Source organism: Primulina eburnea, chromosome 10 (genome assembly GCF_022965805.1).
Source record: "Primulina eburnea isolate SZY01 chromosome 10, ASM2296580v1, whole genome shotgun sequence".
In the NCBI taxonomy this organism is placed as follows: Eukaryota; Viridiplantae; Streptophyta; class Magnoliopsida; order Lamiales; family Gesneriaceae; genus Primulina; species Primulina eburnea.
In genome coordinates this window covers 34284778-34428956 of record NC_133110.1, presented here as the reverse complement: position 1 = coordinate 34428956, position 144179 = coordinate 34284778, and the positions used below count along the sequence as shown (strand labels likewise).

The 144179-nt window shown below is 38.2% G+C and overlaps 10 protein-coding genes and 1 long non-coding RNA gene across 20 annotated transcripts; 7 read left to right on the top strand and 4 right to left on the bottom strand.

Annotated features, from left to right (window-relative positions):
- Nucleotides 1-33949: 33949 nt before the first annotated feature.
- On the top strand, nucleotides 33950-35464 carry LOC140802873 (uncharacterized). The gene is made up of 3 exons (XM_073158493.1): nucleotides 33950-34091; nucleotides 34188-35044; nucleotides 35150-35464. The coding sequence occupies exons 1-3, from the start codon at nucleotides 33950-33952 to the stop codon at nucleotides 35462-35464; spliced, it is 1314 nt and encodes a 437-aa protein (XP_073014594.1).
- A 13099-nt stretch (nucleotides 35465-48563) lies between these two features.
- Nucleotides 48564-49736, bottom strand: LOC140802872 (protein FAR1-RELATED SEQUENCE 3-like). Its single transcript, XM_073158491.1, has 3 exons — nucleotides 49009-49736; nucleotides 48869-48933; nucleotides 48564-48783 (listed from the first exon to the last, which is right to left on the bottom strand). Exons 1-3 carry the CDS (start codon nucleotides 49734-49736, stop codon nucleotides 48740-48742), a joined length of 837 nt encoding a protein of 278 aa, XP_073014592.1. The 3' UTR covers nucleotides 48564-48739.
- A 3150-nt stretch (nucleotides 49737-52886) lies between these two features.
- LOC140803343 (putative late blight resistance protein homolog R1A-3) lies at nucleotides 52887-55805 on the top strand. Its single transcript, XM_073159189.1, has one exon. It carries the CDS (start codon nucleotides 52975-52977, stop codon nucleotides 55654-55656), a length of 2682 nt encoding a protein of 893 aa, XP_073015290.1. The 5' UTR covers nucleotides 52887-52974; the 3' UTR covers nucleotides 55657-55805.
- A 5281-nt stretch (nucleotides 55806-61086) lies between these two features.
- Nucleotides 61087-61560, top strand: LOC140802871 (uncharacterized). Its single transcript, XM_073158490.1, has one exon. It carries the CDS (start codon nucleotides 61087-61089, stop codon nucleotides 61558-61560), a length of 474 nt encoding a protein of 157 aa, XP_073014591.1.
- Nucleotides 61561-68699: 7139 nt separating this feature from the next.
- On the bottom strand, nucleotides 68700-82720 carry LOC140803342 (uncharacterized). Of its 5 annotated transcripts, none has more exons than XR_012111840.1 (12): nucleotides 82557-82720; nucleotides 82361-82453; nucleotides 82166-82230; nucleotides 81667-81721; nucleotides 81502-81591; nucleotides 81295-81379; nucleotides 81107-81202; nucleotides 70390-70574; nucleotides 70220-70301; nucleotides 69222-69321; nucleotides 69074-69132; nucleotides 68700-68947 (listed from the first exon to the last, which is right to left on the bottom strand). XR_012111840.1 is itself a non-coding variant. In XM_073159185.1 (12 exons), the coding sequence occupies exons 1-11, from the start codon at nucleotides 82605-82607 to the stop codon at nucleotides 69088-69090; spliced, it is 957 nt and encodes a 318-aa protein (XP_073015286.1). In that variant the 5' UTR covers nucleotides 82608-82720; the 3' UTR covers nucleotides 68700-68947; nucleotides 69074-69087. The 5 variants fall into 5 exon arrangements, 4 of the variants coding, with proteins under 4 accessions (XP_073015286.1, XP_073015287.1, XP_073015288.1 ...); XM_073159185.1 differs by having other exon boundaries at nucleotides 69222-69324; nucleotides 70220-70308; XM_073159186.1 differs by having other exon boundaries at nucleotides 70220-70308.
- A 159-nt stretch (nucleotides 82721-82879) lies between these two features.
- Nucleotides 82880-86863, top strand: LOC140803341 (ERAD-associated E3 ubiquitin-protein ligase component HRD3A-like). Its single transcript, XM_073159184.1, has 6 exons — nucleotides 82880-83488; nucleotides 84018-84509; nucleotides 84930-85145; nucleotides 85481-85804; nucleotides 85942-86184; nucleotides 86320-86863. The coding sequence occupies exons 1-6, from the start codon at nucleotides 82943-82945 to the stop codon at nucleotides 86533-86535; spliced, it is 2037 nt and encodes a 678-aa protein (XP_073015285.1). The 5' UTR covers nucleotides 82880-82942; the 3' UTR covers nucleotides 86536-86863.
- Nucleotides 86864-91817: 4954 nt separating this feature from the next.
- LOC140803918 (uncharacterized) lies at nucleotides 91818-94142 on the bottom strand. Of its 3 annotated transcripts, none has more exons than XM_073159758.1 (4): nucleotides 93094-94140; nucleotides 92892-93035; nucleotides 92219-92804; nucleotides 91818-92084 (listed from the first exon to the last, which is right to left on the bottom strand). In XM_073159758.1, the coding sequence occupies exons 3-4, from the start codon at nucleotides 92468-92470 to the stop codon at nucleotides 91848-91850; spliced, it is 489 nt and encodes a 162-aa protein (XP_073015859.1). In that variant the 5' UTR covers nucleotides 92471-92804; nucleotides 92892-93035; nucleotides 93094-94140; the 3' UTR covers nucleotides 91818-91847. The 3 variants fall into 3 exon arrangements, 2 of the variants coding, with proteins under 2 accessions (XP_073015859.1, XP_073015860.1); XR_012111981.1 differs by having other exon boundaries at nucleotides 91819-92080; nucleotides 93094-94142; XM_073159759.1 differs by lacking the exon at nucleotides 93094-94140 and having other exon boundaries at nucleotides 92892-93085.
- Nucleotides 94143-95745: 1603 nt separating this feature from the next.
- Nucleotides 95746-110943, top strand: LOC140803344 (translocon at the outer membrane of chloroplasts 64-like). Of its 3 annotated transcripts, none has more exons than XM_073159190.1 (13): nucleotides 95746-96138; nucleotides 96744-96896; nucleotides 97072-97202; nucleotides 97651-97776; nucleotides 98706-98888; nucleotides 98977-99121; nucleotides 99265-99436; nucleotides 100006-100140; nucleotides 100228-100425; nucleotides 109081-109208; nucleotides 109288-109339; nucleotides 110054-110123; nucleotides 110529-110943. In XM_073159190.1, the coding sequence occupies exons 1-13, from the start codon at nucleotides 95936-95938 to the stop codon at nucleotides 110609-110611; spliced, it is 1779 nt and encodes a 592-aa protein (XP_073015291.1). In that variant the 5' UTR covers nucleotides 95746-95935; the 3' UTR covers nucleotides 110612-110943. The 3 variants fall into 3 exon arrangements, with proteins under 3 accessions (XP_073015291.1, XP_073015292.1, XP_073015293.1); XM_073159192.1 differs by lacking the exon at nucleotides 95746-96138 and adding an exon at nucleotides 96471-96606; XM_073159191.1 differs by lacking the exons at nucleotides 109081-109208; nucleotides 109288-109339; nucleotides 110054-110123; nucleotides 110529-110943 and adding an exon at nucleotides 100879-101078.
- Nucleotides 110944-112233: 1290 nt separating this feature from the next.
- On the top strand, nucleotides 112234-115114 carry LOC140803346 (protein C2-DOMAIN ABA-RELATED 4-like). Of its 2 annotated transcripts, none has more exons than XM_073159193.1 (4): nucleotides 112234-112394; nucleotides 112765-113026; nucleotides 113774-113869; nucleotides 114602-115114. In XM_073159193.1, the coding sequence occupies exons 2-4, from the start codon at nucleotides 112865-112867 to the stop codon at nucleotides 114890-114892; spliced, it is 549 nt and encodes a 182-aa protein (XP_073015294.1). In that variant the 5' UTR covers nucleotides 112234-112394; nucleotides 112765-112864; the 3' UTR covers nucleotides 114893-115114. The 2 variants fall into 2 exon arrangements, with proteins under 2 accessions (XP_073015294.1, XP_073015295.1); XM_073159194.1 differs by having other exon boundaries at nucleotides 112757-113026.
- Nucleotides 115115-117577: 2463 nt separating this feature from the next.
- Nucleotides 117578-118096, bottom strand: LOC140842425 (uncharacterized). The gene is made up of 3 exons (XR_012120406.1): nucleotides 117959-118096; nucleotides 117780-117863; nucleotides 117578-117697 (listed from the first exon to the last, which is right to left on the bottom strand). It is a non-coding gene; the product is annotated as an uncharacterized lncRNA (long non-coding RNA).
- A 3315-nt stretch (nucleotides 118097-121411) lies between these two features.
- LOC140802870 (uncharacterized) lies at nucleotides 121412-121957 on the top strand. The gene has a single exon (XM_073158489.1). It carries the CDS (start codon nucleotides 121412-121414, stop codon nucleotides 121955-121957), a length of 546 nt encoding a protein of 181 aa, XP_073014590.1.
- The last annotated feature ends 22222 nt before the right edge of the window (nucleotides 121958-144179 follow it).

Here is a 144179-nt window from a genome sequence, read left to right as displayed (position 1 = left end):
TGTGTTCTTTTCCTCCCAAATTCTAAGTGGCCTCAAGGCCTACTTCATGAGTCTGTCACTGCACATGCAAACAACCAATTTATAATGGCGGTATGGTATATTTCACCAGGATTTCTGGTACCATAAAAACATTGGAAATAAGTGGCCATAAGGCCGACTCCCTGGTTAAATAAAGGACCTTCAACGATAATGAATGAAAGTGGCTTACTGTCCCACTCTCTCCGATCAATTTTATTGTTGAATCATAAGCAAAAGAAATTTATTTCAGTGGCCCTAAGGCCTACATCACATGACAACTTGAAATAAAAAACTAAACATATACAAGAGTGGCCCTGAAGGCCAACTCCCCGCTGAACAAGGCCAACTCACCACTGAATATCAGCCTTCGTGTTTGCATCACTCGCTAGCTTTTTCCTACTTCTTGGACAACCTCAGTTCCATAGGTGTCCCATACTTCTTCTTCCTCTAATTTGTCCAGTACTTGCTGCACATGCGCCTTCCATATAGAGGTTGCATCTACCTCTTTTCCTTTTTGGTTCAAATCAATCATCAACCTCCTCAATCAGCGGTTGAATTATCGGCCTAGGCGGCACGATAACAGTAGGCTTGAGGATTCTTTCTAACACCGAACTTGGAGTTGGTGTTTGCATGTACAATGGGTTTTCTTTCTTGATACTGCTACAAATTTTGATAGGCCCAAAATCCCCATTGTAATATCTGGCCTCCACAGCACTTGCGCTTGTTTGGAACGGTTGTCCATCCGCTTCTACAACCTCCACATCATCCTCTTTCCAAAATAACAACAGTTGGTGCATTGAGGATGGGATGCACTGGTTTGCATGGATCCAATCTCTGCCTAACAATGCTTGGAAGTTGGCGGAAGAGTTCACCACAAAAAATGCACATAAAGATGACATGCTCCCTACAGTAACATCAGCGGGGAATACCCCAATGGTCTTGGTGGTTTCCCCTGTAAATGCAGCAACCGAAACTTCCGAAGGAATCAAGTCTTCTTCAGTTTTGCCTAGACTTTTTAACATTCTTACTGGAAGAACATTCACAGCCGAACCATTGTCAATCAACACCCTAGACACTGGCTTCCCATTCACGTGGGCTTTGATGTACAACGGCTTTATGTGCTTGGTCATGGCCGGTGTAGGCTTTTCCAGTATCACCTGTTGAAGCTTAATTGAGTGGCCCTCCTGGATAATCACTCTTGAACTCCCTTCAGGGAGTTTATTTGCATGCTCTTTCTTTTGCACTGATCCTTGGGGCATCAACTCCCCATTCTCTTCTTCCATCATTTTAAATCTCTCGGGTAGTATCACCACTCCTGTGTCACAATCCACAGTGATGTGAAATTCTCCAATACAAAAATTGATTGTTTTTCTTGCTTGATCATCTTCTTCGCTTAACAAATCATCATCATCTTCAACAAACTTATCCTCAGTAGCGGATCTTCCAAACTTGGACTTACTCCCCACTGGCTCCCTGGAAACTGGAACATCAATTGTGGATTCATTTTTCAACTTAGCGGACTCCTCTCTTCTTGCCACAGCTCTTTCTCTCAAAAGTCGTCTCTTTTGTGTCCTCGTCGGTGTCCTAGGGAACTTTTTGTGTTGGGCCACCCTCCAAGACTCACTGAACTCCCTTCTAGCTGGAAGAACGTATCTCGGCTTTACTCCACTGTTCTCAATCATTTTTCCTTTTGTGATTTCGTATGAACGCCGTTCTCTGCCTTGATCAGCTGATAATTTTCTAGTTTCCACCTTTCGTGACTCAAATGCATATGCATTTCTCCTGTCCGAATACCTTTGACGATGATTGCAAGATGACTCCCCTCTGAACCCTTGATTCTCATGCACTGGTCTCTCGAAGAAATGTTGGTTCCTCGGCCGATAGGCCGCGGATTCACCAATATTTCTAGGGAAATGCTGTTGAACTGTTCTTACTCGATCAGTACTATTCCTTCCATTAGCTTCAAACAGTTGACCTTTTGGGATCCAACATTTCTTAATTATTAGGTCTTTCACTGCAAAGGATCGGCTTCTTTTCTCCTTGAGAAGATTCTTCAAATCTGTCACATTCACATGAACAGAAGCTACTGGGAGAAAAGAATCATCATCCACTGCCATGGAATCATGTTTGTTAGGGAACTTCAAGATTCCATGGTTAATTCTGTCCTGCAAAATATTTTTGAAAGCCCAACACAATTTAGTGGAATGATTATATGAGTCATGATACTTACAGTATTCTTGACTTTTCAAATCGTCTTTAGCAGGCATTTGATGATCGGGTGGAATAGTGATGAATTTTTCTTTAACCAGAAAATCAAATATGTCGTCTGTCTTGGAAACATCAAATGTGTACTGCATGTCCTTAGGAGGTTGGGTGGTGCCTTTCCTATCTGACTCTGTGGATTTTCTCTTGAGTAAAGGGACTATGCACGAGCCGTTCGATCGAATCTCGGCCAGGGCAATCTCTTCTACCTCTTGGTAATAAGAGCTCACTGTTGTTTTCTTCTTAGCCGACTCCTCTGTCAATAGTTCCTCGTACTCCCCAACCTTTGCTGCAAGTTCAAAAAAATCTCTGAATTCCATACCTTGAAACTTCTTCTGGAGCTCAAAGTCTAGCCCCTTTTGGGCTATTTTGACAAACTCAGTCTCTGGCAGAAACACCTTGCACATGTTCTTTGTTTTCTTAAACCTATCAATGAACATATCAATTGTTTCTTCTTTCTTCTGAGACATCCTTGACAAATCAGCGATGCACACCTCATGCTCAGTTCGGTAAAACTGAGTATGGAATTTCTTCTCCATATCTTGCCAACTTAAGATTGAGTTTCGGGGAAGTGTGGCATACCACGAAAATCCTGTGCCAGTAAGGGTATTTGGGAACAATCTCAGCTTCAAATTAGTAAAGTTTTCCAAGTTTTCCAGCTCCCCACACCTTATAGTGAACCTTGCAATGTGTTCAAGGCTAGATTGACTATTTTCTCCAGAAAATAGGCTGAAATCTGGTACCTTGTAACCTTTGGGAAATGGATTGTTGACATCTACGTAGTCGGGGTATGGCTTGAGAAATTTTGGGCGGCCAATTTGTCTCAAGGCCGGCCCATATAGCTCTTGAACAGTTTCTATCACCACATCAGGATCGATCACTGCCGCATTTCTGTTGGGGAGCAGATGGTGATAATAGTTTGCCCCCCGAGTCTGAGCCCATGTACTGTAACCAGCATTCCATCCTTGAAAACTTCCATCAACTCCCAAATAACCCAAGTGTGGTATATCATCATACATTCTTGGTTGATACAAAGGATTAGTAATCGCATGGACTTGGTTAACAGGTTGTTTCGAACTCCCCACTCCATCTGTACGTGGATATGGCCGAACTCTTCCACCTAAAGTTTCTTCCCTGTTATGTGAAGGTGTGTACCTTTCTTCCTGTTGGTTTGGGAGTGCGAACTCTGGGCGGCGAGCATCGCCAGCCTTTGAATGTCCCGCTCCCTTGTCGAGTTCAGTGAATTGATTACTTCCTTGGACTTGTTTGCTTCCTTGGTTCCCTTCTTTTTTATTTATATTCTGCTCTTTGTTGGCTAACTGGTTCGGTTTACCCAATACTGACTTTAAGCAATCAGACATAGCCTTGGACAATGCTTGTGATATTTCATCAATTTTCATCGCAATCAACTCTTCAACCAAACGGTTTGAAATATGAGCGTACACCTCTGGAACATTATTTGGATGCAAATCCAACTCCCTGGTCGGTTCTTCAGCAGCCGACTGTTCGGTCAGCGGAGCGTGAACCTCTTCCTTGCTTGGTTGAGACTCCCCCTCTCCTGGATTGACGTTTTCTTTCCTTCTTGGCGGCATAGTGATGGTCCCACCGGGCGTGCCAAAAATATGTTTGCACAATATTTGGTGTTGCGGGCGTGCCAGGTGCGAAAATGCACCAATGTGTGAAAATGATAAAAATCTAACTTCTAAAAATTCAAACGACGTGAATTCTAAATTCGACCGTCAGTTCTAGTCTCCTAAAACAACTATAACGCCATAACGAATAAAAACTATTGGAATTTGATGAAAATAAACCCCTGACATAATTTGTATCAACAAATCAGTAGAAAATTACAAAACACAACAATATATTAAAGAAAGCTGATGAAATCTAGACGAAGAATGCTAGGAATATGCTAGAAATCTTAAAAACTATCGCTTGAAGATTGAATTTTTTGCAGAGAGCTTTTTTACAGAATTTTGTCTGTGTAGAGTTGTGTGTGTGTTTTTAGTTGGTGTGTTTGCCGATGTCTTTTTCTTCCTGCTGTGAAGTTTTCTCCCACTCCCCCATGAGCCACGTTCTTCCGCCCACCATTCCACGATCTCCCTCTATTTGCAACGCTTTGTGATCGGTTTGAATCGATGACAATTAATCCGTTATGGGCTTATATATAATTTAATTGGGCTTGTAATTAAATTGGACTTCCATAATTAATTATTTTTAGCCCAAACAGAATGGCTCGGAGTTTTTTGCGAATAGTTGCTTTCCAAATGCAGTAGGTTTAACATTTCCACCGAACTTCCAAACCCCATTTCGTCCTGTCAGTTTCCATTCACTATAGGACTTCAGTGCCAATACACAATTCACGATTCTTGACGATTTTCCTCTCTACTCGAGATCAGAGGCCTCAAAAGTTGGCATCCCCATCTCTTGCACCGATACAAGAAAGTTCCTTACGTTTTCAAAATACTGGTAAGAAGACAATGCAGCACCATCTGGTATAATAGCAGGGTCACATGGACTTTCAACAACCTTTTGCACTGCTCCAGGCTGAAGTTTATTTAGCATTGTGCAGAAAAGTATTCCACTTCTTAAACCAAGCCTAAATTCTTCTTCTGAAGGTTCTGATGATAAATCTTTTGAACCCACTACTCCAACCACTTTTCGTAGCCACACAGCTGCTTCATATCTTCTTATTGCTGGTTTTTTCTTTTCGTGTACGTTGGTATGTTTATTCTTAATAGGTAGCATGGATTGGCCATAAGTTGGCCTCAGCTCTCCGGTGCATTCGACACCTAAGCCTTGGTGTCGTTTGGGGCTCTTTGAAACACAAGTAACTCTCAATTCTTATGTGCTCTTACGTGCTACATCCACTCAAGACGACTCACTCGTCCCTAGAATTTATGCATTGCACTTCAGTCGGACCCCTTTCCCGCATACACTTATATGCATCTGCACTTCATTCGACCTCAGTCGGACCCCTTTCACGCATACACGTTTATTTGTTGTTCTTGCATGCAGTGAATCTGCTTTATATTTGTTGACTGTTGTTTTGGTGTTGTGGTTGTTGGGTCATGGATGTGGAATGAAGATGGGTTTGTATGTGATGTTGTGTATTGGATGTTGGGAAGGAGTCTCTATTCGTTCTTAATCCACTTAATCCAACTCACTTCAATAGCTTCTAGCAAAATCATAGGTTGGCTTAAAACTCCCCATTCGTAATTATTTCCTTAATTGATTTTCCAGTGAAACAAAATGAATTTAGCATGAAAAAAGTGGCCTATTGGCCCACTTCATTTGATCATAACCAACCAATGTTTACATCAGTGACCTTAAAGCTTACTTCAAATAAAGTCTTACAAGAACGAATTAAACACATACAAAAATGGCTAGTTTAGCCTATTTTTACACCAAAGTCAACTTCTGGGTCCTCTTGTGGTTCGCATAGCGCCATTTTTCTCTTCTGTTCTTCTTTTATTATTTTTTGTTCAGCTCGGTGAGCTCAACTCCCCACTCGGTGTGTTTCTTTCTTGCCATATTCTAAGTGGCCTAAAGGCCTACTTCATGGGTCTGTCACTGCACATGTAAACAACCAATTTACATAATAGCGGTATGGTCTGCTTCGCCATGATTTCTTGTACCATAAGAACATTAGAAATATCGACCGAATGCATATATAATCAGTGGCCATAATGCCGACTCCCTAATGAAACAAAGTGCCTTCAAAATAATGAAAGTGACTTACTGTCCCACTTTCTCTGATCCATCTTATTGTTGAATAAAAAACAACAGATATTTACCTCAGTGGTCCTAAGGCCTACATCACATGACGTCTTGAAATAAAGAACTAAACATATACAAAAATGGACAATAAGCCTTATATCAAAACCAGACTTCCATGCCCTTCTGAACTCTTTCCAGCCATGTCTTGGTGCCCTGCAATTCCATCCTTTGTAATTTCCTTTCGAGTTGCTCGCAAGATACTACGGACTCAGATTTTCATTATTCACACCAATACCAAAGTGGCCCTAAAGGCCAACTCCCTGCTGGATATCAGCCTTTCTGTTTGCTTCACTCGCTCGTTTTTTCTATTTCTTCCCTCATACTTGGCAAATACGGCTTGAGATACTTGGCATTTATGCATCTTTAGTGTGGTTGGCCATCTAAACTTGATAGCCAATATGCATTCCCATCTAGAATCTTGTGCACCTTAAATGGCCCGTCCCAATTTGGGGACCATTTGTCTAAGTCTCTGTCCTTTGTCCCTAGGGGCAGTATGGTTTTTCACACAATATCTCCTTCTTGGAAGCTTTTCTTGTTGATCATTTTGTTGTATATTCTTGTCACTTTCTGCTTTTGCAACAACAAAGCGTTATATGATTGGCTTCTCAATTCATCAACCTCTTCTAACTCCATAATCATTGCTTCGCTGTAATGTTCAGGGAAAAGTTCGTTCTGCTTTGCCACTCGCATTGATGGTACCATAATCTCTAATGGTAGTATTGTATCGTGGCCAAAGGTGAGGGCAAATGGACTTACCCCAGTCATAGCCCTTTTTGATGTCCTATATGCCAACAACGTCTCTGACAGTAGCCTTGGCCAATCCCTGGGATTTTCCTCCATCATTTTTTTGTAGAATCCTTATCAACACTTTGTTTGACGCTTCGGCTTGCCCGTTGGATTGTGGGTAATGAGGGGACGAGTTTATCAATTTGATTCCACAGTCTTCTGCAAATTCCCTCATATCTGAACCCGTGAACATAGTTCCCTGATTCGTGATTAGTGACTCTGGAATTCCAAATTTATGAAAAATATTCTCTTTCACAAAGTTAATGAAATCCCCTTGTTCCGCTTTCTTCAAAGACACTGCTTCTACCCATTTGGTGAAAAAATATTTGGCCACAAGGATGAACGAGTGGCCTTTAAATGATGTTGGATAGATTTTCCCTATTAAGTCCATGGCCCAGCCCTTGAACGGCCATGGTTTGACAACGCTGTGGAGCTCATACGTCGGAATTCTTTGGATGTTCTCGTGTCTCTGACATGGCTAGCATCCTTTAGCATATTTTGTGGGGACCCGGGCTCTAATTCTTTTTCTTGGGATTAAATGGATTGTTATTAAAAACGTGGGTCAATTTTTCGCTTTTTACCTTAAATCTAATGTAAACAAACGAGCATGAGTTCTTTATTTAAATACAACATACAAACATCAAATACATGTATTATTCTGTATGTTTTCCTTAACCAGTAATAAAAGACAGTACATAATAAAAGACAACTACTGGTCCATCTGCTAGGCCCGAGATTTCCACGCTAACACGATCATCTCTGTCTCGACCCAAATCCTGCCCCACCTGTTGTTATGCACACATACAGACATAACAACAGCCGGAAAACCGGTGAGAACAAATCCCAGTATAAACATGTGAACATGCATATAAATACTATAAAACATGAAACATGCTGATATGAATGTCATTCATATAAAATCATGAAATGCGAGCCTAATCATGTCTAGATGCGACTCGACTAAAACTCTAGGGATCCCGGTGTGAATAAGACGATCTATCACCTACCCTCCCAATCGGGGTGACGGTACGTCTTATTCCTAGACTTCGGCCTGATCTGTATCCACGTCTACAATAGGGGGGTGATCTTCCCCTAAGCTGGGATAGAACCGAACGTCTAGAAGTCTGCCTGATCTCCAGACTGTCCTATCTTAATGCATGAATACAAAATCTGTAAACAAGCATAATCATCTAATGCAATGTAACATGATCTGTAAACAAAGCATAATAGGAATTGAATACAAGTTCTAATAAACATCTAATGCAATGTAACATGATCTGTAAACAAAGCATAACGAGATTTGCATATAAACAAATCTATAATAATACCTATATCAAGATATAAACAATAAAACTCGTATGTGATTTTAGTTGGGAATCTCAAATGTGATCTCATTTGAGTCGTGATTCCCCAAAACAAAGCATGTAGTATACCTTCCGTCGTAGAATTGCTGTCACAGTCGAGAAGATGAATCTGAAATAGAAATGACTTTCTAACACTTCTAATTCTACTGAGACCTCGTAGGAATGACTCTAAACTGAGACCTCGCGCCTCTATTTATAGACAACGATCGGAAGATCCGATCTACTTCGGACGATCCGATCTGACATACTTCGGACGCTCCGAACTCACTTCGGACGTTCCGAATCCTGCATGTCTTCCACGTCTCCAGCCAACTGTCTCGGATGATCCGAACTACGATCGGTCGATCCGAACTATTGCATGCCATCCATGTGTCCAGCCACCTGGCTCGGACGCTCCGAACTCCGAACGGACGGTGCGAACTCTGATCGTACGTTCCGATCTCGGTTCGGTCCTTCTGGTCTCACCGAAATATAAATACTCCAATATTCTCGATGCCGGTCAATCTAATTCTCAATAGATATCAACACTATCATATTCTCAATCATAATCCAATACAATACTTCTGTCCTAACAAGTCATAATCATACTGAAAATCATATATGATATCATTTCTTATTTCTTATGGTTATGTACAATCTTCACAACATATCTATGAATTCGTACATGTCAATCATTGCTCTGGGCATTACATTTCTCCCCCTCTAAGACAGAAGTTCGTCCTCGAACTGAAGTAACCATACAAAGTATCTAAAACAGTTTGATAATCTAAACTGAATACATACTCATATCATATAAATAACTCGGGGTGTTTCTGCCTCATGTTTTCTTCCGTTTCCCACGTCGCTTCCTCAATGCCATGTCGACTCCACTGAACTTTCACAAGTGGAATGGTCTTCGTTCTGAGCTGTTTGTCCTTTCGATCAAGAATCTGTATCGGTCGTTCTATATAGCTCAAGGTGTGATCAAGTTCAGCTTCGTTCGGTTGAATAACATGAGAAACATCTGGCATATATCTGCGTAACATTGATACATGAAATACGTCATGTATTCCGGATAAGGAAGGAGGAAGAGCAAGTCGATAAGCTCGATCGCCAATCTTTTCAAGAATCTCGTAAGGACCAATGTATCGAGGAGAGAGTTTTCCGCGTTTGCCAAATCGAACAACGCCTCTAAATGGAGAAATCTTTAAAAACACTCTATCTCCCGCCTCAAATACTAACGGTCTACGTCTGATATTGGCGTACTTTGCTTGTCGATCTTGTGCTGTCTTCATTCGTTTCTGAATGATCTTTACCTTCTCAGTCATGTCACGAATCATATCTGGCCCAAGTTCTGGTACTTCTGAAACATCGTCCCAATATAGTGGAGATCTGCACTTCTTGCCATACAAAGCTTCAAACGGTGCCATCTCAATGCTCGTCTGATAGCTATTATTGTACGAGAATTCGCAAAGAGGTAGGGAATCTTGCCAACTAATGCCAAAATCTAGTACGACGGCTCTCAACATATCCTCTAATGTCTGGATAGTCCGTTCTGACTGTCCGTCTGTCTGAGGATGGTAAGCAGTGCTAAGGTGTAAGGTCGTACCTAACGCCTGCTGTAAACTGTGCCAGAAGTGTGAAGTGAATCGTGGATCACGATCTGATACGATAGACTTCGGCACTCCATGCAATCTGACTACCTCACGAATATAAATCTCCGCCATCTGATCCTGTCTATACGTCATTCTATAAGGGATGAAACAAGCAGATTTGGTCAATCTGTCAATAATGACCCAAATCGCATCGCAACCTCTGGATGATCGAGGTAACTTCGTCACGAAATCCATGGAAATGTGGTCCCATTTCCATTCTGGAATGGATAAACTCTGAAGTAAACCCCCCGGCTTCTTCCTCTCGGCCTTCACCTGTTGGCAGTTCAAGCATTTAGACACAAATTCGGCAATGTCTGACTTCATTTGTTTCCACCAGAATTGGGTCTTCAAGTCATTGTACATCTTCCTGCCACCAGGATGAATGCTGAACCGACTACAATGTGCCTCTGTCAGAATCTGCTGCCTCAAATCTGCAACATCTGGCACAACTAGACGGTTATTCACGTACAACACATGATCTCGTACCTGATATTCTGGTACATGCCCTGATCTGACCATTTGGATTGATCTTTGCACATTCTGATCAGTTTTTTGTGCTTCCTTAATCCTCATAATCAAATTGGGCTCAACTTGGATCGTAAAGAGTCGTAGTGGCTTACTATCTGTATCAAATTCTAATCCAGACATACAGCAATTTTCAACTAACTTGTTAACACCTATCGTCGATAAGGACAATGAACATACCTTACGACTCAAGGCATCTGCTGCTGCATTTGACTTACCTGGATAATATTTGATTTCACAGTCAAAGTCTTTCAGAAGATCTAGCCATCTACGTTGCCTCATATTCAATTCTGATTGAGAAAATAGGTACTTTAAGCTCTTGTGATCGGAAAAGATCTCAAATTTCTCGCCATAGAGATAATGACGCCAAATCTTTAATGCAAACACGATAGCCGCCAATTCAAGATCATGAATGGGGTATCGAACTTCATGTGGCTTCAATTGTCTCGAGGCGTATGCGATCACATGACCTCGCTGCATAAGAACACATCCCAAACCTCTATGAGAAGCATCACAATATACAACAAAATCACCTGTACTTGAAGGTATCGTCAATACTGGAGCACTGGTCAGCCTTTTCTTCAATTCAACAAAGCTAGACTCACACTCCTCTGACCAAACAAATGGTGCATTCTTTTGTGTTAATTGAGTTATTGGTTTTGCAATACTGGAGAAATCTTTGATAAATCTTCTGTAATATCCGGCTAAGCCCATGAAACTGCGTATTTCTGGTACAGAAGTTGGTCTCGACCAACTGATCACAGCTTCCACTTTACTTGGATCAACAGAAATACCATCTCCAGAAATGATATGTCCTAAGAAGACAACTCTATTCAACCAAAACTCACATTTTGACAATTTAGCATACAGTCGCTCATTTCTCAACGTCTGCAACACAATTCTGAGATGCTCTGCATGCTCATTTCTGTTCTTCGAATACACCAAAATGTCATCAATGAAGACAATCACAAATTCATCTAGATATCTCTGAAACACTTGGTTCATCAAGCCCATAAATACCGCAGGAGCATTTGTTAAACCAAAAGGCATGACAATAAATTCGTAATGTCCATACCTGGTTCGAAACGCTGTCTTTGGTATGTCTATATCTCGAACTCTGAGCTGATGATAACCAGAACGTAAATCAATCTTAGAATAGACCGAGGATCCCTGCAACTGATCAAATAGGTCATCGATCCTAGGCAAAGGATATTTATTCTTGATCGTTGCCTTGTTCAACTGCCGGTAATCGATACACAACCGCATCGACCCATCTTTCTTTCGCACGAACAGCACCGGAGCGCCCCAAGGAGATACACTAGGTCTGATATATCCCTTGGCTAGAAGATCTTCTAATTGTGCTTTCAATTCTTTGAGTTCGATGGGTGCCATCCTATATGGAGCTCTCGAAATAGGTACGGTACCTGGCGCAAGTTCAATGCTGAAATCTATCTCACGAACCGGAGGTAATCCTGGGATCTCATCTGGAAAAATATCTGGAAATTCCCGTACTACTGGCAGATCTGCCAATGCCGGGCTCGACTTCTGCATATCTACAGCATAAACAAAGAAACCATCCGCTCCTTTCTGTAACAGTCTGTTCATAGTAAGAGCCGAAATCAAGGGAATCCGAGATCTGGAACCCTTCCCGTAGAATTTCCACTCGTCTGTCATCTCGGGTCTGAATCTGACAATCTTGTGGAAACAATCCACGGTGGCTCTGTACTTCGTTAGCATGTCAATACCGACTATACAATCAAAATCAGCTAGACCCAACACTATACAATCTAAGTCAATCTCATGCCCCTCAAACTGTAGAATGCAATGTCTAACCGTAGTTACAGATATTAATCCACTTCCCAACGGAGAATTAATAGACACAACGTCTAACAACGACTCAACAGGCAATGAATGCAACAATGCAAATCGTTCTGAGATGAATGTATGCGATGCACCTGTATCTATCAAGATATAAGCAGGATAACCATAAAGGAGACAGTTACCTGCTATAACATCATCTGGTGCATCTTGTGCTTGCTCCTCTGTCAACGCAAACACTTGGGCCTGTTGCCTCGGAGGTTGAGTCACAGTCTGACTACCTCGGCCTCTGGGTGGAGTCGGTGCTGGTGGAGGCTGAAAAGAGTGAACCGACGATGCCTGCCGCTCAAACTGAGGTACTGAACCGGATGCTCTTCCACTCTGGCCTTGCTGTACACCTCTCTGTGGACAGACTTTGGCAAAATGCCCTGGTTGCCTGCAATAGTTGCATCTCCCTGTCACCCCTTGACACTGTTCAGTCGCATGCTTTCCTCCACAGGAACTGCAATAACCACCGATAAACCTTGAACTTTGATCAAAACCACTCTGTTTTGATCCGCTGGAGCTCGACGAACTGCTCCCTGGTCTTTTAAACTGTTTCCCCTTCGCCTTCAGCTGTTCTTTGCGTCCACTACCACTACCACCACTTTCGACTCGAGGAGGAGGAACTTGGGATGGAGGTAGTGGCGGTCTTGGACTTGGTGCAACATACGGAGCACTCCGTTGTCTAAGCAATCCTGCTTCAGCTCCTTTGGCACGATTCAATGCATCCGAGAAGTTATCGGGTCTCCCAGTATTGACTAACGTAAAGATATCTGGATTCAGGCCATTTATAAACTGATCCGCCATGGCCTCGTCATTTCCTGAAACATGGGGTGCAAAACGAAGCAAAGAAGAGAATTTAGCAACGTACTCCTCAATGTTTAATGGCCCTTGCCTCAGGTTTGCGAATTCAGCGCCTTTATCTTTACGGTAGGATACAGGGAAGAATCGCTGATAAAACTCGGTTTTGAATACCTTCCAAGAAATTTCGGTACCCCGCTGCTCTAAAGCTCTCCTAATGTTCAACCACCAATTCTTTGCTATATCTTGCAATTGATGGCCAATTAGCTTGATCCTCTTCTCATCACTGTACTCCAACGAGTCGAATAGCATCTCAATATCTTCAAGCCAACTTTCGCACTCGATGGCATTCTCGGTACCTTTTAAAGTGGGAGGTCGAAAGGATTGGAATCGCTTCAGCAACGTCTCCATAGGGGTCGCCGTAACATCCATAGAATCTCCGGATGTACTCCCCTGCTCTGGCGCTGCTGGTCGTAGAGGTACGGCTGCTCTTCTAGGAGGCATATCTAATAATCCAACTGATTAGTAAACAAGATATACAACTGTCTCAGCCATCATCTAGTCAGTTACCTCTGATCTAGAATCGGTTCTGATTCAGTCAATCACATGCTGAAATTAATCAAATACCAAACAACATGTAATAAGAAAGCAATAATCATGCTAGCACATCATCAAGCAAGGAAGAAGACTCGATCTACCCCGCTCATTCTATCCTATTTCAGTCTAACGGAACTATCGGCTCTGATACCACCTGTTGTGGGGACCCGGGCTCTAATTCTTTTTCTTGGGATTAAATGGATTGTTATTAAAAACGTGGGTCAATTTTTCGCTTTTTACCTTAAATCTAATGTAAACAAACGAGCATGAGTTCTTTATTTAAATACAACATACAAACATCAAATACATGTATTATTCTGTATGTTTTCCTTAACCAGTAATAAAAGACAGTACATAATAAAAGACAACTACTGGTCCATCTGCTAGGCCCGAGATTTCCACGCTAACACGATCATCTCTGTCTCGACCCAAATCCTGCCCCACCTGTTGTTATGCACACATACAGACATAACAACAGCCGGAAAACCGGTGAGAACAAATCCCAGTATAAACATGTGAACATGCATATAAATACTATAAAACATGAAACAAGCTGATATGAATGTCATTCATATAAAATCATGAAATGCGAGCCTAATCATGTCTAGATGCGACTCGACTAAAACTCTAGGGATCCCGGTGTGAATAAGACGATCTATCACCTACCCTCCCAATCGGGGTGACGGTACGTCTTATTCCTAGACTTCGGCCTGATCTGTATCCACGTCTACAATAGGGGGGTGATCTTCCCCTAAGCTGGGATAGAACCGAACGTCTAGAAGTCTGCCTGATCTCCAGACTGTCCTATCTTAATGCATGAATACAAAATCTGTAAACAAGCATAATCATCTAATGCAATGTAACATGATCTGTAAACAAAGCATAATAGGAATTGAATACAAGTTCTAATAAACATCTAATGCAATGTAACATGATCTGTAAACAAAGCATAACGAGATTTGCATATAAACAAATCTATAATAATACCTATATCAAGATATAAACAATAAAACTCGTATGTGATTTTAGTTGGGAAACTCAAATGTGATCTCATTTGAGTCGTGATTCCCCAAAACAAAGCATGTAGTATACCTTCCGTCGTAGAATTGCTGTCACAGTCGAGAAGATGAATCTGAAATAGAAATGACTTTCTAACACTTCTAATTCTACTGAGACCTCGTAGGAATGACTCTAAACTGAGACCTCGCGCCTCTATTTATAGACAACGATCGGAAGATCCGATCTACTTCGGACGATCCGATCTGACATACTTCGGACGCTCCGAACTCACTTCGGACGTTCCGAATCCTGCATGTCTTCCACGTCTCCAGCCAACTGTCTCGGATGATCCGAACTACGATCGGTCGATCCGAACTATTGCATGCCATCCATGTGTCCAGCCACCTGGCTCGGACGCTCCGAACTCCGAACGGACGGTGCGAACTCTGATCGTACGTTCCGATCTCGGTTCGGTCCTTCTGGTCTCACCGAAATATAAATACTCCAATATTCTCGATGCCGGTCAATCTAATTCTCAATAGATATCAACACTATCATATTCTCAATCATAATCCAATACAGTACTTCTGTCCTAACAAGTCATAATCATACTGAAAATCATATATGATATCATTTCTTATTTCTTATGGTTATGTACAATCTTCACAACATATCTATGAATTCGTACATGTCAATCATTGCTCTGGGCATTACATATTTGATGCAATCTTTCAGGATGGATGGCCAATAGTAGTCATACCTCCTTATCAACCATCTCATATTTACTCCAGATTGATGCGCTCCACACACTCCCTCGTGAACTTGCTTCATGATCTCCAATGCCTCTGGGAAACCTTTGCATCTGAGGAGCAAACTATCTAACCCTTTCATGTACAAATCTCCTTCTACTAAGACGTAGTTAAGAGCTTTCATTTTTAGACCTCGTGGAATATCTCTCCCGGGAGATTTTAGCACCTGTTTTATATCATCTCTCCAATCACCAGCTAAGTTTATATCCAAGTTGAGAGTGTCTACCTGAATCCCTCTTTGCTGAATTGAGGGGTGGTTTCTCTTTTGAATCAACACTAGCCCGTGCGTAAGTTCAGGAGACATCTTCAATCCCGATGCGACTTGTGCTAACTCGTCTGTCTCCCAATTTTCTTGCTTTGGGACGTGTACTAATGATACTTCTTCAAAATCATCTAGAAGTTGGGATGCTGCGGTATAGTATGGTGCCAATGATAAACTAGTGCATTTAAACTCCCCTGACAGTTGTTTGAGCACCAACTGTGAATCTCCTGATATCAACAACTCTTTTGCTCCTAAGTCTTTCAGAATTTCCAGCCCATTGACCAATGCTTCGTATTCCACCTGATTGTTGGTGCATGGAAAACCCAAATTAAATGATAGAGCGGTTTTCACACCTCTTGGGAAAGTGATCACAATACCAGCTCCGGCTGCTGTTTCTGTACTTGATCCATCGAACTTCAACTCCCAGGGTTGAACTCCTACTCAACAAACTGGAAACCCAACCCGCTCTCCAATAAACTCATCAAGTGAAGGGTGATCAGCTAAAAAATTGGCGATAGCTTGGCCATTTACTGACTTTTGGGGGTAGTAGATCAATGTAAACTCGGCCAATGCTAAAGACCATTTACCAATCCGCCAAGAGAGGATGTGTCTATTAAGCATGTATTTAATCAAATCGGTTTTAGCCACCACAAACACTCTTGATTGAATCAAATAATGTCTTAACTTAGTACATGCATAATACAGTGTTAAGCATAGCTTATCAATCACAGAGTATTTTATCTCTACTGGGGTAAGGAATCTACTCAAATAATAGATGGCTTTCTCATTTCCTTCGTGATTATTTTGAACTAGTAAACATCCAATTGACTCATGAGCAGCAGAGATATATAGTTTAAGGAGTATTACATACCTGGGAAGCATAATAATAGGTGGATTGGATAAATATCCCTTGACCACATCAAAGGCTTTCTGATGCGAATTTTCCCATTTGAACTCCCCGCCATCTTTGAGCTTCAGAAATTGTAAGAACTCCTTTATTTTCCCTGCAAGGTTAGAGATAAAACGCCTCAAGTAATTTACTTGCCCAAAAAAACGTTGTAACTCTTTCTTGTTCTTGGGTGGATTTGCTTCCATAATAGGTTTGGCTTTGTTCTTATCCACCTCAAATCCCCTATGATGTACCAGAAATCCCAAAAAGTTTCCATCTTTCACACCAAAAGCACACTTCAATGGGTTTAACGTCAACTCATGTTGCCTCATTCTTTGGAAACTCTTCCTCAAATGCTCGATGTGATCAACAACTTGTTTAGATTTCATAACAATATCGTCTATATATACTTCAATATGAAGTCCTATCATATCATGAAAGATCGAGTTCATAGTCCTTTGATACGTGGCTCCTGTGTTTTTTTAGCCCGAATGACATGACAAGCCACTCAAACATACCAACAGCTCATGGGCATCTGAATGCTGTTTTGTGAGTGTCTGTCTCTGCAATTTTGATCTGCTTGTAGCTCGAGAATCCATCTATGAAAGATAACAACTCATGTCTAGCCACTGAATCAATCAACATATCAGGTATCGGCATCACATACACATCTTTGGGAGTTGCACAGTTCAAGTCTCGGAAGTCGATGCATATTCTGACCTTGTCATTCTTTTTCATGGCTGGCACAATGTTCGAAAGCCATTCGGTATATCTGATTGGTTTTATAAATTTGGCCTTTAACAATTTCTCAACTTCTTCTTTCACTTGCAACTCGACTTCTTTTGACATGCGACGAGATGGCTGTTGAAATGGTTTGAAACCTTCTTTGAGTGGAAGTCGGTGTTCGACCAATTTTCGGTCTAACCCTGGTATGTCATCATAACTCCATGCAAAACAATCTTTGTATTCCTTCAGCATATTGATCAAATCCTGCTTCAATTGCTCTTCCAGTAGCTTACTCACATACACCACTTTTGGATTCTCAAGCTCCCCCAAATTAATCTCTTCCAACGGGTCTTGTACTTCGTGTTGGCCATCTTCCATTTGAGATGGCGCCATAAAAAATTCATCAACTTGGAGTTAATTCTCTTCGTATTCTTCTTCTTGGACAACCTCCGTTCCGTAGGTGTCCCATGCTTCCTCCTCCTCTAATTTGTTCAGTAATTGTTGAACATGTGCCTTCCATATAGAGGTTGCAGCTACCTCATTTCCTTTTTGGTTCAAATCAATCATCAACCTCCTCAATCAGAGGATAATTATCGGCCTAGACGGCACGATAACAGTAGGCTTGAGGATTATTTCCAACACCGAGCTTGGATTTGGTGTTTGCATGTACAATTGATTTTTTTTTTTTTTACTATTGCTACGAACTTTGATGGGCCCAAAATCCCCATTGTAATATCTAGCCTCAACTGCACTTGAACTTGTCTGAAAGGGCTGTCCATCCGCTTCTACAAACTCCACATCGTCCTCTTTCCAAAATAACAACACCTAGTGCATTGAGGATGGGATGCACTGGTTTGCATGGATCCAATCTCTGCCTAACAACGATTGGAAGTTGGCGGACGAGTTTACCACGAAAAATACACACAAAGACGACACGCTCCCTACAGTAACATCAGCAGAGAATACCCCAATGGTCTTGGTGGTTTTCCTTGTAAATGCAGCAACCGAAACTTCTGTAGGAATTAAGTCCTCTTCAGTTTTGCCCAGACTTTTTAACATTCATACTGGAAGAACATTCACAGCTGAATCATTGTCAATCAAAACCCTAGACACTGGCTTCTCATTCACGTGGGCTTTGATGTACAACGGCCTTATATGCTTGGTCATGGCCGGTGTAGGCTTCTCAAGTATCACTTGTTTAGGCTTATTTGGGTGATCCTCCTTTATAATCACTCTTGAACTCCTTTCAAGGAGTTTATTTGTATGATCTCTCTTTTGCACTGATTCCTTGGGAATCAACTCCCCGTTCTCTTCTTCCATCATTTTAAATCTCTCTGGTAGTATCATCACTCTTGTGGCACAATTCACAGTGATGTGAAACTCTTCAACGCAAAAATTGATTGTTTTTCCTCTTTGATCATCCTCCTCACTTAACAGATCATCATCATCGTCTGCTAGCTTATTCTCAGTAGCCGATCTTCCAAACTTGGAATTACTCCCCACCTGATCCCTTGTGACTGGAATATCGATTGTGGGTTCTTTTCTCAATTTAGCCGACTCTTCTCTTCTTACAATAGCTCTTTCTCTCAACAGCCGTCTCTTCTAAGTCCTAGTCGATGGCCTAGGGAACTTTTTGTGTTTGGCCACCCTCCAACTCAATGAACTCACCTCTAGCTGGAAGGACGTACCTGGGCTTTGCTCTCCTGCTCTCAATCATTTTTTCTTTTGAGATTTCATATGCATGCCGCTCTCTGTCTTGATCAGCTGATACTTTCTTAGTTTCCACCCTTTGCGACTCAACTCTACATATGTTTCTCCTGTCTGAGTATCTCTGGTACTGCTCACGAGATGATTCCCCTCTGAACCCCTGATTCTCACGCACTGGTCTCTTGAAGAAATGTTGGTTCCTCGGCCGACAGGCCGTGGATTCACCAACATTTCTGGGGAAACGCTGCTGAACTGTTCTTACTCGATTAGAACTATGCCTTCCACGAGCTTCAAACAATTGACCCTTAGGGACCCAACATTTCTTGATTATTCGGTCTTTCACTGCAAAGGATCGGCTTTTTTTCTCATTGAGAAGATCCCTCAAATCTGTCACATTCACATTAACCAAATCTACTGGGGGAAAAAGTTGTGGCACTTACAATACTCTCGACCTTTCAGCTCTTCTTTGGGTGGCATCCTGTGATCAGGTGAAAAGGTGATGAATTTTTCTTTTACGAAAAAATCAAAAACTTCCTCGGTCTTTGACACATCAAATGTATACGGCATATCTTTGGGGAGTTGAGAGCTGTTTTTCTTTTCAGGTTCTGCCAGCTTCTTTTTAGTAGGGGAACTGTGCAAGAACCAGCTGATTGAATTTCTGCCAATACCACATCTTCGACCTCCTGATAATAAAACACCATAGCAGTTCTCTTTTTGTATGACTCTTTCCGCAACAGTTTTTCGTATTCAGCAACTTTGGCAGCCAGCTCAAAGAAGTCCATGAACTCCATACCTTGGAATTTCTTCCTTAATTCAAAATCCAGCCTTTTTTGTGCCATCTTCACGAACTCGGTCTCAAATAAGAACACCTTGCACCTATTCTTCATCTTTTTGAACATGTCGATAAAAGACTCTACAGATTCTCCTTTATTTTGGCAATACACACTTCTGGTTCTATTATATAGAATTGGATGTGAAATTGTCTTTTAATCTCTAGCCAACTCATCACTGAATTTCTGGGGAGTGAGGCATACCACGCAAATGTAGTCCCTGTGAGAGAATTCGAGAATAGCCGCAACTTTGAATTGTTGAAGTTCTCCAAGTTGGCTAATTCCCCGCACTGGATGGTAAACCTGGCTATGTGTTCCATGCTGGACTGGCCATCCTCCCCAGAGATAAACTGAAATCATGAACTCTGTAACCCATTGGGTACGGGTTATTCACATCTATGTAGTCTGGATATGGTTTGTGGAACTCTGGGCAGCCTATCTGTCTCAAACCCGGCCCATACAGCTCTTGACCAGTTTCCCTCACCACATCAGGATCGATCATTGTTGCATTTCTGTTGGGGAGTGGATGGTGATAATAGTTTGCCCCCGAGTTTGAAACCCTGCATTTAAACCAATATTACCTCCTGGGAAGCCCCCATTTACTCCTGGATAATCCATGTGTGATATGTCATCATAAGCTCCTGGTTGGTACAGAGGATTTGTCACGCTGTACACTTGAGTAACTGGTTGTTTCGAGCTCCCCACTCCATGAGCACGTGAATATGGTTGGGCTCTCCCCCCTAAGGTCTCTTCTCTCCTGTGAAGTAGTGTATACCTTCTTTCTGGTTGACTTGGGAGAGTGAACTCTAGGCGGCGGGGATCACGAGCCCTTGAGTTTCCTACTCCCTGGTTAAATTCAGGGACTTGGTTGCTTCCCTGATCAGCCTCTTTGACAGTAGTATTTTGCCCTCTTCGGATAGACTGATTCGGTTTACTCATAAGGGTCTTCAAACAGTCAGACATTGTCTTAGATAACGCCTGTGAAATTTCCTCAATCTTTACAGCAGTCAATTTCTTCCATCACGCTGTTTGAAACTTGATTGTATGTAGTAGGAGCATGCAGATCCACTTCTTCGGCCTGTGGTTCAACAACAAGTGGTTCTGGCTGTGGAATCTGAGTTCCCTCTTGATTAACCAAAGACTCCCCACTTTCCTGATTGACGTTTTCTTTCCTTTTTGGCGGCATAGTAATGTCCCACCGGGCGTGCCAAAAATTATTTGCACAATATTGATATTTGCGGGTGTGCCATGTGCGAAGTTGCACCAACTTGTGTGAAAAACAATAAAATCTAACTTCTAACTATTCAAGCGATGTGAATTCTAAATTCGGCCATCAGTTCTAGTCTCCTAAAACAAATACAATGCCAAAATGAAGAAAACTATTGGAAATTGATGGAAATAAACCCCTAACATGATTTTGAATTTACAAAAACTGTAGGAATTCATCAAAACATGAAAAATATAATAAATTATTGCTGAAGTCTAAAACGAGAAGACCTAGAATGCTAGAACAACTACTGGAAAACTTGAAAACTAATGGTTGAAAACTGAAAATTAATAGAGAGCTTTTTGCAGATTTTTGTGCGGAGAGTTGTGTGTCTTTCTGTGTTGGCCTATGCCCCATTTTCTTCCTAGCCATTGTACAGTTCTTCTCCACTCCCCCATTATCCACGTTCTTCTGCTTTCATTCCACGATTTCTCTCTCTCCTCCCACGATTTTCTCTCTCTCAACGTCTCGTGATCAGTTTAAATTAATAGGATTTGATCTGCTATACTTGATGGGCTTGCATAATTTACCTGGGCTTGTTTAATTTAATTTGGGCTTGTCTAATTTTATTTTAGCCCAAACAATATGTATTACACACACACATTATATATTATTAAGTGTGAGATCCTATATATACGTGTATGTGTGTGAAAGAAACAAAGTAATAAAGTTGTTTAGGCCATCATGGTGTCAAGTTTTTCTTGAAAGAGATCAATTTTCAATAATGATGTCGGGAATTAAATGTCGATTTAACACATTTGAATCTAATTTTTTTAAATAAAAGCCTACCCATCCTCGTAACCACTTTCATGTAAATTTTTTTTAAAAGAGACGACCTAGGTTGTGCGAGAGAAGTCAAGCATATGTTGTTGGAGAAATACCAACACTTGGATCAATTCCATTGGTAGGCTGTAGTAAATCAGCCGAAGAAAATACAAGAGTCATTTACCATTCTTTCATCATGATAGGGACTCGGTTTTTTCAGACTCACAATTTCAATTTGACTCTTAAATAGATAAGGAGGCCTTGTTGGAAAAGAACAGTTCTCGGCCCAAATCTTAGTGGATTGTCTTGAATCGACCATCTGCAGCTCGTTCTGTTAATGAGGCGGGAAAGTCTCTTTGGGCCAATAAAATTGATGCAAGTAATCGGCTTTGTTCCACAACCCTCTCGTTTTTTTTAAAAGGAATGGGAAAAAGTCGACATAAAATTAAAAAGAAACCCAAGTTATTATTTTATTTTTTTTAAATCAAATTAAGGAATATATATGTATGTATGTATATTTATATATATATGTTTTTAATTGAGTTTAGAGATGAAAAGCACATGTATTTTTTGGTATATTCACAAATTACAGTGGTGTAAGCAACAACTAATTAAATTTTAAATTATCTAATATATCTCATTAAAATATAATGTATATTATTTATTTAATTAGAAAAATATATTTCTAAAAATGATAATATGGGCCAGTGTAATTGGCTGCAGCTTTTGCACAATAATAAGTCAACGTTGGTGCAAGAAATCACAGATTAATTTTGGGCAAGTGAGAAATCAACAATGGCAGCTTATGCATCTCTTCGGGCTAAAAATAATTAATTATAGAAGCCCAATTTAATTATAGAAGTCCAATTTAATTACAAGCCCACTTGAATTATATAGGCCCATCAAGTGTGGCAGATTGATTTTTAATTGATTCAGAACTGGTCACTGAGCGCGGAGAAGGAAAAAGAACGTGGGAGGACAAGTGGAAATCGTGGCATGAGTGGGAAAAATCATGGGCTCATGGGGGAGTGGAAAGAAACGGCACAACACTGGAAAGAAAAAGAGATCGGCAAAGAACTCTAAAGACAACACAACAGACAACTCAACTCAGCAAAAATCTGCAAAAATACTCTCTGCAAAAATTCAATCTTCAAGCGATAGTTTTTTCAAGCGTTTCAGTATATTTCTAGCATTTTACGTCTTCTCATTCTAGATTTCAGCAACAATTTATTATATTTTTCATGTCTTTGATGAATTCCTACAGTTTTGTAAATTAAAAATCATGTCAGGGGTTTATTTGCATCAATTTCCAATAGTTTTCTTTATTTTTCGCATTGCATTTGTTTTAGCAGACTATAACTGACGGTCGAATTTAGAATTCACGTCGTTTGAATATTTAGAAGTTAGATTTTATCATTTTCACACAAATTGGTGCATTTTCGCATCTGGCACGCCCGCAAATCAAATATTGTGCAAACATATTTTTGGCATGCCCAGTGGGACCATCACTATGCCGCCAAGAAGAAAAGAAAACGTCAATCAAGGGGATGGGGAGTCTCAACCAAGCCAGGAAGAGGTTCACGCTCCACTGACAAAGCAGCCGGCCGCTCCGGCCGCTGAAGAGCCGACCAGGGAGTTGGATTTGCATCCAAGTAATGTTCGAGAGATGTATGCTCATATTTCAAACCGTTTGGTTGAAGAATTGACTGCGATGAAAATGGAAGAAATATCACAAGCACTGTCCAAGGCTGTGTCTGATTGCTTGAAGACAGTATTGGGTAAACCGAACCAGTCAACCGACAAAGAGCATAGCATAAAGGAGAAAGAAGGAAGCAACCAAGTCCAGGGAAATAACCAGGTCCCTGACTTTGACCAGGGAGTTGGAAACTCAAGGGTTGACGATCCTCGCCGCCCGGAGTTTACTCTCCCAAATCAGCCAGAAAGAAGGTATACACCACCTCACAAGAGAGAAGAAACCCTAGGAGGGAGGGCTCAGCCATATTCACGTGCTCATGGAGTGGGGAGTTCGAAGCAGCGTAACAAATCCTCTGTATCAACCGGGAACGTATGAAGATATGTCACACATGGATTATCAAGGAGTAGATGGGGGCTTTCCAGCTCGAAACATTCACGCGGTTGACCCAGAAATGGTGAGAGAGGCTGTTCAAGAGCTATATGGGCCGGCCTTGAGGCAGATAGGCCGCCCAGAATTCCACAAACCCTATCCAGAATACATAGACGTGAATAACTCATATCCAAGGGGTTATAGAGTTCATGATTTCAGCCTATTCTGTGGGGAGGATGGCCAATCGAGCATGGAACATATAGCCATATTCACCATCCAGTGCGGGGAATTAGCCAACTTGGAGAATTTCAACAATCTAAAGTTGCGGCTATTCCCGAATTCCATCACTGGGACGGCCTTCGCTTGGTATGCTTCACTCCCCAGAAATTCAGTGATGAGTTGGCAAGAGATGAAAATACAATTTCACATTCAATTCTATAGCACAGAGCCAGAACTGTGCGTTGCCGACTTATCCAGAGTCACTCAAAGAAAGGAGAGTCTGTGGAATATTTCATAGACAGGTTCAAGAAGATAAAGAATAGGTGTAAGGTATTCCTACCTGAGATCAAATTCGTGAAGATGGCACAAAAAAGGCTGGATTTTGAATTAGGAAGAAATTCCAAGGTATGGAGTTCAGGGATTTCTTTGAGCTAGCCGCCAAAGTGGCTGAATACGAAGAACTCTTGCGAGAAGAGTCATACAAGAAGAAAACTGCTATAGGGTCTTATTATCAGGAGGTGGAAGACGTGGCATTGGCAGAGATTCGATCAGCTGGGTCTTGCACAGTTCCTCTGCTAAAAAAGAAGCCAACAGAACTTGAAAAGAAGAACAACTCCCAACTACCCAAAGACATGCAGTATACATTTGATGTATCAAAGACCGAGGAAGTTTTTGATTTCTTGGTAAAAGAAAAATTCATCACTTTCTAGCTGATCACATGATGCCACCCATAGAAGAACTGAAAGGACGAGAGTATTGTAAGTACCACAACTCCTACAATCATGCTACTAAATCTTGTTGGGCGTTCAAGAACATTTTGCAGGATAGAATTAACAAGGGAGTTGTTAAATTCCCTAACAAACAAGAGTCTATGGCGGTGGATGATGATCCTTTTTCCCCAGTGGCTTTGGTTAATGTGAATGTGACAGATTTGAGGGATCTTCTCAATGAGAAAAGAAGCCGATCTTTTGCAGTGAAAGACCGAGTAATCAAGAAATACTGGATTCCAAAGGGTCAATTGTTTGAAGCTCATGGAAGGTGTATTGCTGATCGAATGCGAACAGTTCAGCAGCGTTTCCCTAGAAATGTCGGTGAATCCGCGGCCTATCGGCCGAGGAACCAGCATTTCCTTGAAAGACCAGTGCTTGAGAATCAAAAGTTTAGAGGGGAATCATCACGTGATCAGCAACAGAGATACTCAGACAGGCGAAACATACGTAGAGTTGAGTCACGAAAGGTGGAAACCAGGAAAGTATCAGCTGATCAGTGCATGGAGCGGCGTGCATATGAAATCTCAAAAGGAAAAGTGATTGAGAGCCTGAGAGCAAAGCCGAGATACGTCCTTCCAGCCAGAGGGGAGTTCAGTGAGTCTTGGAGAGTGGCCAAACACAAAAAGTTCCCTAGGCCACCGACTAGGACTCAAAAGAGACAGCTGTTGAGAGAAAAAGCTATTGCAAGAAGAGAGGAGTCCGCTAAGTTGAGAAATGAACCCACAATTGATGTTTCAGTCTCCAGGGAGCCAGTGGGGAGTAAATCTAAGTTTGGAAGAACGGCTACTGAAGATAAGTTTGTGGAAGATGACGATGATTTGTTAAGCGAAGAGGATGATCAAAGAGAAAAAACAATCAATTTTTGCGTTGGAGAGTTTCACATCACAGTGGATTGTGCCACAGGAGTGGTGATACTACCAGAGAGATTTAAAATGATGGAAGAAGAGAATGGGGAGTTGATGCCCAAGGAATCAGCGCAAGCAAATAAACTCCCTGAAGGGAGTTCAAGAGTGATTATCAAGGAAGATCACCCGAGTAAGCCTAAACAAGTGATACTTGAAAAGCCTACATCGGCCATGACCAAGCACATAAGGCCGTTGTACATCAAAGTCCACTTGAATGGGAAGCCACTGTCGAGGGTGTTGATTGACAATGGTTCAGCTGTGAATGTTCTTCCAGTAAGAATGTTAAGAAATCTGGGCAAAGCTGAAGAAGACTTGATTCCTTCGGAAGTTTCGGTTGCTGCGTTTACCGGAGAAACCACCAAGATCATTGGAGTACTCCCCGCTGATGTTACTGTAGGGACCATCTCATCTTTATGTGCATTTTTTGTTGTGAACTACTCTGCCAACTTCCAAGCGTTGTTAGGCAGAGATTGGATCCATGCAAACCAGTGCATCCCATCCTCAATGCACCAACTGTTGTTATTTTGGAAAGGGAATGATGTGGAGGTTGTAGAAGAAGATAGACAGCCGTTCCAAACAAGTGCAAGTGAAGTGGAAGCCAGATATTACGATGGGGATTTTGGGCCTATAAAAATTCGTAGTAATAGCAAGAAAGAAAGTCCATTGTACATGAAAACACCAACTCCAAGCTCGGTGTTGGAAAGAATCCTCAAGCCTACTGTTATCGTGCCGCCTAGGCCGATAATTCAACCGCTAATTGAGGAGGTTGATGATTGAAATGAACCACAAGGGAAAAGAGGTAGCTGCAACCTCTATATGGAAGGCGCATGTGCAGGAGGTACTGAACAAATTAGAAGAGGAGGAACCATGGGACACCTATGGAATTGAGGTCGTCCAAGAAGATGAATACGGAGAACTGGATGAGCTGAGAATCCAAGCGTACAATGCTCTGCTATTACAGAAACATAAAGTTGCGAGAATTTACAACAAAAGAGTTAACAAGAAAAGCTTCCATGAAGGGGAAATAGTGTGGAAGGCTATAGTGCCTTAGGAACGAAGGATAGGGAGCTGAGCAAATGGTCTCCCAATTGGGAGAGACCATTCAAAGTACATAAGGTGTTAGACGAAAATGCATATTGGCTATCAAGTTTAGATGGGCATCCACACAAAAGATGCATAAATGGCAAGTATCTCAAGCCTTATTTTATGAGGGAGGAAATGGGAAAAGCTAGCGAGTAAAGGAAACGCAAAGGCTGTTCTTCAGTGGGGAATTGACCTTCTTCAGTGGGGAGTTGGCCTTCGGGGCCACTTTTGTATATATTTAGTTCCTTATTTCAAGATATCATGTGAGGTAGGCCTTAGGGTCACTGAAATAAATATTCGTTGTTCATGATTCAACAATAAAATTGATCAGAGAAAGTGGGACAATAAGCCACTTTCATTATTTGGAAGTCCATTTATTTCACTAGGGAGTCGGCCATATGGCCACTTATTATATATGAATTCGGTCGATATTTCCAATATTTTTATGTTACGAGAAATCATGGTGAAGTAGACCGTACCGCCATTATATAAGTTGGTCGTTTGCATGTGCAGTGACAGACCGTCAAGTAGGCCTTCAGGCCATGTAGAATATGGCAGGAAAGAAACACACTGAACGGGGAGTTGAGCTCACCGATCGGAAAAGCGAGTAATAAAAGAAGAACAGAAGAGAACAAGGGCGTTATGCAAACTCCAAGAGGACCCAGAAATTGACTTTTGAAGAAAAATAGGCTAACCAGCCATTTTTGTATGTTCCAGCTTCACGTTCATGTTGTAAGATTTGATTTAAAGTAGGCCGTAGGGCCACTAATGTAAATATTTGTTGGTTATGATTCAAAAATGAAACGATCAATTAAGCCATATTTGATTTATCATATTGAATTCATTTTGTTTTGATAAGATATCAGGGGAGGAAATAATCGCGAGCGGGGAGTTTTAAGCCAACCTATGGTTTTGATTGAAGCTATTGAAGCGAGTTGGGTTAAGTGGATTAAGAACGAATAGAAATTCCTTCGCAACATCCAATACACAACATCACATACAAACCCACCTTCATTTCACATCCATCACACAACAACCACAACACCAAACCAACAGTCAACAAATCAAAGGCGGAATCAACGCATGCAAGAACAGTAAGTAAACGTGTATGCGGGAAAGGGGTCCGACTGAAGTGCGAATGCATATACGTGTATGCGGGAAAGGGGTCCGACTGAAGTGCGAATGCATATACGTGTATGCGGGAAAGGGGTCCGACTGAAGTGCAAATGCATATACGTGTATGCGAGAAAGGGATCCGACTGAAGTGCAATGCATAATGTTAGGGGCGAGGGAATCGTCTTGAGTGGATGCGGCACATAACAGCACATAAGAGCACGTAAGAGTTGAGTCTTACCTGTGTTGCAAAGAGCCCCAAACGACACCAAGGCTTAGGTGTCGAATATACCAGAGAATTGAGGCCAACTCATGGCCAATCTATGCTACCTGCTAAGAATAAACGTGTCTTTGTACACAAAAGAAACCAACAAAAGGGGTGGCAACATGGACAAAACCAGAGCCAACAGATTGATTGAGGTCAAAAACCACTGCATAAACGCAAGAAATGTTCAGAAAAAATCAATGGTTACTGATGTATATCACAGGGACAAATAATGGCCACTTTACCGCACCTACAAAGCAACGGCTAATGAATGGCCTAACCATATCAAATCCATAATTCCCCTCAGAAACCCGGCGTCGAAAGAGTTAACTCAATTTCACAGATAAACCAATTTTCCATCATTTGGTTTATAGGATACCAAATCATGCAAAGCTGGGAATAGAATTGCAAGTCCATCAAGAACACCAGACAATATTCAAGGAATCGAGAAATACTAAATGCAATTCAAGAAGGAATAAGGGATTACCCATAGCGGTAGACGGTTGGCCAAAGCTCGAGTGGACACCCATGGATAACCCGGACGCGGCAGAGAATGAGTTGAGACCAGTGGCGGCGAACGGGGTGAAACCAGCGGCAATGGCAGAGACTTTAACTTGGGGAGAGACAGCGACAGCAACGCTCGATTCAAGCGGAGGCGCCGGAGGAGAGCCTCGAACCACTGTCAAGCCATCGGCAACCACAGCGGGGCCGGTGAATGCGACGGGCAGCATGGCAGAAACGGCGGCGGAAGCAGACGAGGCACCAGCAGCGTCGAAGCCAGCGGTGGAGGCGCCGGAAACTTCGACTTGGGCAACATTTAAACCAGCAGCCGCGACACTCAATTCCAATGAAGACGCAGGAGCCGATTTTTGAGCCATACAGAAATGTTCGGCAACCACAGCGTAGGGGAGACGACGGCGGAGGCGAGACTAATTGATTCTAGATAACAGCACGGTTCCTCGTTGACAGCGGAAGGTGGTTGGGCGAAGAACGCGAACGAGAAGCACCTCAGCGGAGAAATCGGACGAAGCAGCGTCTTCTACACTAGAGATGAGAGCGAGCGGGCTGAGCGGCGGCAGAGAAGATCGAAGGGCTTAAGGGCGAAGACCTCCCTATAGCAGAAGGGAGCGAAGGGAACGAGAAGGAGGGAGTTTCGAGCAGCGAGGAGCAAAGGGTGAAGCACCGAGAGAGAAGACGAAAGAGGGGCAAGGGTTGTGGATTTGAATTTGAAAATGAGTCTGCTGCTAAGAACCCAAGCGAGAATTGGGCCTGATCAAAAATTACAAGCCCATGTCAAGAGAAAATGCTCACGGGCCGCTCCAACAAACAAGCTAGAATTGGGCTACATACAAGCATTTTGGCCCACGGACCAATGTTTGCGAGGGGCAATTGTTTGGGCTAAAAATAATTAATTATAGAAGCCCAATTTAATTATAGAAGTCCAATTTAATTACAAGCCCACTTGAATTATATAGGCCCATCAAGTGTGGCAGATTGATTTTTAATTGATTCAGAACTGGTCACTGAGCGCGGAGAAGGAAGAAGAACGTGGGAGGACAAGTGGAAATTGTGGCATGAGTGGGAAAAATCATGGGCTCATGGGGGAGTGGAAAGAAACGGCACAACACTGGAAAGAAAAAGAGATCGGCAAAGAACTCTAAAGACAACACAACAGACAACTCAACTCAGCAAAAATCTGCAAAAATACTCTCTGCAAAAATTCAATCTTCAAGCGATAGTTCTTTCAAGCGTTTCAGTATATTTCTAGCATTTTACGTCTTCTCATTCTAGATTTCAGCAACAATTTATTACATTTTTCATGTCTTTGATGAATTCCTACAGTTTTGTAAATTCAAAATCATGTCAGGGGTTTATTTGCATCAATTTCCAATAGTTTTCTTTATTTTTGGCATTGCATTTGTTTTAGGAGACTATAACTGATGGTCGAATTTATAATTCACGTCGTTTGAATATTTAGAAGTTAGATTTTATTTTTCACACAAATCGGTATATTTTCGCACCTGACACGCCCGGAAATCGAATATTGTGCAAACACTTCTCTCTCGGAAATACTCTTGACCAGTTATTGCAACACCCACCACATCAAAGGAATGTTTTTGACAAAGGCCAAATCGATTGTCTTCTTGAAACTATCACTTCTCCTGCAAGATTTTCTTGAAGGATTTTCGCTAGTAAAGGGAGCAGAGATTCAAGGATTGGAGGCAAATATTGTAAGCCCAACATATACAGCAGAAGATATATATCATCCAAAGTCGTATGGTCGGTCAAATTCTTGAAAATTCTGAAACTGAAAGTGAAAGGAGCTCCACTCTCTTTGGTCTAGATTTGCAGAAAGTAATAGAAGAAATTTGTTTTGTGAAGACAGATGTGGTGGATATTAAGGAAACTGAAGGGATATGGAACATGCCACAACTCGGGCACCTAAAAAAGCAAGGAGGCTTTTGTTTGCCTCGAGATGATATCAAAAGCCTTTGAAACCTGATATCAAAATGAAAAGTAACTGAGTTCTATTTTAATTCGGACTCTATCTTGGTTATATAATATAAATAAACATTAATTGCATAATAAATTATTATTCTTTTGCATTCTCATATACTCTCTTATTATTATTATTATTATTATTATTATTATTATTATTATTATTATTATTATTATTATTATTTTATTTTGCTTCCCAAATATCCAACAAAATGGTCTCAAGAGCCAAGTTCGTGAGAATCTTTGAGATTTTAAAAATTTCAGAATGAAATCAAAAGGTTCTTTCATAACAATTTGCACCGCCATTGTTTGATGGAACAAATTTATCAAGTGTGGGCTATTAGAATGGAAGTGTATATGGATGCTAAAGATTTGTAGGAAGCTGTTGAACAAGAATATGAAATTCCAGATTTGTCTCACAATCCAACGGTTGAACAAATCAAAAAATCAAAAATCAAAAGAAGACTAAGCAAAGAAAATCAAAAGCAAAAGTCATCTTGTTTACAAAGGTTTCAACTTCTGTTTTTACAATAATCATGGCCAATTCTATCCTACACCAGGTGAGGTACTCCCCTTTAGTCTCATGTGAGACCGTCTCACGGGTCATAATCTGTGAGACGGGTTAACTCTACTCATATTCACAATAAAAAGTAATACACTTAGCATAAAAAGTAATACTTTTTAATGGGTGACACAAATAAGAGACCTGTCTCACAAATACGACCAGTGAGACCGTCTCACACAAGTTTTTGTCTTACTTTTTTTCTTACGCGTGTCTTTTTTTTATTATTATTATTACATTTTACACTATTTTAACCAAATTCAACCAAACTAATTATTAAACTAATTTCGTTTAATGTATATAACATGTGTTATATCATTATATTAGTATTATTATTATTCTCAAAATTTAAAACTTAATATTTTATATTTACGTGAATTTTTTTTTTTTTTTGATAGTAAAACTTTTACGTTTGAGGTTTGAGATTTTTATTTCTATTATTCTTATTTTTGTGGTAGAATCATATGAAATGTAAAAAATCAATATTTTAAAATTTAATTATTATAAGAAATTCTATATTCTACCCATTTATAAATGCTAATAAAATTATTGTAGCTATTTTTAAATGCTATACATGTATATATTATTTAGTGACAGTGAGTAAATCTCCCGGAGTAGGATAGAATTGTCCAAGAATCATGACACTAAAAATAGCCAAAGAAATATGGGATTTTTTGAAGAAATAATATGAAGGAAGCGAAATGATCAAAGGGATGCAAGTGCTGAATCTAATTTCAGAATTTTAGATGCAAAAGATGAAGGAATCAGAAACGATTAAAGCATATTATGGCAAACTTCTCAATATTGTCAACAAAATCAGACTTCTCAAGACGGATTTTTCTTATTCCAGAGTCGTTCAAAAGATATTCATCGCAATTCCTGAAAAGTTTGAAGCCACGATTTCATCAAAAGATATGTCAAGTATTACCTTGGAAGAATTATTGAATATGGTCCAGAAGCATTTACGGAGGGTGATTTTCGATATTCCATAACAACTTTCATGGCAAGAACAAGAAAAAAAACAATACAAATATAACAAGCCTAGAATGTCAGAATTTTTTCTCAAAAATTATGTTTTGCACGTATATAAACATGATATATAATATGCGGAAAGCGGATCGAGAATTACATCCCGCCATTGAAAATTTTTTATTTCTCTGAGTTCCTTATGTTAGGTGAGTTTATTTAATGGGGTGGGGCCCACACATTAAATAAAATAATATAAATCTCTTATCCCACATCGAATTTTTTTGAAAAATGATTGAAGGTTTTAGTTATAAATAGAGCTCAATTCCTTCAGTTATTGTATCCCAAAATCAAAAGCTTTTCAGCTTTGATAAAAAGAGAGTGCATAGAAAAAAAGAGTGTATTTTTTTCTTGAGTGCGGGAATTCTCTTTTGTGAGTTAGAGAAAATATTTTCTCAGTATACTCGGGGTTGGGATCGTGAGATATTGAGTGTATTGATGTATACACTTGTTATAATATTTCTTCCGGTTATAAAAGTTGCAGTGCTCTGTGGATGTAGCCTATATTGGGTGAACCACGTAAATCTTTGTGTTCTTGTTGGTTGTTTTATTCCACAATTTTTGGTTACTATATTATCATCGTGATCGGCATCACTTCGGGGTAATTCCCCAACAACTGGTATCAGAGCCTTGTTGTGAAAATTTTTAAGAATTCTGAGTATGCTCTGTGATTGCAGCTTTGTCTGATCTTCCACATCAGAAAAGATTTTTTTGATTTTCTGTTAAGGCTAGAGAAGTGATGGCCGGAGATGATGGATCGGGACCGGGAATCAACAAGTTCGACGGAACAGATTTTTCGTTCTGACGGTTACAGATTAGAGATTATCTGTATAGCAGGAAGTTGCATCAACCTCTATCTGGAAAGAAGCCGGAGAAGATGGAGGATGATGACTGGAAGCTTCTTGACCGACAAGTATTAGGTGTAATACGATTGACCCTAACGAAGAACGTGGCACATAACGTGGCGGAGGCAAAAACAACGGAGGAGATGATGTCCATTTTATCGGACATGTACGAGAAGCCATCAACAAGCAATAAAGTCCATCTCATGAAGAAGTTATTTAACTTGAAGATGAGAGAAGGTGCTTCGGTGGCTAAACACATCAATGAGTTCAACACGATTGTTTCTCAGCTAACATCGGTTGAAATTAATTTTGATGATGAGATTCGTGCACTTATTCTTTTGGCGTCTTTACCAAATGTTTGGGAACCAATGCGGGCAGCGGTTAGCAACTCTGTTGGAAAAAGAAAGCTACAATTTAATGATGTCAGAGATCAAATTCTTGTCGAGGAAGTTCGCAAGATGGATTCTGGTGAAGGAACATAATCAAGTTCTGCTCTAAATCTCGAGAATAGAGGAAGGGGCAGGAGTGGCGAAAAGAGTTTTAACCAATGGCATGGTGGGTCCAAGTCAAGAAATGGAAAAGACAAAAGCAACTTTGAAAAGAATGTGAAGTGCTGGAGCTGTGGTGAGACTGGTCACTTGAAAAAGAATTGCAAATCAACAAGGAACAACGCTAATGTTGTTGCTGAGGAGGTACATGATGCTCTATTATTATCCATGGAAAGCCCGGTTGATTCTTGGGTTATGGACTCGGGAGCTTCGTTTCATACCACTGGTAATCGTGATGTATTCGATAATTACATTGCGGGAGATTACGGAAAAGTTTTCCTGGCTGATGGAAAACCTTTGGAAATAATTGGTATGGGTGATATCCGGATGAAGATGACAAATGGATCTGTCTGGTAAATCAACAAAGTAAGGCATGTACCAAAGTTGACACACAATCTGATTTCAGTGGGACAGCTTGACGACGAAGGTCATAAGGTGACCTTTGGTGATGGTTCTTGGAAAGTGAAAAAAGGAGCCATGATTGTTGCTCGAGGAAAGAAAACTGGAACACTTTATATGACTTCCAGTCTGAGAAATAAATTAGCAGCTGTGGATGCTGGAGCTAATTCAAGTCTATGGCATAGTAGGCTTGGGGATACGAGTGAGAAGAGAATGAAGATGCTTGTTTCAAACGGAAAGCTACCGGGATTAAAGATCGTTGAACACAAGCTGTGTGAAACTGTATTTTTTGGAAAGCAGAAAAAGGTGAGCTTTTCAAAAGAGGTCAGAGAACCGATATCGGCGGATTTGGAGCTGGTACATACTGATGTATGTGGACCATCGCCTGTGACATCCATTCGAGATCACTCAATATATTATGGCACTACTGTTGACGATTCGAGCAGGAAATTTTGGGTTTATTTTGCGAAAAATAAATCGGATGTTTATGAGACCTTTAAACAGTGGGAGTTAGCCATGGAAGATGTGATGGATTCACTGTCATCCAATCACATGTGGGAGTTGTCAGAACTTCCTGAAGGTAAAAAGATTTTAAATAGCAAGTGGGAGTACCGGTTAGAACATGACGGTAGCAAGTGGTACAAAGAAATACTTGTTGTAAAAGGTGAAAAGAAAGTCATTGGTTACACTGATATTTTCTCTCTGGTGGTAAAGTTAACTACTATCAGGACTGTACTTGGATTGATGGTAAAAGAAGATTTACATCTGGAACAGTTAGATGTAAAGACAACGTCTCTTCATGGTGAGCTAGTTGAAGAAATGAATCAATCACAGGGATTTGAAGTACGAGGGAAAGAGAAAATAGTGTGCAAACTTCAGAAGAGCTTGTATGGTCTCAAACAAGCTCCAAGACAGTGGTACAAGAAGTTTGATGGTGTAATGAATAATGATGGTTTTCTGAGGTATCAGGCTGATCACTATTTTTATGTGAAGCTTGATGGTTATTATATCATACTACTGATATATGTAGATGATATGTTGATAGCAAGAGCTTGTCTGGAGGAGATTGATAAACTCAAGAAAGAGTTATCAAAGAAATTTGCTTTGAAGGATTTGGATGCTACAAAACAAATCCTTGGAATGAGGATCCTTAGAGATCGGGTGAATGGAGTCTTGAAGTTTGAGAAGATTCCTGGAAGCAAGAATCCAGCTGATATGCTCACGAAGGCTGTTATCATTGAAAAACTGAAGTTGTGTTTGACTTCAGTTGGTCTCCTGGACTAACAAAGTAGGTATGAGCTGCTGCACTGATGGTGTGAAGACATGATTGAAATCAAGTCTTCAAGTGGGAGAATTGTTAGGTGATTTTATTTAATGGGGTGGGGCCCACACATTAAATAAAATAATATAAATCTCTTATCCCACATAGAATTTTTTTGAAAAATGATTGAAGGTTTTAGTTATAAATAGAGCTCAATTCCTTCAGTTATTGTATCCCAAAATCAAAAGCTTTTCAGCTTTGATAAAAAGAGAGTGCATAGAAAAAAAGAGTGTATTTTTTTCTTGAGTGCGGGAATTCTCTTTTGTGAGTTAGAGAAAATATTTTCTCGGTATACTCGGGGTTGGGATCGTGAGATATTGAGTGTATTGGTGTATACACTTGTTGTAATATTTCTTCCGGTTATAAAAGTTGCAGTGCTCCGTGGATGTAGCCTATATTGGGTGAACCACGTAAATCTTTGCGTTTTTGTTGGTTGTTTTATTCCGCAATTTTTGGGTACTATATTATCATCGTGATCGGCATCACTTCGGGGTAATTCCCCAACACCTTATGGTTGAAGCCTTCTAAGCACTTCACGTTCTCCGTAGATGGTGTATATTTCTTATGAGATGTGTGTGCTTAGGGACCTCAATCGCTCTTATTTATAGGCGTTTTCTCATACCATCGATGATTGTATCGGGAGACGAGATTCAGAAGGAGAATCGTGTACGCATCTAAATTTTCTTGGCCGTCGCCAATATCAATTTGTACACGCTTCTTCTTTAACATGTGTCATATTTCTTACATAGAAGCCCTGCAAACAACAAGAACAACCAAAATAGCAACAATCAAGTCTTTCCACCTTGCCCAAATTGAGAAAATACAAACCATCCGCGGAACAAGTGTTGGTAGAGTCTAGAAGCAAGATATCACAAATATGGTCAGTTAGGGCATGTGAAAATTATATGCAACACTCAACAACCACCAGGAGAAGCAAATGTTACGAGGATCAACCTCAAGAGGAACAATTTTTTTGTAGTATCTTGCTTTTCCAGCAATGGCTTCACAGAAAGTTAGCTTATAGACAGTGGTGGTAAAAACCACATGACTTATGATCGAGATCTCTTGAAAGTGCTTAACGAGACTGTCGTTTTTAAAGTAAGAATTGGAAACTGAGCATATATTGCAATGAAAGGAAAAGGGACTGTAGCAACTGAAGGCATTCAGGTTTGAAGTTAATTTACGATGTTTTATATGTTCTTGAGCTTAATCAAAACATTTTGAGTGTTACTCAGTTGTTGAAAAAAGGTTGTAAAGTGCCTTTTGAAGATAAAAATTGTGTGATCAAAGACGAGAAAGGTATAGAGTTATTTAAAGTTTAAATGCAAGGTAAAAGCTTTGCTTTAGATTTAACTAATGAGGAACAAGCTGCTGTACAGAAAGAAGAAAGCAATACAATGCTTTGGCACAAAATATTGGGGCACTTTCACCATTCTGATGTGTTTTCAATGAACAAGAAAAATATGGTGAAAGGTTTACCTCAATTGAAAGAACTTCTTATGTGTGTTGCTTGTCAATATGGGAAACAAACCAGAGTTCGTTTTCAACAAAATAAAGCCTGGAGGGCTACTCATAAGCTACAGCTAATCCAAACAGATATAGGAGGACCAATGAAAACACCATCGTTAAATGGCACTACATATTACATTGCTTTTATTGATGATTATTCAAGAATGAGATGGATTTATTTTATGAAGTTTAAATCTGAAGTAGCTGACATCTTTGGGAAGTTTAAGGCTTGGGTTGAAACTCAAAGCAGTTGCAGAATGCTAGTGATCATATCTGACAATGGGATGAATATAACTCAAAAAAATTTAATAATTTTTGTGAAGATGCAGACATTGAACATCAATTGATAGCACCATACAGTCTTGGACAGAATGGAGCGAAAAAATCAAACAATCATGGAGATTGTATGGTGTTTGCTTCATGAAAAAGGGCTCTCAGAGAAATTTTGTGCTGAGGCAGCAAGCACATCAGTTGTTCTTCTAAGCAGACTGCCAACTTCAGTCTTGCAAAATATAACTCCATTTGAAGCATGGTATGGCTACAAACAAAAGGTGATTAATCTGAAAATATTTGGTTGTCTGTGTTTCTCTTATATTCCTCAATTTAAGAGAGACAAATTGGACAAAAAAGCGAAATTTGGAACTTTTGTACACTATAGCTCAACCTCAAAAGCCTACAGGATCTGTCAACCACATAATAAGAAAGTAAGTAGAGATGTGCAATTTTTTGAGCAAGAAAAGTGGAGTTGTGTGGATAATAAGAAACTTGAGGTTCTGGAGGAGAATGATGATATAGATGATGAACCTGTTAGAGGAACCAGATCGCTCTCTGACATTTATCAAAGGTGCAATGTTGCTGTATTGGAGCCTCTAGGGTATGAAGAAGCTGTAACTGATAAAAAACAAATAGGTACATGCCATGAAGGAGGAGCTAAAGATTATTGAAAAAAACCAAAAATGTGAGTTGGTGGATAGACCCAAGCACAAGAAAGCTATAGGAGTAAAGTGGGTTTACAGGATTAAACTAAATCCAGATGGTTCTGTAAATAAGTACAAGACAAGACTTGTTGTCAAGGGATATGCCCAGATGTTCGGAGTAGATTTTTCTGAAACCTTCGCCCCAGTTAGTAGGTTGGATACCATAAGAATGCTGATGGCTCTTGATGTACAAAAAGGCTGGATTATCCACCACATGGACGTCAAGTCAGTTTTTCTGAATGGATACTTTGAGGAAGAATTAAATCTTTGTAGAGCAACATGATGGATTTGCTCTACAAGGACATGAGGAGAAGGTATATTGATTGAAAAAGGCCTTGCATGGTTTGAAACAAGCACCAAGGTCCCGGTATAGTAGAATTGAAACACACTTGGTGAATTAGGCTTTGAAAAACACCTGAGTGAATCCATGAAGGATAGAGTGTGCTAGTGCCTTCGAAGGCATTTCGAACACTACAGTCTTCAATGAGTTTCAATAGCTCGTATTCTAATAATATTAACACCGATGAATTAAATCAAGTTTGGTTAAAAAACCAAGCGGAAGAAACTCGAAGAAATCATTCGTGAAGAATACCATTATATTAGAAAATATTTTACCTTATATAAACTGACTAACTGAAAAAGACTAGATTAGTTTTTGCATTCTTCAGTTCAGTTACGCTAACAACTGAACTGACGAATACTCTAACTGATCCAAACATTTTGAAGACAATAGTTAATTAGTTAAATACACAAGATATGTTTATGGATGTTCGGAGACTTCAACTGCTCCTACGTCACCCCTTCTACCTCCACTAGAAAACTTTGATCTATACAACTACTTGTACAAACCAACTCAGCTAGGACTTACACTACTGCCTAAACTGAACTCCTAGCTACGACTGAAGGCAGGAGCACCTTCCAGCCAAAATTTCTTTAACGTCTATATGTCAAAGACTACATACACAAGTTTAACGTCTTTGTGCAAGACTGTATTTGAGTGATTATGAGAGTGAGTGAGTGTGTGTGAGGACTGAACAAAAGTGTTCTCACACACTGAGGGACAATGGCTTCTAAACTAAGCAGATACAACGATGAAGAGTTCCCTCTGGGCTTGAATGCTTCGATAAGCTGATTTGCAACTGAGCGTGCCCTTTTATATTTTTTTATTTTCACTCTCTTCTTCTTGTTCTTGTTCTGTATTGAGTCTTCACTGATCTCCTCTTTATATAGGCGGGAAGAACTGATCGTACAGTGAGACTCAATTATTGTATCCGTTGCATTTTGAATCGGCTTCTTGGACTTTGTGTCTAGACTTTTCGTCTGCCCTTCTGAAGCGTTTTGTCTTCTAATGCTCTGATGCAACGGCCATTATTGTCCTTTGACTGGACAAAGGTTTGTACATCTACGCACAGCTGGAATCCATTTACTGTGAGCTTGTCTTGATCTGCAACTGAAAGGTTCTAACTGATGCTTCAGTTTGGTCAGCTTGACTGATCTTCAGTTGGGCTTAATGAAATCAGTTGACTCGTCAGTTGAACTGATTTCACCTTTGTTCAGTTGAGCTCTTCGTCAGTTGAACACAACATCAGCTGGCCAGGCTTTTGAGGTCTTCCTGCTGAATTACCTATCATCTGGACAACTAACTGAACTGCTTGATAGAAGAACCAGTTGGACTGATTTGGTTTCGGCGATCAGTTGGTTCAATCAGTTGATATATTTGATAGCTTCAGTTATGTCTTCGTAAACTGATTAGTTCAGTTTTAGCTGTCTGCGCACTAAGGTAGATTGTTAGAAATAAGATGATGAGTTTTGTTAACATCAAAATTAAGATTGCGAACTGAGAAGTTCCAACAATCCATGTTATACATTAAGAAGGTTGATGAAGAAATATTTTTGGTATCTTTGTATGTTGATGATCTAATTATCACATGAAGTAACAATGCATTTAGTGAAAAGTTCAAAAATGAGATGAAAAATGAATTTGAAATGATTGATCTTGGGAGAATGACATTCTTCCTTGATATGCAGGTGTGTCAAAAGCGAATGAAATAGCCAACATAAATATGCAAGGGAAGTTCTCAAAAAAATTTAACATGGAAGAGTGCAAGCCAACAGAAACTCCAATGAACCAAAAGGGGAAGTTTTGCAAAGAAGATGGAGCTGGAAAAGTGGATGAAAGATTGTATAGAAGTCTGATAGGCAGCCTCATGTATCAAACTTCAACCAGGCCATATATAACGCACGTTGTAAGTTTTTTATCAAGGTATATGCACTGTGCTAGTGAAATTCAATTTCAAGCAGCGAAAAGAATTCTTCGATATATTAAGGTCACAATTGATTATGGATTAAAGTTCAGCCAAGTTAAAAACTTTTATTGTGAGGCCCGGGGCCGAAGAGGGCGGGGGGTGATCGTCGGTGCCATCAGTTGCTCAGACAATGAGCGGCTCCTAGCAGGCTTCTAGGTGAAGGGAACATGAATGAACCGACCCACACGAGAATGAGAGGGATTCCGAGACTGTGCAATGTAATGGACTGAACAGTTGAAGAGGGCTTAAAAGATTTGATTGGTACTACTCATATCACGAAGGTGCATCTTCTTTTCGGTAGCTCATCACATAAGAACTCCAAAGTTAAGCGTGCTTGACTTGGGGCAATTTTGGGATGGGTGACCTCCTGGGAAGTTTCCCAGGGTGCGTGTGAGTGAGGACATAAGCATGCTGGAAAGACCCGTCTTGATACAGTGAGGACAGTCGTCGAATCTGAGGCGTTACAAGTGGTATCAGAGCCGACCTCTCTTAGTACGGTGTGGTTCGGGGACGAACCAAGCGGAAGCTGGTGGGCATGTGAGGCCCGGGGCCGAAGAGGGCGGGGGGTGATCGCCGGTGCCATCAGTTGCACGGACAATGAGCGGCTCCTGGCAGGCTTCTAGGTGAAGGGAACATGAATGAACCGACCCACACGGGAATGAGAGGGATTCCGAGACTGTGCAATGTAATGGACTGAACAGTTGAAGAGGGCTTAAAAGATTTGATTGGTACTACTCATATCACGAAGGTGCATCTTCTTTTCGGTAGCTCATCACATAAGAACTCCAAAGTTAAGCGTGCTTGACTTGGGGCAATTTTGGGATGGGTGACCTCCTGAGAAGTTTCCCAGGGTGCGTGTGAGTGAGGACATAAGCATGCTGGAAAGACCCGTCTTGATACAGTGAGGACAGCCGTCGAATCTGGGGCGTTACATTTATCTTCATGTATATTCCGACAGTGATTGGGCTGGATGTGCTAATGATATGAGAAGCACCTCAGGTTACTATTTTAGCTCTTATTCTAGAAATTTTTCATGGTCCAGTAAGAAGCAAGAAGTTATAGTACAATTCACTGCAGAAGCAGAATATGTGGCTACTTGTGCTGCTGTGAATCAAGCACTTTGGGTCAAGAAAATTATGACTGATTTGAATATGGAACAACAAGAACCAAGCTGCAATTTCTATTGTAAATAATCCAGTGTTCAATGGCTAAACAAAACACTTCAAAATAAAGTTTGAACTTATAAGAGAAGTGCAAAAAGAAGGGCAAGTGCAAATAATCTACTGTAAAACAGAAGATCAAAGCCTTCCAAAAGTTAGATTTGAGTGCTGAAACCCAATGCAAATTAGATTGGATAAAACACCTGCCTATATAAAAGGGTCAATATTGAAAATTATGAATGACGTCAAAGTTTCATAATCATCATCTGTCAAAATTTCATAATTTAATTATTAAGAATCAAGTATAATTTCATAATTTAATTATTAATTAATGTTGCTTTATTCTTTCGTCAAAATTTCATAATCATCCGTCAAAATGTGATAATTTAATTAATGTTTGAGAACAACTAGGATACTCTTCTTGCCTTTTATTTTGAGCCTGTTCAGCTTTACAATTGTGAGATTATAGTGCATATTATAAATTATGTGTATAATGATTTATTTAGCTTGTGGCAACATATAAATAATATTTGATGCTTGTGAAAATCCGTTAGCGACGGTATATGAAAATTATCGCTATATTTATATGTTGCTTGTGAAAATATGTCACTGAATTGAACGACAGTTTTTTTAACAAAATTAGCGATGGATTTGACCGTCACATATATATATATATATATATATATATATATATATATATATATATATATATATATATATATATATATATATTTTGTAGTGACATATCACAATTTTAACTTTGATGAATATCATATTAAGTCTTGCACTTCAATTTCTTTTTAAATTTTAAAAATTAATTCAGATTATCACATCTGATACTCACGGAAAAATTTAGGGTCCGCTCCCAGCAAGTGTCACTAGTACAGACGCAGGGCTTTGAAATGATCCTGAGCCTGAAATCACAAATAAGATCGTTAAGAGGGGGCCAGGAGGGTGTCCTGGCGTAGCCCCTCCGACGCTCAAGTCAGTGACTGAGGATATAAGGGGGAGCAGCTAAGGGTGCTGCTGAAAACAATATAATGAATCCTCAACTAAACACTCAAACCTGGTATTTATAGGAGAATACCTGGGCCCGTGATGAGCCTGTCTTCCTCTTGGGCTTGGGACGGGCCAGGGGATGGGCCAGAGGTAGTGGGCTCATCGTTGGGGTATCACCAGTCTCCCTCTCCCGAGTCGAACTGAATCGCAGGTTCGAAGTTCGATTAGTGGTGCTGTCCTCGGGGTACCGGGTGCGAGTTGTGCATTATCTTCCAGCCGCTCGTTAGTTCCCAAAAATTTGGAAACACGCGCTCTCGCACGCTCATCATCGCAGCCCTGCACGTGCGCACGCTCGCCCCTCGCCGCTGGTAGTCACGCTCGCCCATCATCGCACACGCCTGCCCACATCACAAGCTTGCCCAGTGCGCTCCTCGCCCCGCACGAGTGCACGCTCTTCCCTCGCCGTTGCGTGCTCGCCCAGCGCGCACACTCGTCCAGCAGCACGCTCGCCCAGCGCGCAGGCTCGCCTGCCGTGCCGCTCGCCCCTGCACGCACGCACGCTCGTCCCTCGCCGCTTGTAGTCACGCTCGCCCATCATCGCATACGCTCGCCCGCCTTCCTCTCGCCCAAGCACGCCTCGCCTGCTCGCCCTGCCCAGCGTACGCTCACCCACCTTCCGCTCTAGCCCCATCACCTCGCCCCAGCCCCATCGCCTCGCCCTAGCAACGGTCGCCCATCTCCTCGCCCCAGCCCCCATCACCTCGTCCCAGCCCCATCGCCTCGCCCTAGCCACGCTCGCCCATCTCCTCGCCCCAGCCCCATCACCTCGCCCTAGCCTGCACGCTCGCCCCAGCCCCATCGCCTCGCCCTAGCCAGGCTCGCCCATATCCTCGCCCCAGCCCCCATCACCTCGCCCAGCCCTGTGCCACGCTCGCCCGAGCCCCACAGCACGCTCGTCCAGTACGTTGGGAATTTTGATACATGGTATGCCCTCGATCCCCGTATGCGGCAAACATTGTTCGTTAACAACAAACAAAATAAATTTTTAACATGGTATGCCCTCGTCGCCCCCATCTTCAAGGTTCCCTATAACACCTCCACCCTCTAACTCCCCTGCTAGGTGGTACCTTAGCAGGAAAATAAAAATCCACCACCTCCACCCTCTAACTCCCCTTCTAAGCCGGGCCTTAGCAGGAAAGTAAAATTCAACACCACACCCTCTAACTCCTCTGCTAGGTGATACCTTAGCAGGAAAATAAAAATTCACCACCTCCACCCTCTAACTCCTCTGTTAAGCCAGGCTTTAGCAGGAAATAAAAATTCACCACCCCCACCCTCTAACTCCTCTGCTAAGCAGGGCCTTAGCAGGAAAATAAAATTTCACCACCTCCACCCTCTAACTCCTCTGCTAAGCCAGGCCTTAGCAGAAAAATAAAAATTCAACACATCTCCCCTCTAACTCCTCTGCTAGGTAATACCTTTGCAGGAAAATAAAAATTCAACACCCCCTCTAACTCCTCTGCTAGGTGATATTTTAGCAGGAAAATAAAATTCAACAGCCCACCCTCTAACTCCTCTGCTAGGCGATGCCTTAACAGGAAAATAAAATTTCACCACATCGACCATCTAACTCCTCTGCTAAGCCAGGCCTTAGCAAGAAAATAAAAATTCAACACCTCCCCCCTCTAACTCCTCTGCTAGGTGATACCCTAGCAGGAAAATACAAATTCAACCTCGCACCATCTAACTCCTCTGCTAGGTGATACCTTAGCAGGAAAATACAAATTCAACACCCCCACCCTCTAACTCCTCTGCTAGGTGATATATTAGCAAGCATATTTAATTTCTCACGATGCTCCTCTACTAGGCGATGCCTTAGTAGGAAAATAAAATTTCTCCGCGCCCCAACTCTGCTCCTCTACTAGGCGATGCCTTAGTAGGAAAATAAAATTTCTCCGCGCCCCCACTCTGCTCCTCTACTAGGCGATGCCTTAGTAGGAAAATAAAATTTCTCCCCGCCCCAACTCTGCTCCTCTACTGGGCGATGCCTTAGTAGGAAAAAATAAAATTTCTCCCCGCCCCACCTCTGCTCCTCTACTCGGCGATGCCTTAGTAGGAAAAAATAAAAAAAAATTCTCTCCTTCCAATACAACAACATTCATGAATTAAAAAGAAGAACCTGATTTTATTGAATTCCAACTGATTACATGAGAAAATGTAAATATGAAATACATCAACGATAAAATCCAGAATGATATTCCCTAAAGTGATAAACATTCCAGGGACTCCTTAAAGTATTTCTTTGAGTATTCTTCAAGTAATAAGCTCCAGAATTAAATTTCTCAAGTAATAAGCTCCAGAATTAAATTTCTCAATCACTCTGTAAAGATCATTCCACTATGGGTCCCTCTTTCCCCTCTGCTCTTCTTGTACCCAGGACCAAGCCACACATTTCCTCCTTTTCTAATCATGTTAACCTCCAAACGCGCTCTCTTCCCCTCTTCTTTCACTATCCCCTCATAACACCGACGCGCGATCCTCTGATCCCTGCATAAAACTCCAACCTCCTTCCCTACAGGAAACTTCAACTTCTGATGATACGTGGACGCTACAGCTCTGAAGTCCTTTAGGGCTGGTCACCCCAGAATTCCATTGTAAGCGGATGGGGTGTCCACCACAGTAAATGTTGTCATTTTTGTTACCCGCCGAGGCTCATGTCCCAAATATAGAGGAAGGACAATCTGACCGAGCGGTGGGATGGCATGTCCCGCAAATCCATATAGAGGAGTAGAGATTGGCTCGAACTCAAATCCCTCCACCTTCATCTTATCCAAAGTGCTCTTGAACATGATATTAACAGAGCTTCCATTATCAATAAATATTCGTGCCACATCGTAATTGACAACGGTGGCAGTTACCACCAAGGCATCGTTATGAGGAGCCACAATGCCTCGGAGGTCATCCGGTCCAAAACTTATGACAGAATCCTGGGGTAGGTCCGCACTCCTAGATATTTCAAAATTCTCCAACCTCCTCCCATGCGCCTTTCGCGCTCGCCCGGAATCTCCATCAGTAGCACCCCCGAGATCATTTGAATCATTCCTCTCGTAGGGTGGTTATCTTCATTCGTTCTCCTCCTCGGTTCCGCGTGCTCCCGAGGTACATCCTGACCTCGACCTTCTCTCATCGGCTCCTCGATCCTCTGATGTATCCAGGGAGGGCCTCGACCCCGCCTAGAAGATGGGTGAGATCTCAGTTCACTCCCGGACGAGGATCCTTCTTTTCTACCCCGTGGTGGAGGTTGAGAACTGCTCTCAACCCTCTGCGACTTCTCCCCCCTCTCCCCTGACTCTCGCACCTCCATCACCTTATCCCGACTCCTATTCAAAGGAACATGTGAAGAGAATTGTCCTCTACTTCTGGTTATGTCTTCCTCCCTCTCACCTGCACCTCTCTTCTTACTTCCCCTCTCGGATCCCTCCCCCCTACTCCCTCCGGGTCGGTTTTCCATCCTTCTGTACCGTTGGGCATCTTCCAAGTTTACATATTTTTCCGCCCGAGATAACAGATCATCATAACTTGATGGAGGTTTCTTCACTAATGATTTAAAGAACTCTCCTCCTCTAAGTCCCTGGGAAAGGCACTGATCATGATGTCAGGAGTGGCCGCTGGTATCTCCAACGCTGCGTTGTTGAAACGCTGGACAAATTCTCGCAAAGTTTCAGCTTCTTGTTGTTTCACCACAAACAGGCTCAAATAGTTTTTTTGGTGTTTTTTGCTGCTAGCGAATCTGTGCAAAAAAGCGGCTGAAAAATCCTCGAAGGATCGTATAGAGTTGGGCTGCAAGGTGTTAAACCATTGCTGGGCTGACCTCACCAACGTGCCCAGAAACACCTTGCACCTGACCCCATCTGAATATTGATGTAATAGGGCCGCATTCTCAAATCTCCCCAAGTGTTCTTCGGGGTCAGTATGTCCATCGTACTCTCCCACATTGGACTGTCGAAAATTTGGAGGAAGTCCTTCTAAAATGGCTAGTGAAAAGGGACTTCCTCTCTTGGGTGCCGGCGCTCTGCTTCCCAACTGCTGCCTCAACATCTGTATTTCTTCCACATTTCTCTCATCTCACCAATCTCCCCACTTTGGTGGGGCTGTGTCTCCTCCACCCTACTCTGACTGCCCTCCACATTCTCCTCTTGCTCCTGGCGAGCGGCCTGCTCTTCTACAAACATAGACTCTTTATTCCTCTTCATTGCCTCATCCACTGTCCGGGTGATAAATTGGCCCAACTGTTCCAAATTCAAGTTCCCCACATTCTCATTGGGATGGGTTTGCTCGACCCTTGTCTCCTGAAGGGGCTGCTCGGTTCTTGTCTCTGGACGAGGTTGTTCCTGTCTTGTCTCAACATGAGACTGTTCGGGTCCCCTTTGAGGACGCGATGATGCTGATGTAGCTCTTCTACTCCCTCTCTTCCCTACCATCTCTACGTCTCAACTCAAATGTTCCCACAGACGGCGCCAAGTGATACTCACAGGAAATTTAGGGTCCGCTCCCAACAAGTGTCACTAGTACAGACGCAGGGTTTTGAAATGATCCTGAGCCTGAAATCACAAATAAGATGGTTAAGAGGGGGCCAGGAGGGTGTCCTGACGTAGCCCCTCCGACGCTCAAGTCAGTGACTGAGTATATAAGGGGGAGCAGCTAAAGGTGCTGCTGAAAACAATATAATGAATCCTTAACTAAACACTCAAACCTGGTATTTATATGAGAATACATGGGCCCTTGATGAGCCTGTCTTCCTCTTGGGCTTGGGACGGGCCAGAGGATGGGCCAGAGGTAGTGGGCTCATCCCTGGGGTATCAACATCCAAATGTAAAAATTGTTTCATTTTTTCTCTAAACAAAACAATTTATAAAGCCCAATTAAACAAATTTTATTTGAGTGCTTTTGGACCCTTAATTTATTGTTTAGGCAAATGTCCCGACAAAGGTCGACGCGGCCACTTGATCACGTGATTGGATTCACCAAACAATTACAGATTGTAAGCAATAGATTTCTATCAAGGTAAAACATAAGTTAAAAATCTGTAATAATTATTTCAAAAACATGGAACAACTACGTAGTAAAAATCAAAAGGATACACCAATACAAGAATTAACACGAAACTCCAATAAGATCGTCTTATGAATTAATTTTGTGAGATTAATCTTTCCTCCGGCTCAATCTATTAAAAATGTTATTTTTTTATGCCAAAAATATGATGTTCATTATATATATATATTAGGGATGATCCGTGGGCGACAGCTCAGGGTATCCGTGGGCGACAGCTCATGTGCATTTTTTTTTTAAAAAAAAATTGTAACCGGAATTAGCGACGGTTTGTTACAAACCGTCGCTAAATGTCTACTGTTTAAAAAAAATAGTCGGACATAGCGACGGTTTATTACAAACCGTCGCTAAATGTCTACTTTTAAAAAAAAAACTGGACATAGCGACGGTTTATTACAAACCGTCGCTAAATGTCTACTTTTTTAAAAAAACTGGACATAGCGACGGTTTATTACAAACCGTCGCTAAATGTCTAATTTTTTAGACAAAACCCGTCCAACAAGAATTTGAAATCTCTACAATTTAGTGACCATGATTAAATATGTTGTTGGAAGTTGTTACCTTTGTTTAACTGAAAAATACATTATCAAGTTTTTGTCATTTTCTACATATTGGTAAATGTGTAAGACGTAAGACATGTTGGTATGTGATTTTTAATATTTAAGAATTGTGGAATTTGTTTTCGGCTATATCAGTAACAAAATTAGTAATTTTTCAGCAAATAAAAACTAGCATCCACATACATCTTTAAATCACACGATAAGCTTCATGTTAAACTTGGAGAGAAACACATGTATTTTTTTTTAAAAAAAAACAGTTTATGGGATGCTATCATTAATAAAACTGTCCATATTTTAGCATAAAGGAATGAATAGAAATGCCAACCAGGCACAATCACAACAGAAACAATGCAATACGAAATTCTTGGCCCAAGAGAAATTTCAGCATGACATCCCCGTAAATAGGGCATACCGGAAAAATATAAAATAACCAAAACGACTAAATCAAAACCATCAACAAACATCCAATACGAAACAATACCAACCAGGCACAATCACAACAACGATCCTCCACAAACACAATATACAACTACTCGGGGCATACCCCGGTAATACGTAATCAAAAGTTAATACCATACAAGCACCAGCACCAAAAACATAACTTCATACAGATTAATTTCAGTCATCAAAGCCCATTCCAGTTGTCCACATGTTTGTACTACCTGCAATTATGTACACGATGATTACAAAAAAATTATGAAATAAACAAAATTTAAATGCATAAAATAATTTATGTATTTGAGTTACCATGTATTGAGCCAAAATCTTCTTCATCTGAGTTCTCATCAGTGTTATCATTTTTGACGGTTGACCTAATAAATGAACTTTGTCATCTGTAGTAATATTAAAGAAATTATTAACTTCTCAAAAAATTAATCAATACATACCCGTCTTTCAAATTTGGACAGTTACGTTTGTCATGTGACACGCCTCGACGCCCGCATCCACGACACTGTCTGTCCCTTGATGTTGACTTCTCCTTCGATGATTTTAGTCTCTTCCTACGTCCTTTTGTTCTAATTTCAGAAGGATCAATGATACCAATGGCTCCATCCAAGCTTCTCCTACTTTGAATTCCACTGCGTAATGTTCTATTAATATTCATCTCCTTCATTTTGCTATCAATAGAATCAAACTGCTCAGTCAAAAAGTTTGTCCCCTCATCACTGAAAGATGCAACATCAATTAAAGCTGAGGCTTTACAAGATAGCCTCATATGTCTAGACATCAAACACTTTTCTGGATCGTCAACCACATTTTGCTCAGCCATAGTGTAATGTACGCCAATCTTTGCATCTTTTGTCCACCGTTTGAGTATATACTGATCAGGTAAGTGGAAAACTTGGTTGATACGAAAAAATGCTAACATATGCCTGCACGGAATACCCTCAAATTGAAATTTCATGCAACTACATGATATATCGTCTCTTTGTATGTCATGCGTAAGCAGCCTATGTTTGGCAGAAGAAGAACCTTGAAAATTAATGATATTGTAAACCACAAACTCAATTCCAATAGATGCTTGTTGCACATAATAACCATGACTCAGACTAATTTCATTTTGAAACTCCAACCATTTGTTTTCCGTGTATATATTCACCATTTGCAATTCCATTGGCCAGTTCGATTTAACCTTCGGCCGCTCGTTCAAATCAGTATGATCGGCAACTAACTCATTGTGTCGTTGGTGTCGAAGTGCCTTATTGAAACGAATTACGAAATCCATCAACGAGTTATTGCTATATACGTACTTCTTGAAAAATGAATGTGAACTTTCAGACCTCTGGCTACTTGACATTCCAGCAGAAAATACATGGTTGAAATATGCCGGCACCCACTTATGTCGCAACTCATACATCAATGACAGCCAATCATTTTCTACCAAGTCAGCACAATTCATAACCTCTTCTCATGATCTCTCAAATTCAATAGAAGTCGTAGAATGTACAATGACATTTTTTATGCTTTGATAGTGGTCACGAAAAGTCGTCGGGTTCAATTTATCTGGGAATTTGTTTAGAATGTGCCACAAACAATATCGATGAATTGTTTTAGGGAAAACTTCACCAATGGCTTTCGTCATAGCAGGATCCTGGTCAGTTATGATCAAGTTTGGTGCTCCTTTAGGCATGGCTTCTAGAAACTTATTAAGCAACCAAACAAAGGAATCAGTTTTCTCATCACTCAAAAATCCACAACCGAAAACAATGGTTTGATGATGATGATTAACTCCTACAAATGGTGCAAAAATCATCCCATATTTGTTGGTGTTATATGTTGTATCAAACACCACTACATCACCAAATGCAGTGTATGCCCTCCGTGACACAGGATCCGCCCAAAAACAACGAATAAATCTATTGTCTGAATCTGTCTCGTAATCAAAAAAGAAAGTTGAACTCTTGTCTTTCTCAGACAGAAAGAAATCAATCAATTTTTCGGCATCAATACCCTTGTGCTCATCCCTAAGCGTTTTCTCGTAGTTTCTTATATCTCTTTCCGTGCAACCTACATGTTCAGGCCCTCCAGACTCTATTTCAAACAATCGCATTTGTTGACAAGTAGGTACATTCGCTTCAGCAAACTGTTGAGTTAGTGCTTTCTTTGCTACAGAAACAGTACGATGTGAGCGTAACAAATGCACCTTTAAAGGAGTTGATAGTGGATGATTATGACTTTCTACGAAGGTACTAACAACCCAACCTACACCAGTTTGTTCCTTCACAACTGAAATCTTTGACTTACATCCAGTTCTAATCTCACCACGAGCTCTTTCCTTTACTGGTTCATCACTTTTTGATTGTTTACTCCATCTTATTGCATCTGTATGTCCTTCTTTAAAGCATACAAATTTTTTTCAGATAACTTCATTTGTTTTCTTACTTTTTTTGCTATTGCTCATTCTCGCACTAAAACCAGATTCTCGTGCGTATTGGTTGTAGAACGAAAACGCCTCCTCTAAAGATTCGAATTTCATACCTATTTCTGGCTTTTGATTGTCTCCAACTTGGGGAATGTACGACAGTTCATCGCCGCTGTTTTCTTCCATTCTACAATATGAAATGAGCAAAATTAATTTTGCTTAGATATTGAAATTCCTTTTTATTCATTAAAATTGTGAGGTTTCAAGCAAACTGTGAAGTAACGAGGCAATGGACATTGCAGAAAAGATGCATACATCCAAATATGCTTAACATCTAACATCAGTCTAATACTATGGCTAATAAAAGAGCATATAATGCCATTCCATATGTAGGAAACAAACTAAAGGAATCGATTTTAGGAGCATTCACGCACAAATTGACAAGAGGCCATAAAGGAATTGATGTTACGAGCATTCACACACAAATTCTACCGAACGTGAGAAATTTTCGAACAACATCGAGTTACCTTGGGATTTGACGCGCACGAGATCTGGAAAAAAAATTAATTGTGTGTTGTGGGGCGCTAGGTTTTGAGGCGCACGAGATTTGGGTGAAATCGAGTTTACTTTTCTGTGTGGGGCGCTAGGTTGGACGGGTTTTGTCTAAAAAATTAGACATTTAGCGACGGTTTGTAATAAACCGCCGCTATGTCCGGTTATTTTTTTTTTGAAAGTAGACATTTAGCGACGGTTTGTAAAAAACCGTCGCTATGTCCGGTTAATTTTTAAAAAATTAGACATTTAGCGACGGTTTTGTAAAAACCGTCGCTATGTCCAGTTATTTTTTTTAAAAAATTAGACATTTAGCGACGGTTTGTAATAAACCGTCGCTATGTCCGGCTATTTTTTTTACACAGTATACATTTAGCGACGGTTTGTTACAAACCGTCGCTAATTCCGGTTACAATTTTTTGACTAGATCGATCCATCTCACGGACAAAAATATATTAAATTACTTCTCAAGCTAAACGATTAGTTAAAAATTTGTAATAATTATTTCAAAAGGTTGGAACAGCTAGGTAGAAAAATTAAAAGGATAAACCAAATACACCCGAGTTAAAACGATGAAAAATTAGAAAGATTTTTTTATTTAGAAAAACTAACGACAAATATATGATTTTCATGTATTATCAAATGTTGAATGTAATAATTATTCATGTTTCAATATCTAAATGTACCCTCCTTCCGTCATTAAAAAAAAGTATATTAAAATTTTCAATACAATATTACAAAATATACTTTATCAAATATTTACTATGTTACGTATGTGGCACACGTACGCTTCAAATTCTAGTACCCATTTTTACATATCAAATTATTTGACAATTAAAATTTTACGATTAAAAATACAAAGAACTGGAAATTAAATTGTACAAAATAAAATATAACTCAATAATTAATACAATCGATTTTCCTCAAAAAAAATTTAATAGATATAATTTTTATTATATTGTAATAATAAAAAATATTTTAATAATTCCATCTTTTATTTAAAAAAAAAAAGAATAAGTCTCTTGTGAGACGGTTTCAAGAATATTTATCTATGAGACGGGTCAACCCTACCGATATTCACAATAAAAAATAATACTCTTAGATAAAAAATAATATTTTTTCATGGATGACTCAAATAAAAGATTCGTCTCACAATATATGATCAGTTGAGACCGTTTCACACAAGTTTTTGCTTAAAAAAAATTTTGATGTCAGGTCAAAGACCACAATCTTTTAATTTTAATTTAGACAAGCTGGTGGCCAATTTTGATGGTTTGATAATTTCGTATTTTTAGTCCAAAAGCATATATTAGTTTGAAATTTCGTATTATTCATTAAAAAACCCAAAAATGTAATTAGAAAGAAAAATGCTCTTGGAAATGATCCTAACGGGAACTAATTATCGGGCTGCTGCTCTGGCAACGATGATTCAAAGCCGATGCCAGTAAAGTCAACGCTAATACTGATAAATCAGAGATCGGAAATGGCGGCTTATGCATCACTGCTCTCTCTCGGACATATTCTTGACCAGTTATTGCAACACCCACCGCGTCAAAGGGCTGTTCTTGACAAAGCCCAGATCCATTCTCTGCTTGAAAAAATCTCTTTTCTGCAAGATTTCCTTGAAGATTTTCCGTTGATAAGGGCGGACGAAATTCAGGGATTGGAGGGAAAAATTGCAAGATCAGCACATGCTGCAGAAGATATCATTGAAAGTCGCGTGGTGGATCAAATTCTTCAAAATTCTAAAGATGAAAGGAGGGATATGCAGAAAGTAATAGAAGAAATTGGTTCCACTCTGTTCAGTCAAGATTTGCAGAAAGTAATAGAAGAAATTGGTTCTATGAAGAAAGATGTGATGAAGATCAAGGAAACTGGAGGGATAAAAATCATGGAGCAGCCAATAAAAGCTGCGACTGCTGGTTCTTTCATACGAGGTGCTTCCAATAGCATGAATACTATGGTGGGATTTGATAAAGATTTGATTCAAATCATGGAGAAACTCACCGGACAGAATTCCAGTCTCCGGATCATCTCAATTGTCGGGATGGGTGGTATTGGTAAGACTACACTTGCTACAAATGTTTACCATGATCCATATATCGTGCAGCACTTTCACGTACATGCTTGGGTTACAATCTCCCAACAATATAGCTGGCACGAAATCATTTTAGCCCTCTTGAAGGATATTAGAGTTCTTAATGAATGTAGAAAAGAAGAGGGATGCGAAGAAATTACTCAACCGACTGACGATGAATTAGGAGAACAGTTGTATAAAAGTTTGTCTGGTATAAAATATTTGATTGTGATGGATGACCTCTGGAGTATCGAGTGTTGGAATGACATAAAGAGGTTTTTTCCAGATAATAACAATGGTAGTCGAGTCATGATCACTACGAGACTAACAAATGTAGCTGATGATTTTCGATCGTGTACCCCTCATCAACTACATTTTCTTGACGAGGATCAAAGTTGGGCTTTGTTTTGTGACAAGGTGTTTGGAAAAGAAAGTTGCCCTCCTGAGTTCAAGGAAGTAGGAAAGACAATTGTGAGAAATTGTGGAGCACTTCCTCTAGCCATTGTTGCTATTAGTGGACTTCTTGCAAAGTCTAGTCGAACACTTGAATATTGGGAGTGTGTAGCTAATGATACGTATGCGGCATTAAATATGGGAGGTGATGGGCACTGTTTTAATATATTATCTTTAAGTTATAAGCACTTACCTGTTCATCTAAAACCATGTTTCCTTTATATGGCGATATTTCCGGAAGACCATGAGATTAGAATTTCAAGGCTCGTGAAATTATGGACAACTGAGGGGATTCTTAAACCGATCAGATCCAGAAGTTTGGAGGAAATTGCAGAGGATAATTTAAAAGAACTAATAGAAAGAAATCTCATAATGATTCATAAATACGGGTCTAGAAACAAAATCAAAACTTGCATCATCCACGATCTCCTAAGAGATTTATGCCTCAGGGAAGCTCAAAAGGAGAAATTTCTTCGTGTCAATATGATGGATAGCCTCAACAATCATAGCAGAATCATCGATAATAAGCGTCGGCTTATTATTCAGCGAAGCTCCGACAAAGAGGAATGCCGACCACTGGTCTTTGATACCCATTCATTGACATGTGGTGAATTTAAATCCACAGCTGTAAAGCTGCATAGACTGCTAAGAGCACTCAACTTGGATGATACCTGCTCTTATGAAGAAATTTTGCGATTAGTTAACTCTAGATTCATTGATTTCAACCCTCTATTGTTTCCAAATATGTTGAATACTTTGGAATCTCTATCCCTACTTTGGAATCTGCAGACTGTTATCATTACTGGTCAATCTTCGGGTTTGAAGGCAATCAAGCTGCCGGCTGAAATATGGGAAATGCCACAACTCAGGCATCTAAAATGGGAACTAGGATACTTTTATTTGCCTGATCCTCTGAACATCAACAACAAAAATGGCAGGGGAGATTTTCTTGTTCTGAAAAACCTGCAAACTCTCTCTAAGATGCAGAATGTCAGGTTTACGGATGAGGTTGTGCATAGAATCCCAAACATAAAAAAACTGGGAATTACTTACAGGCGATTTTCCCGTTGCATTGGATGGAATTACTATGAAGTTTACAATCTTGCCCGTTTACGTAATCTCAAATCACTTCTCTTGGACAGTGACAACAATTTGCCTCAAAATCTCTGCTTTCCACAATCGCTCAAAAAGTTGACTTTGAAACACTGCGGGGTGCGTTGGGAAGATTTGACGGTGGTTGGCTCACTGCCTCATCTTGAAGTTCTGAATTTGAGCTATCACGCAGTCAGAGGGCGTAAATGGAATCCTGTGGAAGGACAATTCCTTGAGTTGAAGTGCTTAAGAATTCATCATATAGATCTTGTGGAGTGGATAGCAGACAACTCTCACTTCCCACGCCTTGAGAAACTTCAACTTGGGCGTCTTCCACAATTGAAGGAAATCCCATATGGTATTGGAGAAATACACACACTTCGTTCAATTTGGTTATTCTGCTGTAGTGATTCAGCCAAGTCTTCTGCAGAGAAGATTAAAGAGGAACAACAAAACCTTGGAAATTATAACCTTCGTGTTCATGTTCATGTTCGTTGATGCAGCCACAAAGAAGTTACGATTGCTGCAATTTTGTAAAATTTAATAAAGATCTATGTTTTGAAATCAAATCACTGTATTAGACATTTACTTATGACTAGAAGATATGTACAAAGACGTGGAATATAATATGAACACTTGAATAAATATTACCGAGCAACATTTATGTCATCAAAATTTTTATCCAAAAACTCACATATTATTTTTTCTAAAAAAATTCACTTTTCTATTTCGCATTCTGAAAAAAGATAGTTTTCAAAATATAGATACTTTTTTTTTCAAATGTCATTGATTTAACTTTTTAAAAATAAATGCATATACTCTAGATTCTTACATAGTTAATTTTATGTCAATAATTTTACAATGAAACATATTCATAGGATTTCAAGATATATTGACCTTATCACATTCGAATTTCAATTAAAAGAAAAAAACCTCTCTAAGTTTTTACAATGTGTAGATTATAGTAACAACTGGTTTGATCCATATTCTCCAAAATCACTCAAATGTTTTTGAAACATGTCAACATCTTGTTGTTTATGTCTATCTTTTTTGCAAAATTTTGTTCGTTCCATTAGAACTATTTCACGCATTTCTGGATCGCTGATTGTACTCAGATCCATGTACAAAATTTTGTTATCCTCTTGAAAGGCAGCCGACGCCATTTCTTTTTGTCGAGTTTCAATTTTCTTTTGCTGGTTTTCTAATTTCAATTTATCATTTTGCAATGTCAGCGTTTTAATATCATAATTTCGTTGAAGTTCAGTGAATCTTTTTTCTAGTACATTCATAAGGTCGTGATGTCCTTGTTTCATCGTAGATAATAATTCTAAAATGTTGTCATTTTTTTTCTTAAATTTTTATTTTTTAACTCCAAGAGGTCGCTCGGATGAACCGTTACCTGCATTTTCATTACTACTTAAATTAATTGAAAATGAATGTAATCCAAGAGAACATGATATTAGACTCTCTGGAGTTTGAGTTTTTGATTGTGACGAATCCAAGTTTGTGACATGAAATTTTGGTACTGGGCTCGATGGATTGATGTCACTAGAGAATTTTTCAATATATTTCATAAGAGGTCATACATGATAAAATTTGAATCATTTACTATATTTAGGATCTTGCATAAACAAATTTTTTGCTCTATTCAGTTGCATGAAAATATCCGACTCGTATAAGAGTTTAAATTAGTAAAAAAATAATTTATAAAAAAATGCTTATAATATCCTCTTCAGATGCACCATTTGGTTTGAGAGTTTCAATTTGGCGATTGCATCCTCATAATCAACAACGTGACGGACTACAGCTTTCATGCGACACTTTATTGATCTTTTGTTCGGTCCTACAGTTTGGTTTGGTAGGGTTGTAAGCCTTTCGACACGAGTCCAAAACTGGTCTTTGGACTAGTTGATACCTATGATAGGATTTTTTGTTATGTCAAGTTATACATGACATAGAATCGTGTATTCTTCAACGATGTAAGAAACAGTTCTAGCATTGAATGTCATAAGCTTGCTTGGAAGAGACAATAATATTGAAATTTGTAGGTGTGATGATTTTATGAATCATATATAGTTTAGATATACTTAAAAGATAATAAAATTGTAATCTCATCAAACGGTCAAGATTACATGTAATCTGATCTAACGGTCCTTTTGTAGATAGAAATGGAATCTAATCCAACAATGAAGATTAGATAGTAATATAATCCAATAGTAAATATCTAGCTAAGAAATCTAATCCAACGGTTCTAGGAACATAATATATGATCAATATAGAAAATATAATCCAACGGTCCTGGTGTAGATAGGAATATAATCCATTGGACGGTCATATTCTTTAAAACCATTATATAATATGATTGAATTATCCTATTTTCTCACACCACATATTTTACATTCTCACTATCTTGAAAATGAATTTTCATTTCCAATCTCATGTATCATCCTCTAACTCATTTTCTTTGTCGAGCGATGAAGATGAAACACATAACGATTGGATGAATGTTGTTGAGCATTTTGAAAACAAAAGAAATACAATTTTAAATGTTATAGCTCAAGAGTAAGGGTTGGTTGTTTCGTACATCATCCAACAAGAGCAAGGAGCCACACATAGAGGTTCAATTCCAAGTCATATATTCATCCATCGTGATCGATAAATCACCGATCGTAATTTTTTCAATGATTACTTTGCTGAGAATCCAATATATGATGAAGCAATGTTTCGAAGATGACTTCGAATGTCTCAAAATCGGTTCCTTCGTATCATTGATGCGATAAAGAATCACAATGTTTTATTTCACACAACAAAATGATGGTGTGGGGCGACATGGTCTATCGACTATTCAAAAAACAGTAGTTGCGTTGCAAATTCTAGCATATGCAAATTTTAGTATATGCTTTACCCGCGGATGCTACTAATGAATATATCAAAATTGGAGAATTTATTGTAATTAAGTGTATGCAACGGTTTTGTAGGGCAATAGTGGAAGATTTTTCATAACGATACTTAAGATCACCTAATTCCGATGTTAGTGCCAAATTACTCTATATTGGTGAACAACGAGGATTCCTGGGGATGTTGGGAAGTCTTGACTGTATGCACTGGAAGTGGAAAAATTGCCTCATGGCTTGGGAGTATCAATATGCATGTCGTAATGGTTCTTTAACAATAATTTTAGAAACAACAGCTGATTACGATCTTTGGACATGACATGCATATTTTGGTATGCCTGGATCCAAAAATGATATAAATGTTTTGGAGACTCTCGATCTATTCTCCAACCTTACACAAGGTATTGCTCATTATACAATTGGAGGAAACGAATATGATATGTGATATTACTTAACTAATGATATTTATCTGAAATGATCAACTATTGTAAAAAATATTCATGATCCACACGGTTTGGAAAAGAAATATTTTGCAATGAAACAAGAATACTGTAGAGAATATGTGCTGTGGGCAGTTGGCGTTCTTCAATCACGATTTGAAATCGTGGCATCTTCACCACGTGATTGGAAGAAACATCATTTACATGACATAATGAAATCATGTATCAAAATGCACAATATGATTATCGAAGATAAACGTGACCTCAGTGCACCCATTCAAAATGCGAGAGAAGTACCAACTCTAGACATAGAAATGGTTGTTGATGAGTATATCAAATTTCAGAATATTTTTGGCGATTTAAAAGTTAGAAGACAAAAACGCTCATTTCGCACTACAGAATGTTTTAATTGATTGTTTGTGGGATGTATATAGTCGTTCAAATGTTTGAAGTTGTATTTATATTATATTTGAAGTTGTATTCGTATTATGTTTGAATTTTTATTCTTATTTTTCACTTTTACTAATTTTTGTATATTAAGTCATATTATATATAATTTAATTTTTATATAATAATTAAATTATAAACTTAAATATTATTATTTACATTTATTAATGATACCCCATGGATGAGCCCACTACTCCTGGCCCATCTCAAGCCCAAAAGGAAGACCTGCCCATCTAGGGCCCAGGTGTAGACCGGCCCATCTAGGGCCCAGGTATTCTCCTATAAATACCAGGTTTGAGTGTTCATTTAGAGGATGATTTCACTATATTGTTTTCAGCAGCACCCTTAGCTGCTCCCCCCATATATCCTCAGTCACTGACTTGAGCGTCGGAGGGGCTACGCCAGGACACCCTCCTGGCCCCCTCTTAACGATCTTCTTTGTTATTTCAGGCTCAGGGTAACTTCAAAACCCGCGTCTGGATTAGTGACACTTGCTGGGAGCGGACCCTAAATTTCCCGTGAGTATCACTTGGCGCCGTCTGTGGGAGTTTGAGTTGAGACGTAGATATGGTAGGTAAGAGAGGGAGTGGAAGAGCTACCTCAGCATCATCACGTCCTCGGAGTGGACCTGAACCATCTCGTGCTGAGACAATGCAGGAACAGCCGCATCTTGAGACAAGACAGGAGCAACCTCGTCAAGAGACAAGAACCGAGCAGCCCCTTCACGAGACAAGGGTCGAGCAACCCCGTCCCAATGAGAATGTGGGGAACTTGACCCTAGAACAGTTGGGTCAATTTATCACCCGGACAGTAGATGAGGCCATGAAGAGGAATCAAGAGTCTATGTTTGCAGAATATCAGGCCGCTCACCAGGAGCGAGAGGAGAATGTGGAGGGAAGTCAGAGTAGGGTGGAGGAGACGCGACCCGGCCCAAGTGAGGAGAATCCGGAGATGGAAGAGATGTGGAGGGAGATACGGACGCTGAGGCAGCAATTGGGAAACAGAGCTGCAGCCCCCAAGAAAGGAAGTCCTTTTTCCCTCGCCATTTTGGAAGAGGGCTTCCTCCGAATTTCCGACAGTCAAACGTTGGAGAATATGATGGACATACAGACCCCGAAGAACACTTGGGGAGATTTGAGAATGCGGCTCTGTTGCACCAGTATTCAGATGAGGTCAGGTGCAGGGTTTTTCTGGGCACGTTGGTGAGGTCAGCCCAGCAATGGTTTAACACTTTGCAGCCCAGCTCTATACGTTCTTTTGAGGACTTCTCAGCTGCCTTCTTGCACCGATTTGCTAGCAGCAAGAAACACCAAAAAAACTATTTGAGCCTGTTTGTGGTGAAACAACAAGAAGCTGAAACTTTGCGAGAGTTTGTTCAGCGTTTCAACAACGTAGCATTGGAGATACCAGCGGCCACTCCTGACATCATGATAAGTGCCTTTACCCAGGGACTTAGAGGAGGAGAATTTTTCAAATCGCTTGTCAAGAAACCTCCGTCGAGCTATGATGATTTGTTAGTTCGGGCGGAAAAATATGTAAATCTAGAGGATGCCCAGCGGCACAAGAGGATGGAGCAGCGGCCCGGGGGAGGAAGAGTTGAGGGAGTAGAGAGAAAAGGAAGGAAGAGGGGTGCAGGTGAAAGGGAGGAGGATATAACTAGAGGTAGAGGACGGTTCTCATCTCATGTTCATCTGGATAGAAGTCATGACAAGGTGATGGAGGTGGAAGAGTCCGAGGGGAGGTGGGAGAAGTCGCAAAGGATTGAGAGCAGGGCTAGATTGCCTTCGCGGGACAGACGAGAAGGATCCGCATCCGGGAGTCGACTGAGGTCTCGCCTATCCCCTAGACGTGGTCAAGGTCCTCCATGGGTACATCAGAGGATCGAGGAGTCGAGGAGAGAAAGTCGAGGTCAGGATGTCCCTCGAGAGGAGAGGAATGAACGAGGATAACCACCCTACGAGAGGAATGATTCATATGATCTCGGGGGATGCTACTGATGGAGACTCTGGGCGAGCTGGGAAAGCACGTGGGAGAAGGTTGGAGAACTTTGAGATATGTAGGGTGCAGACTTACCACAAGACACCGTCATCAGTTTTGGGCCGGAAGACCTTCGAGGCATCGTGGCTCCTCATAACGATGCCTTGGTGATGACGGCCACCATTGCCAATTATGATGTGGCAAAGATATTTGTTGATAATGGAAGCTCCGTGAACGTCTTGTTCAAGAGCATGTTGGATCAAATGAAGGTGGAAGGATTTGAGTTTGAGCCGGTCTCCACCCCGTTGTATGGGTTTGCAGGACACGCCATCCCAGCTTTGGGTCAGATTGTGCTTCCCCTATCCTTGGGGACTGATCCTCGGCGGGTAACAAAAATGATAGCATTCACCGTGGTGGATACCCTTTCAGCGTATAATGGAATTCTGGGGCGACCAGCTCTAAAGGATTTCAAAGCTGTAGCGTCCACATATCATCAGAAGTTGAAGTTCCCTGTAGGGAAGGAGGTTGGAGCCTTATGCGGGGACCAGATGGTCGCGCGTCGGTGTTATGAGGGGATAGTGAAAGAAGATGGGAAGAAAGCGAGTGTGGAGCTTAGCATGATTAGAAAAGGAAGAAATGAGTAACTTTGTCCTGGGGAGGTACAAGAGGAGCAGAGATGAAAGTTGGAGAATGCGCTGGGCAAAGGTCTAAAGAGGCTCAGGAACGCTTGCCACCTTAGAGAATATTAATCTTGACTTGAATTTTGATATATTTCGTTTATGAATTTGTCTTATATATCCGTTGGAATTCAATAAAATAAGGTTTCCTTTTCAGTTCATGAATGTTGTTGTATTATGAGAGGGAAGGAGAAAAATTTTATTTTCCTACTAAGGCATCGCCTAGTAGAGGAGCAGAGTTTGGAAGAAGAGAAAAATTTTATTTTCCTACTAAGGCATCGCCTAGTAGAGGAGCAGCGTGAGAAATTAAATTTTCCTGCTAAGATATGACCTAGCAGAGGAGTTAAAGGGTGGGAGTGTTGACTTTTTATTTTCCTGCTAAGGCGTCGCCTAGCAGAGGAGTTAGAGAGTGAGGGTGGAGAATTTTTATCTTCCTGCTAAGGCGTCGCCTAGCAGAGGAGTTAGAGAGTGAGGGTGGAGAATCTTTATTTTCCTGCTAAGGCGTCGCCTAGCAGAGGAGTTAGAGAGTGAGGGTGGAGAATCTTTATTTTCCTGCTAAGGCATCGCCTAGCAGAGGAGTTAGAGAGTGGGCGCGTTGAATTTTTATTTTCCTGCTAAGGCCCGGCTTAGCAGAGGAGTTAGAGGGTGGAGGTGTTGATTTTATTTTTCTGCTAAGGCATCGCCTAGTAGAGGAGTTAGAGGGTGGATGTGTTGATTTTATTTTCCTGCTAAGGCATCGCCTAGCAGAGGAGTTAGAGGGTGGGCGCGTTGAATTTTATTTTCCTGCTAGGGCCCGGCCTAGCAGAGGAGTTAGAGGGTGGAAGCGTTGAATTTTATCTTCCTGCTATGGCCCGGCTTAGCAGAGGAGTTAGAGGGTGGAGGTGTTGATTTTATTTTCCTGCTAAGGCATCGCCTAGCAGAGGAGTTAGAGGGTGGGCGCGTTGAATTTTATTTTCCTGCTAGGGCATCGCCTAGCAGAGGAGTTAGAGGGTGGGAGCATTGAATTTTATCTTCCTGCTATGGCGTCACCTAGCAGAGGAGTTAGAGGGTGTAGATGTTGAGTTTTTTATTTTCCTGCTAAGACCCGGCTTAGCAGAGGAGTTAGAGGGTGGAGGTGGTGAATTGTTATTTTCCTGCTAGGGCATCGCTTAGCAGAGGAGTAGAGTTTGGGAGGAAGAAAAAATTTGTGGTTAGTCGATAACGAAAGTTGTTGGGGGAGCAGAGTTTACGGGGATTGACCTGCCCAATCAGGTCGCGGGTCAGGTCGTGGGGGTGTGGGGGCAACGCCCCCATAATTTTTTCAGAAATCACACAACCATTCTCAAGGGAATGTATCAAAATTCTCAACATACTGGACGAGGTGTTGGGGCGAGGGCGAGGGCGAGCTGCGGCTGCTGGGCGAGCTTGGGCGAGACTGCTGCTGGGGGATACTGCTGCTGCTGGGCGAGCTGCTTGGCGAGGGTGTGCTGGGCGAGCTTGGGCGAGACTGCTGCTCCGGCGAGGGCGAGACTGCTGCTGCGAGGGCGAGCTGCTGCTGCTGGGCGAGCTTGGGCGAGACTGCTGCTGCTGCGAGGGCGAGCTGCTGCTGCTGGGCGAGCTTGGGCGAGACTGCTGCTGGGGGATACTGCTGCTGCTACGAGGGCGAGCTGCTTGGCGAGGGTGTGCTGGGCGAGGCTCGGGTGCTGGCGGCGAGGAGATGTAAAGGCGAGTGTGGGCATGGTTGGGCGAGACTCGGCGGCTGGGAGTTGGGCGAGAGTGGAGGGGTGAGGGCGAGAGTGTGCTGGGCGAAGGCGCGCTGCGGATGTAGCGAAGGGCGAGAAGGCGCAAGCTGGGAAGGGTAGGCGAGGGTGTTAGGCGTGGTGCTAGCAAGGGAGAGGTGTTGGGGAGAAGCAAAACAAATTTTGAGGAGGAAATGAGAATGAAGTGAGAGAGGACCAACTTGTGGAGACTACTGAACATCCGGGGAAAAATACCCAACTCGCACTCGGTAAGCCGAGGACAGCATGACTAATCGAACTTCGAACCTGCGATTCAGTTCGACTCGGGAAGGGGAGACTGGTGATACCCCATGGATGAGCCCACTACCCTTGGCCCATCTCAAGCCCAAAAGGAAGACCTGCCCATCTAGGGCCCAGGTGTAGACCGGCCCATCTAGGGCCCAGGTATTCTCCTATAAATACCAGGTTTGAGTGTTCATTTAGAGGATGATTTCACTATATTGTTTTCAGCAGCACCCTTAGCTGCTCCCCCCATATATCCTCAGTCACTGACTTGAGCGTCGGAGGGGCTACGCCAGGACACCCTCCTGGCCCCCTCTTAACGATCTTCTTTGTTATTTCAGGCTCAGGATAACTTCAAAACCCGCGTCTGGATTAGTGACACTTGCTGGGAGCGGACCCTAAATTTCCCGTGAGTATCAATTAATATAAATTTTTAAAAATATAAGAATTAACATATGTAAAATAAAAAAAATATTTCGAGAATATTCTTTTAGTGTAAGATTTGAAGTAAATGGGTTGGATATGAACATTGCATTTGGTACAAAAATCATACTATTTAAGTGTAAAACTTGCACCAAAATAGATTTTATGTTTGGAGATGGCCTAACAGATGGTATGTTGTTTATTTGGGAAAATGTTTTTCTATTTTATTATTTTTGTGTTTTGTTGTGGGTTATCAATATTGTGAAGTTGGAGTATTTTGTTAATTGTTAATATCTTATTGTATCGTCTGATGTTCTTGATTGTATATCCACGGAAGGTGGTTTATTTTATTTAAGTCCGAAAATTCTTGTCTGCTGCATTATCTGTAAGCATATTTCTTTCATTATGTATTTTCCACTACTTGCTGCGAATTTACTTTCAATTAGAACTGGAGGCAAATTTTTGGTATTGTTGGGAAATCTTAATGCTTCCTTTAAAGTCCAGATAAGCTGCTTTGATCACTATAAGAGCATCTACATTCATGTTAAAAATAGGATGTTTAAATACTCAAGTGGGGTTCAAACCAATATAGATGTTTGTTCAAACACTCGAACATTAGCATTGACCCAACTTTCATTCATTTAAATGAACGAGTTCAATTCCGGAAACCAAAAAACATTCATAATCTCATTACAGCGCGTGCCTGCACGCTCCAGACATATTATTTCATGCACGTGCAATAACATGCCTGAGAGGGCGTGAGAACTGTTAGAAATAGTTGGCCCAACACATGTGATGATTTCTCCTTCTTTAATGTATTTTTTTAAATTTAAAATTATCATTAAAAAAATCCATATTTTACATGCAACCGATATGTCTTTTACATCTCCAGCGGAAAATGAACCGACCACTCCGACTTTCGTCCCAGCGATTCAATTGTCTGGTCGTGAATCCCCAATCGAACTCGCAAATTTGGAGAAGGTGGATTCAGGCGCTGAGGGTAGGAAAAAAGGTTAACCTGGCTAAAAGTTGATGACGTGGTATTAGCGAGATCGTTTCACTATTACTGATGACCCAATCATCGACAATGATCAAAAGACAGAAGCTTTCTGGGGACGTGTTGCAAGCTACTACAATGAAAATCATCCCGCAGGTACACCCAACATAAGTGCAAGTGTCATACGATTGCATCGACATAATACCATCCAAAAAAAAGTATATATATTCTAAGCAAATTACAATAGCATTTATAATGCATATCGTAGAGGCCACAATTATGAGGATATACTACGGCTTGAGTATGAAAAATATCGCAAAAATAACGGCATCACATTTAATCTTGAGCATATGTGGAAAATCGTAAAAGATCATCCAATGTTTACTTCACGGTCCGTTGATCACCTTGTTGGCACGAAAAAGTAAGGACCTCGGAGTCGGGAGCAAGCAACACCTCATCCAACCAAGATGCGAGTCTATCTGTAGACCTAAACGAAGAAGAAACTCGTCCAATAGGTCAAAAGGCAGCAAAAAGAAAGGGAAAATGCCAAACGAAATCGGACATGGAGTGTATAGAATCAAACTTGACAATATGTTAGAAATTTACTTAGTAAACAAGCATTAAAAAAGCTGAAGTTGAAATGAAACAAAAACAACTTGAAGTAGAGGAGATGAAAGAAAAAGATGTCATAGCCAAAGTTCAACTAAAGGAATACACAATCCTTTTGAAAGACACTTCGCAAATGACATATGAACATCTTATCATCCACGACCGTTTATGTCAAGAGGTTAGAGGGAGATGAAATATTTAATTTTTCAGTTATTGTAATTTTCAATAATTGGAATATAGTCGTTGCAAAGTAGTCGTTGGAATATAGCTGTTGCAAATTTGGTTGTTGGAAAGTAGCCATAGTAATATAGCCGTTGAGAAGAATAAATATATAGACACCTTGTGATATACAATTCTTCATTCTAAAAACATACCACTTGGATAACACGTAGACTTGAATTTGTTTACTCCAAAATATCTCAATATTCCAGTAGTTCCAGCTCTAGCTCGACAAGTGAAATCGAAGTCCAAGTTGAAGTTGCTAACGAATATTATGATCCGGGTAAAGAGCTAATGTCATTGATACTTCAACAAAGCCGAGAAATAGATGAAGCATATCAAAGTAATAACGTGATGCGGCGAAGAAGAAGGCTCATCCAAAAAAATCGTGAAGCCGGGCATGCAAGGCTCTTCAATGATTATTTTCCACAAACCCGATGTATCCAAATCAAATACTTCGAAGACGATTTCGCATGCGAAGATAGTTATTCTTTCGAATAGTGAATGCACTTGAGAGTCGTTCTTCATATTTTCAGCAAAGGGACGGTGCAGCAAGAAGAAAAGGCTTGTTACCACTACAAAAATGCACAACTAAATTCGTAAATCGGCCTATGAAGTCGCGGCCGACCATCTTGACGAGTACCTACGCATGGGTGAATCAATTGCCATCAAGTGTCTTTTCAAGTTCTACTGACATGTGGTTGAACTATTTGGTGATCGATATTTGAGAAGGCCAAATGCTGATGATGTTCAACGTCTTATTCAAATACATGATGAGAGACACGGATTCCCTAGAATGTTGGGAAACCTTGATTGCATACTGTTGGGTGCAATAATTGTCCTTGCTTGGTAGAGCGATCGAACCGTGATGCTTGAGCTGTTGTGTGGTTTAAAAGATTTGAGTTGCACCATTACCACTAGCTATAGCTTTTGGTAAAGCGGCAAGCGCTCAGTTCTACAATTGGTATCAGAGCCAAGATCACGGGTTCGATTCACATTGATTGCAAGGAGTGCAATTATTGGGAGAAAAATTGTTGGGTGCAATAATTGTCCTTGTTTGGTAAAGCGATCAAACCGTGGTGCTTGAGCTGCTGTGCGGTTTAAAAGATTTGAGTTGCACCATTACCACTAGCTATAGCTTTTGGTAAAGTGACCAGCTCTCGGTCCTACACATACACCGAGAATGGAAAAATTGCCTAGTTGCTTGGAAAGACTAGTTTACAAGAGGCCATGGGTCACCAACAATCGTGCTTGAATTGGTCGCGTCTCAAGACTTGTGGATATGTCATTCATTTTTTGGTGTCGCCGGTTCACGTAATGATATTAACATGTTGTACGAATCTCTCATATTCAATAATGTCTTGCAAGGAAATTCCCCAGAGATTAATTTCATGGTCAACGAGACTCAATATATGAATGTGTATTATTTAACAGATGGAATATATATGAAATGGGCTACTTTCGTAAAAACTTTTCCTTGCCTAGAGGCTCCCAAGAGGGGGTTGTTTAAGGAAAGACAAGAGGCTGTAAGAAAATATGTTGAACGAGCATTTGGAGTGCTCTAAGCTCGATGGGCAATTGTCAGAGGTCCAGCTCGTTATTGGTATAGATAAAGTTAAAACATATCATGTTAGCATGCATTATTTTACATAACATGATTGTTGAAGATGAGGGGGTTTACGTGACAAATTGGTACAACGATGGAGGTGACGACCCCGCACAACCCGTCCAAGGCTCAAACTGAGGGTTTCATGATTATCTCGGAACAAATTCCAAAATACGTGACAGTCATGTGCATCACCAACTTCGTACCGACTTAGTTGAATATATTTGGTCACAATACAACAACAATCCTTAAATTAGTATTTTACAGCTTCTCTTATGTTTAATTTATATGTTGTTTTTTTAAAATTTTATGCAAATGCGATTTATTTTTATATGTTGTACTCTTTCATTTCAAGTTTATAATAAAATTTTAATTTTATATAAATGACACCCATAAAATAAGATAAAATAATTTTACGTACTATATATATATAATTATAATTATAAAATAATAATAATTTAAATTATGTTAATAATTTAAATTATGTAAATAATTTGAAATTGAATTTATTTAATATAAAATATAAATAAGATGAATGTATGGACAGCGAGACTTACAACTGAATGAGTGTTAATAAGTGTTAATATATTGTATATGTGATATGTTGATCCCACGATTTTTAATGAGATGATGAATATTATAACGAGAACGAATTCGGAAGCCTAAGTTGGGCGTCCTTGCTATTAGTTCTCTTCGTTTTCCCAATTATTGACAGTGGTTGGCAGTTGAGAGTCTTGGCGGCGGTCATTGCGCGGTGTCTTCAACCGACAAATAAAGGGTGTATCGAGGATTTCAATTCTTTATCTACACTTAAAATCATATCTTTGACAATCTTTAAATCCAAATTTTCATTTTCATTTTCCATTATGAAATGGATGGTTTTGGCTTATATCAAATGGGTTACCAGTAATGGTAATCCTGAATTGTCTCCTGCACAACTATGATGGTAGTGTAGAGGCATTTGAAGGAAGTTATTTGAGAGATGAGATGAACATTCAGGCAGAGTTTCTAGCTAATCTTTGTGGGTTATCACAGTGCGTGGATTATAGGAACAATTCATTTGACTAGAAACAAACTATTTGGTTTCGGTGTTTATGGCTGAGCTTGACGCAATTGGTATACCCATCTTAGAGTGAGGGAATCGAAAGGTTCTTGACGAATCATGCATTTTTTTGCTTCATTTTCCTTCTTATTTTGGGATGTTCTTAAACAAACGGAAGAGCGGCCTGGCGATCCCCACAACGTCGGTAGCTTTGTTGAAAAAATAATAGTTTTTTTAAAAACAACGTATAATGATACAAACATCCAATGTAACATTTTACACCAATACCAATTGAATAGGCGCAACACAAGGCTGACTGCAAAAAAATATTATAATTCGTAAAGAAGTCAAGTCTTGCACGTACTTGACCTCTCTTTGCTGGGTATTCGTTGCATCTTGGTAAATACAGCTAACCAATGCATGAAATCAAAAGTTGTTGAAATATTACAGCAGGAAACCTGATATCAAAATGAAAAGTAACTATATCACCAGACACCAGGTAATCTGTGAATTGGTTTTCAATCCATTTCACTTGGCATAGAATTTTGTATGTAAAAAAGAAAAAAAAGAGGCGACAAAGTTACCTTCTGCAATCATGTCACTTTGTGCGCACCAGTTCTAAAGGAACATTTTCCATTGCTGTCTATATATTAGAAAAATGCGAGAGCGGATTAAGATTGCAACAAAGTGGCAACTGCATTCTCATATATAAGTAACAGAATGGATGCATACCCATGGCATAGGATTTTTTGGGTCAGACTTTGAGCCCTTCTTGGATAGATCTGACACAAAGGTAATGGCTATGGTAACCTTGAACTCGACTGAAAATGGACTGCTAAGAAGATTTTAGACTAGTGTCAAGCAAAGTATTCACATATGCAGCAGACATCGCATAGTAGGTGACACCAAATGCAAACAAGCTAAAACCAGATTAGATCAAACACCCGATACCAACAAAGCATAGACTCGGCCAGCTCCTCATTTCACATCTATACGCTTAAGTTTAAACCAATAACTTAATAAAGAAATATAAAACAACAAACGATTCCCAGAGAATAAATAAAAAGCAAAAGGCAATGCCTTCTCTGCTCTCCGGATCATGAAAGAGCCTAGCATCTCTAAATAGTGAAACATAACTTATAAAATGATTACAATTAATAAAATTGCATCCACAATTCCCAAAAATGGGAAGTGCAGATGGCACAAGTCTAGAAGATACTAACCTGAAAGGATCAAAAGATTCCTCTATAAACAGTAGCAAAGCATAATTTTGATGATCATCGAAAGGAACATAATTAATGACAGATATCAAGAGTAAGAACTTAAAAAATATCTAGAGCATGGAGAAATGGAAAGCCGCACGTTACAAGCAAAGGCTGGGTGGCAATTTGGATCTAGTTAAGATTGGTTGGTCCAACTCTACTTTTAAATTTAATCGCTTCATCCTTTTTGTTTTGCGCGATTTTCTTTGTCCAAAATCAATAAGGATGGCATGAGATTTCATCATTCAAACTAGTTGTCAAACAATGAGATTCCACAAACATATCATTTAGCAAGACCTTATCCACTGTTGAACCAATAGTCCAATACTGAGGACCTTGAACAAACCATCACCATGGGAGTTGATATTCATTACCAAAACTAAATACAATCTACATCATGAATTAGCTTTCTTACATGTGTTGATTAAAAAACAAAATACGAAAAGAGATCAGCAGTCAAACACCCACCCGGAAAAAATGGTTGGACAAGTCACAAGGCGGGGCAGAATAATATAAATTGGCAAAGACATTTGACGGCAAACATCTCCATCTGATATCTAACAAGACAGAGAACCTTTACAGACATATAATAATGAATACAAAATAAAACCAAACTTAGTCAAGTGAATGATATATGCCTGAGTTGTTTGAATCAAAGAGGACTCTGTTGCTATCTTTTCGCCAATCAAAATTGACTCCACTCTAAGCAAGTGGATATCGATTGATTGAATAGGAAGAGCAGACGCCTCAACAGTTAACTCACCCCCGACAGGATCCATCAGCGAGCATTGAGTACATATTTTCCCGGTCACCCGGAAACCACCTATGTATTGATAATAATATCCTATTAGTGAACCTTCCCCAAATTATTTAAAATGAAAAGCACAAATATCATGTGGTCGATGGGAATCTAGCTGATACACGAGTAGAACAAGCCGTTTTTGTGGCCTGGAGCTCAAATAATAAGTTATAGTATCAAAATAATGAGCAAATTAGAAGAGTTCCATAAGCAAATTGTAATATGGAATAGGTATGAGAATCCAGCCCATGTTTCCTAAAGCCCAATCCATTTGATTAAGTTTGTTTTGACAAAAACTAAGTTTTAGCTTTCCTTTAATTATTCCGTGCTTATTAAATTATTTTGTCTGGGTATTAATACTCTTGTGTCTTATAGAATGACACCTGAAAGAAGAGACAAAAAAGGGGAGGAAGTTGTACAAGAGTCTGAAGCATAGAATGTGAGAGGACTTGATTATATTGTCTGGGGTAAACATGGTCGTCCTGCAGACCATGTCGCTAGAAATATGAAAGAAGTGGTGAATCAAGAAGTAGAATATTTGACTCAGAAAATGGGAAAGATTCAGTTAATAATTTCTCAATTCCAAGAATTACGTCCTCCCAAATTCTTTGGCAATGAAAGTGGTGAAAGAACAGCATGATGGTTGAAGAGTATAAACCATCTGTTCAATTTGCTCGAGTATTCACAAACTGTCAGACTGAAGTTGATCATCTATCAACTAAAAGACCGAGCACAACTCTGATGGGAAGCCACAGAGGAAGCACTCAAGGAATCTAGTGAAATAATTACTTGGTAAGTATTCTGTGCTAAGTTTGCACAAGAATATGCACCACCATCGTATTATTCTGTCAAAGAAGATGAGTTTAACCAGTTGGTGCAGGGCAATAAATCAGTTGTTGCATATGCTTATCAGTTTTCTGCTTTTTTGCCATATGTACCACACGTTGCGAAAAATGATCAGTCCAAACTTTCACGTTTTTAGCATGGACTGCAAAGAAATATTTATACTCTGGTGATGATTGGATCGCTCAACACTTATGTTCAGCCAGTGGAGAAGGGGAAGAAGATAGAGGCAAGTCTGCTTAGGGGAGAACCACAGTCAGTTCAAACTTCTATTTCTCAGGGATCTGGAAGAAGCATGCCGATGTCAGAAGGTTTACCTCCTTACTAGCCTCTATAGTCATATCAACAATCCAAACAACAAAGATTCAAAGCAAAACACAAGCAATTTAAGAAGAAATCTCAATCCAGCTCATCTAGTTCAAGCAGTAGGTACAGTTGGGACATTCAATGTTGTGTACTGTGACCGATGTGGTGGAAGACATTTCAGTGCACAGTGTATAGGAGTTCAGGGGTCTTGTTATGTCTGTGTTCAGGTTGAGCACTATGCCAAAGTATGTTCCAATGCAAAGAAACAACAATTTCAGCCACAACAGTTTGGTCAGATTCCCCGATGACCAGCTTTTAGGTCATATGCTCCTACACAATCATTTCAGCAGTCTAGTTATCCACCAACCAGAGGTCCTCTTCAGCAGCAATTTCCAGGGCCACAACAGACTCGAGTCCATGCTTTGACTCAGGATTCGGCTCAGGATGCACCAGAAGGACTGATTGCAGGTATTTGCTATGTTTTTTGTTATCTTGAACGTATATTGATAGACAATGGAGCATCTCATTCGTTTTTATCTGCTGCATTTGTTGATGAGAATGAGATTGCTACTATTTCGTTGTTGGATACTGTCTGTGGCTACTCCTACGGGTGTATACTTAATGTCTCGTGAGATAGTCCTAAATTGTGTGATTAGATTTGGGGATAATATTATGATAACTAATTTAATCAAGTTAGCTATGTCTGATTTCGATTGTATCATCGGCATAGATATATTGATGAATTATTAAGCTACTGGGATTTTTCCATGGAGTGGTCAGATTTAGACCGTATTATGGCAGCAAATGAAACTTTTACGATATTCCTGTTGTCAAGGATTTTCCTGATGTATTTCCTGATGAGATTTATGATGGAAATGTTCAGATTGTTGTCAATAGGTAATGAAGGATTTATGATTTATACACTCGACGCAGCACAAGAAGAACAATGGAAAGTTTATGATATTCCTGTTGTCAAGGATTTTCCTGATGTATTTCCTGATTAGATTCCAGGTTTGCCGCCTCAAAGGGAAATAGATCTTAGCATCAAATTGATTCCAGGGACAAATCTTATTTCTAGAGCACCATACCGTTTAACCCCAGCAGAGTTGAAAGAACTCAAAGAACATCTTCAGGATTTACTGGAAAAAGGCTATATTAGACCCAGCATGTCGCCTTAGAGAGCTCCAGTATTGTTTGTAAAGAAAAAGACGGAACGATGAGAATGTGCGTCGATTATCGGCTGTTGAACCGGGCTACTGTGAAGGCCTAGTCCTGAGTCAAGGTATGGACTCGAGTTTGCTGTGCCCCAGGAAATTGCTACTGCAGAGGACCTTTGGGTGGTGGATAACTAGACTGCTGAAATGATTGTGTGGGAGCATATGACCTGAAAGCTGGTCATCGGAGAATCTGACCAAACTATTGTGGCTGAAATTGTTGTTTCTCTGCATTGGGACATACTTTGGCATAGAGCTCAACCTGACCATAGATATAACAAGACTCCTGAACTCCTATACACTGTGCAATGAAATTTCTTCCAGCACATCGGTCATAGTACACAACATTGGATGACCCAACTGCACCTTCCCCTCTAGTACTGCTTGAACTGGAGGAGCTAGATTGGGATTTCTTCTTAAATTGCTTGTCTTTTGCTTTGAATCTTTGTTGTTTGGGTTGCTGGTATGAATGTAGAGGCTCATAAGGAGGTAAACTTACTGACATCGGCATGCTACTTCCAGATCTCTGAAGAATAGAAACTGGAACTGGTTGTGGTTCTCCCCTAAGTAGACTTATCTCTATCTTCTTCCCTTCTCCACTGCCTGAACACGAGTGTTAGGCGATCCCAGTCATTACCAGAATATGAATAGTTCTTTGCAGTCCATGCAGAAAACATGAAAGTTTGTACTAATCATTTTTCGCAAGGTGTGGAACACATGGCAAAAGAGCATAAAACTGAGAAGCGTATTCAACAACTGATTTATTGCCCTGCACCAACTGGTTAAACTCATCTTCTTTGACAGAATAATACGATGGTGGTGCATATTCCTGTGCAAACTTAGCACGGAATACTTCCCAAGTAATTATTTCACCAGATTCCTTGAGTGCTTCCTCTGTGGCTTCCCACCAGAGTTGTGCTCGGTCTTTTAGTTGATAGATGACCCACATCAGTCTGACAGTTTGGGAATACTCGAGCAAATTGAACAGATGGTTTATACTCTTCAACCATCATGCTGTTCTTTCACCACTTTCGTTGCCAAAGAATTTGGAATGACGTAATTCTTGGAATTGAAAAATTATCAACTGCATCCATCTCACTTTCTGAGTCAAATGTTACACTTCTTGATTCACCTCTTCTTCCACATTTCTAGCGACATAGCCTGTAGGACGACCATGTTTACCCCTGATAATATCATCAAATCCTCTCACATTATGTGCTTCAGACTGTTGTAAAACTTCTTTCCCCTTTTAGTCTATTCCTCCAGGTGTTATTCTATAAGACACAAGGATTTAATACCTAGGCAAAATAATTTAATAAGCACAAAATAATTAAAGTAAGCTAAGTTTAAAATCTAGTCAACTAGTATTTCTAACTCAAGCAAATTCAAATAGATCATAGCAATTAATTTAAATAAGAGCAAGTAGTCAAACACATACGCAATCATCTAGACTCCTAGACTCTAGTTCGAGCATATATCAGTTACGTTCCGATACCAACTGTAAGGGCTCGTGCTCCTGATTAGCATTCAATGACCAAACAACTAGGATTCGTGAATGTAAACAGCAAAAGCAATTAAAAATTTCTCTTTTGGGCCAACAGAAATTTCGGCATGACCTCCCCATAAGTAGGACATCCCAAAAATTTCCAAACAACATTTATATACTCAAAATAAAGTCATAACACCAATTCACAAACTTATAGTCGCACTGGCCAGGACTAACACGTATAGAGCCCACAAGGCTCGATTACACAACTATCAATCCAAAACATCGTAAAAGTAACAGTACAGCTACACAGGGCATCCTCTGGCAATTGTATGACTCGATGATATAATACATACATATATATACTTATATATCTGGGAACTAGGGATGGCAATGGGACGGGGCGTGTTTGTCATCCCCGTCCCCGAATTCCATCCCACCCCCATAGCCGCCCCGATCCCCACTTTTTCGGGTTCGGGGAATCCCCAAACTGGAACTTCGGGGATCAGCTTCTCTTCCCCGTCCTCATCCCTTTTTCAAATATATTAATATGGTAAGACGATGATAGATTCGGAAATTTTCTCAAACCAAAACTTATTATTATCTATTATTATTAGTGATAATATTAATATTGATATTAATATCAATATTAATAATATTATTTTTATTATTATTAATAATAATATTATTATATTAATAATACTATTATTTTATTATTGATATTATTTTCGGGACGGGTTCAGGGATGGGGATAGTAATCTCATAACCGCCCGTAGGTATGAGCAAGATTTCGGTTAAACTGAATTAACCGACCGAAACGAGCCAATTCGGAAATTCGTTTCTGTTATTTCGGAAATTCGGTTTTCAAATTAAAAAATTTCGGATAATTCGGTTCGGTTACGATTTTCAAAATTTTGAAATCGGTTAACCGAATTAATCGATATAATAAATATTATTATTTAATAATTTTTTTTATTTATCAATTTTTATAAATATTGAAATTTTTAATTTTAAAATCGATATAATATGCATTAATTGTATTCAAATAAAACTTATACAATTGTGATGTGTGTGATTTTATGTTTTTATACATTTATGTAAACTGTAGTGTTAAAAAAAAATTACATATATAATTAAAGTTAAATCACAATTTTTTTTTAAAACTAATCGGACCGAATTAACCGATTTTAATTCGGTTCGGTTTTCATCGCTTATGAAAATTAATTCGGTCATTTCGGTTATGGCTAAATATTTTGGTTCGGTTCGGTTATGGCTAATTCGGTTCGGTCGGTAATCGAATTGACCGAATGCTCACCCCTACCCGCCCGAACTACATCGGGGATTTAAAAAATCCACGAACCCGAACCCGAACAAATCGGGGATCTCCATCCCCGTTTCGGGTTTTCCCCGCGGGGCTCCAAACCCGTGGGGAAAATTGCCATCCCTACTGGGAACTCTCATCAACAACCCAACTACTGGGCATCGCTACTTGACGTTCCATCAGACGCGTCAAAGCCTCCTGAATAACATGCTATGGCATCAAAAACAACCACAACATAAAAAGAAAATAGGGGTTAGGCTCCAGTACGACTAACCAGTAAAATCATGACAAATATAAATGACATGAAAATAAAATCAAGTAAAATGCAATTCAATGCGTGCAGGTAACAACAAAATAACGAATACCAAAACGGAGTCCAAACGAATCGCATCAGCAACACAAACAGTGGTCACCCGTGCCAGGAATGCAGCAACGCAACATCAAGCCGTTGCTCTTCCATGCACGTAGCATCGAGGGTCCGGTAGCGACCCGATCAATCCTCATGCAGTCATCAAGAGTGCTAATCATATCACTCGCTCCATCGATGAGATGTTATGTAGTGACCCGTTCCAGAATCACCTACTAACCAAGAACTAAGCACGCAAATAACTTAATTAACAATAATCAGAGATAACAGCGGAAAATACCAACAAATGATAGTTATACAACCCAATCGAAATAGAATAGTACTGAAAACTAAACCAACCAGATACTCACTGTCCTCCTCCTGCTCTTCCCGAGCTGTCCAACCTGAGGCCTGCCCCGAGGGAATGGGGTGTCCAAGAATAAACAAAACCGAGGACGTGAGCGATAAGAACGCCCAGTACAAAAGTATGAGTATACAGACCTATATGAAATGCACATGCTATGATCATGATACCGGGGTAGTCAAGAAACAGGAGTCACAAAAGGATCTCAACAATGCTCAGTCTAGAGGCGCCAAGTGGATAGTGCCGCGCGGTACACCTCTGGGTCACTGCATCCACTACAAGACAGACGTGGACCTAAAATGTCCCGGACCACCGAAGCCCTCCCGACCCGTCGGCCACTGTGTACTCTCGGTGTCCATGCGTCCACAAGACAGGGCTGAGCGGCCCCAAGATATAGCTTATCTCGAAAGAGATACAGCTCAACAGTAAAGGCTATCTCGAAGGAGATACGGCTCAACATGAAATGCAACGTGCAGTAATAAACGTGACATAATAGCATGCATCATATGACATATATCAATGCACCACATAATCATGCAACACATATAAGAATGTATACTCAACCAGGATATCTCGGATAGTACTTTCGTACCTCTATCACAGCAAGCCTAGCCTTACGCAACACCGCTAATCAGGTCTAGAACAAGCCTATGCATCAAAAGCATACTCAATCAATACTACCATGCTCGATTAGCAAAACCAGTACTCCCTAGTACTACCAAGGGTTTAGGGTTTACCTTCGTCCGTCGACAGCCCTTTGATGTCGATTGCCTTGAAACTCAGGCGCCGCTACGCTACTACTCCTGGCAGCTCTTGGCTATCGCTCGACCAACAACTAACCCTAGAAACCTTCCAAACTCTCCAAAATGAGAGAAAACTCAAGAAATTGGCAAGTCAAAAATGAGAAATCCGAGCACTATTTATAGGCCATGTTCGGATCCTCCGAACAACACTTCGGAACGTCCGAACGCTACGTGTCCATTGGCTCTTGACAGCTCATGATCGGATCCTCCGATCATACACTTCGGACCGTCCGAACATGCACGTGTCCAGCTGCTCTTGACACCTCATGATCGGATCCACCGAACCCACTGCGGACCTTCCGAACTCTTCGGTGCTTCCGAACCATCTTCGGTCCGTCCGGTCATGACTCGGTCAAAATTACACATTAAACCTTCTTAATCACCATTAATCCGTTAATTACCCAATTTGGAATTCGGGCTACTACATTCTCCCCCCCTTAAAAACGATTTCGTCCTCGAAATCAAGTTTAGAGGATGAACAAAACGAAAATAACAACATCGTTACCCTCAAAATCTAAGGGACAACCCATCACTAGACGCTTAGCTAACACCGAATGACCCATCGGAGTAGAAACAGAAAGAATGACGTCTATGATCGTCCTGATCACCCCATCGACCTACACTCCCCTGACTACTCCCGTCACCAAAGTGGTCAGCCATTGCTACAACAATAGAATGGGGAAACTAGTAAATTGGTCAACGGAAATCCCAAAACAGAAATCTATATCCCAAAATCGTACGCATGCTCTGATACCATAAATGTAGTGACCCGTTCCAGAATCACCTACTAACCAAGAACTAAGCACGCAAATAACTTAATTAACAATAATCAGAGATAACAGCGGAAAATACCAACAAATGATAGTTATACAACCCAATCGAAATAGAATAGTACTGAAAACTAAACCAACCAGATACTCACTGTCCTCCTCCTGCTCTTCCCGAGCTGTCCAACCTGAGGCCTGCCCCGAGGGAATGGGGTGTCCAAGAATAAACAAAACCGAGGACGTGAGCGATAAGAACGCCCAGTACAAAAGTATGAGTATACAGACCTATATGAAATGCACATGCTATGATCATGATACCGGGGTAGTCAAGAAACAGGAGTCACAAAAGGATCTCAACAATGCTCAGTCTAGAGGCGCCAAGTGGATAGTGCCGCGCGGTACACATCTGGGTCACTGCATCCACTACAAGACAGACGTGGACCTAAAATGTCCCGGACCACCGAAGCCCTCCCGACCCGTCGGCCACTGTGTACTCTCGGTGTCCATGCGTCCACAAGACAGGGCTGAGCGGCCCCAAGATATAGCTTATCTCGAAAGAGATACAGCTCAACAGTAAAGGCTATCTCGAAGGAGATACGGCTCAACATGAAATGCAACGTGCAGTAATAAACGTGACATAATAGCATGCATCATATGACATATATCAATGCACCACATAATCATGCAACACATATAAGAATGTATACTCAACCAGGATATCTCGGATAGTACTTTCGTACCTCTATCACAGCAAGCCTAGCCTTACGCAACACCGCTAATCAGGTCTAGAACAAGCCTATGCATCAAAAGTATACTCAATCAATACTACCATGCTCGATTAGCAAAACCAGTACTCCCTAGTACTACCAAGGGTTTAGGGTTTACCTTCGTCCGTCGACAGCCCTTTGATGTCGATTGCCTTGAAACTCAGGCGCCGCTACGCTACTACTCCTGGCAGCTCTTGGCTATCGCTCGACCAACAACTAACCCTAGAAACCTTCCAAACTCTCCAAAATGAGAGAAAACTCAAGAAATTGGCAAGTCAAAAATGAGAAATCCGAGCACTATTTATAGGCCATGTTCGGATCCTCCGAACAACACTTCGGAACGTCCGAACGCTACGTGTCCATTGGCTCTTGACAGCTCATGATCGGATCCTCCGATCATACACTTCGGACCGTCCGAACATGCACGTGTCCAGCTGCTCTTGACACCTCATGATCGGATCCACCGAACCCACTGCGGACCTTCCGAACTCTTCGGTGCTTCCGAACCATCTTCGGTCCGTCCGGTCATGACTCGGTCAAAATTACACATTAAACCTTCTTAATCACCATTAATCCGTTAATTACCCAATTTGGAATTCGGGCTACTACATGTTAGGTGCGATCTAACCCTATCACTCGCTCCATTGATGACTCAATGTCTCAACAGATCAGTAATGATAGCAACAAAGGAGACAAGGCTCGAAATACTATGCACTAATAATTAATATGACTAGTTGACAAATATCTCAAATATTCCTTTAAAAATAAACATATTTTTTATTTTATTATTTTCAAATAATAAAAATAGATATTATTTATCACCCTGAGCATATCAACTCAAAATAAATGTGTAACTGCAATCACATTATTCACATAAGCATATAAGGCACGCCACAACTCATTACAAAATAGTTAATGACATCTCACGTCATTATAGACGTTATAAAGAAACAGTTCATGCGTACCTTAATTGAAAACTTAATTTACCCCTGAAATTTCCTAAGGATTTTCCCGAAGAATCCGATCATGTGGAAATAATTTATTTTACATCAACTTCCATTTATTTTTCCAATATTCACCAATTTAGCCTAAAATTCCAAAAATCCATAATTTAGGCTTTAAAATTTCTAAAATTAATATACGACAATGCTATAGCATCTAAACATCTAATTATTAAACACTAAAATTCGAAAACCCAATTAAATAAATCTGAATTTTCGAAATTATGCTCAAATAAATTCTGAAATTTTATTAATACCTCCAATCAGCTCAGATATAGCACCTACAACCAACAATATAACACATATCAATAATAAAAGCTCGAATGAACAGAAATACGCAATTTTCGAAACCCTAAAATCTGAAATTACCTTTTACAACTTGAAGTCTAACTCAAGTCTAATAGATCGAGCTCTATGAAGCCTAAAACAAGAGTTGTCCCATGAATTCCGGCGAAAGCAGACGGCGGTCTCCTACGGGTTTTCCGGGAGTCGTGAGTTTTCCTAGCAAAAAAGGTATCGATGGAATGCAGACTTCGATGGCTTCCCAAATATTTATTTAATTTAATTTTTGGGCAATCGGAGCGGCCACAATCGACGGACAAAGCTTCGAAATTGGTTGAGGTTTTTTGAATAGAATTGCAGTCGGGGAGAGAGAAGAGATTAGGATATATTACTATTATTATTTTATTATTATTAAATATGGGCTAAGTTCTCACAATAGGGTAATGTCCCCACACAGTTCAATAACTTGCAAAGGGTCATAAAGCATTAAAAAAAACTTGATTTCTTTATAATCCTCGTGGTTCCTCCATTAATTATAAAGCAGTTGGTTGTCAAGAAAGTCAACCATTGGGACACACCCCTGTCCATAAAGAAGTTCTTTAATATTAAGCTTGGTTATGAAACCCATTATGATTCATGTACAAAATTTTAAATTGTTCTCTATGAAGTCTGAAACTCTCGGTGCAATTGAATCTACATGCATACATAATTGTAGAGAAGAGTACTCAGAAATAAGAGAGTAGTAAACAATTTGTACTGCTTTAGAAAGAACATTATATCATCAGATGGAAGAAAGAGCCGACCATGAGTGGCTCCATAATAAAGATGGAGAAGAAGAACAAGAAGAAGAATACAAATAAACTAAACAAGAACTGACATCAAGAAGTGCAGTTAATATGACTGAGAGCTTATTAGCATGAAGAAATGGTAGTTATCACAAATATGTTCATGTCAACAAGTAAAAACATAGCTATTCTCTTTCTCAACATTTCATAAAATGATCTAGCTGGTAAATTGAAGTTAAATTAAAAACACATGGAAAATAACTTGAGCAACCTGATTTTAGTTCAGGAAGTAATTGATGCCTTTGAGTGTTCTGTGTAATGTAAAACATGACAATTTCAGGAGAAACCGGTTGCTGTAGAAGATTGTCTGAGATGAGTGGCCATGGAAATAAAAGGTCATCGCTATCACATACAAACTAGCATAGAAAATAGGCATCTACATGATAGAAGTATACGTACCTTTCTCACTTTCAACAATAAATTCCATTGTTTCAGTCAATGATTTGTGCAAGTATCCTCTAACGACATCCACCGTCATCAGATACTGTGATAGCAATTATAACATTCAAGCATGTGAATATTCCTCCTGAAATAACAGGATAAGCTAGAATTTAATCTGGAGATGCACTTGAAAAGAAGTAAAGATACAAAGAATCATTAGTGGACCTGGATGCTAATATTGCCTCCATGGTATGTTTCAAAAAACTTTTCCAGATTTTCTTCTTTCGGATCTTTCAGCATTACAGAAAATGGAATCTGTAATGAGAAATAAGCACATAAGATATTCCAGAACGAAATATATTGTGTTGTTTACTGTTAGAGATAATGAACCTCTGTTGTCCCTGATCCAAGCCTTCCTGATGATCCAATATCAACAACCTTCTTACTGTTCCTCGCGTCACAAAATTCAATAAAATTAATCATAATCATGAAAGCATGATCATCAGCTTCTGTTTAAAGTTTCTTTTCCTCTGGTGGCGAATTAATACATTCAGGACTAAAAGTCTAGCTGCAACATTTACTTCGGATTGATCACGTTAGATGCTGGTCTCCATTATAACTGATTAACATACCTTAAGAGTCCATTATAAAACTAACCTACCAAAACAAAACAAGACTACTGCAACTGAACAATAACAAAATGATTTTGAATGTCTTCGGTCAACCACTGTAGAATTAAGATTACATTTTTCCAATGGATCTTCACTAGATTACCAAATGACTAAAGAAAACAATCAAATGCACCTAAACGACAGCCAACAATAGCTTTATAAAACTAAAGAATCAAAGCTTTAAAAAAAATTTGCTCACATAAACAGGTGACACTTACATTATTCGGATTGGCTTAATGACACCATAAAAGGATTCTATAACTCCAGCCGATCCTCCGCGTACCTAAATCAATCAAATATTGATGAATAAATTACAGAAATGTTTCGAACATACTTGTTAATTCAGTTACACCACCACAATCACAATCTACAAATATGTCCAACAAGAAAAGATTCAACGAAAATAAGCAAACCTGTAAATTAACAGTGCCATCAATGGTGACGCGAATCGACTGATAGGAGATCCCGGAATTTAGTTTGGTGATCACCTTGCCTTCCAGGGGCTCCTTTCCACAATTATTCAGGTAAAAAATGAGCAATTCTGATAAAAAGCATGCAAAAAAGGAAAGACGAGATGGTTCAGTATATTATACAGCGGGAAAAACTCACATCGGGGCGATAAATACGGTTGGATCGAGAGAGCTTAATCTCAATTGACATGACGATTGCTGAAATATACCACGCCGCTGATATCTCCGGCGCATATGAACGAGAATTTCGGGCGTTCAGCTAGGGGAACGAGCTGAACTCGAGTTCTCTAGCATTTTCCAAACAATTTTAGGATTAATGAAAAGAAATTGCCCTAAATTAATTGATTTATATGCGCCACGGGGCATGGGAAAATGTTGAGTTGGCGGATTCTCATTGGTTGGCATTACCTATGTTTCTTAGCGTGGCATTTTACGATAAATTTTACTGTGCTTCCCAATTATCGAATAGACTCTATACCGGTAAATTCCGTTCACATTTCCCATTTTGCAGAGATCTCCGCGGATATGCGCTGCCGGAAAATCCAGCACCTGACCTCCATTTTCCTCCTCGCCGCTGCCATCCTACCTTTCTCCGCCGTCGCCCGCCCATTCGTTCTCGTCCTCTCCCAGGACGACCTCTCGGATTCCGCCGCCGCGCCAAATTACCCGTCTGGTCCCGATGACGTCACGGATTTCGATGATTTTCCGGAGTCGGAATCTAAGCCTGACTCAGTACTTGACCCTGGATCCTGGTCGCCGTTGTTCGAGTCCGATCCTAGTTTCGGCAACCAGAACCCTAAGGAAGAGGTGATTTATTATGATGGGGTGCGGAAGATGGTGGAGGCTGCGAGCACGGGGGAGTTCAGGATCATGGAGGAGGCGGTGGCGAATATAGAGGCCTCTGCTGCGGCTGGGAAACCGCAAGGGCAGTCGGTCTTGGGGTTTTTGTATAGCATGGGAATGGGGAAGGAGAAGAGCGATGCTAAGGCGTTTTTGCATCATCATTTTGCAGCACAGGGTGGGAATATGCAGTCGAAGATGGCCTTAGCATTTACTTACTATCGCCAAGAAGTAAGTTTTCTGTAGTTTAGGTTGATCCTCATGGTTGTGTACTTGTGTCTTACATCTGTAGGATCATTGTCAATAACCTCGTTTCAGTAAGTTAACTCATGTGTCGGCAATAAGAAATAGAATCCATTGTATTTGAGATGACAAAGATTCCCCTTGTAGGCTTAATTTTCTCATTAAATTGTGTCTTCCTATATGCCTGTAAATATTGGATTGAATAGCAAAGAATTGTTGAAAGGACTGGTAGCAATGAAAATTAGCCATTAAGCTGATTCGAACTCAGTAGGCATGATATGCTTTTTTATAAATTTCTTTAATATCGTAAGCAGCAAGTTATTGTGTATTGTCACAACTTAAGTTTCCATGCACACCTCCACACACATGTATGGAATGAAAAAAGGTCTATTTACTTTAGTCACAGAATAGGGAGCGTAAAAGGAAAGTTGATGGAGACGGATAATTCCTTGGAGACTTTGTTCTTCTCTTAAGCAATGTATCTGTCATGATGTGGATTCAAATTTCTTTGGTGTAGATGCATGATAAAGCAGTTGTGCTGTATGCTGAATTGGCAGAGGTCGCAGTGAATAGTTTTCTCATTTCTAAGGACTCACCTGTAGTTGAACCAATTAGAATTCACAATGGTGCAGAGGAAAATAAAGAAGCTCTCAGAAAGTCCAGAGGAGAGGATGATGAAGATTTTCAGATTTTGGAGTACCAGGCACAGAAAGGAAATGCTGCAGCCATGTACAGAATTGGAATATTTTACTACTTCGGTCTGAGGGGCATCAGGCGTGATCACTCTAAGGCGTTGTGGTGGTTTTCTAAGGCAGTGGAGAGAGGGGAACCTAGGTCAATGGAACTGCTTGGAGAAATATATGCAAGAGGTGCAGGCGTTGAAAGGAACTATACTAAAGCCCTGGAATGGCTTACGCTTGCCTCCAGACAGCAATTGTACTCAGCTTACAATGGCATGGGATATTTGTATGTGAAGGGATATGGAGTAGAGAAAAGGAACTATACCAAGGTATGTCTTTCTCTATCTCTCTCATTTTATTTTTTCTTCTCTATCTCTCTCATTTTATTTTTTCCTTCTCTATCTCTTGGGGTTCTCTTTCTATATATTTTTTTCAGTTTGATTTATTATGCTTAGTTTTCAATTTGCTATTTGTGCTTGGTGTTGAGGACCACAATTTAGGATGATATACTTCGTTGGGTTTGTAAAATGCATATTTTCTGATGCATATTCACTTATTCTTTTGTCTGATCTGATGGCAATAATTTAACCAGATTTGTTTGTGCACTTTTATTGGGTATTTTATTTTGTGCATTTTTTTTCCTTTCATTCTTGAAGCTCGTTTCTCCTGCATATAAGTTGTGAGGCTATTCCTATTAATGCAAAATGGCAGGAAATTTCAAGTATTTTCTCTTTGCTTTTCTGTTGCAGGCAAAAGAATACTTTGAGAAAGCTGCAGATAATGAAGAAGCCGGTGGCTTTTACAACCTTGGGGTAATGTATCTCAAGGGACTTGGCGTGAAGCGTGATTTAAAGCTAGCTACAAAGCACTTTGCATTGGCTGCTAATGCAGGTCAACCAAAAGCATTCTACCATTTGGCAAAGATGTTTCATACAGGTCTGGGGCTTAAGAAAAATCTTCCTATGGTATGTGAGAATGCCAGCTTAAATATTATATTTCATTATACCTGCTTATATTCATTGTTACCTCGATATTTTTTTTTTTTGGAGAAATTTGGTTCTTCGTTTTTTTTTGTTATGTACTATGCTCATAGAGCTTTGAACTAAATGCAAGCGCCCTGACTGCCTTGCCTCATTTTTCAAATTGCCCCTTTTTGTTCAATACCCTTGTGTATTCTCTCGCTCCTATCATGGTTTTCTGACAAGTTCTTTTTCCCTCTTCGGTTACATTTAACAAGTTAAATGCTTGTACGAACAATTAGTTTTGTCCTTCTGGTGATTATGTTTTTACCTTATGCTAGGCAACGGCGTTGTATAAACTGGTTGCAGAACGTGGACCATGGAGTTCCTTGGCTAGATGGGCACTAGAATCATATCTGAAAGGTGATATTGGCAAATCATTGCTCTTATATTCCAGGATGGCTGAGATAGGGTATGAGGTGGCACAAAGTAATGCTGCTTGGATTCTTGACAAGTACGGGGAACGTAGTGTGTGCGTGGGGGAATCTGGAATATGCACTGATGCTGAAAGGCATCAACGTGCACATGCCTTGTGGTGGAAAGCCTCTGAGCAGGGTAATGAACACGCTGCTTTGCTGATAGGAGATGCATATTACTATGGCCGGGTATGTGGATTTGATTGACCTTTTTTATTCTTGATGAAATAGTTTTCTTTTGTTTTCTCCAACCCTTGTCATACCTGGCTATAACGATTGTTACCGGTGTTGCTTGATATTTTTATCCCTTCTCTTACTCGTCACAGGGCACTGAGCGGGATTATGATCGTGCAGCTGAGGCCTATATGCATGCTAAATCTCAATCCAACGCACAAGCCATGTTCAACCTGGGATACATGCATGAGCACGGGCAAGGACTACCATTTGATCTTCATCTTGCCAAAAGGTACTATGATCAAGCATTAGAAGTTGATCCTGCTGCAAAGTTACCTGTATCACTAGCCCTCGCCAGTTTGTGGATACGGAGAAACTATGCCAACAGTTTCCTGGTTTGTGTTTTCGTGTTCTTTTTCTTAGCCCTTTCAACTTTTCCTTTCCCTTTTCACTAGGCTGAGGGGCGTGCCTTGGTTATGTTATACAAGTATAGTTATGCCGCGTGTTGAATGAAGCCACCTGGTTTTCAGGTCGATATAATCGATTCCCTTCCCGAGGTTCACCCAAAAGTGGAGGCTTGGATCGAAAATGTGATAATGGAAGAAGGAAACGCGACGATTTTGACCCTCTTTGTTTGCCTGTTAACTGTCCTTTACCTACGGGAAAGACAAAGGAGACAAGCTGCTGCTGCGGAAGTGGCCCCCCGACAGCAACCTTTCGTGCAGGCTGCACCTGTAGAGCATTAACCGTTTACAGGTATCGTCTTTATCATCGTATCCATGTGTTGAAGTAGACGATTTTTTGCTAGGAAGATGCATTGATTCATAGTTCGCAACGACTGGCATTTCTCGATGCATGTTGTACAATTGACGGGGTGCGGAGGGGGCTGTTACAAGGCGAGAGCTACAGATAGATTCACAGTTTTACTTTTAGGTGCGATAGCGATGTAATCTTGCAGATGAATTATGCCTTTTCTCCCTTTTGTAAAATAAAAGTAAGCCGATAAATTTTATAGAAATCTTTCGATCATATTTATGTCAATGATTTTTAGTTGATTTGTGATTTAACTTTATTTTACCTACTCAATTAAAAAAATATATTTTCCTAACTCTGTAATAAAAATATGCTTGTTAGTTGTTTGTTACTTTAATAACAAAAATTACTGGGTATAAAATATAATATATTATTATTTTCATGCTAGTTAACTTGTATTCCCTAAATTTTGGTTATAATGAATTTTATCAATTCTATTATCTTATAATTGAATTTAAAAAAAAAAGAATTGAAAATTGAATACAGAACAGTCGTACAATATTCTAAACACAAAAACTCCTGTGACATCGTCTCACGAGTATCTCATTTCTTTTAAGACAAACACAATGAACCAGATCAACGTCGATAACTCGACGCAATATAATACAAGAGCTTAATAGAAGGTCATCGATTCTAGTACTTCTGTCATCCAAGAACGCTTAAGCCAACCATAATGTTATTATGTAAAATATACCATGTTCTTTATACAAATACTTATTTTTATAAAAATTAATGTTCATGCACAAGATTCCCCTTGTACGCACACAACACATTTGTTTCCATGGTTAGTATATATTATTTCTTATAGTAAGTAAAGTATTTTATTTTTTAAAATAGAGTAAAACTTAAAATCGTACAGGAACTATTAGATAAATGACAAATTGACTTTAATTTGTTAATGATCTCTGATACACATTGACCGGATTTCAGCCAATTTCAAGTGAATAAAAGGGTATAATGGTCATTTGATAAATAAAAATTAATCCAATAAAATTTATTTCAAAACCCTTAACCATTCTCAGTATTGTAGTATTATGCTTAAATAAATTTCTAATTTTTATTTGTTGGTAAAAAAACATGTAGCATATTATGTTGGGGATTTGATGAGTGTTTTGATGAGTTTGTCACATTCAATTATATTTTGAAATTTTGAATTAATTTTCAAGTAAAACATAATATTTTTACTAAAACTAAAACATTTAGGCAAAAACTTGTGTGAGACGGTCTCACGGGTCGTATTTGTGAGACGGATCTCTTATTTGGACCACCCATGAAAAAGTATTACTTTTTATACTAAGAGTATTACTTTTTATTGTGAATATGAGTAGGGTTGACCCGTCTCACGGATTATAACCCGTGAGACGGTCTCACATGAGACTCACTCAAACATTTAAGTAAAATTTTTATATAGCTAAAATATTTAAAAAAAAATTTATCACAATCACTATTTACTTGGATATTTTTTTAAAAGTTACATAATGAGAAAAGTACGTATAAATCAAAATTATAGTTAAATAAAAAATATAATATATTTTCTATATTATCTATTGATTTATTTAAAATTATTTAGATAATAATCTTTCTTTTGAAAGGTGTAATCTATTTAATCTATCTAATATAATAAATTAAACACTATGTACAATTTAAAAAATTTAATCCGATTATTTTTTACTTCTAAAATATAATATACAAATTTTAATTAAAAAAATGTGTATTTTATGATAAAAAGCAAAATAGACATTTTGGTTATATATATATAAATTAATTTTAGGGAAATTTGGAAAAAAATCCCTAAACAGAAACTTGATTTGTTGTTTAGTCTCCAAAACCCTAAAATTTTCTCTGCACCACCTGAGAGGATGAAGAATTTGTTTTAAACTCCCTCCCCAATATTTTATTAATTTTTCTCTTATTTTATTATTCTCTCTCTCCTCAATTCTCTCTCTCCAATTATCTCTCCCCCAATTCTCTCGTCCATCGCCCCAACCGATCCCTAATCTTACTTCAACCTCCACCTTCGAAACTACGTCCACCTCCACGGAGCACCGATTTTTTTGGAGATTCAAGAAAAGAAAACCAGTGAGTTGCTTCTTCATGTTTGTTCGCTCGTTTTTTTCCATTTATTTGATATTTGGTACGCCATTTGTCCTTGATTTATGATACATTGACGATTTCGCAAAACAATTGATTTCTTCATCTTTTTTGTTCGGTGGATTTTTCCCGTTATTATGATATTTGTTAGCACACTTGTAATTTATCAATGTTATTGTCACGATTTCTAGTTTAATTCCCTAGCCACAAAACCCACGGTGAAGGCTATTGTTCTTGATTCTTCATGTACGCATGTGACGTAAAGAAAACAATCGAAACCAGATACTTAGTTTTTCTAAATTTTCAGATTATTTTGACCAAAAAAATTTGTCCTCTTTTGTTTGAAGGAGTACATTATTTTTAAAATAATTTGCGTTCATTCGTCCACTAATGCCACAAACTTATAAATTGGAGGCCAAAAAATGAGAAATTGGGAAAGCATACTACGGAGATGCCCAATGCAGAGTTACTGGAGGCTTTTGTGAATGAAAATAAATTTGATTAATTTGAACAGTGAACCAGGTTCTCAATGTTTGTGGGGAAAAAAACTTTATATTTGTGGAAAATGAATAACAGAACATTTTAGGAATACAATTTGAATTTCACGAGTATCTGTGTAATTTTTTTTGAAAGATCGAAGTCTATACGTAAATTTTTTACATATATATGACATATAAACAAGCTTTTTGGTTCACACAAGATTTTTTTTCTTTAAATACATTATTGAAAGCTCAATGATGAAGACACTGGAGAAGCAAGATAGTCGACAAATTTAGATTTTCTTTAATTTGTGTTGGTTTAAGGTTAGAACTTATTTTAATTCTATTCATCAGCATGTTATTGTTTTTTCAGAGGTTATACTTCAAATATGTTTTTTTGGAATTTGTATTAGTTATTGTACGTTTGTGCAAGTTTATGTGTGTTGTTTGTTGTTTTAATGTATTGTCAGTATGTCACTTTTTTGTTGTATAGATTATTATTCTTTTGTTGTAGTGTTGTTTTACTTGATGTAATCGATTTGTGCTTCTTTAATTGTTTCTAGTTTCTATTCGTTTATGTTGGTTTCATCATATCATGTTTGTTTAATTCGAGCTTTATTATACTTTAGTGTTGTTATTAAATCGTATGTTATCGTTGATTTTACTTTTTCATATTGTATTTTAATTATGTATTCTTATTTCTATATTATCGTGATATATAAATAGTTTTATTAGATTTGATGAATGTTTTATGAATAAGTTTGTGAAGAACATTTTTTAAGTTTTTGTATGAATTTGTTTTTTCTTCTAATTTTGTGTTTAGTAAAATCTTTTTCATGTGAAATTTGTAACTACTTAATTGACGCAGGTTTTTGTTTGATTTCTTGGAGAAATGGAATATGGATCTGGATCATCAAATTTTTCATTCCTGGGTAGCTGCGAGTACGAAAATGAGCTCTATATGATTTCAACCTTCAATGGCTTCTCTCTAACAGAGTTGTTTCTTAATTTTGGGAGAAAATGTACGGTGATTTCCCCCCAAACTATTACATTGCAGTATCTAGCCCCCCATCAGAAGATGTATGTGACGTTGAATGAAGATGATGACTTTCGTATCATGACCCATCTTCACACATCTATGAAACTTACAATAATTAACATGAGGGCAGTGAGAAAAGACCAAATAGGAGGCCATATATTGGGAGGTAAAAACTCATGTGCAACTACTTATGATAACATTTTTTATTGTATTTTTCATGGAGATTTGTTGTGAGTGTGCTTCTTGTGAAAGTAGATGATGTGTCAATTATATTTTCAACTAACTGATCATTTATATCGTTATCTAGAACATAAGTATTATTTAACATGTGTTGTCTTAATAATTTCTTAAAAGGTACAAAATGTTAGTGTTAACAAATTTTTACATTACGTAAAATAGGGTTGAATCTGAAGATGACACAGTGAGTAGCAATGACGGTCATCTTCAAGTTGTTTTGTTAAAAAATTCGATAGACGTTTGGAGTAATTGCATCCGTGGGAACAGTCAAATATTCAAGGATGCTGCTGAATTTCGAGTTTTGCAAAAAATTATGCAATTGCTACGAGACGTTCTTTTTCGTACAAAAAGAATGATAATGAGAAGGTTACTATTGTGTGTAGTGTAAACAAATGTTCTTGGAGAATTTACGCTTTCAGACACAAATCTGACAATCTTTTTGGCATTAGAAAATGTAATCTAATCCATACATGTGGAAATGACAATCTACGTAGTAGAGGACATCCTAAAGTTGATGCTGCCTGGGTCTCCAATGTTGTGATGGAGAGATTGAGGGGAGAGCCATCGTATAGACCATGTATGATGTTGAAAGACATAAAAAGAGATTATGGGGTCGAGCTCAGTTATGACAAAGTTTGGAAAGGGAAAAAATTGGCTATGCATAACATTTATGGTACAGATGATTGGTCTTATGATAGATTAAGATGGTATTGTAGAGCCATCAAAGAAACTAATCCTGGAAGTATTGTTGAGTGTGAAATTGACCTTCTAGTAATAAATTTAAACGATTATTTATCTGTTTCAATGCATGTGCAACTGGTTTTGTCAGTGGATGTAGGCCCTTGGTTTTCTTGGATGGCACTCATATAAAGAATAAATATAAGGGAAATATTTTGGTTGCTGTTGCAAAAGATGCGAACGATGATCTTTTTACATTAGCATATGCAGTTGTGGATGCTGAAAATAATGATAACTAGGGATGGTTTTGTTTCCAACTTAAAGGTGCTTTGATTTTACATAACTGTATGGGGTTCGATGAGTACACTTTTTTCTCTGATAGGCATCCTGGAATAATCAAGGCCATTGATTTAATATTCCCAAGCAGTAATCATTCATATTGTCTGCGTCATTTGGTAGATGATTCTCTGATTGAAGAACACATATACTCATTTATCTTAATATAGTAAAACGAAAACAAAAAAAAACGCAAAACTCATACTGCTACGAACCTGCACCATTGTGTCCATGCAATAAATCTCAAATCCATGCTGCAAACTTTGCTTTTGCATAATTCTCATGTGAACATTAATTATCTCAGACTCAACAGGATCACCAAAAAGAAAATGACATAATATCGGTCCACTTAAACTCATAATCAGCATCTTCCCAAACAACAACACTACAAAATAGAAAACTCAATTTCATTAAAAAATTTGGACACATTATTACGAAAATAAGAAGAAGAAACATACGGAATATCAACGTACTCCAACTCTTTTCTAGCAAGAAAGTTTGTCACCAATTTTCTCTCTTCATCATCAGCTTCTCCATGTCCACAGAAATCTGATCTACCTTGAAACTCATCAATGGCAACCTTGCCAGGAGTATTGCCTTTCTTCTCAACGTCTATAACTTCCTGTCCAAAAGTGGCGATATATTCAGCAATATAACAGAAAATCCAAACATCAATAACAACAATAGTACTGAAAAACAGAAAAAATAAATTAAACTTAATACAATCGATTTGGAAATAATTGACACTTCATTTACATGTTTTTTCAACTTCCTCTGACGTCTTGGTGTTGAGCTAGGTGGAGTCACAAACATGGAACCCTTTTTTTTCTTTACACGATCATCCCTAGCCCTCACATGATCCGCAATTGAAGATTGAGAAACCGTTTTATTCTCCACTTCAGAAGTAGCAACAAAACTACCACCAATGCTCTCATCAACACAAGCATTCAAAGAATGGGATTCATCTAACTCTTTCTTTTCTTTTAGCCAAATCAGAAACAACTGCATTTACCACTACGTCAACAAAATCACCAAAGTTAGCTCTTGCATCATGTGGTGACTCAAAAGTCACCTTTTTTTTTTCTGTTTTATCAACCTTTTCCTCAGAATCAACAACATTTTCACGCTTATCTGCCACAGACCTTTTTCCCTTCGTTCTACGTCGAACCTTTTCACCCTCTAACTCAGCACATCTCTTTCTCAGTATCTTTAACTCATTCATTTGTTTCATCACAAGTTTCTCAAAACGTTTTACTTCACATCTATTCGTTTCTTGCTTTAAACCAAGATTCATGTCCACTAACAACTTCTCATCCTCACAAAATGGATGTATCGACAGAATCTATTCACAAAAAAAATATACCACTGTCAATCAACTAAACATTAATTTTGCACAACTAGATTAATAAACTAAAATAATTATAAGTACCTGGGTTTAATCTATGCGTTTCAACAATGTTTCAGTGCCAGCTGCATTTAGTGGGATCTTGCTCTTCCACCAACAAAACAACCAGAGGTAAACATTTAAACCACGCCTTACTCCTAAAACTGGGACTGTCTCATATAACCAAGCCTAAAACAAAAAATAAAATAAAAGTTAATGACCATAATTAGTAAAGCTGAATACTAACCATCAATCCAACCGTGCATCCATCAACATAAAGTTTTTTCCTGATCTGACATATTTATCGATATAAAAATCGGAAGGCAGCATCTCCCGAAGCATATTCAAAAAAATTCGTAAGATCATCGAGATAAGGAAATATAAATTCAGGAGTGATACAATTGTCCGTGGGAAATATTATGCAGTTGAAAATGAACAAAATGAAAGTTCTCACAAAATCATCAATATCACATTCATCGTCACTTCTTGCAAGGAAAATCAATTTTTCATAAATGACTATTCGCTTGGCATTGGTGACCGTGCCGTCAAAATGACGTGTCAAATATTTGGACTCCATTTTCAGGTCCAAGTCAACTGGTTGTCCAACGTGATGTAGGCCGAGCACAACCGAGAAATTAGCTGATTTGAAAGGGATGGTAATATTATCACCAACAAAAAAAAACACGAATCACCCTCAAATCTGTTCAGAAAATAATCAATCCGCCCACTACTGATAGCAAGGACTAGCATATCAATCCATTTGGCGAAAAGAGTATCATTTATCCGAATCATTTGTTGCTCCCCTACAATTGGCTTCAATTCGCCATCACAGTTTTAAAATACGGAGGGGAACATCGTGAAAAAATTCTTTACCACTACTCTTCTCATTATAATCATGATTTACTTTGTCTTCTGCAGTAGTTTCTACATTAAAAAACATAAAACAATTATACAATAATTATTACAAACACAATTACAAAAAAAAATAAGAAACAGAACATAATTGCATATACAAAAAACCAAAAAATAGCATTTAGACATGTGTATTTTATCAACAAATCTAGCCATGGTGTTATACGCAAAAAAATTATTTCACTGCCCACAACAGTAGACAGAAAATTCCCTAATAATCACATAAAAATTGAATTGTACATAACACAAGGAATTAGGAACAACAGCTTCGAAATCAAGCACAAGTACTAATTTTTTAGATTTTTAATTTAATCAAAATTTCTAAAAAAATTAACAATACAACTGAAAAATTTGAATGTGGTTCTCGTTCTTACCTTGCTTGGATTTCTCCTTCGAATGTGGTTCTCGTTCGTACGTTTTTAAAAATATTAACAATACAATCAAAATTTCTAAAAATATTAACAATACAAGTAAAACAAACATTAACAGTTTGAAAACCACAAAAAAATTTCCACAATTAACAAACCTTAGACATTGAGGAAAATGTGGTTCTCGTTCGTACCTTGCTTGGATTTCTCCTTCGTACCCTGCTTCCATTTATTCTTATCTCGAGTTCTTGGATTTGTCGCCTTTTTTCTCCCTATTTTCTGCGTCTCAGTTGATGTCGTGATTTCTTTTTACTCGGCCGAACCTCCTCTGAAGAAGAAGGGAGAGAAGATATAATATAAAGGAGGGTAGTAATGAGTTTTAATTAAATAGGAGGGTATTCGGTCTTTGCCTCTTCATTAGGGAGTTTAAACATACAAATACAATTTGTCAGGCATTGAATATAAATAAAAGAAATATTGGGTACTGACCGCAAAGTTCAGAACCCCAATAGGAATTTATGTGCAATTTGCCGATATATTAATATAACAAATTAAAAAAAAAAGTAAACTTCTAATATAATTCCAAACAACACGTAGAATCAAAATTAATAACATTATAAAATCAAGACAAACAAAACAATGCAAAGCTTATTATAATTGACAACAAACACTTGCTTGCTGTGATAATTATAGAACCATGATGTACCAGATTTACCTGGCCAAGCAGTGCATAGTTAAGGGTTGTTTCGGATTTCCTTAATGCCTTTTCCCCTCATTTTAGCATCCTGGAAATTGCAAATGATTTTTGCCCTTATTCTATAATGTCGAATCAAATGCTATCCAAATTGATTTTTTATCACATTCTTTGGTTCTCTTTGTTGGAAACAGACTTAAAACACACTCAATTTTCTCTTAGCAAAATGCAATACACACTGATGATTTTGTCTCATCCTTTTGCTTCTCCTTGTTGGTATAACCAATAACTCTGCACTGGGCATCACATACGTACATGGAGAATCAAGAATAGTAGCCTTCTGTGGGTTTTGGTGGCTAGGGAATTAAAATAGAAATCGTGACAATAACATATATAAATTACAATTGTGCTAACAAATATCATAATAACTGGAAAAATCCACCGAAACAGAAAGATGAATAAATCACTTGTTTTGCGAAATCGTCAAAGTATCATAAATCAAGAACAAGTGGCGTACCAAATATCAAATAAATGGAAAAAACGAGCGAACAAACAAGAAGAAGCAACTCACTTGTTTTCTTTTCTTGAATCTCCAAAAAAATCGGTGCTCCGTGGAGGTGGATGTAGTTTCGAAGGTGGAGGTTGAAGGAGGATTAGGGATCAGCCGAGACGATGTTGAGAGAATTGGGGGAGAGAATTGGGGAGAGAGATAATAATAAAATAAGAGAAAAAATTAATAAAATATTGTGGAGGGAGTTTAAAACAAATTCCTCATCTTTTCAGGTGATTCAGAGAAAATTTTATGATTTTGGGGACTGAACAGCAAATGAAGTTTCTGTTTAGGGATTTTTTACCAAATCCCGGCCCCTTAATTTTACTCTATATATATATAAATTAATTTTACTCTATATAAATAAAATCAAAAAAATTATCTGTCCGATGACTGATAAGCTCATCACACGGCTTTCGTCTCTACATACTTGGGTTTCTCTCTTCATCGCCTGTAACTGCAATCCCTCTCTGTCAGGTTGTTTTTGCTCCAAAAATCCTCACATGGTATAAGGGATTGCACAAACATCAAGAACTGAGTAGTTAAACGCTGCATAGCTAATAAAATGGCGTCTTCATCGGTGAATTTGTGGGTTTTGCTCGGGCTTGGACTTGCTGGGATATTGATTATGGCTAAGAAGCTGACACGGACGGTGAAAGAAGATTTCGGGGCGTTTATTGAGCGGTTGCAGCTTCTGCCGCCCCCGCAGCCTGCGCCGCCAAAAGCTCCTCATCCACTTACTGGCCTCACTTTTGCAGTTTCTGATGTGTAAGGCCGTTTAAATTCCACCCCATTGAATTCGTAATGGTATTCTGTTATTGTTTTATCGGTGGCTTAAATAATACCTTGATATGTGGAAGCTTTTTGGCTGCCAGTTTTTGTATTAGTTTTGTTTTCTTCATTTGATTTGTTTCCTAATGGAAAATTCAGTGAAAAGGAAGGATTTTGATTGGAACCCTTTTCTGTATTTTTCTTATCGCCTTTATCTTGTGTCATCAGTCTATTCAATATAACAGTTCAAAAAGGACATGATTCAATTCAAATATTAGTTTCATTTACATAGAATGCTATGCAGGGTTCTTTTTGTCGCATAATAGGATATTTCTCTATTGGATGTCTGAAAAGGAGCTATATGTGGACTATTAAGAGTTACTGAAGATTTTTTTTCCGAGCATAATCTTTGTATTCCTCATGTACCTGATGTTCAGTTAGCCCGCCCCTACTTTTATTCTTAAAGTAAAGAGTTCTCTTTCTGATTATCAGTTTCTTGCTTCATAAGAATGTCTCCTGTTCTTCAAATGTTTGCCAATGTTCAAATATGCGTATTACTCTTGGCTAATAAGAGTAAATTCTGTTTTAAATCTTGATACCAGATTTGATATCGAAGGATTTGTAACTGGATTTGGCAATCCAGACTGGTCAAGAACACACGAGCCTGCGACTTTGACAAGTCCCGTGGTTGCAGCCCTCGTTGACGGAGGTGCCACATGCACTGGAAAAACTGTTGTGGATGACATGGCATTCAGGTTTGCATCATTCTGTACTCAAATGTGTTTTCCACAGTTCTACCTTATAGGCTTCAGATCTGAACTATCTTGGAAGTTGTTCTTGGCTATGTGTTCTCCTTCCTTTGTGCCGTCTTCTGTAGATTTTTCTATTTCAAACTTTGAATATTTCCTTAGCTTTTATGTTCATATCCAGTCTAAGTGGAGAAAACAACCACTACGGGCACGGGGCACCAACTAATCCCACCTCACCTGCTCGAATTCCAGGAGGAGCTTCAAGTGGCGCTGCCGTAGCTGTGGCTGCTAATTTTGTTGATTTTGCTTTAGGTAAATGAATGTTTCTACCCTTAAGAGTCCATTACTTGCGAAGCTTTGGCCTATCTATCCACGAGAAACATGGTATTCCATGGTTGCATTGATAGTGTCAATGAAATGTTTCTCTGTGTGTTTTAACATGCAACCCTCAAGTCAATTGATATGTGTTTTTTGTCTCACCTAAGTCCTATCTAATTGCATTTCTTGAATGGCGGATCTCTGCTGCAACAAGTTTGAGACTGCTCCTCGTATACTTAGTTCTGTTTTTGTCATGGCTGATTTTAAGATTCCCCCCGATCTAGTAGGATCGAGACCTCTTCTCAAAGTTTTTTATATTTCTTAGGTAAAAAGAATGCTGCTGAGGAATGCGTGCAATTTACAATTTTGATGGTGCTTAAGCGCTGTGTTCTTTTTTTTTTTGCAAAAGTATATGGATGTTTAATTTACTATAACGTGACAGGCATAGATACTGATGGTGGTGTGCGTGTGCCTGCTGGATATTGTGGTGTACTAGGCTTTCGACCATCTTATGGGGCTGTCTCCCTTTCAGGCGTAATATCTGTATCTGGGAGTCTTGACACGGTTGGTAGGTATTTCATTCTGTGTATTAGCATCTTCTTTAAGATGCTCTAAATCTGTCTCTATAGCACCATGCTAATGACCAAGTCGGAATGATGTCAAAGTTTCACATATAAAAGAGGAAAGGTGGAAAATTTGGAAAAAATATAAATAGAGATTTTCTTAGAGATGTTTAAAAGGTGGCTTAAAACTTTGAGAAAATCTTCTTGCTCATGTATATTAGTGTTTTTTTGGGTAAATTTCTAGTCTCTGGTAATGGAATTAGTCAAACATCAACAATGCACAACACAAACAATGTAAAAGTCACTCATGAGCTAGATGGTTGTAATTGAATTTTGAATAGTTGTCGATATCCAGTGATTGTACGAACACAAGACGTTAGTACTAGCTATCACATATTCACATTCAGGACCGACACTTTTTTTTCATGTACCTTTATGGCATACCATGTCCAACTTGGTCCTTCAGATATGATTTTTACATTTTCAATCTTAAATTATTGAATATCTTTGTTTATGTAACTATTTTAAATGCAATTAATTAAATTTCTGAGAAAATGATAATTTTATACATCATGCACTACAGAGTGTAGTCACTTTTATTCTTGTGTACTCCTTCAAAACAAATTCCCGTTTATTTTTTAATGATTTTTATTTGGTTAAAGTCTACGAAAACAGATGTTGAGTCAAGTGGTTTTGTTGATATCGAGTCACATTTTTTAGTTTCAGTACAAGTAATTTTGATTGGATCTTCTCCCCAAATTTGATTTGTTGGCTACCATTTTGATACTGATGGGTGACTGTCCGTATATTAACTAGATGACTCTGAGTTGATTAGAAATTTATAGTATAGTAAAAACAGTCTGTTGCTTTTTAAAATCCCAAATATTATTTCCTTTGTACTTTGTTGATTATTAAAGACTGACTAATTTTTCAGGATGGTTTGCCAAGGATCCTAGTGTACTTCGTCGTGTTGGACATGTGCTATTGCAGGTTCCATATACTGCACAACGCAATCCTAGGAGTGTTTTGATATCTGATGATCTTTTCCAGTTGTCAAAAGTTCCTTCAAGCTGGGTGATTCAGGCGGTGATAAAGTCCATTGAGAAGCTTTATGGAAGTATGCTCTTTTATGTCACTAATTTTTGGGGGAGTTGATCTATTGTAGGTCATTACATTCTCGATCTTTATAAAGCTCCAATTTTCAGGACAAGTTTTGAGGCATGAAAATATTGGTGATTATTTGGCTTTGAAGATTCCCAGCTTAAAATCATTCTACACGAAGCAGTCAAACGGCGAGGGAAAATCTTCTCCAATAAGACTTCTAGCAAATGTATTGCAGACACTTAAAAGGTTAGATTAGATTGAAGTAATTAATTTGTTGCACTTGGAAATACTCATTTCTTAGAAATTTCAGGAGAATTGCAATTTTGGTCCTGCAGTAAGTTGGAATTGTGCAATTTTGAGTAATGCTTTTATTTTCTATTTGATTTCAGTCATGAGTTCAGACAAAGTCATAGTGAATGGATCAATTCAGCAAAGCCTACTATAAATCCAGTTATCTCAGCACAAATGACTGCTGAAGTGTTGGGGCCTATTGATACAGAAATTGAAAAATGTCAAACTATAATGAGTGATTTACGCGCAGCTATAAATGCCCTTTTAAAGGTATACATTCTTCCAGTATGACATTTGTCAATGTTTTACTCTTGTCTTGCTAACACCGCTTGTGTGTGGTAGAAAGCATTTCTTTATGCTCTCTCTTTATTTTAATTGTTTGAGGTCGCCAATCACCATCTATTTTCCTGTATCTCTTGCCTAATTTCCTCTTAACATAGAAAACAATAACAGTTGCGGGATTTACTTTTAATAAAGTAGTAAAGTAAATGGACGTCCTAATTTCTAAAATAATAGTAGTTTTTTTTTAAATAGAAAAAGCACGCACCCTGGAAGCTTATTCCTTGAATGGATCAGAACTGATGCAAAGAAGAATAGTCTCTGTGGAGGGACCAAAGTTTACAAGCAAGACATAGATAACCTGCTGAATATTTTTTTTATATAAAATTATATATGATTAAAAACCTAGAAGAATTTACTACTACGTCAACAATACATGGAAAAGTTGTAGAAGCAATTGCATTCTTTAGCAATCAAGTTTCTAGATATTTTGGCCTCGATATGGCGATGCTACTGTTATTTTTAATCTATTATTTAATTCGCACATTTGGACTCAACAGGATGAGGGGATATTGGTGATTCCTACGACAATCGATCCTCCTACAAAACTAGGCGCAAAAGAAATTATGTCAGAGGACTACTTGATCCAGACATCTACTCTTTCAAGTTTAGCTAGTATGTCGGGCTGCTGCCAGGTCGAACTTAAAATACCCCTTTCTCACACACCATACTGTTTGCATATTATTTTTCCTGGCTGAAAAATTCTTATTTCTTTTTTCAAGGTTGCAATACCGCTGGGTGTTTATGACAAATGCCCAGTTTCTGTATCGCTCTTGGCCAGGCATGGGGGTGATAGATTTCTATTGGACACCCTGCAGACCATGTATACATCTTTACAAGAGCAAGTTGATATTGCCAGCAAGTCTAAATCATCTACTGTTGTGACCCAGGAAGCATCAGCGGAGATGGCAAAAGAAAAGGTAAAGTATAATGACGTTCTTTTTCTGCAGAATTTCACAGCCTTTACCTTGCACACAGCAAAAGAGAATGTGATTGTCTTTACGATGATTTTCTTATGAAGTGGGGGAACTTGTACCCTGCATGCTTCCACGCGTTTCATCCATGACATGCACCAAGCACAAATCTTATTTTCTATTCATTTGTCGAGCTTTCCATGATGTTAAAACGATACTAATTCCTGCATTTATTTCTCTATTTACCTTTTTACATGGTTTTAATTTCTTTAATCACGTGTCTGTACTACGTCCAGATTGACCTTTTCCTCAAGCTCTACTTGAGAAAAATATAGTTGTACTTCTTGAATTCCTGGGTGACAGTGGTTTCATCTCTACTATACCACTTGATCTGGCCTTTCTTTTCAATGAGTGTATCATGATTTGTATTCTTTGGCTTAAAATGAATTCTTGTTGCAGTTCATTTTGGTTCTCAGTAAAGGATGATTGTATAAAAGTAGTCTATGGTTGCATGGTCCTAGCTTCCTAAAGGCCTTCTACCTGGAACACAAAATGAACACTGGCATAGTTGTTAAATATGTTTGGTGCTTTGAGGCAGACATGTGCCCTTTAACCTAAATGCAAAACCCTATGTTCGGCTGGCACAACCTTATTTGAATAAATGTACTCTTTGGCTTAATATTGCAAGTTCTAAATATATGAAGAAAATTGTCGCATGTAATACAAAAACATTTATTTGCAAACTACTGTACAAGAAAATATGAATGGCCTCTACATTTAATTTCAATTTTGATTTCACAATCTCTGCATTTATCACCCACTAAGGTGCACACTTTGCTGATAATGCACACTTGGCTTGACTCTCGAGTCTGGATGTCGAGGGTGTGCCTTGCTGTGTCCTGCTCCTAGGTGTACCCCATGCGCTATCTGTCCTGCTCAGGTTTCTTGCCCTAGTCAATTCATATTTTTTTTTGTTTAAGGAAAAATTGGTGTATGTACTTTAAACGTTTGTACAAGTATATATACACCTACAAGACTAGAGCCCTAGAAATGAAATAGCTGGAATTTTGGGATCCATATCCACACAATTCCATACACCTACATGGCTAGAGCCCTTGAAAGGAAATAGCTGGAATTTTGGTATCATATCCACACAATCCCCTAATCTATGCTAATCTAATATACACATCAATTTAAATATTCAGACAATCAATCTAGCATCTCTGATTGATTTTATCATAATCTCCAACACTCCCCCTCAACTTTGGTAGGTATGGGTCTTTCATTCCCAGCTTGCAAATTATGTCTTGAAAGGCTGCGGTGTCGAGTCCTTTGGTAAACATATAAGCAAGTTGCCTATAAGTAGGAACATTGTTGCAACCACAATTTATATATGGTAAAAATAGATGAACAAAGCAAAACTAAGGTAGATTAACACGGAAAATAAACCAGAGATAACCTCTGTACCCTAGCACAAGCTAGATTAACATCCAAGTAAAAGCAAAAATGAACAGGTCACCGTCTTCAAAATTAGCCTTGTCCTCAAGGCTAAGAGTTGAGGATAACTTGTTCAGCTCTAGTCCCAATGCATCTTACCCTTCCTCAATAAGTAGGAACATGAATAGAGAACAGTGCATCCCACCAGCACGGCCACCCAATAAACCAACAACAGTATGCAATAAAAATTATCAATTGCCAACTTTTGATATCTTTCTACGTCCCGAACTTAAATATGGTAAAAGAGGACATCAGGGCCATGATGCTGATAATAGTAATTCCAGATTCCATGGCTGCTGTGAAGATAATAAACGACTTCTTTAGTACTGGTTCAATTTCATTGACATTCTTGACTTCAAAGAAGTTAGTTGCAGACCGGGTGATCATCAAGCAAACAACAATACCATCAATTTATCCCAAAATTTTAAATTGAGGGAAAGCATGACAAGCTGCCTCCAATGTTTTAATAGCAACCCACTATCTTTTAACCGTAACCCATGTGAATAGATTCGGAGGGTTATGAGGAAACATGGGGTAAACATGTATGCTCATAATTAGACCCTTTCAATCACACAAGCTGTCATGAGACACCAGGCCAATGGTTAATTCACAAATAGGATCATGAAATTGGAGTAGTTTGAATAATTTTACCCTGGTCCCTCCCATGGGCGTCAGCTTGGCGCAGGAATTTTGTCGCTCTTTCAGCTCTAATTTCCTCTTCCCTATCCTCTTTTTGTCTTCGAACAGCCAACTTCTTTTCAAATTCTTTAAGCCCTGAACACTTGCCTTCTTTCTTCAATTCCCTTTTGTGAGACCGTTCGGATTCTCGATTCCTTGTCCTTAAGCTTTGGTCAATTCCCATAATGGCTGCTCTACTACTATGCGTCCATCCTCTGGTTAAACGAGGACTCCATAGCATGTTTCTCCCCTCCCTATTTGTGTCGTCTGGTGTATGGGCTTGCTTCGCGCAAATTTAAAGCAAACATGGATTGGCCTCAACCCATATTGCAGCTATTAGGCCAGTAAGATACACGCCTGTTCCAGTCTAGCCCAATCTCAATATGGATTACAATAGCACAACCATTCCTTCAAGGTTACTTGTTCGCCATCAAAACTCAATTCCTCAACCAACTCTTATCTGGGCCCATCAATCACCTGACCCATGCATTGTTCTGAGCCCACTCCCGGGCTGTCCACTTTTCAGTCTTCATGATTCGCAACCCTACCCTATTGCATCCTGCATCCTGCTCAACGCCGTGTACCTACCCATCATTCCCATCATTCATGGCTTTTCGACCAGTATATCGTTTGAAAGTATTGCAATCTTCCAAGTTCCTTTATTTCGAACTCCTTTGCCAAACATCTTCTTAAGATCGGTGTTTCGTTCTCATCGCTCCTGGCCACAATTATGTCATCAAAATATACTATGAGAATTGTGACTCCCCTAAATTTGAGTGCTTGAAGAAGAGTGCATTGTCTCGTTGACTTTGCTTGTATCTCAGCATTATTGTTCAAATCTTCCAAACCAGGATCTTGGTGATTGTTTGAGACCATATAATGCCTTTTTAACTTGCAAACTTTATTGTCTTTCTCAGTATCCTTAAATCCTGGTGGAATCTCCATGTAAATATCTTCCTCCAAGATGCCATGTAAGAAGGCATTCTTAAGGTCAAATTGATCGAGGTTCCAATTGAAGTTGGCAGTGAGAGATAGTAAAATTCGAAATGTAATCATCTTGGCAACTGGAGCAAAAAGTTTTTGATAATCCACACCATAAGAATGCATCAATGTCATCATCATTGAGAGATGGTAGATGCTCGTTTTGGGAATGAGATCTGGCTGAAATAAGAATTTTGTTCCTCAAATGTGACATCAATCGTGTCAAAAAACCTCTTTGTAGGTGGATGGTAACACTTGTATCCCTTCTTGCTTGATGAGTATCTCAAAAGATACTCTTAAGAGCTCTAGGATCAAGTTTCCCCCTATTTTGACTATTCCATTTTGTTGTTGAGTATTAATACATGAGGACTCATGAATGATTCCTTCTTCAAGATATGGGGACAGGGTTTGGTTGAAATAATATCTCGCATTATCGGACCTCAATCTCTTTACTTTTGCCCCGAGTTGATTGTGGATCATGTTGTGAAAATTTTGAAACATATCACTGATTTCCTCTTAAATTTGAGAAAAACATTCATGAAATTCGGGTGCAATCATCCACAAACAATACATGCCAACGAGATCCTGAAATATTAAAAATATTGGAGGGTTGCCATATATCACCATGAATTAGATACAAGGGAATTGAACCTTTTTTATTACTAATTGGAAAGGATACATGTTTGTGTTTAGCAGACTCACACATATCACAGTGAATGTGTTTATTTTCTAAACCCTCAAACCAAGACGGAAGCATAACCTTCAAAACACCAAAGGACGAGTGCCATAATCTAAAATGTTGAAGTCAAATGATATTTTTATTTGATGAAGAAGAGAAAACAAGATGAAGCTATTTACTGGGGGCAATTTCTTCTAGGATATAAAGTCAATTCCGTGGTTATTTGGGGCGCAAGGCGCACTAAAGTGCTAAGGTGCCTTGGGGCCTGAGTCGGACGGCGATGCACACGCTTTATCGAATAAAGCGCATTTGACACAAATTTTAAAATTCAACATATATAAAGTATTTTATACTATTTAAATTAAATATTTTTTCACAAAGATAACAAACAATATAAATAAAAATATATTAATAGATAGTGTAGCATAAATCATAACAAAAAACAAACTTCAATCATCTAAAATTCATTAGTAAGTCGTAAGTGCATCATAGTATATTAAGGAAAAAACTTCAAAAATCTAAATCATCAAATTATTCATCCTTTTCAACTGTATCGTCATCATCTTCAGAATTTGAAGCTCCAGATTTGTATCCTTCTGATTCCTCATTGGTTTCACCAAAATTAATTTTTTCATACTTTTCATTATTATAACAATGGATATTAGATCTTCTTTTATTTTATTTAATGTACACGTAATGTCGTTATCTAAAATTATAGGCATTTTCATCACCCCAGAAGCTCGTCCAACTTCACCACATGTCAAACTATCATAATCAAACACGAGATCATTTTCGCCATCACTATTATTATTTAGTCTCCCATCAACCATTCATTACCATCATCTATATCAGGCAAAGAAATATGATCAATCGTATCACGCATATCATATCGACGCCCCAAAAGTCCTATTATACTTATATAAACCAAATCATTCTAACTTTTTTTGCTCCAATCTATTTCTTCTTTTGGAATGGAGTTACACATATTTGGTAGAAACTAATTTTAGCTTTAAAATAATAAATTTTAATATTTATTAAATGCTAATATTTAGTATTCACATGTTCAAACACACTCCAATTTTGTTCATAAGCGGATGAGCTACAAGCAAGGCTAAGAACTTTCATATGAACACTTGCAATTCGGGTGTTGAACACCGATAAGCCAACTACCATTCCGCTGGTAATTTTGAAATAAAATAAAAAATTGAACATTAAAACTATTATATATCAATTATCATAAAATAAAAATAAAAATATTGATTGTCTGGTGATTTTTTGTTTCTTTGTCTAATTGCCATAGGCATTCCAAAAAGTCATTCAGTTCTTTTGTATATTGGCAACTGATCCATGATCTTATCCCGTAGCTCCTCTGTGTCACACATCCTAGCGATACATTTATAAAAACTTGTTACAACTTCATTGTCATTTTATACGTTATAATCCAAATAGAATAACTCCGGGCTTAAGAAATGCCCAACAACATTTAAAGGGCGATGGAGTTGTGTATCGTCCACCTATGGTCATTTATATCAAAAATATCTTTATATTTATCCTTCTTGTGATCAAATGAGACAACAATAGCTTTTTTAGCCCGATCCATTGCCTAATAAATATAGCTCATTGGAGGTTTTTTTTCTCCATCAACCAATCAAAGAACTTTCACCACTGGACCACCCACTTTAACAATATAAACATCTGTATTCCAAAATGAAGGCATTAGTATAATCTCTGCTGTCCGTTTATTTGGTGCCTCTTTTGCAAATCTACTGGTGGTCCGTTTCTCAGATATGTAAACATTTTTCTCAAACTAACGAGTTTTTCCAACTCTAACCTCAGGCCCCAAGACACCCGAGCGCTTTAGTGCGCCTTGAACCCCAAATAACAATGCAACTGTTCATTGTTTAGATTTGATGCTTGAAGATTTCGTTAAATTTCCTTACTTGAAGAAAGGGCAATGATGGTTAATGTATATATAGCAGGTCCCAAATTTTAAACATGATGAAAGATGGATATATATAACAGGCTGGAAAAACTCGTTTTGCAACTGTTTTTTTGGCTTTAAAGCGGTTTCAAAAGCACAAGGCGAGTTTGAGAAAAATGTCTACATATGAGAAATAGACCACTAGTAGATTTGCAAAAAAGGCACCAGATAAACGGACAACGGAGGTTATACTAATGCCTTCATTTTGGAATACAATTGTTTATGTTGTTAAAGTTTGTGGTTTAGAGGTGAAAGTTCTTCGATTGGGTGATGGAGAAAAAAAGCCTCCAATGAGCTATATTTATGAGACTATGAAACGGGCTAAAGAAGCTATTGCTGCCTCATTTGATCACAAGGAGAATAAATATAAAGATATTTTTGACATAATTGATCATAGGTGAACGATACACAACTCCATTGACCTTTACATGCTACTGGGCATTTCTTAAACCCGGAGTTATTGTATTCGGGTTCTAATATAAAAAATGACAATGAAGTTGTAACAAGTTTGTATAATTGTATCGCTAGGATGTGTGAAACTGAAGAGCTGCAAGATAAGATTATGGATCAGTTGCTAATGTATAAAAAGAATGAATGACTTTTTGGAATGCCCATGACAGTTAGACAAATAAACAAAAAATCACCAATTAATCTTTATTTTATTATATGATAATTGATATATAATAGTTTTAATTATCAATTTTTTATTTTATTTCAAAATTACCAGTGGAATGGTGGTTGGCTTCTGGGTATTCGACACCGAATTGCAAGTGTTCACGCTGAAAGTTCTTAGCCTTACTTGTAGTTCATCTACTTATGAACGAAATTGGAGTGTGTTTGAAGACGTAAGTACTAAATATTAGTATTTAATGAAATATTAGATATATTTATTATTTTAAACCTAAAATTAGTTTGTATCAAATATGAGGAGCTTCATTCCAAAAGAAGAAATAGATTGGAGCAAAAAAAGTTGAATGATTTGATTTATATCAAGTATAACAGGGTTTTGTGGCGTCGATATAATATGTGTGATACGATTGATCTTATTTCATTGGCTAATATAGATGGTAGTAATGAATGGTTGATGGGGTAACTAAATAATAATAGTGATGGCGAAAATGATCCTGTGTTTGGTGATGATAATTTGACTTGGGGTGAAGTTGGACGAGCTTCTGGGGTTAATGAAGATGCCTATAATTTTAGATCTCGAGGTCCATCCTCTATGAAAGAAACAACGATAGGTACGAATATGTCAAATACGATAAAAAAAGATTCATTATCTATCATTATAATAATGAGGAGGAGAAAGAAATTGATTTTGGTGAAACTGACGAGAAATCAGAAAGATACAAATATGGAGCTTCAACTTCTGGAGTTGATACAGTTGAGAAGGAAGAATAATTTGATGATTTAGATTTTTGAAGTTTTTTTCCTTAATATACTATGATGCATGTATGACTTACTAATTAATTTTAGATGATTGGAGTATGTTTTTTATTATGATTTATAATACATTATTTATTAATGGATTTTTATTTATATTGTTTGTTATCTTTGTGAAAAATATTTTAATTTAAATAGTATAAATTACTTTATATATGTTGAATTTAAAATTTGTGCCAATTGTGCTTTAATTCGATAAAGTGTGCGTCTTGTCTTGCGTCTCACGCTCCAAGGCACCTTAGCGCTTTAGTGCGCCTTGTGACCCAAATAACTATGTCTCTAGTTCCCTTCACGTGGTCTGCCATGAAGGTTCCAGCACTTATCATTTGTATGTCCAGTCTTCCTGCAATAGAAGCACCAAAATTCTTTCTTATTCTCACGTCCTGGAGCTTTATTTTGTCGATTTGGATAAGTATTCGAAGACAAGGAGGAGACTGTTGAAGAGCTATGGGACAAAATCAAATTCAGAGTGGCAAGTTGGGCGAATTTACAGAAAGATTATAAACACCTAAGTGTCTCGGAAGCTATATAGGGATTGGAATTTTATTTTCGATTAAAAACTGTGTTTTAGGGGTCCGAAGTTTCTCTGTTAGCATTTCGTTTAGCGGATATCTTATCCGCCTAATGTATTGTAAACTTCAATATTTTAATAAAATATGTTTCTTATCAAAAAAAAAATTCTTGATGTGAAAATTAAAATTCTGATTTTGTTGCCACCATAGATGTTTCATAAACATGAGTAGTGTCTCGATCCTTGGAATAGGTTCGACGGACTGAATCCCATATGGCTTTAGCAGAAGTCAGGAAAATAACTCACTGATTCTCGGATCTATTGAGTCCCACAACCATGACATAACCATAGAGTCGGCTTCATCCCATGACCGAGTCTTCGGTCTTCCTTTTCCTTTCAAATATGTTTGCACTAATTGAGACCACTTGTACAGTGTTTGCAATTCACACAAAGTCTCTGAAAATACGGGCCATCAATTATGCGAAGTAACAAATCGCAGAATGACGATTTTCAAGATCGGAAGAGATGACTGGAAGGGTCTGGTACCATGTTAAAGGAAAAATTCTTGTGTATACTTCAAACGTTTGTACAAGTATATATACACCTACAGGGCTAGAGCCCTAGAAAGGAAATAGGTGGAATTTTGGGATTCATATCCACACAATCCCCTAACTATCTAACATACACATCAATTTAAAGATTCAGACTATCAATCTAACATCTCTAATCGATTTTATCATAATCTTCAACATTTTTTCTTGTCAAAGTTGATTTAGATGTTACTTTTCTTCCCCTTCTTCTAACTTGTGTTGGTTTAGTGGTGAAATTTAGTGGTAGCTGCCACCTATGTGTGTGGTGTATGTTAATTTTATAGTCTGAATATCATTTTAGGGCAATCAATCATTCAAAGATAAGCAGTGGCAGAGGGCCATAGGATTTTATTCAGAAGCCATCAAACTCAACAGCAGTAATGCGACATACTACAATAACCGGGCTGCTGCATATTTGGAGTTGGGAAGGTGGCCAAAGTGTTAAGCTTTTTATCTTATTTTATCTGCTTGGATGTTTTATATTAATCATTCATTTTTTATTTAATAGTTATAACCAAGCTGAAGAAGATTGCACTCGAGCCATCGATCTTGATAAGAAGGTTTCTCTCCTCTTCCTTGATGTGTAATACCATTGTAAATGCATGCTACAATTTATTCGTGCTCTTTAGTATGAGAAAGACTTTGTCTTGATCTAACAACATCTTGTTCTCCTTAGGGCTATTGCATATGATAAAACTTTCTGCTGCCCAAGTTACATGCAGCTTTAGTAATAGTTTTCGTTGAAGATCGTCACCAAATGCAGATAATTTAGTGCTTCCTTACTCACCCCTTTGCTTTTCCCCCTTTTTTCTTTATGGCTTCCTACTTAGCAAACAAAGGTACGAACTAGTATTGGTCATTGTGGTGGATATGTGAATTATTATTTCGTATGCATGTGATCATGTGATGTTCGGAAGTTCTTTAAACAGAAAATTTATGCTTATCAGCCTAAATAATTTTGATGAGATGACAAATTTAATTTGTGTCTCAATAGATAATAAACCTTTTATTGGATTCAGATGGCGCAAGCCTGAATTTTTTTTTTTTAGGGGCTAAGGTCTAGTTGAGAATTATCTTATGATGTGTAGGGAGTAATGCCACCTTTTGGTTAAATATTGACTAACCTTTGTTGTGTTTGTTCCTTGTGAACTTCTAACTTCTAATGTATCATCTGCTGCTTGAGTGCTTATCTGCTGCTTGAGTGCTTAATTGTTTGGTATCTATATTGGATGAAAGAAAACATGGACTCAATACTTTCTTTGCCATGCATGCAGAATGTAAAGGCTTTTCTAAGGAGGGGAACTGCACGAGAAATGTTGGGTTATTATAAAGAAGCAATGGAAGGTTAGTCCACTTTTTTCTGTCTGCCGTAAATGTTGTATGGATTCTGTTCTCAGATGTAACAAAAGTTCAATTCAGTTTTTAAGAATCAGCCAACGTTTGAAGGATGAGGACTGCGGGTACCTATGCACATTGGAACCTGCTGAATGGAACCAATTAAGTAGATTGTAATGTTGATTCAACTATTTTGTTTTAAAAATGTACCACTGAAGTTGATCTGGATTTTGGTTTACCTATTTTTGTAATGTAATTAGAACCCATAAAAAAACTATCAATTAATGGTCATCGAAAGCTGATTGCGATTGACCAACTTTCGCCTTTTCATTAAACTCTCTCGATCAATAATACCCCATTTGCTTGTATTTTTCTTGTCATGATCTTCCTTCATATTTTACTTGTGCTCTACAGATTTCAGATATGTACTCGTGCTTGAGCCAAATAACAAAAGAGCAGCTCAGACTCTGGACCGGCTCAAAAAGTTCTTTGTCTAGGTTCTCCAAAATCCAGATGAGACGAGACAGCATCCAAGAAATCTTCTTGTCTGAGCTGCCACAGCAGTTCCTACACAGTGCAAGTACCAGTTTCAGTTTACAAACACCAATCTTCCACACAAATTGGAGGCCTTGTCTGCATTTTGTTTTTTTCAGCAAGAGGGCTTGATGAGAAGTACTTGGGGCAGCAGTGGCAAATTCTCAGTAAGTGTAGTGTTGAAAACTCATGTTCTTGTTGGCCTACACTGGCTAAGTCAATTTTGTTTTATTCTTTATTTTGTTGCTGAAGCTGCGATAACTATACTAGTCAGAGCGAGCTCATTTTTTTTTTATTTGAATACATGTGTATTATTTACTACCGGAACAAATGGTTCGTAATAACTCAGTCTGTTACAAAAGCTTAAAAGAAAAATTCAAGTATGTTTTTAATGTAGGGCAGCAAAACCATTTGCAATTATCATCCATGTAAAATTGAGTTCATATTAAATTTTGTGTTGCTATAGAAAATACATGGAAATCAGAATCCACTTTAGAAAATGAGAATTGAAATTTCTATAAATATATTTTTCTAAAAACATTTAACAACTTTCTTGAAATTGTAAGATGCTAGCATGTTACTAATGAAGATAAACAAATATTACAATTACCTTACAATTTTGAACTTAAGCTGTGTTTGGTTGGACAAATTTAAAATCCAAAGATTTCGATTATAATTTTTATTGTTAACAATGTTATAATAGATGGAATCTTAAATTTATATTTTATTTATTTACACATTTGTTACACAAAGCAATATGAATTTCAAATGCATCAATTATTGAGTGAACTTGAAATTCATCGTAATTAAATAAAGTACTAAATAAACATAGAAATAATGAGTTTGAAAAACTACAAAAATATATTTAAAATTCATGAATTTGAATTTCATCAATTCAAATATAAACTTATAGTTATTGTGATAAATATGTGTCATATGTACTCTTTTAATCCTCATGATCTTGTGTTGTTAGACAATCTTATTTGACTTGGTCAGATTTGGTGAGTCACAAGTTGAGCGGACATAAGATTAAAATTTGGGTTCTCGAACTCGATATCTCGTTTTTTTTTATGGAGACTGATGTCACTGGATCATAGACCTTGTCCAGTGCTTACACATATTAGTTTCAATTATAACTATCACCTTGAGCTTTCTTTTGTTAATGTGTGTACATGCACTTTATTTCATAGGGCAGGCTTAAATAGCATACCATTTAACATAAAAATTGTTTAATGAATATCGTATTAAATGGTTTGGAAGTACATTCATTATATTATATGCTAAATGCACTTTTAATGTCTATTAATTTACGATTATGAACATGTCATTAAGAAAATATAACTAATCCCAAATTGCCCAAAAAAAAATTCAGACATTATGTTTACATAAAATATACAAAAACATAATTTTTTTTTTAAAAAAATTAATTTAAAGTGGAGACATATGGGAAAACACAAGCCATGCGGTAGAAAAACATGCGTCATTCACGTCGTGCCAACAAACCTACGCACCTTTAGAGAAAAAAGAAAAGTAATAATAGAATAAATTACTCGAGGGATTAAAAAAAATGCCACCTTTATAAATGTACGAGAAGCAAATTTCAGTTTCCCATTTTTGTCTTTGGTTGGTCTGAAGACAATTATCAAAGAATCACTTCTCTGATTTTCTGGAATGCCAGCCGTATATTCTTCATAGAGAATTTCTCCAGAGGGTTCCTCCACAAACTGTCCAAACAACTCCATACAGGTTTTTTTTTTTTGAGATCATTGGTATTTATTTTTTAGTTTTGCCCATGATTACTCGGCTTGTAAATTTCATTTCTTGATTGTTTTGATATTATTTCATGGCGTGGGATGATTTTTTTTTTTTGACGTATACGTAATTATTTATTGCTTGTGGAATGAAATCTTGGATTCAAGATTACGTAGGACTGTGGAAAGTTCGTAGATCATGTGTCCTATGTCTTGTATTAAGCTTGAAGTTTAATAGTGTGAATCGAATCAAATTTGCAAGAAAGATGAAATTTTGTTGGAAAGATTTTTGTTGGGTCCTACATCTCATTTGGTTTGGCATTGTGTAATAATTTTAATTTTCTAATTTCTTGCAAGGGGGCCAGGGAGGACCAACGAAACTTCACTTTGGTTGATAAGAGAGTGGTGGCAAAATATTATATTTGATTTGCTTAAAGAGAGAGTATCTGATATAAATCAGAAAAAATGGATTCGCCCAATGCAAACAGCCAGTCAGAAAGTTCTGCGAAATCTCTGATGGATAATTTGTTGGGGCTGCTTAGAATTCGGGTCAAAAGAGGCATCAATCTTGCTGTCCGTGATGTCCGAAGTAGTGATCCCTACGTTGTTGTGAAGATGGGCAGACAGGTTCTTTTGTTCAAACTTTTCTTCATCGAGCACGTGTGAATCTCTGGATTTAGGATTGGGTTGTGTTGTCCTTTTTCTTGTGTTTTCTCATGTGGGTTTTGATATCTTTGCTTATTTTCTGTGGTTGTATTGATTGTTTAGTAAAGTTGCATTCTTGATCTCCTTCTTCTTGTACGTTTTTTAGCATTTGATGTGCGTTTTTGTGTTCTTTGCTTGTATATTTGTAATGTTTGTCAGTTCGTTTAGATGGCCTTTTGTTTCATCTTGGCAGTTTGATGAAGTATGGTGGGTTGATTTTATTTCTCCTCTTTTTTTGTCCTTGCCCTTCTACACTTTTTTCTTCTTTTTTTCTTGATTTGTGTTATCTTGGATTCTGAATGAAGGTGCATTTATGGATGTTCCATTCAATTGGATGTGTCAACTTATTAGGTGATGAAATATTTAAGGCCACTCACCCAAAAAGTTAATATCCATGTTCAAACATTTTGATCATCTAGTCGAACTATATGGTAATAAACCATGGTTTTATAAGCTTAATTTGACGAAAATATGTGCAGTAGTTCTTGTAAAGTTTATAGCGTTCCTTGTCCATTGAGGGAAGTTTCTTGATGTTCTTACTAATTTAGATAAATTACACAACTTAGTAGCCTGTAACCAGAATGCTTCAATTATTTCGTATGTCCTTGCATTTGTTTTTCGCATTTCAAGTTTCTGGAATCATTATTTATGGATAGATATATTTTACAGAAGTTGAAGACCCGTGTTATCAGAAAGGATGTAAATCCAGAATGGAACGAGGACTTGACACTTTCCATTTCGAATCCTAGTACTCCAATTACGCTGGTGAGAGCTCATCTATACTCACCTTTGGCTTATAGATTATAAGTAGGCAAAAACTTGTGTGAGACGGTCTCACGGGTCGTATTTGTGAGACGGATATCTTATTTGGGTCACTCATGAAAAATAGTACTTGTTATGCTAAAAGTATTACTTTTTATTGTGAATATGGGTAGGGTTGACTCGTCTCACAGATTATGATCTGTGAGACAGTCTCACATGAGACACACTCTTATAAGTAAATGCTATAGCTGGTTCCATTTTTGGAAACTGTTTAGATATCATTTGTTCAGGCTCGACTTTCTTTGAGAAGTACTTTTGTCTTTCATTTCCCATTTGAGAGTCTTTAAATCAACACAAATCTGCAAAAATCATATACATTAATTTTCTATCCGGTTTGCTGCCCTGTGGCTATGCATGGTTGACGTCAAAGCTTTAGATGCAAATCTTTCTTTTAAAAAATTGTATTCGAAATCTTGAAGCATAAGAAGAGAACAACAATCCTTGAAAAGTTTTACCTTATACATAACCAGAGGCTAGCCACGGGGTGTGGTTTGGTCGGAGGGGGGGGGGGGGTGGTTTAGGTGAATATACTATATTTGGGAGCACTACTTCAGATTTCTAGAAAAAGTATACATAAAATTTGAAGCGCGCAATAGGCTAGTTAGTCATATCTCGTTCATATTGTTTCTTGGGTATCTATGACAAATATTTTGCTGATTCATGTACATTTTTCAGACTGTCTATGACCACGACACATTCAGCATGGACGACAAAATGGGAGTCGCAGAATTTGATATACGACCATACATAGAAGCCTTGAAGATGAATCTTGGGGGGCTTCCAAGTGGCACCATAATCACAAAGATACAACCATCCAGGTCCAATTGCCTCGCTGAAGAAAGTTCTGTGATCTGGAAAGATGGGAAAGTGGTGCAAGATTTGTGCCTGAGATTGAAAAACGTCGAGTGTGGTGAAGTCGAACTTCAGCTCCAGTGGATTGATCTTCCTGGCTCTAAAGGTTTCTAATTATAGACTTCTTGCTTATTGTTGTTCGAACCGTTTTGTGCGGTCTTGTTAACTGGGATATTAGCTTTCTCTGTGCTGTAATGGGATGTTTTCTCTCTAGTTCGAATGCCGATAAGTTGATCCCTTGGATTCTATGCGATTTTTGTGTAAGGTTTGCGGGTTAGCATATGGGAATGTGATAACTTCTGGTCTTTGTTTGCAATCTATTTAAGTTCAAGATCAGACAGTGATGTTTTGGATCGCTGTGCAACTGCAAATGATTCATCTCAATTATTAGATTATAAAACTATCTATTTGCAAACTCCTATAATTTCAAATTTTTGGGAAAAGCAAGTCAGAAATTCAAAGTCATCTGCATCTGTATTAAATGAAAGAGTAATGTTATTTGCTGTCCATTTTGTTAAAAAAGTCTATATATTGAGTGGCGAGTGAGTTAACACAAAGTCGAGTTGTGAAGACCCGAAAATTTTCATCAACATACGAGGAAATTTTTATAAACATGCAGGGACATGTTTCGAAAATTCTAAAAGATTAAGGAGCAAATTTGAATTCATTTTTTTAAGTTTAATAGAAATTATTAATGCAAATAAATTGTAGCATATGAATGAGACTCAAAGATGCAGTTATGGTTAAGACGTAGAGTAGGTCTCTTGTAAGACGGTCTCACGAATCTTTATCTGTGAGACGGGTCAACTCTATCGATATTCACAACAAAAAGTAATACTCTTAGCATAAAAAGTAATATTTTTTCATGGATAACCCAAATAAAAGATCTGTCTCACAAAATACGATACGTGAAACCATCTCACACAAATTTTTACCTAAGACATATGACTCGAAAATTTGTATATTGCAACACTATGTTTCAACTTCGATATAATAGTCATTTAAGCCGTTTAAGCACCATTATTTCTGAGTTAAATACACAATATTAAATGTTGTTTATTTCTCGTAAAAACGTGTATAATAGCCATTGTAGGAGGGCTATTATTGCACCCTTTCAACGGATTGTTTCACCTTGCCCGTGCAGGCAGTGTCTGTTTCAACTCACATTGAGTAGTCTATAAATAGAGGTAACCTGTTAAAGCAAATAACATACCAAAATCATTTAAAACCTCCAAATTTTCGAGTAACACTAGCTAAAGAGGGAACAAAATTCTTCAAATTTTTCCAAGCCGAAGTTATGTCCGAATGCTATCAGATTATCGAGGAAAAGTCTTGTCAAATCCGAGTAGCATAGTCTTTCCGTTTAGGCAATCGACTTGAGAAAAATCCAGCAAGTTGTTCGTACTTTTGGAGCATACTTATATATATATATACACACACACACACACACATAAGTTTTGCAAATTTATTTTTGTAAGTGGTATTTTGTTTTAAACTGTATATTTTATGTCAAAATAAAATATATTTACATGTATATTTTAAAGTTTTTTTAATGAAAATATGATAATTGATTACTGATTTTTGTACATTGAGCAATTGTGAACTAAACGATAGGGATACGTATTCTAAGCACTAATGATTAATATTTTTTAACTGATTATTGGTATAGAAAAGTAACATATAGAAGACTGATATTAGTTTAGCAACGAAAAATATAGTTATTTCAATTCACTAGTGAATATGATTATTTTTATTATTGATCAATGTATTTCCAATTACTATTACCCAAAAATTATTTCAGTTGTTGTCAAAATCTACTATTATATATGTATTGTTTTCGAAATTGGGATGATTTGCTCACTCATTTACTGAGTGACGATCATATCACTCACTCTCTCACTCCAAACCCCTCTCAGATAAGAATGAATAAAACAATTGAGGATGAATATCTGATTCGGTTTTGAGGATGGTGAATAAAAATAAGATTGCTATCGTTGTTTAGTTTCGTTTTCGCTAGATTACGTTTTATATTTCGCTGCTATAAAACATTATATTATTATGTTATTTTGGATTTGTAAAGACAATATATTTCGTTTCATGAGAGAAATAGACGGCAGTGGTGGCAACTAAGAAGATGAGGGCCGTAGTGAGGCAGAAGCTGGTGAACGTGCAGGAGAAGACGACAAGGACATAGCTTGATAGACCGTGGAGGAAAAGAAAACAAGGATAATTTTATCAGAAACAGCGGCCGCGACTGCAGAGGCGACATGAGCAGCGACGACGACGACGTTGGTGGCAGTGTTGGCAACCGCGAAGATAAAAAGAAAGAATATAGCGATCTGCGAGATTTTTTTGGTTCAGTATCACAAAATGGACTTTTACCATTTTTTTTTGTGATTCAACATCAAAAAAATCAAAATCTTTTGATTTTTGTGATATTGACTCATCAAACAAAAATGATTTTTTTAGATATTCCGAAATCACATTGTCCATTGATTTTAAAATCAAAATTTGACACGTAAAAAAAATAAAATAATACAAACTAAACCAACCAGAATTAACCAAGCTGACAAAACCATTGAATATTCTTCACTGCAAAGAAGAAGAGAATAAATTACCAATAAATACAAATCTTATAAATGCACATTCGGGACATGGATAGCTTATAAATGCAAAGCTTATAGATGCACCTCTGGACATGTGCTATCTAGTTGCGTTTAAAAATATGATTTAAAATAATACAAGTTGTTGATTTAGTAATATAACATTACTAAATAATTAATGATTGTTAAGAAATGAAATATGACATATTTGAGAGTTAAATAAGCATAAAACCAAAATAAATATATACAAGCAGCATATCCATATGCTAAACATAGATTCCAGAATCACCTTCGAGTTCCCCCTCAGCAGCCACAACTTCATTCAAGTACAAACAGAACAAAAAGTTAGTCAAAAATTGGTTTCAGAAAATCGTAAAATATTAAACGTGAAAGTCTACCTTCAACATTTAAATCTATATCAAGTAAACGACTTTCATGGTGAACCACTACACCACCCCCACCAGCGTCCACAACTCCTAAATCTGCCAAAATATTGAAAATGATCAACTCCTAAAAAAATGTCGTTTAGAATAAAATCATTTATTTTAAAACAATGTAACTTAAATTAATCCCTCACCCATTAGTTTTTGGTAGCAGCATATATAGTTCTGCGTCCTTTGATTCCAAGATAAAACCTGCTCCTTAAACTTTTCAGCCCAGTTGGGTTTGCTCGCTGCGGTGCGCTGCATTGACTTGGCTTCTGGAAGAGAGGGAAGCACATGTAAGAAAAAACATGACGCATATCAGAAAGGAAGAAGAACAGACGTGTAGGAAATGGCGACGGCCATTGCCTACAACTTTCGACAAAAACTTTTGACAAATGTGCTCAACTTTAGAAATTGAGATACGTACACGTTTCTTCTTCTAATATTCAGACTCCCTATTTTTCTCGTTGGTGGTATGAGATGCCTATAAATAGAGATGATTGAGGTCCCTAAGCACACACACCTCATAAGAAATATACACCATCTAAAGAGATTGTGCAGTGCTTAGAAGCAGGGGCGGAGCCAGGATACAAAATTACCTGGGGCTGGCTCCGTCCCATATGGTATTTAATAAAATAAATAATTAAATAAAAAATTTAAAATAAAAAATATGTAAACACTGTCTTCATGAAAACATAGAACAAGAGTATTTAATATTTAATACCTTAAAAAACATGAAGCTAAAACACTACTGAAGTTGTGCTCTTCGATTCTTCTTAGAATAAAACTCATTAATTATTAAATCGTTATCAATTTTTTCAACCAAATCTCGTTCGATGTAGATTACCATAGAATCTCCAAAAAACTCTGCTTCCATTTTGTTACGAAGAGCTGTTTTAACAAGTTTCATTGCTGAAAATGCTCGTTCCGTTGTTGATGTAGAAACGGGGAGAGTTAAAACAAGACGAATCAACCTGTAAATTAAATAAATATATCAGAATCGATAAAATAAGTAAACGACGTAGATAAAAATATATAAATCACCTGTCAATCAAATCGTAGGTTCCTGACTTATTTGTCTCAAATAATCTTCGACATAATTCAGAAATAGTTGATAAATTCTGAAATCTTTCATGGCCAGCAATCGGTTCAAATATAGTACTTACAATCAACAATTTAATATATATCAATTATCGAAATTCAAGAAAACCAAAATACCCAAATTTCGAACACTAAAATCTGAAATTACCTTTAAAATTTGAAATCTAACTAAGAACAACAAGAACGAACCGTAGAAAGTCTAACACTAAGATTTCCTCATGATTTTCGGTGAAAACGGCAACCGATGGGCGACGGCTGATTTCAAGACGACAAAGAAACTTCGAAATTTTGGTATTAAAAGAAAGCTTATGCCGTGGGTTTTCCGAATCTACAATCAATTTTGAAAAATGGCGATCGATGATGAAGTTACGGCCATTTGAAATAATGAAAATTGTGATAGTTTGAGAGAAAATAATAAAGATGGACAAGTGAAAAAAAAGAGAATATAGATTGAGTTTTGGGGCTAATCAATAAAATTTTTAAAATAAAACATATACATATATATATATATATATATATATTTTAAAAAATTAGGTGAGGCTATCAATAAAATTTTTAAAATAAAACATATATATATAATTTTTTTTTTAAAATTAGGTGGGGCTGGAGCCCAACCCAGCCCCACCATAGCTCCGCCCCTGCTTAGAAAGCTTCAACCGAGAAGAAAATCAGAGAAATCAAAACTTTCAATGGTCGGAGGTAATACTCGATTTAAGCTTCCGCATATATTTTATCATGTTTATATATGTGCAGAAACATGATTTTTAAGAAAAATTCTAACATTTGGTATCAGAGCAATTTTCCTCTGCCTTGAAAATTTTAGGAATTTTTCATAAACTTTCAGAAATCATACGTAAAATGAAAGTTTAGATATAAAATCAAGAAATTTACCTAAAAAATTTCTTCGGAGAATTTTCTTCTTGATCGGAGTCTTCAAGTTCTGAATTTTTTTTTTGCCGGAGAGCAAAACACGAAAGTTGCTACTGGTTTTTCTGGAAATGAAGAAGACAATGAATTCGAAAGCATGCATTTCGACAATAAAGATGAATAGCATTCAGTGCAATAATTTGTATGCATATTTAATATATGGAGCATACTGTCGCCAGCTGAAATTGACAAATTGGTTGATCTGCATTAACTATTTATTATTATTTATTATTATTTTTTAAAAAAAAAAATTTAAATAAATGCATACGGTTAATATATATATATATATATATATATATATATATATATATATATATATATATATATATATTTATTTATTTATTTTATTGTTTTTAATAATATTAATAATAATAAATAAATAATTAATGTGTAAATTAAGTTATATGTATAATTTAGTGTACATATAGCATTTAGTTAAATAATTTGTAAAAATTAAAATAATTTGAAGTTCGATGCAATTTTCAATACATTTTAAGAAATTATTTTTGCATGTTAGATATTGTGTCAAATATTATGGATATTTATTTGATATGGACTTGTAAATTTAATATTATGTTTTTATTGTTAAGTTTTTTAAATGCAAATTGTATTGTAAAATATTTTGGAAAAACAATATTCACATTGTGTTCATATCAAATTATATTAAGTTATTTATAATTTGAAATGAACATATCAAGTTAGATGTGAATATAATAAAATATTTCAGATATTCACAAATGAACAAATAATCCTCACTTTATCACTACTCTGATAAAAGAGAAAAACTGATGAGGAGCCCACATTTATGTAAATGTGATCCTCACTTTATCACTACTCTGATTGAAGAGAAAAACTGATGGGGAATGTAATTGTTCATATTAAGTAAAAATGTGAATATAAAGTTATTTAATATGAAAAATTTTGGCTTATAAAGATTCACATAAATGTGGATAATTAAGTTGAATAATAATTATAAGGTGACGTAAGAAAACATGATCTAAGGGAGTTTTTCATAGACCGGTTTAAACTGCCTTGACTAGCCACTGGTCTCCCTGATGAACATTGCTCTGTCTAGGAGTTGGGTATTTAAAGGGCCTTAGCACTACCTATCTTTCCTGGGAGCACTCTTGGAAAGTGTTGATTGCGAAATAATTATTATATAAAGCATTAAGTAAAGCCAAAATTTTGTCCGGTGAACCATATAATTTTATATAATTAAGGAATAGCCACAGCATCTTTATTTATGAAAAATTATGCATTAAGTGGATTTGGTTCACATAATGGATATCAATTGTAATTAATTATATAAACATAATAAAATTTACCCCACAGGGATTTTTATTATATTTATATAACTAATTAAATTAAAATATCAAATTATATTTTTCTTGATTTACCCACATGAGTTAAGGAAAATACATTTTGATAGTTTTATCATAAAGTTACAAAAAAATCTTATTGAATTAAAATTTTAGCCCACAGGCAAATTTTATGTCACTAGATTTTTAAAACATGAATTACATTGGTAAAACATGATATTGTCTCAAAATTTTAAGCATATGATATTTTGTGCAGTTATGCAACCTGCGACTTTTTCTGATATGAAATGTGACATTCCCGATCTAAAGGGCGATAATTATAAAATTTGGAAAGAAAGAATTCTTCTTCAATTAGGTTGGATGGATATTGATTATGCTATACGGAAAGACGAACAATCTGCTATTACTGAAAACAGCATTCCGGATGATGTCGATCTTTATGAAAAATGGGAGCGATCTAATCGACTCTGTGTAATGTTCATAAAGACCAAAATCTCTGCTGGTATGCGTGGTTCTGTCGATCAGCATAATAATGTCAAAGAATTACTGAAGGCTATTGATGAACAGTTTCAGTCTTCAGATAAGGCTCTAGCAAGCACCCTAATTATGGAATTCTCTTCATTAAGGCTCACTAGTGTGAGAGATGTGCGAGAGCACATCATGAAGATGCGGGACATAGCGGCTCGACTAAAGACACTTGAAGTGGAAATGTCTGAAACTTTTCTTGTGCACTACATTTTATGCACTCTTCCACAACAATATGGACCCTTCAAAATTTCCTACAACACACATAAGGATAAATGATCGATTAATGAATTAATGACCATGTGTGTTCAAGAGGAAGGCTGTTGATGGAAACAAGTGATAATGTTTTTATGACCACACAAGGAAAGTTTAAGAAGCAAGCCAAAATTAAGGGAAAAGGGAAAGGAATAATTCCACCCCAACTTGACATCAAGAAAGAATCCAAGTGTTTCTTCTGTAAAAAGACGGGACACATTAAGAAGGATTGCAATAAATTTAAGGACTGGCTTGAAAAGAAAGGTATTCCTATTTCATTTGTCTGTTATGAATCTAATATGGTTGATATAATTTATAACACATGGTGGATTGATTCTGGTTCTACAATCCATGTTACAAATACCTTACAGGGTATGCAAAACCTAAGGAAGCCAATAGGAAATGAGCGGAACATCTATTCAGGAAACAAGATGTCTTCGCATGTGGAGGCTATTGGGACTTGCTGCCTTATATTGGATAGTGGTTTTATTTTAAAATTGGAAAAGACATTTTATGTTCCTAGTTTTTCTAGGAATTTAATTTCAGTTTCAAAACTTGTACCCATTGGTTATTCATTTCAGTTTTTGGATAAATCAATAAATTTGTTTTATAAATCAAATCTTATTGGAAATGGTACAATGGTTGATGGTCTTTTCTCTATTTCTTTACAAAATAATAACACCACTATGCAAGTTCAAGGAGGTATTAAAAGATGTGTTATAAATGAAGATTCCTCGATATTGTGGCACAGGAGATTGGGACACATCTCCATAGAGAGAATTAAAAGATTAGTAAATGATGGAGTACTCAGTACTTTTAGATTTTACTGATTTTGAGACTTGTGTGGATTGCATTAAGGGAAAGCAGACCAATAAGTCTAAAAAAGGTGCCAAGAGGAGTACGGAAATATTAGAAATCATACATTCAGATATATGTTGTCCAGATATGGACATGCAAAGTCCGAAATACTTCATCTCCTTCATTGATGATTATTCACGATACATGTATATCTACATGCTTCATAATAAAAACGAATCACTAGAAGCCTTTAAGGTTTTTAAGGGTGAAGTGGAGAAGCAATGTGGAAAACATATTAAGATCGTGAGAACTGATAGAGGTGGAGAATATCATGGTAGATACACTGAGAATGGACAAGCACCTGGTCCGTTTGCGAAGTTTCTCCAAGAACATGGGATTGTTGCCCAATATACTATGCCTGGTTCTCCGGACCAAAATGACGTAGCTGAAAGGAGAAACCGAACATTATTGGACATGGTGAGGAGCATGTTAAGTAGCTCCAAACTTCCTAAATCCTTGTGGACTGAAGCTCTTAAGACAGCTGTGTATATAAAACCGAGTTCCAACTAAGGTCGTCCCAAAGACGCCATTTGAGTTATTTAAAGGTTGGAAACCGAGTTTGCAACATATACGCGTTTGGGGTTGTCCTTCAGAAATAAGAGTTTACAACCCACATGAAAAGAAACTGGACCCAAGAACTATAAGTGGATATTTCATTGGGTATGCCGAAAAATCCAAAGGGTACAGATTCTATTGTCCATCTCACAACACTAGAATTGTGGAATCAAGAAATGTAAAATTTCTTGAGAATGATTTGATTAGTGGGAGTGATCATTCAAATGATATAATTCTTGAGAATGATCACATTAATGAACAACCCTCTTATTCAAATGACAGATTGGTCGTTATTCACACCCCTCAAGACCAAATGGGTGTTAGACAACCAGTTACTGAAGTTCCACAAATTGCTGATGAAAATCCAGTGGATCAAGTTGTTAATGAAGAACAACAAAAAATTGTTGATCAACCAAACAACCTAAGGAGATCTACTAGAATAAGAAGATCAGCTTATATCTAGTGATTATGTTGTGTATTTACAAGAATCGGACTTTAAAATCGGAGCCGAAAATGATCCTGAAACGTTTTCACAAGCCATGAGTTGTAATGAGTCAAAACTATGGTTTAATGCTATGAAAGAAGAGATGAATTCTATGGCAGTTAATGGAGTCTGGGATCTTGTTCAGTTGCCTAATGGTGTAAAAGCCATTGGATGTAAATGGTCTTCAAAACAAAGAAAGACTCATTAGGCAACATTGAAAGGTATAAAGCAAGACTTGTTGCTAAAGGATTCACTCAGCAGGAAGGAATCGACTACAAGGAGACTTTTTCTCCTGTATCTAAGAAAGATTATCTTCGTATCATTCTAGCATTAGTTGCACATTTTGACTTAGATTTGCAACAAATGGATGTGAAAACAACTTTTCTCAATGGAGAACTAGAGGAAGAGGTTTATATGAAACAACCTGAAGGATTCTTCTCTAGTAATGGTGAGCAATTGGTTTGTAAGCTTAAGAAATCTATATATGGATTGAAACAAGCCTCCCGCCAATGGTATTTAAAATTTCATGATGTTATCTCTTCATTCGGATTCGTTGAGAACCCCATGGATCAATGTATATACCAGAAGGTCAGTGGGAGCAAGATTTGTTTCCTTATTCTATATGTGGATGATATATTACTTGCAACCAATGATAAGGGTTTGTTATATGAGGTGAAACAATTCCTCTCTAAAAACTTTGATATGAAAGATATGGGTGATGCATCTTATGTCATTGGCATTAAGATACATAGAGACAGAATTCGAGGTATTATAGGTCTGTCTCAAGAAACCTATATAAACAAAGTTTTAGAGAGATATCGGATGAAAGATTGTTCACCAAGTATAGCTCCCGTTGTGAAAGGCGATAAACTCAATTTAAGCCAATGCCCAAAGAATGATCTAGAGCGGGAACAAATGAAAAACATTCCTTATGCTTCTGCTGTCGGAAGCTTAATGTATTCTCAGGTTTGCACTAGACCTGACATTGCATTTATTGTTGGGATGTTGGGAAGATATCAGAGTAATCCAGGTTTAGACCATTGGAAAGCTGCAAAGAAAGTCATGAGGTACCTTCAAGGGACCAAAGATTATATGCTTATGTTCAGACGAACTGAGAATTTGGAAGTAATTGGCTACTCTGATTCAGACTACGCTGGCTGCATTATTCAAGAAAATCCACTTCAGGATATATTTTCATGCTAGCTGGTGGAGCTGTATCTTGGAGAAGTGCAAAGCAGACATTGACTGCTACTTTCACTATGGAAGCTGAGTTCGTAGCTTGTTTTGAGGCAACCTCACATGGTGTATGGTTGAAGAGTTTCATTTCAGGGCTTAGAATTATGGATTCTATATCTAGGCCATTAAGAATATATTGTGACAATTCAGCTGCTGTTTTTATGGCTAAAAATAACAAAAGTGGTAGTCGAAGCAAGCACATCGACATTAAGTATTTAGCCATAAGAGAACGTGTTAAAGATAAGAAGTTACTTGTCGAGCACATTAGTACTGAATTGATGATTGCGGATCCTTTGACTAAGGGCATGCCACCATTGAAATTTAAGGATCATACAGATAGAATGGGACTTGGTTCCTTTATGTAATATTTGTTGTAAGAACAAATTAATGAAACTATGATGTGATATATTCTCATATATGTTGTGCACACATTCAGTTATTCGAGAAATATCAATAAAGTCGGACCTCGAATAAACATTGGTTTATTCATTAAGTTATACAGTTTTGAGAGACATAATGCATTGTAATACATGAAAGATAATATTCGTTTTTAAGATGACCTATCGTCATGATTCATGTATTTTGTTTTCTCCTATGGTAAATGAGATATATGTGTCAAGTGGGAGAATGTAAGAAAAAATATGACAAATATCAGAAAGGAAGAAGAACAGACGTGTAGGAAATGGCAACGGCCATTGCCTACAACTTTTGACGAAAACTTTTGACAAACGTGCTCAACTTCAGAAATTGAGATACGTACACGTTTCTTCTTCTAATATTCAGACTCCCTATTTTTCTCGTTGATGGTATGAGATGCCTATAAATAGAGATGATTGAGGTCCCTAAGCACACACACCTCATAAGAAATATACACCATCTAAAGAGATTGTGCAGTGCTTAGAAGGCTTCAACCGAGAAGAAAATCAGAGAAATCAAAACTTTCAATGGCCGGAGGTAATACTCGATTTAAGCTTCCGCATATATTTTATCATGTTTATATACACGTAAAACATGATTTTGAGAAAAATCTCTAACAGCACAAGGATGTCCTCTTGCTCCAATCCCATCTTCTCCGGGAATACATGTGGCATATGATATGCCAATTGCTCGAAGCATACCAACACAGTGTGCGTGTATGCAATGTGAAGTTGGGATCGGAGACACTGAGGCAAAAAGGAAGAATCAAGGCGCTCATACGGCCTAGGCAAAAACTATTCAAAGTCCCACAAATAGATTGTCAGTAAATAAAATTAAACTTGTAAAAAAAAATAAAACAAGTGATTGAACACACCTCACTGTTATGAAGCAAATTGACAAACACATCTATTGCCAACTTTCCATGATTATTTCTACTTTGAGCGGCCAAAAGACTCGACCACGACACAATCAATGGAAATTCAAGTGGAAGTTCTACAGAGATCTGATTTAGCCGCATACAAGCACTTGCCATTCCCTTCACATAATCAAACAGAAACACCTACAAAAACAATCATATCAAATAACAAATAAAAATTAAATCTAATTAAAAAATGACCAACACAAGATATGCATATACAAATCAACTTACCATAAAAAACGGAATACATGCGCCAGTCGTAGTGGCTTTTTCGATATTCTTCCTGAGGTTGTGAACATGGTTCATCGATTGGGCCAAAAAAGCCGCCCCCCAAGCAAAATCTTTCAATTCGTCCACATTCCTCAACAAACCAAGAAACATGGAAGGAATCGCAGCCGGATTCATCGAGGGGCACACTAAACACCCTATGCAATGCAAGACATAACCTCTCACATATACATCCATGTCCGCACCATCAACATCTTCAGGGACAACCATCAAATCTAAAAGTTTTTTCATCGAAATCTCTGTACAGCTACGCCCCGATGCGTACTGCTGACTGCCCAACAGCTCCAAACACAACTCCTCGCACCCTTTTTTCCCATAATCTCTCCCAGTAACAGGTTTACCATCTATAGGAAGGCCAACTATTCTCAAGACATCATCTAAAGTAGGCACAATCCTTCTACCACCAAAAACAAAACACCTCTCCTCCAAAGAATAACAACGGACTAATGCAACAAACATATTCAAATCCGTTCTAAATAAAGAGGACATCAAATAAATCTGATCAAACCCTGTTTCTTTGACTCTAGCTAAAACCCTTGGATCAGGATGCCATTTAGCCAATTGAACTTGATGATTTTGCGTAGAAAGCTTAAACAAAGGGACACAAAATCAAAAACTGAACCAACAAAATTTTAAAAAATAAATACTAGTTCTATTTCAATTACGGTACCTTAAACTTCAACGCCATATATATCAAGCTTGGTGCTGCTCAGTGAAGGCCAAGCTCACAGCTTTGTCTGAGCATGACAAGAGCCAAAATTTGGAAGAGTTAAACAAGAATCTCAAAATAATATCACACATATATAAAAGTTGGTGACTTTGATCCGATAAAGACTAAGCAAACAATTATCACACACAACTATACCAAGAAAAAAACAGACATATTTGGCAATCATCAAAAGGACATTTGCTCTCATGCTTCAAAAAAAAAAAATCAAAGACCAAAACATTGCCGAATATTAAACTTCGTCAACCCTATAAATTAGGCTAAATTTAATATTGTTCATACCCATAAATTTTCCTAATAAACTCATAACACAACACATTTTTACTTATTTTTTACCAACCCAATTTTTTTCATTAAATGAGCTGTTTTTTGTAATCACCGTCAATTTCCATGATCCTCAGCTGAACATCTAAGAATTAAGCGGGAATTACAGAGCAAGTCTTGTCGCATTAAAAATACTGCAGGCTCAAATATTATGGTCCCGAGGTTAGCAGTCTCAAATACTTTCATGATTTTTATGGCTCAAAGATTACAGTAAATTTACAAATTTTTAAATTATTCGAACATCTATTAATTATATTAAATTTTAAATATTTAAATTAAAAAATGTATCTGAAGTTCAAATTATAGTAGCACAAAACACAAAAGTACATATAATTTAAATTTCGTGTGTTTCATGTGCTGCCGTTGAAATATTAAATTTGCTGAGACAAATTTTAAACTTGTTTTTGTATGAAATTTAAATCATATGTACTTCTATGTTTTATGTTAATATAATTTGAATTTCATATATCAAATTTTTGGATTGCTATAATCAATTTATTCCCTTTTTATTATTACATTTGTATAATTGTATAAGTTTATCCTAGATATCTTTGACAGTGAGACACATTTTGATCTTGTTGAAAATATTATTGTCCAAAGTTTTGTATAATATATCTTTGACCACATTGTCTAGAATTTTCTTCTTTTTATATGTACTAGTTCATTCCAACCTTGGTTTATCAATCATCTGATGAGCACAATCAGAAATGGCAATGGCAAATGTTTGCTTTCATGATCCTCATTGGTCCGTCTGTGATGGCGTAGAACATATCATCGTTTTGAGCAGCTTGATGAGCTTGTATCATGATCCTTCAATCATAAAATCTTCTTTAGAGAACATTAGGATCTTGGTGAATGATGTCATTTAGAATATTGTGTTCAGAGACAAGAATAAACTACTTCGATACCACTTGTTAGGATCGAAAATAAATTTAGAGGAGAGATAAATAAATTTATTTTTCAGTTGGATTAACAACACTGAAATTGCGTTTTTTTCAGTTAAGTTCTCAGTAAGTCAACCAGTATAAACTGTGCGGAAGTAGGCTTGCTGAAACTAAGTGAACAAATGGGTTATCAAGAAAATCAGCTGGGTTTTGCTGAATAGTAGAAAGGTAAGTAGATTGAAAAGGAAATACGCACAAGATTGTTTTTGGTCGTTCGGAGAGTTCAAAATTCATACGTCACCTCTTCTTCTCACGGAAGATTTACAAAAAAAGACTTTGGTAAATTACAAGAAATTTGAAATCATCCATTTTATTTGGACTTTACACTGCTAACTTAAACTCTTAGGAAACATTCAATATAAACACTTTTTGAGTAGTAAGACGTCTTACTCTCAATTACACATATTTTACATAGAAATTCCAAACAGAAATTTGATCCTCAAAATGATTAGAGACGTTTGCTGGTTATTTTAGTTTGGTTCACAGAAAGCTTCTTCATATAATATCAGTTCTTTGATAGTTTATAGATGCTGCACGGGTAAATGCTGATATTTTGTCGAATTTTGTAGTCCATTTTAATTTCTTCGACTCTTGATATATGATTCAACTGTTTGTTTTATTATTTGTAGAGATACGTCCCGAAAATTTGAAGGTCCACATGAACCACATGCATGCAAGTTATTAAATTTTTTTGTATTTTATTAAATTGTTTTAATGCATTAAATGCATGTTTATTGCATAAATATGTGTTTTAATTTATGGTTTATTAAAGTTCATGTATATGGATTTTAAGTTGCATTTCGTGCTCGAACGAGTAACCGAAATCGGGGATAATCAGGAAAAAATATTTTTATTGAATAATTATTTTTAATTATTTAATATGTGGTGTTTTTAAGTATGCTTTCTGAAAATAGACCTTGGTTGGGTATTTTTATCTGTTGGGTTATTTTTTTAGCTGGTACGCAAATTTTAGCGAATCGAGGGACTTTTTGAGGGCTCGGGCAATATTTTCAAAAACATACCTAAAATAAATATTTTTCGGGAATGTTATTGTGCTTGTTGGGTTGGTTTTATAACTTAATGGGCTCAAAGCCCTTTTAATCATTCTTAAATGTAAATAGGGCCCATTAGTACATTTTATTTAAACTAATTAACACCTAAACTAAGCCCTAAACCTACCTTGGCCGCCCACCTCTCTTTGCAACAGCTTCTTCACGTGAAAACAACAGCATTCCCTCCCTTTTGTAGCAGCGAGCTTCAGCCCCCTCATTATTTTCAAGAAAACGTCTCCCCCGCCTCTCCGGTTCACGTCCCGCGCGTAGATCTGAGGCGCATACCCATGTTGGGGTCGGTGTACCAAGGCGCATACCCATGTAGATCTAAGAGTCTAAGAACCAAGGCGCATACCCATGTTGTATTACGCACAACCTTCGCTTGACAGAGCATGTCCAAGCATAGTGCGACCAACCGTCAGAGCGAATTAGTTTGAGATCAAACCAGCCATAATTCAGATGATCCAGAACACGGTCCAATTTGGCGGAAATGCGCTAGATGATCCAAACAATCACATCGCCGACTTCTTAGAAATTTGCAACCACAGTACTGCCGACGCTCCCAAAACGACAAGATGGATGAGACTCTCGCCTTCATGACTCATCAGGATCGAGTCAACACAAGCTTTAATGAACATTTCGCCTATGTCGAGTCCATGATGCGTACTATGCTCGTCCAAGGGGGCGTTGACCCAGGGATCATACCACCACCTCCGCCGTTCGTTACCCCTTTCCATTTTCAGTATTACTATCAACAACAGGGGGATGCATCGGGAGTGCCACCACCTGAACACCACGAGGATGAGCCTTGATCAAGGGAGTTCACTGTTTCCCCTTCTTTTCATTTTTTATTTTTTATGCTGCATTACATTTTTGTTATCACTGTTGTTTCATTATGTCATTTATGCTGCATTTGTTTCTTTGTTATGCATCTGTGTGTCTTTTATGTGTTTTAGTATTTGGTGCAATGGGGACATTGCACACACTTAGTATGAGGTGGTCGTTTGTGTTTTACATGTGTGTCAACTGATGGTGAAACAAGAAAGTTGGTAGCCGATGATGATTTTGGGTTTAATGAATTGCATGTTTCTTGGTCTTGTTACTCGTTATGAATACCCCTGTAACATGAATTGTGAGTTTTTATATGCACATATAGTGGGTTTTGGTAGTGATGTAAATTACAGTCGAGTTTAAAAATATGTGGGGGAAACTGGAAAAACATGATATGCGAGTAGAACTTGAACGAATGTATGTTGAAAGGAGTGACTATCCAGTAGCATGAACTCGAAACCAAAGTAAACTTGAAATAACATTCTTCCAATCGTGCATTGAACCTGAAAATTTGTCCCTAGGCCAAATAATTTGCATGCCTTATATTCAGAGCCTATGGAGTACACATGAGAAAATTATGCACGTATTCAAAAACAAAATTTAAAACAAAAGGAGATGTAAGGTGTGGGGGAACCAAAAAGGGATGAAATCATATCCCTGCTCCCTAGGCTAAAAAGATGGAGATGTAAGACGTTTAGGAATGTCAGATGGGAATCCTCACAAGCAAATAATAAAAATGATCGGTGTACTCCCTATCTTTTTGAACCACTTGAACACTTATGACATTACCCCCACTAAATATCATTGTACAACCATGAAATTCTACTACACTGTGTTTACTGGTCGGTCATGAATAGAACGGAACTCAGAAGAGTAAAAAGTTGTGTTGAATTGTTGATTTGGTGATGTAGGGATTATTTTGTCCGACAGATATCGAAAATAATTAAAATATCAGAATAGGATGTAAAACAGTAATTTTATGTTTTATCAGAATTAGGTGTTGTGCCAGATGTTACGACATCTCGGACAACATCTACATGCAGCGGAAAATTAATAACACAAATTCACTTTAAATAATTAGATGGACAAGATTAAATATGCACAAGTATAAATACTTGTGCGGTGCCTTATGGCAAAAATTAATCACTAGAAAAATCAATCGTTTACAAAAACCTAACACTAGTGATTATGACAAAAATCAGTTTCCTCAACAAGTTGAGAAAATAAAGCTTTCTAAAACAAATAACCAACAATATTAAGACGTGAACAAGAAAGCAAAACAGTGTTCCCAATCAGTAAATCTAAGAGAAGCAATCTTCAGCCAACGTATGCACAGATGTTGTCTTCGGATGCTTTCAACATTCAAGGCAACACTTGTTATCGGCAGTCTTCAAAGCAGCAGTCGTTGATAGGGATTTTCTCTGAACTTTTGATCGTGCAAAGTATGCGAATGACTATGAGTGGAAGACCGCACTCTCCATCGTCCTAGGTTTTCCTTTTTATAGATGAGAGCCTTATCTCATAAGGAAACCTATTAAGCAAGGAAAGTAAGAGTTTTATTAGGAATAAACTCTTTTTAAACATTAAAATCATATCTTATCAATTTACTAAATCTTTTAATATCTCATTAGCTAAGGAAGGAAAAATCAAAACAAATATTTAGTCAATCAAAACAACAAGGGAAATATATCAGGGAAATAATTAATTATGTTAATCGAAAACTTGAAAACATTATTTCCCTTCAATCTCCCCCTTTTTACCTTTCTTGGACAAAATGAGATCAAACCCATTTATCATTCTTAGTTCATTTTAACTCCCCCTGAGTTCAAGCACGTTTGTCTCCCCCTGAATAAGAAAGACATTTAAAGCAACACCTGCACAACGCTTGGTAGGCAGACTCACTGAGATAGTAAAAACATAAAACTGGGACTGGCACTATAAGAACAGAATAATAACAAAAGCAGAAGATCCAAACCAAAACCAGTCAAGAATACACAAACACAAACATTCATTCATCATCCTCATCATCCTCACTATCATCTTCAGTATCAGTGTCATCTTTAGTGCCAGAGGGACCAGCATCATCTCCCCCTTTTTGTCCATGAAAGACCCCAACTGCCAGCAGTGCTTGGATGGTAATAGCCAAATCCTCATAGAAAGCCAAATCAGCTTTGGCTTGGGCAACCTTCTTCAGAGCATGATCGAGAAACATCTGGGCACCAGTGACTGATATTTTCACATAATCACACAAGGATGGAGTTGCGTTGGTAGGTGCAGACGGACCAGTGGTAGGAGGTACAGTGGTGGAGGCGGAAGGCTGAGAAGGACCAGTAGCAGGAGGTACCGAGGCAGAGGCACTCCATGGAAGATCAACATTTCTCTTGCCGTGCATAAGTGCAGAGGCAATCTTGAGCGGGTCAGTGGACAAAGATAAAGGTTCTGTAATGTTCTTAACAAACCCCTGTGACACCAAGATTCCATAAATAAGGGATGGAAATGGGAGCTTGGATGACTTCAAACCACCATTAGCATACTGCAACACTGTGTTGAACACCAGGCGGCCAAAGTTTAAAGTTGCATTCCCAACAGAGAAGAGAGTCAGTGCCTGAGCCTTGGTGACAACAGTGGTATTTGTAGTCGGGTTCCAATTATGGATGTCAATCTTGTGCAGCACCGAATAGAGTGAAGTAAGGGTAGCAGCTGAGACCTTGTGTGGATAGAGAGGAAACTTGCTGACCATGCCACCAGTGAGGACATAAATTACCTCACCTAAATCCGGAGGCGAGCCTTCGGCAGCAGCAGGTGTACCATAGTGTGCATTGATTACATCGGCTATGAAGTTGTACACCCTGTTGCGGACAAAAACTTGTCCAAATTTTGCCGATCTTGGATCCCCAACACTTAAAGTAGGATTACCATAAAATTCAAGGATGGCCTTATGACAGTAGGGGAGAACATAGGAGCATGTAGAGAACAGACCCCTAGACTTGAGAAACTCAATTAAATTGTACCGGTAAAATGCTTCCACATCCACATTTCGCTCCGCAACAAACTCTCGATTTTCATAAAGAGGCCAATTTGAGAATGCCGTCTCAGAGTAAAACATGTTGTTGTAGCAAGTGGCCAAATCATAGGCAGATAGATCAATGTCGTCCTCAGTGTCTTCAACATCCGGGGCAACATCCATAGGTGCAGAGCCATTGGCGTGTTTGGCACCACCAGAAACCGCTTCGTCAGCAGAGGCACCCTTAGACGGGCTAGATGCAGTTGGACTTGTAGCGATATGGTGAGCAGTAGAGGTTGAAGGAGCCTTTCCCTTCTGATTTTTCAAATTTGCCATAAATTGGGCCAACGAAATTTCAACCTCACTGTCAGCAACAAGATTCTGAGAGGGTAGTGTGGGAGAAGTGACAGCCTCAGAGATAGCATCATTATCATCCTGGGTGGAAGACGAGGATGACGAGACAACAGTAACTCGGGGTGCAGGTTTTTTACGAGCAACCAATTCGTAGTCCCCATCAGCGGAGTCATCTCCCGAAGTCTCTGCAGGGTCAATTAACGATGGACGAGTGGATGGTTGCCCTTTGTACCGAAACCGTTTCCCTGGTGTGAGGTCAGGATTATACCCTGCCTGTCTCTTGGATCGACGAACGGGTTGACGCGGAGGATCGAATACTTGGATAATTGGTGGATTCTCTACATCAAAGGCATTTCCAGGTTCGCCTGGTGCAATTACCTCCAAAGGGACTGGTTCTTCAGTCGTAGGCACCAGTGGTAGCGACGAATCGACAGCAGGTGTCATAGCAGATGTTGTCTCAGTAGCGGCAACATTTTCTGTGTGCCCCATTTCACTCCGGATGTCCAGGGGATCAAAACCGTTGACTGCCATTTGATGATAAATTGCAAGTCAGACAGAGAGATGAAAGGAATTTCAGAGGAAGATACGAAAGTGTTTGTGCAATTGCTTAGGGTTTCGAGAATAGTGGCTGTAAAGAAAGTGAGAAGTGGTGATGTTAATAATCACAATTAAACGCAAGGTAACTGCCTATAAGTCTAACGGTAATAAAAATGAAATACCACGGAAATTAGCCGTTAACCCCTTTAATTTATTCCAGAGATAATTTTTTTTCGCACAAAATTGATTCAAAAATTTCCAGAAGTAACCCACATCGATTTTCGCACCACTAGACATCGAGCATCACGTAAATTCGAGAGTTTCGCACAGTCTGGATTTTCAACGAATTTTCTTTTGTCGAATCATCTATATCTTTGTGGCACGCCAATATTCACAGAAATATGTTTATGCATGCCCTAATTATGCTTAAAACAGAATGTAACAGAAATAGAGTCATGAGAGCTGATATGAGATATGTTTACAGATGAAGTGTTGTCACAAATGTTGGCAACATCTCCTGACAGCACACACAATTCCCAAAACAAAATTTGATTATCTTCACACTTGGTGACTTAGCAGTTTTCTGAACATAGGAGTGGTAGCTCCCACACTAGGAGAACGGTCTTCATTGAACTCCCCTAGGTAGCCTTTTCCATTTTCTCCTGTTGCTGTGGTAATTTTTAGAAGGGGCAACTCCCACACTAAAAGCACAGCCTTCATTGGGCTCTTTTAGGTAGCTTTTTCCATCTTTCCTTCTAACCACAGACTCATCTTTTTACTTTTCAATTTTTCTGAGGAGACTTGTCACATTGGTTAGAGTCAAGTGACCAATCATCAAGTTCGTTGTGACTGAGTTCAAATGTATAGATGTGAAGATTTCAGAGATAACTAGGAATTGTAAGAGCATCAGAAAACTATGCTACATTGTTTCAACACAACATGTCACAGTATGAATGCAGTGTAGTATGCCTAAATCCTAAATATGCTCATGCAAGTTAAGTGTTGTCCGAGATGTCGTAACATCTGGGGCAACATCTATCAATGATCAAATAGAACACATGCTGAGAGATTTCCTAAGATTGGAGAATCTCTCAACGTCCAATGCTTTTGTGAATATGTCAGCCAATTGGTTATTTGTATCAACAAAATCAATTCTAATCAATCTTTTTTCTACTAGGTCTCGAATAAAATGATGCCTTATGTCAATGTGCTTTGTTCGAGAGTGTTGTACTGGATTTTTTGAAATGTTAATTGCACTAGAGTTATCACAGTACACCATTAAAGATTCACTTTTAAGTCCATAATCATCTATCATTTGATTCATCCACAAAAGTTGGGTGCAAACATTTCCAACTGCCACATATTCGGATTCAGCAGTGGATAAAGATACACAATTCTGTTTTCGACTATGCCAGGAAATCAAGTTATTGCCAAGGTAGAAACACCCCCCAGAAGTACTTTTTCTATCATCTAGATCCCCAGCCCAATCAGCATCGGAAAATCCTACCAGGTTTGAGTTGGTTTCGTGAGTATACCATAATCCTAATTCAATTGTTCCTGCTATGTAACGTAGAATATGTTTAACAGCTTTCAAATGAGAAGTTTTAGGATTTGATTGATATCTAGCACATAGGCAAACACTAAACATGATGTCAGGACGACTGGCCGTTAAGTATAGGAGACTCCCTATGATGCTACGGTACAAGGTGTTGTCAACATCTTCACCCGCAACATCTTTGGATAATTTTTCATTTGATCCCATAGGAGTTTTCATGTGTTTGATGTTTTCATTTGCAAATTTCTTGATCAAACTTTTAGAGTACTTGCTTTAGCACAAAAAAATGCCGTCATGCATTTGTTTTATTTGCAAACCCAGAAAGAAATTTAGCTCACCAACCATGCTCATTTCAAACGTCGATGACATGCACTCAACAAAGTCATTAGCATGCTTTTGTGATGATGCACCAAAGATTATATCATCTACATAGATCTGACAGATAAGTATCTCACCTTGGGCCTTTTGAATGAAGAGAGTTTTATCTACCTCACCTCGTGTAAATCCAATGTCGAGAAGATAGTCAGTCAATCTCCCATACCATGCACGGGGTGCTTGTTTCAAGCCATATAGAGCCTTTTTCAACTTGTACACATGATTCGGTTTATGTGGATCCTCGAATCCTTTAGGCTGTCTCACATGTACTTCTTCACTCAAGAACCCGTTCAAGAAGGCACTTTTGACATCCATTTGAAACAGTTTTATTTTCATGTAACAAGCAATGGCAAGCAAAATTCGAATTGACTCAATGCGGGCAACAGGAGCAAAGGTCTCATCGAAGTCAACCCCCTCAACCTGTGTGTACCCTTGAGCAACCAACCTTGCTTTATTTCGAATGATGTTTCCTGACTCATCAGTTTTATTTTTAAAAACCCACTTTGTGCCAATCACATTGCCATGGTCAGGAGATGGAACTAGAGTCCACACATCATTTCGAACAAACTCTTCAAGCTCATCATGCATAGCATTAGTCCAAAATTCATCTTTTAATGCTTCCATAACGTTTTTAGGTTCAATTTGAGACACAAAGCATGAAAATCTAACCTGCAAGTACATGGTACTCATGCACACGAGTCCAACCATTTTTCGATAGTCAACTCTGTCCTTCTTCCTGGTCTGGATATCTTCCCTTATTCCTCCGATGATTTGAGAAGACGGGTGGTTCTTTTGGATCTTGCTTGGAATACTCGGTCCATCATCGACTACCTCATTATCGCTGTGAGCATTTTCCTGTGAACCGTTGACATCAGTGTCAGATGTTGTGCTGGATGTTGCAACATCTGGAGCAACATCTGTCTTATCCAGCGGTATTTGAGTCTCCAACAGATCTTCAACATCATCTTCTGCAGTTTTCTTCTTAAGATATGCACGGTCATCAAAAACAACATTAATTGATTCCATAATCGTTCTTGTTCTAAGATTAAACATACGATAAACACGACTATTAGTGGCATATCCGAGAAACAGACACTTATCACTCTTGGAGTCGAACTTAGCCAGTTGATCCCTGTCATTCAAAGTGTAGCATACACACCCAAAAACATAAAAGTATCTAAGGTTAGGTTTCTTTCCCATAATAATTTCATAAGAAGTCATGGTTGATCCACTTCTTAGATATACCCTATTTGAAATATAACATGCTGTGTTAAAGGCTTCTGCCCAAAAACGCTTTGCAAGGTTCTTAGAAGTTAGCATTACTCTTGCCATTTCGTGCAAAGTCCTGTTCTTATGTTCAGCAATCCCATTCTGTTGTGGTGTTTTTGGTGCTGAGAATTCATGAGAAATACCTTTTCTGTCACAGAATGATGAGAATGAGCGATTTTCAAATTCTTTACCATGATCAGTCTTGATCCTTCTTACCTTCAGACTGTCGAGATTAGTGATTCTAGTGATCAAGTTTTTGAATACATCAAATGTATCTGACTTTTCTTTAATAAAATTAACCCATGCGAAACGTGAGAAGTCATCAACACATACGAAAGAGTATTTCTTACCTCCGAGGCTCTCAACTTCCATAGGACCCATAAGATCCATGTGTAGCAATTCCAGACACCGTGTTGTCCCAGGTGTTGGCAACACAGGATGCGACACGTGAGTCTGTTTACCCTTTTGGCAGTCACCGCACACATATGGTATACCAGAGGAGAGATTAGGCATACCTCTTACTGCATCGTACTTACTCAAGTTTTTCAGGGTTTTGAAGTTTGCATGTCCAAGTTTTTGATGCCAAAGGTCAAGTTCAGTGATTTTCACATGTTTGCATGACAGGTCTTCTCCTATTTTGTAGCAATTGTCCGAGGACCTTGTGCCTGTCATAACACACACATTCGATTCATCAAAGACTTCACAGTTATGTTTATCAAATTTAACAAACAAATTATCATCACATAGTTGGCTTATGCTTATCAAATTTGAATTCAATCCTTCAACATGGAGCACATTGTGAAGTTTTGGCAGTCCTTCAACATTTAGTGTACCCTTTCCTACAATTCTTCCTTTTGCTCCCCCTCCATAGGTCACTCTACCACAATTTTGCTCAACATACTCGATCAGATGTTCTTTAGACCCCGTCATGTGGCGTGAGCTACCACTATCAAAGTACCAATGACCTGCAGTGTTAGTTTTTAATGAAGTGTAAACAACTTTGCAGTGAGTTTTTACCTTTGGAACCCAAATTTGTATTACTGTAGGTTGATGGTAGGAGGTGTTGCGAAGAGTGTTAGACAACATTCGGGGCAACATCTGGCTTGACTTTTGATTTATGCGATCATCCCTGAGTTTAAAGCAGTATGGCCTGATATGTCCAGGCTTAAAACAGTAGTGACATACATACCTTCGTTTTCGTCTCTTAGAAATTTGTGCAGAAGGTTGTTTTATTTGAGAAGAGCTTTTGATGGGAGACTTGGATTGAGGTTGTGAAGATGTGTCAGCTTCTCCTTTCACAAAAACAGTAGGTTTGGAAGATTCACCTGTTTCATGCACACTGTCCTTGAACCCTAGGCCTTTCTTGTCATCTCTTCCCATCAGGAGAATGAATTCAAGCTTGGATGAGCTTGTGTTAAATTTGGACAAGGTTTCAGTTGCTTTTTGAAGATCTTCTCTGGTCTTTCCTAGTTCCAAATCCTTTTTGCTCAAAATTACCTCCAGTTTAGCAACCACTGCTTTTAGATCAGCATTTTCTTTCACCACTGATTTTAGTTCAGCATTTTCTTTTACCAGATTCGCATTAAGCTTGTTTCTTTTGGTCCAATCTTCAAACAGTTCTTCATAAAGCTCCTGGACACTTTCAAGAGTAAGTTCTTCACCATCAACCTCCTGATTATCTTCATTCAAGTTTCCAGAAACTGTAGAGTTGAAACAGACTGATTTTTCACAGATGCTGTAGCCAGGTGTAGCAACACCTAGGGCAACACCTGCAGGATTCACTTGTAGCCAGCTGGTTTCTGTCAGTAGTGCAGTCAGGGAGGTTTGATTGTCTTCATCAGTGGACTTCTCCTCAGGATCAATTTCTTCATCGCTAAGGGATGCATTGTACCCTTTGTTCTTGCGTAATCTGTTTGCACACTCATTGGCATAGTGACCGAATCCTTGGCATTCTCTACACTGCACTGAATCAAACTTCCTTGATATGAGTTGTCCCTTGCCTTCGTTCCTAGTTTGAGTGGGTAACATTGCAGGAGACCTTTGTGGCTTTTCAGGAAGACTATAATATTTAGAGGGTTGTGCATCCTTTTTCTTTTCCCGGATTCTTTTCAAGTAATCCCCAAATTTCTTTGTAATAAAAGATATAGAATCCTCGCAGAGATCGGAATCATTGACTTCCTGAGATATTTGTAGAAGTTCATTGTAGGAGTCATTAGAAGCTTGAAGTGCAATTGTCTTCCCTTTATCCTTCCTTTGCATGTCCAGATTCATCTCAAACGTGCGTAGTGAGCTGATAAGATCTTCCACTGACATTTTGGACGTGTCCTTAGCTTCATCTATTGCACAGATTTTTATATTGAATCTTTCAGGAAGAGAACGAAGAATTTTGCTTACTAGACGCTCACTGGAGATTGATTCTCCAGCACTGAATGCCTCATTAGCAATTTCCCGTAGACGACGATCATACTCAAGTATGCTTTCAGATTCCTCCATCCTCATCATCTCGAATTTGGAAGCGAGCATCCTTAATCTGGTTCGTCTCACACTCTCAGACCCTTCACAATGACATTGAAGGATATCCCATGCTTTTTTAGCCGAAGTACAGTTTGTGATTAAACTGAACATGTTCATATCAACCGATGTGAATATAGCATTCAAAGCCTTTGAGTTATGATTTGAGTTCTGCACTTCGTCAGCAGTCCAGTCACTTTCAGGTTTTGGTCGATTGTCCCCCTCTTGATCTGTTGCGACTGGTGGAGTCCATCCGTTGATGACGCGCTGCCATGCCCGTTCATCTAGGGATTTTATGTAGTATCGTATCTTGACCTTCCATAAGCTGTAATTAGTACCATCAAGGACTGGTGGTCGAAGTGCTGCACTTGCAAACGTGATGTCCATTTAAATATTTCTGTCAAACAAAACAAAACCAGAATCAACACTTAGTATATCAAGAGTAGGCTCTGATACCACTTGTAAGGATTATTTTGTCCGACAGATATCGAAAATAATTAAAATATCAGAATAGGATGTAAAACAGTAATTTTATGTTTTATCAGAATTAGGTGTTGTGCCAGATGTTACGACATCTCGGACAACATCTACATGCAGCGGAAAATTAATAACACAAATTCACTTTAAATAATTAGATGAACAAGATTAAATATGCAAAAGTATAAATACTTGTGCGGTGCCTTATGGCAAAAATTAATCACTAGAAAAATCAATCGTTTACAAAAACCTAACACTAGTGATTATGACAAAAATCAGTTTCCTCAACAAGTTGAGAAAATAAAGCTTTCTAAAACAAATAACCAACAATATTAAGACGTGAACAAGAAAGCAAAACAGTGTTCCCAATCAGTAAATCTAAGAGAAGCAATCTAGCCAACGTCTGCACAGATGTTGTCTTCGGATGCTTTCAACATTCAAGGCAACACTTGTTATCGGCAGTCTTCAAAGCAGCAGTCGTTGATAGGGATTTTCTCTGAACTTTTGATCGTGCAAAGTATGGCTCAATCGTCCTAGGTTTTCTTTTTTATAGATGAGAGCCTTATCTCATAAGGAAACCTATTAAGCAAGGAAAGTAAGAGTTTTATTAGGAATAAACTATTTTTAAACATTAAAATTATATCTTATCAATTTACTAAATCTTTTAATATCTCATTAGCTAAGGAAGGCAAAATCAAAACAAATATTTAGTCAATCAAAACAACAAGGGAAATATATCAGGAAAATAATTAATTATGTTAATCGAAAACTTGAAAACATTATTTCCCTTCAGGTGACTCACATAATTTGCTAATAAAACTATCTGAAGCACAAGCTAGTAGAACTCACCACACACACACGAACACATTTTCTGTCCAAAATAAAAATGATGTGTGGCGCTTTGAAAGGGGTGTTAATTGATGCTGTAATTCGACTAATTGGATGCAGTTCAAAAACCCACTGAGGCATGAGTTGTCAGTTTGTTATTTTGCCATCGATTTAGTTGTGTTAGTAATTTTACTTTGTGTTTTGTTTCGTGTCTTGGTTTTGGTCTATGACCTATTTTGCTCGAGGGCAAGCAAAAGGACAGTATGAGTGGGGTTGATAGGTGTCGTTTTTAGGTGTCTTATTGAACTAGTTTTGTGTCTGTTTGCATTGTTCATGTGTGCATTTCATTTAAATTTTGTTCGTTTTAGAATTAACATTTGCATATGTTTGTGTCTGAATTTTATGTGATTAATTTTCAGGTGAAATGTCCGGAGAACTGAAATCGGAACAAAAATGTGCAAGCCAAAAGAAAGTGTCAGAAAGCTGTCGCCCGAGCGGTAGAATCTTACAGCCCAGGCGCGAGATGTGATTTTTGAAGAGTAAAAAAGAAGACTCAGCGCTCGGGCGGTAATATTCTACCGCCCGGGCGCGAGTGGTGTCCATTCAAAAGATGAAAACAGAGGACTTGGCGCTTGAGCGGTAGGATTTGACCGCCCGAGCGCCACTTAATTTTGGAATATTTTATGGTCGTTTTCTTCCTTTATTTCTGAGTGGGGATGATATGCAAAGGATTATTGGACGATTTTGGGGATTATTCAGCAACCACCAATGTTTGTAAAGGAGAAAAAGGCTTGGAGAAAGCTTGGAGTTGAAGATTTCAAGATTCCCAGGCAACATTCGTCGAATTTTCAATTCGTCACATCTCGTATTTCGATTTTATTTTCTCTTATTTAAATATTTTTTTTGTGTAGTTTAAATATCACATCGAGTAGCTAATCTACATTATTTGTTGAGATTTAAGGAGATCCTACCCCGAAACCGAGTTGGAGATGAAAACAGAGGACATAACACTCAAGCGGTAGGATTTGACCGCCTGAGCGCCACTTAATTTTGGAAAGATTTTATGGCCCATTTCTTCCTTTATTTCTGAGTGGGGATTATATGGAAATGATTATTGGATGATTTCGGGATTATTCAGCAGCCACCAAGGTTTGGAAGGGAGAAAAAGGCTAGGAGAATGCTTGGAGTTGAAGATTTCAAGATTTTCGGGCAACATTCGTCGCATTTTTGTCACGTCTAGTATTTCGATTTTATTTTCTCTTATTTAAATATTGTTTTGTGTAGTTTAATTATGACATCGAGTAGCTAATCTACATTATTTGTTGGGATTTAAGGGGATCCTACCCCGAAACCGAGTTTAGTTCATTCATACAACGATTTTTGATTTATTCTTGTTTATGCTATTATTTCCATTGTTTTGTTGAAGCGTAGGTAACTTGAATAAAGATTTAATATTGCGAGTGAGTTCGAGAGAATAGCAAGTGATAAGAACGAATAGCATAATACAAGAATTTACAATTTACATAGAAATATGAAGTCGGATGAGTGTCGATAGTCATAATCCGGTAGGGGCGAAAGCCAGGGATTTCATAGAACGACATGCAATTCACCTTTGATAAATAATTAAATAGATGTAATTACTTCACTGAGTAGAATTAATTTGGCATAGCTCGAGAGGACGTGTTCAATTGGATAGGAAATCATGTCGGAAGCGTATATCATTGTCGAACGAATTAAGTAATTGAAGAGGAGTATGTGAATCGAGATTCACAACAAATTCATTTCTTATTGAACTTTAATTAACCATTCTAGCTTATTCATTTCATTATTTAATTTTTGAACTATTTTATTCGGCTTTTATTTAAACATAAGATATATCATCTTACAATCATGAACCGATTAATCAATTTTTTTCACAAAATTATTTATTTGTAAAATATCATGTTGTTTATCTTTAAGAAAATCATATTTTTATTTATGAAATATCTTTATTTATTTAAATATATGTTATTTATTTTTTAAAAAAATAAAGAAAGATGTATTTGTTTCTGTCCATGTTAGATGCAATAATTGGGTTGTTATATGGTGTCAAATATCAGGTTTTCAAATAACTTATTTTTGGAAACTATTAAATAAAAATTAAATTTAAAAAATATGCCATGGACCCCGCCTCTAAGAAGGACGCTGCTTATATGGATCCGGCTAAAAATATTGTCACATAGGCAGCGTCTGTTGCCGTGGTCCGGGCCTATGAAGCCGGTTTGAAGTATTTTTGCAAATCACATAAAAAAAACAAATTATTTTTTTAAATTAATATTAAAAAAATTCAATAAAAAACGATATTTCAGGTATTTTTTGATAAGATAAATACGATATTATTATACTATTAGGTTGTGTTTACTTAGTGAGATGTGATTACAAGTCGATAAATCATGATGTTACTATTAAATCTAATGGCAAAAACTTGTGTGAGACGGTCTCACGGGTCGTATTCGTGAGACGAATCTCTTATTTGGGTCACCCATGAAAAAATATTACTTTTTATTATAAGAGTATTACTTTTTATTGTGAATATCGTAGCGTTGACCCGTCTCACAGATTATGATCCGTGAGACGGTCTGACATGAGACTCACTCTATTAGACAAAAACTTGTGTGAGACGGTCTCACGGGTCGTATTTGTGATACGGATATCTTATTTG

Excerpts from the sequence above, each read along its gene's own strand:
- LOC140802873 (XM_073158493.1), top strand. The coding sequence starts at position 33,950 with ATGGAAAGCCCGGTTGATTCTTGGGTTATGGACTCGGGAGCTTCGTTT. Across the intron at positions 34,092-34,187 it reads AAAACCTTTGGAAATAATTG|TGGGACAGCTTGACGACGAA; the intron begins GTATGGGTGATA and ends ATCTGATTTCAG. Across the intron at positions 35,045-35,149 it reads TACGAGGGAAAGAGAAAATA|GCTGATCACTATTTTTATGT; the intron begins GTGTGCAAACTT and ends CTGAGGTATCAG.
- LOC140802872 (XM_073158491.1), bottom strand. The coding sequence starts at position 49,736 with ATGGAATTGCAAATGGTGAATATATACACGGAAAACAAATGGTTGGAG. Across the intron at positions 48,934-49,008 it reads TGTCCAAATTTGAAAGACGG|GTCAACCGTCAAAAATGATA; the intron begins GTATGTATTGAT and ends TTCATTTATTAG. Across the intron at positions 48,784-48,868 it reads AGATTTTGGCTCAATACATG|GTAGTACAAACATGTGGACA; the intron begins GTAACTCAAATA and ends ACATAATTGCAG.
- LOC140803343 (XM_073159189.1), top strand. The coding sequence starts at position 52,975 with ATGCCAGTAAAGTCAACGCTAATACTGATAAATCAGAGATCGGAAATG.
- LOC140802871 (XM_073158490.1), top strand. The coding sequence starts at position 61,087 with ATGACGGCCACCATTGCCAATTATGATGTGGCAAAGATATTTGTTGAT.
- LOC140803342 (XM_073159185.1), bottom strand. The coding sequence starts at position 82,607 with ATGTCAATTGAGATTAAGCTCTCTCGATCCAACCGTATTTATCGCCCC. Across the intron at positions 70,575-81,106 it reads ACTTCCTGAACTAAAATCAG|GTGGTTTCCGGGTGACCGGG; the intron begins GTTGCTCAAGTT and ends ATCAATACATAG. Across the intron at positions 70,309-70,389 it reads CTTTGATTCAAACAACTCAG|ATATCAGATGGAGATGTTTG; the intron begins GCATATATCATT and ends CTGTCTTGTTAG.
- LOC140803341 (XM_073159184.1), top strand. The coding sequence starts at position 82,943 with ATGCGCTGCCGGAAAATCCAGCACCTGACCTCCATTTTCCTCCTCGCC. Across the intron at positions 84,510-84,929 it reads AGAAAAGGAACTATACCAAG|GCAAAAGAATACTTTGAGAA; the intron begins GTATGTCTTTCT and ends TTTCTGTTGCAG. Across the intron at positions 86,185-86,319 it reads ACTATGCCAACAGTTTCCTG|GTCGATATAATCGATTCCCT; the intron begins GTTTGTGTTTTC and ends CCTGGTTTTCAG.
- LOC140803918 (XM_073159758.1), bottom strand. The coding sequence starts at position 92,470 with ATGCAGTTGTTTCTGATTTGGCTAAAAGAAAAGAAAGAGTTAGATGAA. Across the intron at positions 92,085-92,218 it reads AGAGGAAGTTGAAAAAACAT|GAAGTTATAGACGTTGAGAA; the intron begins GTAAATGAAGTG and ends ACTTTTGGACAG.
- LOC140803344 (XM_073159190.1), top strand. The coding sequence starts at position 95,936 with ATGGCGTCTTCATCGGTGAATTTGTGGGTTTTGCTCGGGCTTGGACTT. Across the intron at positions 99,122-99,264 it reads GTATTGCAGACACTTAAAAG|TCATGAGTTCAGACAAAGTC; the intron begins GTTAGATTAGAT and ends ATTTGATTTCAG. Across the intron at positions 100,141-100,227 it reads GTATGTCGGGCTGCTGCCAG|GTTGCAATACCGCTGGGTGT; the intron begins GTCGAACTTAAA and ends TCTTTTTTCAAG.
- LOC140803346 (XM_073159193.1), top strand. The coding sequence starts at position 112,865 with ATGGATTCGCCCAATGCAAACAGCCAGTCAGAAAGTTCTGCGAAATCT. Across the intron at positions 113,027-113,773 it reads TTGTGAAGATGGGCAGACAG|AAGTTGAAGACCCGTGTTAT; the intron begins GTTCTTTTGTTC and ends TATATTTTACAG. Across the intron at positions 113,870-114,601 it reads CTAGTACTCCAATTACGCTG|ACTGTCTATGACCACGACAC; the intron begins GTGAGAGCTCAT and ends TACATTTTTCAG.
- LOC140802870 (XM_073158489.1), top strand. The coding sequence starts at position 121,412 with ATGCAACCTGCGACTTTTTCTGATATGAAATGTGACATTCCCGATCTA.